This window comes from Phaseolus vulgaris, chromosome 1 (assembly GCF_000499845.2).
Source record: "Phaseolus vulgaris cultivar G19833 chromosome 1, P. vulgaris v2.0, whole genome shotgun sequence".
In the NCBI taxonomy this organism is placed as follows: Eukaryota; Viridiplantae; Streptophyta; class Magnoliopsida; order Fabales; family Fabaceae; genus Phaseolus; species Phaseolus vulgaris.
In genome coordinates, this window is record NC_023759.2 from 27,417,725 (window position 1) to 27,543,156 (window position 125,432).

At 47.6% G+C, this 125,432-nt stretch overlaps 3 protein-coding genes across 3 annotated transcripts; 1 reads left to right on the plus strand and 2 right to left on the minus strand.

The window, feature by feature from the left end:
* Positions 1–67,393: 67,393 nt before the first annotated feature.
* Positions 67,394–68,005, minus strand: LOC137815802 (uncharacterized). Its single transcript, XM_068618914.1, has one exon. It carries the CDS (start codon positions 68,003–68,005, stop codon positions 67,394–67,396), a length of 612 nt encoding a protein of 203 aa, XP_068475015.1.
* Positions 68,006–68,158: 153 nt separating this feature from the next.
* Positions 68,159–71,101, minus strand: LOC137815803 (uncharacterized). The gene has a single exon (XM_068618915.1). It carries the CDS (start codon positions 71,099–71,101, stop codon positions 68,159–68,161), a length of 2,943 nt encoding a protein of 980 aa, XP_068475016.1.
* A 1,495-nt stretch (positions 71,102–72,596) lies between these two features.
* On the plus strand, positions 72,597–117,296 carry LOC137813832 (probable 2-isopropylmalate synthase). The gene is made up of 12 exons (XM_068616273.1): positions 72,597–73,162; positions 79,779–79,992; positions 80,074–80,154; positions 114,990–115,082; positions 115,177–115,263; positions 115,415–115,515; positions 115,719–115,752; positions 115,829–115,903; positions 116,136–116,219; positions 116,321–116,455; positions 116,858–116,997; positions 117,091–117,296. Exons 1-12 carry the CDS (start codon positions 72,648–72,650, stop codon positions 117,176–117,178), a joined length of 1,647 nt encoding a protein of 548 aa, XP_068472374.1. The 5' UTR covers positions 72,597–72,647; the 3' UTR covers positions 117,179–117,296.
* Positions 117,297–125,432: the final 8,136 nt, after the last annotated feature.

Consider the following 125,432-nt stretch of genomic DNA (forward strand, 5'->3'; position numbering starts at 1 on the left):
TTTCTCAGGCGGTGGATGCACCGCATCAACAGGGAAGAAGTACGCGAGGTCTGTGATGACGGTGGATATGTTTGAAGACCACTCGCCAGAAGTGGATATTACATTCACCAAGCAAGATCTCCGGGATGTTGTGCCTCATGACAACGATCCATAGTAATTTCGTTGATAACAGCAGGAAGAAAGGTCCACAGGGTTGCTGGTGGACCAAGGAAGCTCGGCAGATGTGATGTTCTGGCCGACTTTCACGCAGTTGGAGCTGCCCCTCGACCAGCTGAGGCCCTATGGAGGGTGTTTGTATGGGTTCGCTGGTGATCAAGTGGAGTCAGGGGGTACATAGAGTTAAGAACAACGTTTACAGACGTGGCGGGTTCAAGAACGGAAAAAATCAAGTATCTAGTTGTAAACGCTCCTTCAGCGTACAACATCCTGTTGGGAAGACCCACGCTCAACAGGATAGGTGCCATACCATCAACCCACACATGAAGGTGAAGTTGCCGTCCATGGAGGGGGTGGTCATCACCATCAAATCCGATCAGAAGGAAGCAAAGAAGTGCTATGAGAATAGCCTGAAAAACAAGAGATCGGTGAGTTACGTAACAACCACCCCGCCTCCCGGTGTGAAGCCCAGATCGACGGTAACAGAAGAGATCGCTGGAAGGGACGTGGAGATGGTGGCGAGAGTTGGGGGAGGGGAATGTTGGTCTGGAGGAGGAAGAGGCAAGGAATCGCCTGAGGAAGCGAGAGAACTGGGAATCGCCAGGGCGGTGATCGCCAGAGAACCAGACCAAAATCCGTCGAGCAGTGGCTCGAGAGAGAAATCCGGGGAAGGATCTTCAAGCTTGGAAGATCCCTGGAGGTTGAGCTCCAGGACCAGATCGCCAAGGTGATTGAGCGGCATCTGGACGCGTTTGCATGGTCCGCTTCGGACATGCCCGGGATCGATCCCGACTTTTTGTGCCATCATCTGGCGATGGACAACTTGGTAAGACCAGTGCGACAGAGAAGAAGAAAGTTCAACGAAGAGAGGAGGCAGGCGATCAGGGATGAACACAGAAACTCCTCGCTGCAGGCCACATCAGGGAAGTTCAGTATCCTGAATGGTTGGCAAATGTCGTGCTGGTGAAGAAGAGTAACGGGAAATGGCGCATGTGCGTCGATTTCACTGACCTGAACAAAGCTTGCCCAAAGGATTCGTATCCTTTACCAAGCATAGACGCCCTGGTGGATAGTGCTGCAGGGTGTAAGCTGTTGAGCTTCCTGGATGCCTTCTCGGGGTATAATCAGATTAAGATGCATCGCATGGATGAAGAGAAGACAGCCTTCATGACGGAGAGATCGTGCTACTGCTACAAGGTGATGTCGTTTGGACTGAAGAACGCGGGGGCCACGTACCAGAGGCTGATGGATCGAGTACTTGCACCAATGCTGGAAGGAACGTGCAAGCGTACGTCGATGACATGGTCGTGACCTCGCCAGAAAAGAGCAAGCACGTTGCAGACTTGGAAGAGTTGTTCACGACGATCGCCAAGTTCAGATTAAAGCTTAATCCAGAGAAATGCATTTTCGGCGTGGAGGTAGGAAAGTTTTTGGGTTTCCTCTTGACTGAAAGAGGCATAGAGGCCAACCCTGATAAGTGTGCCGCCATCCTGGCGATGAGGAGCCCAGCTACGGTGAAGGAGGTTCAACAACTAACAGGTCGGATGGCAGCCCTGTCTCGCTTTGCGTCAGCTAGCGGAGAAAAGGGCCATCCCTATTTTCAGTGTTTGAGGCGCAATAACAAGTTTGCGTGGACGAAGGAGTGCGAGGAGGCCTTTGTCAAGCTGAAGGAATATTTGGCGAGCCCGCCGGTCTTGTGCAAACCGCTGGTGGAACCCCTCTCAGGTTGTATTTGCTGTAACTGAGAGGGCGGTGAGTGCGGTGCTCGCCCAGGATCAAGATCAGGCTCAAAAGCCTATTTATTTTGTGAGTAAGGTGTTGCAGGGCCCCGAAATGAGATATCAGGCCCTGGAAAAGGCTGCGCTGGCTGTGGTATTTTCGGCAAGGAGGTTGCGCCACTATTTCCATAGTTTCACCATACTGGTGATGACTGACCTGCCTATCCAGAAGGTCTTGAAGAAGCCTGACGTTGCAGGAAGGATGGTGAAATGGGCAGTAGAATTGTCAGAGTTTGATATTAAATATGATCCTCGAGGCCCGATCAAGGGGCAAATCTTTGCAGATTTCGTGGTTGAGCTCTCATCCGAGGCGACGCGAGTTGAAGGGGACGACTTCCGTTGGGTACTCTCGGTGGATGGATCGTCGAACCAGCAGGGCAGCGGTGCTGGAGTGATTTTGGAAGGACCCAACGGCGTGCTGATCGAACAATCTTTAAGATTTGCCTTCAAAGCCAGTAACAATCAAGCAGAATATGAGGCGCTGATCGCCGGGATTTTGCTGGCCAAGGAGATGGGAGCCAGGGTGTTAATGGCCAAGAGCGACTCGCTGCTAGTCACAGGGCAAGTAACAGGCGAGTTCCAGGCTAAAGATCCACAAATGGCTGCCTATTTGGAGTATGTGCAGGAATTGAAGAGTTCCTTTGCCTCCTTTGAAGTAGTACATGTGCCCAGGGAGCAGAATGCCCGAGCTGACTTGCTAGCTAAGCTCGCCAGCTCAGGCAAGGGGGGTAGGCAGAGGACGGTGATTCAAGAAACGCTGAAGACGCCGAGAGCATTTGTGGCAGATCACCTGGTTCTTCAGATTAGCAAGTCGACGGAGAAAGCAGCGAGAAGTCATAAGTCCCTGACGCAAGAGACTTTGAGGTCGCCGAGAATTAGAGCATGTCGAGGAGAGAAGGTGAACATGATGCAGGTCTGCGCGATCCATGAGCCAGACACCTGGATAACACAGTACAAGCGATGCCTGGCAGATGGCCTTCTCCCACTGGATCCGACAGAGGCTAGGAAGGTAAAGAAAATTCTAGCAAGTACACATTGATTGATGGCGATCTGTACAGGTTTGGGTTCACTCACCCACTCATGGAATGCGTACATGGCGAGAAGTGCACGAGAATCATGGCAGAGCTCCACGAAGGTATATGCGGAAGCCACGTCGGGGGTCGAGCTCTGGCCGCAAGGACCCTCCGTGCAGGGTATTACTGGCCATCGATGAGAGAAGACTGCAAGAAGTATGCCCAATGTTGCAAACAATGCCAACAGCACGCCGATTGGCAGAAGGCGCCTCCCGAAGAGTTGAAGTCGATCTACAGCCCTTGGCCGTTTCATACGTGGGGAATCGACATCCTGGGACCTTTCCCGCTGGCGATCAGGCAGATGAAGTACTTGGTGGTGGCGATTGAGTATTTCACCAAGTGGATCGAAGCAGAACCAGTGGCCCAGATCACCGCGCACAAGATCGAAGGTTTCGTGTGGAAGAATATTGTGTGCGATTTGGAGTGCCCAAGCGCCTGGTGTCAAACAATGGGACTCAGTTTGAAAGCCACTTGTTGAAGAAGCTGTGCGAAGGAGTGGGAATTCAACAAGTGTTTGCATCCGTCGAGCACCCTTAGACGAATGGCTAGGTGGAGTCAGCTAATCGGGTGTTGCTGAGAGGTTTGAAGAGAAGACTAGAGAAAGCCAAAGGAAGTTGGGCTGAGGAGGTACCCCGTATAATCTGGGCGTACCACACCCCGGAGCAGTCAGGAACCCATGAGACCCCGTTCAGCTTGGTCTATGGGTGTGATGCAATGATTCCAGTAGAGATCCAGGAGAGCTCGCCGAGATTCCAGAACTTTGTAGAGGAAGACTCAAATGAAGAGAGAAGGCTGAACCTGGATCTACTGGATGAAGTCAGGGAAGAGGCGAGAGTGAAGGCTGAAGCAGTGAAGAGAAGGGTTGAACGAAGATACAACTCGAAGGTGATGCCAAGACAGTTTAGAGAAGGCGACCTGGTGATGAGGAAAGCCCACCAGTACGAGATGGAGAATAAACTGTCACCCAAGTGGACAGGGCCGTTCAGAATAACCGAGGCGCTCGGGAACGGCGCCTACCGCTTAGAGACATTGGAAGGAGGGGCGATTCCTCGCACTTGGAACGCCACGCACTTGAAGTTGTATTACAGTTAAGAAGCTTTGTAAGTAAAGACAAACACGAAATTATATTACAATGTCTCTGTTAAAACAGTTTGAAGGGGGCACTCTTTTTTCCCTAAGGAGGGTTTTTAATGAGGCCACCCAATAAAGAGAAGTTTTCGAAGTACAAGTTGTTTTAGATTGCGTGCCTGTTGTTTTCAGAAAGTTTTGAAGAAAGACCTTGTCACTTGTATGTGGCTTAAGGCAAGTTAAAGATATGTTGCATGCTTTCTAAAAAGTTTTAAGTCCTCATCGTCTTTCGGCGATCGGAGGCACCAGTTAAAAGTTTTAAGTCCACATCGTCCTTCGGCGATCGGAGGCATCAGTTAAAAGTTTTAAGTCCTCATCGTCTTTCGGCGATCGGAGGCACCAGTTAAAGTTTTAAGTCCTCATCGTCTTTTGGCGATTGGAGGCACAAGTTAAAGTTAAAGTCCTCATCGTCTTTCGGCGATCGGAGGCACCGGCTAAAAGACCTCAACGCCCTCGCGCGTTCTGAGGCGAGTTAAAGACCTCCTCGCCATCGAGCGAGTGCAGGGAGGAAGAGCGAAAAGTCCTCAGTGTTTCTGGGGGCGAGGAGATGTAACCCCTGGGGCAATGTAGAGGCACCAGTGAAAAGTCCTCAGTGTTTCTGGGGGCGAAAAGATGTAACCCCCGGGGCAATGTAGAGGCAAGTAAAAGACCTTCTCGACTATGAGCGAGTTTAGGCAAGTAAAAGACCTTCTCGCCTATGAGCGAGTTCAGGCAAGATAAAATCCTTCTCGTCTCGAACGAGTTCAGGTACGGTGTTAAGGGTGGACGAAGTTTGGAAGGTGGCTAAGGTAGGTTCGAAGACAACGCCTAGCCACCCGGTCTTTTATTCTGAGGTCCAAGAAGGTAGAGAAGGATCCGAAAGGCGCCTCTACCCCCAGATAAAAGAACAATGGCCAAGGCATGAAGCCAGAAAGAAGCTGATATCGCCAAGAGTCTTTGGCGACCAAGAAAAGTTCAAGCGGCGGCGAGAAAGTTAAAAACCCATGCTGATGGAGCAGATCGGGTGAAGAAATGTTTTAAGCCAGTGGTTGGGTTGAAATTCGTTGCTTGAAGAGTGATTTTACGTTAAGGTTAATTGCCTTAAGATTACGAGCTGTGAAAGTGATTATTGCTTGAGTTTGAAATGGTTCGAAACAGTTAAGTGCGAGTTGGGCCTACAAAATTACTAAGTTATTTTTTCTGAAGTAAAATTGCGCAAGGAAAGTTGAAGCAGACAAAGAAATTACAGGAAGAAATACAAGGGCGATTTCATTAAAGTAAATACTAGTTCAAAGCACATGTATAGAAAAAGAATAAAGTTCTTTACAACTGCATACAAAGAAAAAGCATAAAGGTGATGGATGAGGGGAAATTGATCAGTCTTCGACGGGAACCACCTTCCCATCCACCACCTCGTTGTTCAAAGACACCATGCTGAGATCCAGATCGGGGAACAAGCATGCAAACTGTTCCCATGCAGCAGCGAATCCAGCAGTCAGAATCTGGGCAGAACTCATTTTAAGATCTTCAATCTGCTTCTGAAGTCCTTCAGTTTGCTCTCTCAGCCCCTTATTCTGCTGCTCCAGCTCTTCGATTTGTTTCTTGAGTTTTTCGTTGATCTCTTGAGCTTGGAGAAGGTCTTCAGCAACCTTCTTGGATTCCGTTTGCACTTCGCCCAGTTCAGCAGTGATCTTCCCTTTCTCCTTGTTGGCCTCAGCAAGCTCAGCAATGGCGTCGTCCCTTGCCTTCTCCACCTTACCCAGGAAGATCTCCCGATCAACAGACCTCTGCTCCAGCTTTTTCACCTTGGCGGCGTAGGTTTTTATCGAAGCTTCCAAGTCAGCCACCTTAACGCGATAAGGCACAATTTTGCTCTCTAGTTCAATCTTTTCTTGAGCCAGTTGTTGTACCTTATGGCGGAGTTCAGTGGCCTCCTTGCGCGCCAATCGGAGCTCGGTGCTCATCACATCTTCTACTCGGGAGTGTTCAATCTCCGCGAGCGTCAGATTGAAGGACAACTTCTCCACCTCAACCTTCATGGTGCTGTTCTCAGTTTTGAGGTTGAAGAGGTCGTCCTGGAGCTTCCTGGTGGAGCTCTGCACTGCTCTAGTTATAATGGCGGGGATGTCTTCTGCTATCGTCTTCAGCTTAGCAGATAAAGGCTCCCACATCCTCGTAACCTCAAGAGGGAGGTTTGCAGCTTGGAGAGGCGCTGGGTGGGCCTGTTGCTGGTTTTCGTCGCCACCTTCTTTAGTTGGTTCTTCAGTAGGCGCTTCTGCTCGTGGTGGCGACGTCGGGGACTCGGTGATCAGAATCGGAGAAGTGTGGGCAACCTCATCCCCGATCGGAGCAACATCTGCGGCTGAGGCGTTGGAAGGAGGTCCCCCGCCAGCTGATACATATGGCGTGGAGGCGCTTGGGGGGTCCTCCAAGAAATTGTCTTCGGCGGCCTCAACCGCGGGTGGTGCAGTTGCCAACGGAATGGCTTGGACTGGAGAAGCGGGAGCTGGTGGAGATGGCATTGTTGGAGGTGGAGCAGGCGTGGATGGCGGTGTTGAGGTTGGAAGAGGGGGTGGGGCAGGTGGTGAAGAAGGTGCCACCCTCTTCCTCTTTGTAACGAGGCCATCTTCGGTGACCTCGTCATCTTCTTCCTCCTCCTCTTGGATTACCTGGGGAGCTTTCCTCTTGGGCCTTTTGAGGACAAGCTTTTTACGTTGGGCGGCGGGTTGGACGTCGGAGGGAGCTGGGCCCTTAGGTGGCGATCGGCCCTGGGTGGCGGCGATCTCCACCACGGAATTTGGCACTGTTTGAGAGCCCGTCGCCAACCCATGGAGTCGGGCGAGCGTCCTCAATTCAGCAAGCTTGTCTTGGCCCAGCATGTTATCTGCATAAGAGCAAAATTGCATGGGTTAGTTCAGAGAGAACATAAATGCATAAGGCAGTATGCAACAGCAAAGCAGACAGATAGTGCAGAAATATAAAACCAAAGTCTTGCGCACAACGCACAAGACGCCCAGAAACAGTTAACAGAAGCAAGTATTAAAACAAGAGGCTCGAATGTTCTAACCTATTCGAATTTCGAGTTGGTCCTCAAAGAATTCGAAGCAGATCAGGGTGGTGGTGAGGAAGGTGATGTTGGCGTCCGCCACACTCTGCCAAAAGAAGCAGAGATCCCTGTCCAGTGCACCCATGCTATCAGGACTTCTGGGTCTCCTGAAGCAGCTCTTGGACTCTTTGCTCCCCTTGTTTACCCAGTACAAGGGGAAGCCATCGAGTAGGGAAGTGTCCTTGTCGTTGGGGCGCACTTGGATGAACTTTCCCTTCCAGTCTTTATAGGACTGCTGGAAGATGGAGAGGATCGACCTCCCAGCACTCCCATTCAAGCTCACCCACAGGCGGTCTCCTGGGTGCTTGGCTTCGAAAAGGAACAAGAATACGTCTACGGATGCGGGCAACCCCAGATGGTCGCACATCACTTGGAATGCTCGCACAAACGCCCAACTGTTGGGGTGGAGCTGGGCGGCGGCAATGTTGAGCTCGGTGAGGAGCTCCCTCTCGAAACGTGTAAAGGGAAACCTTAGTTTCACCTTCTTGAATAGCGTTGTGTAGACGAAGCAGAAGGGCCCGTCGTTACTCGCCTTGTCGTCGGCGCAAACGGGCAGACCAGGGGGGCAAGGAAGCACTGTCATCCTCTCGTCGTGCTCCTTGTGGAATGATTGGTGTACTACATCCCCCTTAGTCAATCGCAAAACTGCCCCAGCAGTGTTCACGGAAGATGTTTCCCCCAACAGGGTCGAGTTGGCCCAGGGATATAGTTTCTTGAAGTCTGATGGGGGGACGGGGGCTCCTCCGGTGATAGGTGGAGTCGCCTGGGCCAGGTTAGGGCGGGAAGACGCAGGCCTCTCAGCCTGGGAAGATGAAGCGCCACGAACTCGTGGTGGGTCGTGTGCTTGTGAAGAGGGGTTTCGTGATGAAGGAGGAGGATTCGGGGTGATCTTGGTGCGAGTCATGATGGAAGCTGCAAAGGAAGAAGAAAAGGAAAAAATGATCAGGGGTCACAGAGGCTGACTCGATCATGGAAGAAAGGTGAAAAACGAACGAACGTAGGTTCGTTGCTACGATTGACGAAGCCCTAAGTTACGAAGAAGGAGAAATGGCAAAAGCAACCCACAACGTATGCACCAGACAGTTACAGGATGATGCGAATCGGTTAAGATGCAGGGAAAACCAGCAGAAGAAGAAAAGGAAGTACCTTTTTATGATCAGAAAGCCGATGAAGAATGTTGGTGATTCAGAGAGTTGAAGAACGTCGAGAGCTTTTTCGCAGAAGAAGGTTGAAGCGTTTGTGAATACGAAGAAAGGTGATGGAACAGTGAAGAGTGAAAATGGGTTTAAGTGTTTTCGAAATGGGTTTGGGAAGCGCAAACGGTAACTAAAGGTAACCGTTGATGAAGCCACGTGTCGAGCGATTGGTGAGGGGTTTGGTGGAGCGTTAGAGAAGCAGAAAGTACAACCGCTTGGTGTTCTGCGTCAGTGCCACGTAGGTCGGTGTTGACGTGACTCTTTCAGTCTTTTCGCTGGACAAGTCTTCGCTTAAGACTGGGGGGCTTGTGTACCGCCCTGGTAGTCGGAAGTGATGACGTGGCACCAAGCTACAGTGTAGGCGTGCTGACAAGGCGCCAGGTTGACAGAAGGGGAGGAAGTCGGGGGCTCGTGAAGTCGCCAGTAGTTAAGTTGGCGTGTTCCGATCTCCAGCATACCAGGCGATCGCCCGGTAGAAGGTGAAGTCGCCAGATGTAAACTCAGGCGACCAAGCGATTGGAGATCGCCAGAGCAAGCACATCGCCAGAGATGAAAGTGGTGCAGATTATGAAGGCGGCCGGCGAGACCACAGGGAAGGTGTACGAAGGCGCCCTAACTCGCCAGTTCCAGTAGAGATCGCACTCCCAAGTTAGCTATGCACTGGGCAGTACCATGCATAAATAACTTAGCCAAAAAGAGAGTCAGAAGCAGCGCCCAAGTCAAGGAGGCTCCAGATGATGGCACGTGTACGACTGGATGCGAGCCACGTGTCCGAGTCTGTAACTGCCAGGAGAGAGAAAGTAACCAGGTATATAAGAGTTCTCAACGAACTTTCTGAGGTACGCACGTTCAGATTACACTCTTTACGCTTGCGGGCTCTAGAGCTTACTGTGAGAGAGAACATTGCACGGTTCCTTGAGATTTCCTGAGTGTTCTTGCTCTTAGTATTTGGTGGTTCGGCCACTGACTTGGGCGTTGGAGTGCGATCGGCCGCAGCGGCACCGCTCTGTTCTTTTGCAGGTTCTTGAGGTGGATCTCGAAGAAGGGCGGAGGTTCGAAGCGGTGCACGAGTCGATCCTTTGACGAGGCAGGTTCCAACGTTCTGGTCAACAGGCAGGATCATTATGTAACACTTTAGTTGAAGGGGACGCTCTTTTTCCCTCTCGGGGGTTTTTTAATGAGGTCATCCAAATAAAAGGTAAAACCAGTTTGAGAAAAAGAAGTGCCTTGGCTTTCAGCCTTTTTCTTTCTCCGTTTGAAGTAATGTAAGGCGTCGCCAAGAGAGAAGGCGTCGCCTAGGTCAAGGCGTCGCCAAGAGCGGAGGCGTCGCCTAGGTGGAGGCGTCGCCAAGAAAGAGGGCGTCGCCAAGAAAGAAGACGTCGCCTGGATGAAGGCAGGCGCCGTTGAGGAACATGACGAAGGAAAGGCGCACAATATGCGAAACGTATGCAGAGTAAAGTGACGTTGCAAAAATCAAGTATGATATAGAAAAGTTGATGTTACAAGCAATGTTCGAAACAATGGGAGTAGCGCAAATGGGGCAAATATTACAACTCATGCAAATCACAAAAGAGCCGCTTCTCAGTGGCCGTCGGAGTCAGCACTGGAGGAAGACGAAGCCCTGATCCCAGCCCGCAGAGCTCGAGTAAGTCGTGTCCTCCTCTCTTGGTTTATTTTCGAACCTGCACCAAGGGAGATAAATGTGTCAGAGACACCATGAAGCAAGACATGCACGGTTAGAAAGCAATAAAGGCCGAAGTTTCTAGGGCAGTGACTCTTACTTATGTACTTTTCGAGAGTCCCAGCGTTGAATTCCAGGCTGATCAAAGTGGCAGAGTCAAAACCTCCCGCCTCAGCAAGAATCCGGCAAGCTATTTGATCACTTGGAGCCAGCTTCTTGAAGGGTTTGGTTTTGAGGGCCCTCGCCTCTCTCACCCAGTACAGCGAAAACCCATCCAGAGCGTCGGGAACAAGGTCAGTGCAGCAGATCTTGAAGAACCGGCCTTTCCACCCGGTGAACGAGTTTTGGAAGGGTGTGAGGAGAACTCTCCCGGGTACGTTACTGAGAGTTACCCAGAGGTTGTGCCTCTGCCTCTTCACCTCAAACAAGTGAAGAAAGAGGTCAACCGAGGGTGCACAACCCAGAAACCCGAAGAGAATGTCGAAGGCTTTGACAAAGGCCCAGCTGTTGGGGTATAACTGGGCCGGAGCGACATTGATCTCCGTCAGCAGTTCCTTCTCGAACCAAGAGAAGGGTAGGCACACTCCGATGGTCTTGAAAACCACATGGTAAAAGTAAAAGAAGGGGACCCCTTCGTTGGCCCGTTCGTCTCCGCATACTGGCTCCCCTAGAGTACAAGGGAGCACAGCAATGTCGTCGTCATGCCTCCTCGCGAAGGCCCGATGATCATAAGAACATGAATCCCCTTTGTGTTCCCTTATGGCCCTGGTAGCGAGTAAGCATGAACATTCGTCAAGAAGTTCACTCGAAGCCCAAGGGTACAGGTCCCTGGGACTGACCCTGGGGGAGGCAGCATGAGAGGACATTCTCTAACAAGGTCCGGGATCGTCAAAGGCGTCTGGCCCGCCGGAAATGCAAGAGTCGAGCGATGGGAGCGAACGTTGGAAGAACCCTTCGTGAGAAAAGAAAGGGTGCAAGAAGAAAGGGTGCATGAAGAGAGAGCGTAAGTAGGTGATGGAGAGTGCAGAAATGATGAGAGCAGTTTCAGAGTTTGAAGAGTTAAATAAAGCGGTTAGGGCGCCAAACGACGCGAATGGATGCACCGCACGATCGAGCCACGTGGCAGCAGATGGAAGGGTGGCCCTGGCACCGCTGGTTAAACTCAGAAAACGTCGTATCAATAGAATATCCAATGGTACGATGCGCCGTCGAAAGTGGATCAGGGGCACAGAAGGAGTCAGAACTCAGTCGAATGACTGAATGTCCCATCGGCCATACAAGAAGCGCCACGTGGATCAAGTCGAATAACTGAACGTCCCATCATCCATACAAGGAGCGCCACGTGAATGGCACGGGCAAACCTTGAGATCTTCGCTGTCCCAGGCGTCGACCAAAGCCAATGCCAAGGTAAGGACGACGCCCAAGGCGACGCTAGCATGAGACGCCCGAGGCGTCGCCTGGAAAGGCATAAAGGACGACGCCAGCGTGAGATGTCGCGGGCGTCGCCAACCGGAATATCGGCAGCCTCGCCTCCCCGATACCCACAGGTAGGAAAGACTGTGGAGGGAGACGAAATCGAAGAAGGCAAAGTTAGTTACTGGCGTCGCATCCCCGAGACCCACAGGTGGGAAAGACTGTGGAGGGAGGGCGTTCCCCGATACCTATGGGAAGGAAAGATCATGGAGGGAACGACCCCCTCTCAAAACACTCGGCGTTTCAGACACCCGAGGACGATACGGCGTTGCTGTAGCAGGCCTCTCCTTAGGCGTGGGCGTCGGGCGTTAGGGATCAAGGGAAGGACCGTTTGGGTGTTAGAAGCACCCCGTGGACGATACGGCTCCATTAGGTGAGCCTCTCCGTGGGCGTGGGCATCGGCGCGTGACCTTTCCCAGGCCTACAAGGCCGCCCGACGAAGTGAAAGAAGCGTGTATAATGCAAGCCAAATAACCAAGGCACAAGAAGGCAAAGGATGAGAATAAAATCACACAGGCAGAATTCTATGTCGCGAGGACACGAAAGTAATCATAACAAAATTCCAGAGTTGTATCAAGAGTGCATATGATTCAAAGAATTACAAATTTGTCAGAGAAGGTTAAAACAAGTATAAAGGAATGGGCTGATGATCGAGGGTGGCGGCTCAATCGTCTAACTCCAAGGGCACGACCTTTCCATCAACAATGTGGTGAGTGGAATCGCAGCTGGAAATGTCAATCCCTGGATTCGTGCAGACTGCTTGAGCCAAAGCTTCTTGGAACCCCTCCTCGAAAGTACCCGCCATCTCCTGGATGAGGGCCTTTTTGTCCTTCTCTAGCTCCTCAATAGCGGCGTCCCAGAGGCTACCTGCTTCTCCAAAGCCTCCTTTTCCACGCGAAGCCGACTGACCTCGACCTGTAGTTTGTCGTAGTCAGCCTGGAGAAGGCCCATAGCCTTGGCCTGGGTGGCCATTTCCCCCTCCATCCGCTCCATCTCGTCGGCTTGCTCACAGCAACGGTCCTTCAAGTCCTTTTGAACTTCTGCATCAGCTTGGACCAATTCTTGAAGGCCCGTTAACTGAACTTGGAGGGCGACTTCCCGAGTATAAAAGTCAGCTTGGAGCTCCAATGCCTCTGCCAGTTGTCTCTCAGCTTCTGCTTTGGACTCTTGCGCCTGCTTCAGGGAGGTTTGGTAGGTTTCATTCTGGCATCCCAGGGTTTTCTTCAACTCCTCCAGAGCAGTTACCTTTGTTTCCAAGGCCTGGAGAGTTTGAGTTTGCAGGACAGCGTTCCTGGCCTGGGCGCGCCATTCAAGGTCCACCGCCAAGAAGGCCCCCAAGTAGAAAGGCATGCCTTCCTTCCTGTCGGTGCCCTCTGGCATAGTCCCGCCACTGAAGCCCCTCATCAGATGCATGATTGGAGGAGGGATGGCGATGAGATCGGGGGCGGCAGCGGCAGCGACGGGAGCGGGGGAAGCAGAGACTTCTACCGGTGGCGGGGACGGGGCAGACTCGGCACCTTTGCCCCCTTCCTCTTGGACTGTTGTGGGTGGAAGTGAGGTCGCGCTTGGAGGGTCATTCATGAAGGGATTCCCTCCCTGGGGCGACACCTCTAGCAGAAGAGGAACCCACGCAGATTTTCTCCTCTTGAAGGGTGCCACACCTTCCGAGTCCTCATCATCCGATAAAATTTCCAAGACCCGTTTCCCTTTGTCAAGGGGTGTTGGAACCGGAGATGAGGCTGCGGCTAGGGGAACGGCGGCGATGGGTGGAGGAGAGCGGGGAGCCTGAAGTGCTTCGGGGCTATGTGGAGATGACGGAGATGAGCTTAGGGGAGCTTCGGCAGTGATCGGAGGTGGCGGTGACAGAGTTGGTGGGGGGACCGGATCAGCAGCAGGGGCGGAGGAGGCACCCGCCTTGGCGGCGCGAGCCTCCTTCATAGCTTTCGCCAGCATCATTCTTTTAGAGGCGTCCATCACCGATCCTACATCAAAACAGACCAAACAGCAAAAATTAGGGCCAAAACAACTATACAAAATTACAAAGCGCATAGAAGCGTGAGATGCAAGTAACAGGGCACCATGAGAAACAGGGGAGGAAGCAGTGGGAACAAACATCCGGTAGCAGGGTGTTCACAGCAAAGGGGACGAGGGAAGAGTCTCCTTACCAAAGTATGTTGTCAGGGCGTGAGCGTTGTACTCGCTAGCAACAAGCTTCAAGGTATCAAAAACGATCCCCAGCCCAGCCAAAGCCTTGCTTACCTCCCTGTCAGCAGGAGATAGCTCTTCCAGGGCTTTGGCCCTAAGCAGCTTAGGGCGCTCCGTCCAATAGAGGGGAAAGTCGTCCAAGGTTGTGGGGTCGTACTTGGCGCTGAACACTCTAAAGAACTTCCCTTTCCAGTTCTTGTAAGAGTTTTGGAAGAGGGAGAGGAGGATCCTGCCCGCGATCCCGGAAAAGCTTACCCAGAAGCTTTTCCCCTGCTTTTTCACCTCAAAGAAATGCAGGAAAACGTCTACGGAAGGGAGGATGCCCAGGTGTCCGCAAGGAATTTGAAAACCCCTCACGAATGCCCAGCTGTTGGGATGGAGCTGGGCGGGGGCGGTATTGATTTCGGTGAGGAGTTCCCGTTCAAAGGGGGTGAATGGGAGACGCACTCCTACGCGTTTAACACGGTCTGGTACATGAAGAAGAAGGGTTTCCCCTTTCTAGGTCTGTCTTCCAAACAAACAGGTTCTCCAGGCCTGCCGGGACGGACGGATATGTGGGCGTCGTGAGTGCGGCAGAAAGCGTTAAAGTTATACAAATGGGGATCCCCACGGTGAGCTTCCAGGTCCTGGAAGGTAGTCAGGCTGGTACACTCGTTCAAAAGCTCGTCGGGGGCCCATGGGTAGTAGGCTTTGTAGTTGGACTTGGGGGTCTTGGGGGAGGAATCAGGCTCCGCGTTCGTGCGCGTCATGGTGTAAATAAATAGATGGAGAAAGAAGAGAGGAAAAAGGTTTTAACAAGTGTAGTTGTACCGTCCCGTATCCGGGGCGTTGACTAAGTCAAAGTCAACCCAAGGCGTCGCCTAGGTGGAGAGACGCCAAGAGGAAGCGTCGCCAAGGCAAGGCGTCGCCTAGGTAAAGGCGTCGCCCAACCAGGGCGTCGCCAGATCAAACAGTGCTGAAGCAAGGCGCCTCTTTGTCCTCTTTTTTGCAGGAATCCACAGGCAATCAGTGGGAAGGAGTCCCTAGCTGACGGTTGAGGTCGCGCACGAAGACGTCCCGGTCAACCGGACGGAACATTTGGCGCCCACCGTGGGGCCGATATAAAACATCAGTCCCATCACAAGTTCGAGGAAATCTACCAAGTGACAGTAACGTCGAAGGAGGTTGGAGTGACAATGGCCCCCACCAGACGAAGCACAGCACGCGCAGCCCCAGCAGAACTATCAATGCAGCAGGTCCTGGAGATAATGAGGGGGCTGCAGCAGGACATGGCGGATTCGAAAATGGAACAGGAACGCTTGCAGGCAGACCTTGACGCCTCGCATAAGCGGAACGAAGAGCTCCACCGTGTGAATGAGGAGTTGCGCCAGGGCCTGAGAAATGATCGGAGGTGCCCTGGACATGACGAGATGGAAAACCATTCCCCACCAAGGGAGTTTTCCACTCCTTTCTCACAGGAGATCCTAGACGCAGCAATCCCGAACACGTTCGCGGGACCCAAGGTGATCTTCACCGGGATGGAGGACCCAGAGACGCACCTTGCTACATTTCACACACAGATGGTCCTGATAGGCGGTTCTGATGCTGCCAAGTGCAAGCTCTTCATGAGCACCCTGACCGGGATGGCTATGGACTGGTTCATTAGCCTCCCAGAGGGTCATATCATATCTTTCCGCCAATTGTCGCGATTGTTCCGGGAACAGTACTTAGCCAACAAGGCCCCGCCGCCGGTCTCCTACGATCTGTTTGATGTGAAGCAGTATCAGGGGGAGACCCTGAAGGAGTATATCAATCGCTTCGGGGCCCAGGTCGTGAAGGTTGGTACAACAGAGGAGCCTATGATCGTGTACGCATTTGTGAAAGGCGTATGCCCCGACCCCTTTGGAGAATCTATTATCCGCAATCGCCCTAGGACTTTCGCTGAACTACGGCGTAGGGCGGTAGAGCATATTGCTTCTGAAGGGGAGGTATGTGTGAAGCGCACCAGCGCCGTGCCCTCACGCCCGAGGGGACCGGCGCGAGTTCAACCCGTCAGAGTCAATGAGACCACGACGGGGAGAAAGAAGCCAGAGGCGAGACGCCCCTACGAGGCCAGAAAGCCCTAGCCCCGGGGCCCAGCAGGGGGCGATCGCCCCGCCACAGAAAGAGCGAGACCGGCAAGGTACAACTTCGTGGTTGAGTTGAAGGATTTAATCGCCGTGCCTAACATAGTTGAGAGGTTGAGGCGACCAGCGAAGACCGACAGGGTCTTAGGGCCCCGTAAAGACTCCTGGTGCGAATTCCACGAGGCTTTCGGGCACCAAATTGATAATTGCCTGTCGTTGGGCTACCAGCTAGATGAGCTGGTGAGGACTGGGTTTTTGAAGGACTACGTCGCAGAGCCCGTGTCGCCGCCGCAGGCGGATGAACCAGCACACGAGATGCCTGTGCTTGGCGAGGTCCACACCATTGCTGGAGGTTTTTCCGGCGGGGGACCCACCGCCTCCCAGCGGAAGAAATACGGGAGGGGGGTGAATTCGATTGAAGAGAGGCTCTCAGGGGAGCCGTGGGAGTCGGATATTGTGTTCACGAGAAGAGACCTCCGAGATGTGGTACCCCACGACAACGACCCCGTTGTCATCTCAGTCGTCACAGCCGGAAGGAAGGTGCACAGAGTGCTTGTCGACCAAGGAAGCTCGGCAGACGTCATGTTTCTGTCGACCTTTAACAAGTTACGGCTGTCCCCCGATATGTTGAGTCCCTATACGGGGTGCCTGTATGGGTTCGGGGATAACCAGGTGGAAGTCCGGGGGTACCTTGAGTTGAGGACTACGTTCACAGACGGAGAGGCCTCCCGTACCGAAAGCATCCGGTACCTGGTCGTGAACGCCAACTCCGCCTACAATATTTTGCTGGGCAGACCGGCGTTAAACCGTCTGAATGCGGTGTCTTCAACACGCCACATGAAGATAAAGTTGCCGGACCTCAATGGCCAGGTGATAGTCATCAAGTCAGACCAGGAGGAGGCACGGAAATGCTATGAAAATAGCCTGAAAACGAAGAGAGGCGTATTCATGGTGTATGAACGTCCGCCGAGCGCGGACACGACGATGATTGAGGCGACGCCTGCAGGGTCGACGCCTGAAGAGGCCATAGCGAAGAGGGGGACGCCCGAAGCAGATGTGCCTATGGAGGAAGGCCCTGACGACGCGGCGCCCGTGGAAGAGGCGGCGCCCGTGGAGGAGGCGGCGCCCGTCGAAGATGATAGCAGGGAGCAGCCCGATTTCCTGTGTCACCACCTCAGCATGGACGCCACGGTCCGCCTCGTGCGCCAGAGAAGGAGAAAGTTCAATGAGGAACGACAACAGGTGGTGAAAGACGAAACACAGAAGCTGCTGAGTGTTGGCCACATCAGGGAGATTCAGTATCCTGAGTGGCTCGCCAATGTCGTCTTGGTGAAAAAGGCGAACGGAAAGTGGAGAATGTGTGTTGACTTCATGGACCTGAACAAGGCATGCCCAAAGGACTCGTATCCGCTGCCCAGCATCGACGCCTTGGTAGACAGTGCGTCCGGCAGCAAGGTGCTAAGTTTCCTGGACGCCTTCTCAGGGTACAACCAAATCAAGATGCACCCAAGAGACGAGAGCAAGACTGCATTCATGACTGAGACATGCAGTTACTGCTATAAGGTGATGCCCTTCGGGCTGAAAAATGCGGGCGCCACATACCAGAGGCTAATGGACAAGGTCCTGGCGCCAATGCTTGGGAGGAATGTGTACGCCTATGTAGACGACATGGTGGTGGCGTCGCAGAATAGGGTGCAGCATATGACAGACCTGGAGGAGTTGTTCAACACAATATTCAAGTACCGCCTCAAGTTGAACCCCGGGAAGTGTGTTTTCGGGGTAGAGGCCAGTAAGTTCTTGGGTTTTCTGCTCACCGAGAGGGGGATAGAGGCAAACCCCGACAAATGTGCGGCTATTATCGCCATGCGGAGCCCGACGTCGGTGAAGGAGGTGCAACAGCTGACAGGGCGGATGGCGGCGCTCTCGAGGTTTGTTTCCGCCGGAGGAGAGAAGGGGCACCCGTACTTCCAGTGCCTCAAGAGAAACAGTCACTTTGCATGGACTGATGAATGCGAAGCGGCTTTCATTAAGCTGAAGGAGTACCTGGCGACGCCACCGGTCCTCTGTAAGCCGGTAGCGGGCGTGCCCCTCCGGTTATATTTTACTGTAACGGAGCGAGCCATCAGTTTCGTGTTGGTCCAAGAGCAGGACCAGAGTCAGAAGCCCATCTATTTCGTAAGCAAGGCCTTACAGGGAGCTGAGACAAGGTACCAAGCGCTAGAGAAGGCGGCGCTGGCGGTAGTGTTCTCTGCTAGGAGGCTCCGTCATTACTTCCACAGCTTTACGGTGGTGGTAATGACCAACCTCTCTATACAGAAAGTGCTACAGAAACCCGATGTGGCAAGAAGAATGGTACGCTGGGCGGTGGAACTGTCAGAATTCGACATCCAGTGCGAGCCTAGAGGATCCATCAAAGGACAGGTGTACGCAGATTTTGTAGCGGAACTTTCGCCCGGAGGTGAGCAAGAGGTGGAAGCGAGTTCGCAGTGGCTGCTCTCGGTTGATAGCTCTTCAAACCAACAAGGGAGCGATGCGGGAATAGTCTTGGAGGGACCCGACGGCATACTAATCGAGCAGGCCCTGCGCTTTGCTTTCAAGGCAAGCAACAATCAGGCAGAATACGAAGCCTTGATAGCAGGTATGCTCCTGGCCAAGGAGATGGGCGCACAGAACCTCTTGGTGAAGAGTGACTCCCAGCTGATTACGGGGCAGGTGTCGGGTGAGTTCCAGGCGAAGGACTCACAGATGGCGGCGTACCTGAGATACGTCCAGTTGCTGAAAGGAGCATTTAACGCTCTTGAGCTGATACATGTCCCGAGAGAGCAGAATGCCAGAGCTGACCTGCTTGCAAAGCTGGCCAGCTCAGGCAAGGGGGGTAGACAGAGGACAGTGATCTAGGAGACTCTCAAAGCTCCGCGTAGATTCGTGGAAGACAACAGGGTGGACGTCCTCCAGATTTATACATCCAGGGGAAAACCAAGGAGTCATTGCTCTTTGACCCAGGATACACAAAGGGCGCCCCGCATCAGCACATACGCGGACGCGCCCGAAGAAGGGCAGATGCAGGTATGCGTTCTGACCAGGGGAGACACCTGGATGACGCCCTACAAGCGATACCTGGCGGATGGCGCTCTCCCAGTGGAGCCTGAAGAAGGTAAAAAAGTCAAAAGGAATGCCGCAAGGTATACTCTGGTGGATGGGGTGCTCTTCAGACACGGTTTCACTTACCCTATCCTAACATGCGTCAGTGGCGACGAGTGCACCAGGATAATGGCGGAACTACACGAAGGCATCTGCGGGAGCCACGTAGGGGGAAGATCCTTAGCCTCCAAGGTAATACGCGCAGGTTTCTTCTGGCCAACAGTGAAAGAGGACTGCGCACGACACGCCCAGCGGTGTAGGCAATGTCAAAAGCACGCCGACTGGCACAAGGCGCCGCCAGAAGAGTTGCGGTCCATATACAGCCCGTGGCCTTTCCATACATGGGGAATCGACATCCTGGGCCCCTTTCCACTGGCGATCAGGCAGATGAAGTATTTGATCGTTGCCATCGAATACTTCACCAAATGGATAGAGGCAGAGCCCGTGGCACAAATCACAGCGCACAAAGTACAACATTTTGTGTGGAAGAACATTGTGTGCCGTTTTGGCGTACCTAGGCGGCTGATATCCGACAACGGAACCCAATTCGCCAGTCAACAGTTGAGAAACCTATGTGCTGAGGTGGGCATTAAACAGGTGTTCGCATCAGTTGAGCACCCCCAGACTAATGGGCAGGTAGAATCGGCAAACAGAGTTCTGCTGAGGGGGTTAAAAAGAAGGTTAGAGAAAGCCAAAGGGGCGTGGGCGGAAGAGGTACCAAGGATCGTATGGGCCTACCACACCACGCCCCAATCCTCTACTATGGAGATGCCTTTCAGTTTGGTTTACGGGTCGGACGCGATGATCCCGGTAGAAATACATGAGAGCTCGCCACGTTTTCAAAACTTTGTGGCGGAGGAATCCAATGAAGAGAGGCGGGTAAACCTGGATCTGCTAGACGAGGCCAGGGAAGAAGCTAGAATAAAGGCTGAAGCGACGAAGAGAAGAGTAGAGCGGCAATATAGCTCTAAGGTGAAGCCGCGACAGTTTCAGGTCGGCGACCTAGTGATGAGGAAAGCTCACCCATACGAGTTGGAGAATAAGCTGTCTCCCAAGTGGACCGGACCCTTCAGAGTTACTGAGGCTAAGGGCAACGGTTCGTACAACCTGGAGACTTTAGATGGAGGTCCTATTCCGCACAGTTGGAATGCAGCCAACTTAAAATTTTATTTCAGTTGACTTATGTAACCAGTTATGTAACAATTTAGTTGAAGGGGACGCTCTTTTTCCCTCTTGGGGGTTTTTTAATGAGGTCACCCTAATAAAGGTAAAACCAATTTGAGAAAAAGAAGTGCCTTGGTTTTTAGCCTGTATCTTTTTCCGTTTGAAGTAAGAAAGAGGGCGTCGCCAAGAAAGAAAGCGTCGCCAAAGAAAGAAAGCGTCGCCAAGAAAGAAGGCGTCGCCAAGAAAGAAGGTGCCGCCTAGGTCAAGGCGTCGTCAAGAAAGAGGGCGTCGCCTGGATGGAGGCGGGCGCCGCGGATGGGCAGGATGAAAGGAAAGTGCGCAGTACATGAAGCATATGCAAAGTAAAGTGGCGTTGCAAAAAATCAAGTATGATATTGAAAAGCTGTTGTTACAAACAATGATCAATACAATGGGAGTAGTACAAATGGAGCAAACGCTACAAATCATGCAAAAACATGAACAAGCCATCCCTCAGTGGTCATCAGAGTTATCACTGGAGGAAGGCGAAGCCCCTTTCCCAGCCCGCAGAGCTCGAGTAAGTCGTGTCCTCTTTTCTTGGTTTATTTTCGAACCTGCACCAAGGGAGAAGATGTGTTAGAGACACCATGAAGCAAGACATGCACGTACAGAAAGCAATGAAGGCCGAGTTTTCTAAGGCAGTGGGTCTTACATATGTACTTCTCAAGAGTCCCAGCGTTGAACTCCAGGCTGATCACCGTGGCAGAGTCAAAACCTCCCGCCTCAGCAAGAATCCGGCAAGCTATTTGACCACTTGGAGCCAGCTTCTTGAGGGGTTTGGCTTTGAGGGCCTTCTCCTCTCTCACCCAGTACAGTGGAAACCCATCCAGAGCGTCGGGAACGAGGTCAGTACGACAGATCTTGAAGAACCGGCCTTTCCACCCGGTGAACGAGCTTTGGAAGGGTGTGAAGAGGACTCTCCCAGGTACATTGCTGAGAGTCACCCAGAGGTTGTGCCTCTGCCTCTTCACCTCAAAGAAGTGAAGAAAGAGGTCAACCGAGGGTGCACAACCCAGGAACCCGAAGAGGATGTCGAAGGCTTTGACAAAGGCCCAGCTGTTGGGATACAACTGGGCCGGAGCAACGTTGATCTCCGTCAGCAGTTCCTTCTCAAACCGGGAGAACGGTAGGCGCACTCCGATGGTCTTGAACACCACCTGGTAAAAGTAAAAGAAAGGGACCCCGTCGTTGGCCCGTTCGTCTCCACACACTGGCTCCCCCAGAGTGCAAGGGAGCACAGCGACATCGTCATCGTGCCTCCTTGCGAAGGCCCGGTGGTCATAAGAACATGACTCCCCTTTGTGCTCCCGTATGGCCCTGGTAGAGAGTAAGCATGAACACTCATCAAGAAGTTCACTCGAAGCCCAGGGGTACAAATCCTTGGGACTGACCCTAGACGAAGCAGCATGAGAAGACATTCTTTAACAAGATCAGGGGTTTCAAGGGTGTGGGGACTGCCGGAAAGGAAAGAGTCGAGCGAGGGGAGTGATTGCTGGAACGACCCTTCGTGAGAAAGAAAGGGTGCGAGAAGAAAGGGTGCAAGAAGGAAGGGTGCAAGAAGAGAGAACGTAAGTAGGTTATGAAGAGTGGGAAAATGATGAGGATAGTTTCAGAGTTTGAAGAGTTAAATAAAGCGGTTAGAGCGCAAAACGACGCGTATGGATGCACCGCACGATTGATCCACGTGGCACAAGATGAAAAGATGACCCTGGCACCACTGGTGAAGATCTGAAAGCGTCATGTCAATAGAGTATCCAGTGGTACTACGCGCCGCCGAAAGTGGGTCAGGGGCACAGCAGGAGTCAGAACTCAGTGAAATGACTGAATGTCCCATCAGCCATACAGAAAGCGCCACGTGGATCAAGTTGAATGACTGAACGTCTCATCAGCTATACAAGGAGCGCCTTGTGGAAGATACGGGAAGGACCTTGACCTCTTCGCCACCCCCAGGCATCGACCAAGCCCAAGGTCAAAGTCAATGTCAAGTTAGGGACGACGCCCGAGGCGACACTAGCGTGAGACGCCCGAGGCGTCGCCTGGAATGACATAAAGGACGACGCCGGCACGAGACGTCGCGGGCGTCGCCAACCCAAATATCAGCAGGGTCGCCTCCCCGATACCCACAGGTAGGAAAGACTGTGGAGGGAGACGAAAGTGAAGGAGGCAGAGTTAGTTGCTGGCGTTATCTCCCCGATACCCACGGGTAGGAAAGACTGTGGAGGGAGATAAGATTGCCAAACGCCAGCGAATTGCTGGCAGGGTGTTCCCCGATACCTATGGGAAGGAAAGACCATAGAGGGAACGAACCCCCCCCCCCCCCAAAAAAAAAGCGCTCGACGTTTTAGACACCCGGGGACGATACGGCACTGCTGTAACAGGCCTCTCCTTAGGCGTGGGCGTCGGGGGCTAAGAACCAGGGAGAGAACCGTTTCGGTGTCAGAAACACCTCGTGGACGATACGGCGTCACTAGGTGAGCCTCTCCACGGGCGTGAGGGTTGGCACGCGACCTTTCTCGGTCATACAAAGCCGCCCGACGAAGCAAAGAAGCGAATATGATACAAACAGAAAAACCGAAGCGTAAGAAGGCAAAAGATGAGAATAAGATCGCACAAGCAGAATCGTATATGGCAAAGACACAAAAGCAATCATACGAACACCCAAATTTGTAGCAAGAGTACGGATAGTGCAAAGAATTACAAGTTTGAACAGAGAAAGTCAAAGGCAAGCGTAAAGAATAAAGGAATTAAGCTTGAAAGTGAAGATGGCGGTTGAGAGGCAGCGGTTCAGTCATCCACGACCATGGGCACAACCTTCCCGTCGACGACATGGTGCATGGGGTCGCAGTTCGATATATTGATGCCAGGGTTCTCACAGGACGCCTGGGTCAGAGCCTCCTGGAACCCCTCCTCGAAAGTACCCGCCATCTCCTGGATAAGGGACTTTTTCTCCTTCTCCAGCTCCTCAACGGCAGCATCCCCAGAGGTCACCTGCTTCTCCAGAGCCTCTTTCTCAACGCGAAGTCGACTGACCTCGACCTGTAGCTTGTCGTAGTCAGCTCGGAGAAGGTCCATGGCTTTGGCCTGTGTGGCCATTTCCCCCTCCATCCGCTCCGTCTTCTCAGCCTGCTCACGACAACGGTCCTTCAGGTCCTTTTGAATTTCTGCATCAGCTTTGAGCAATTCCTGAAGGCCCGTTACCTGGACTTGGAGGGCGACTTCACGAGTAAAAAAGCCAGCCTGGAGCTCCAATGCCTCTGCCAGTTGCCTCTCAGTTTCTGCTTTGGACTCTTGCGCTTGCTTCAGAGAGGTTTGGTAAGTTTCGTTCTGCCGCCCCAGGGTCCTCATTTCCTCCTCTAGAGTAGTCGCTTTTGTTTCCAAGGCTTGGAGAGTTTGAGCTTGCATAACCGCGTTTCTGGCCTGGGCGCGCCACTCAAGGGCCACCGCCAGGAAGGCCCCCAAATAGAAGGGCATGCCTTCCTTCCTGTCGGTGCCCTCTGGCAGAGTCCCGCCGCTGAAGCCCCTCATTAGGTGCATAATCGGAGGAGGGATGGCGATGAAGTCAGGGGCGGCAGCGACGGAAGCAGGGGAAGCCATGGTTTCTGCCGGCGGCGGAGGCGGGGCAGATTCGGCGCCTTCGCCCTTTTCCTCTTGGAGTGTCATGGGAGGGAGTGAGGTCGCGCTCGGGGGGTTATCCATGAAGGGGTTCCCTCCCTGGGGCGACGCCTCTACCGAAAGAGGAACCTGCGCAGATTTTCTTCTTCTGAAGGGAGCCACGCCTTCTGAGTCCTCATCATCTGTTAGAATCTCCAAAACCCGTTTCCCTTTGTCAAGCAGGAGGACTCACACGTAGAGACGTCCCCAGATGGGCAGAAACGCCCCCAGATGGGGTCATGGCGTCGTGAGGCCCTCCACGTGTACGACAACCATACCAGAATAGAAACACCCTTTAGTCAGGTGCCAGGTAATTAAAAGTCATTCAATACAGTTTCCCTTTCGAGCATTCAGGTACTATAATGGCTCCCGAGTGTTTCAACGTCTTAAATGCGCTACGTTTTCTAATTAAGCGCTTTAATGAGTGCGTTACGTTTGTGATTAAAAGTGCTTTAAGGCGCTTTAAATGCTGGGGTAGTTTAAATAGCGCGGAGAATGTTGGAAAGAGGGTTCGAACTTTCTGCAAATTTACCAGAGCTCTCTAGTTGCTTGCTCGTGCTTCATTAGTTACGAACAAGGGACTGGGGAATATTTTCGCCTGAAAGAGAGAACACAGATACACAGTACACAGTTATTTCTTACCACCTTCAGAGTGCCATACGCGGTGCTCAGAGACGGAGGTGAACAGTTTTGGTGTTTCTTGCTGGCTGACTTGAGCGTCGGAGTGCAAACGGCCGCTAGGGCGCCTCTTTGTCCTCTTTTTTGCAGGAATCCACAGGCAATCAGTGGGAAGGAGTCCCTAACTGACGGTTGAGGTCGCGCACGAAGACGTCCCGGTCAACCAGACGGAACAGTAGCCATGACAGGAAGGGGAGTGAACCCCAGGAAACATCACCCACACGAGAAAACCCAGAAAGAAGGAGTAGGGAACAGAGAAGGAAGGAGAAGCGGAAGAACGTAGTAATACATGAATGTCAACAGTCCCAGGCAGTTCAATAAATCATACAATGCGACGAAAGGGAAGAGTCGTGAGGATTCGAAATCATACCTTTGCTGTCAAAGTGAAGGCGGAAGAAGGGCACAGGAAGGAGAGAACAGCAATTGCAGAGAAAAGGGGTTTGAAGACGACGAACAGTGCAAAGACGCAGAGGGAATGAATGTAACAGTGGGGTGAGCGCGGGGTTTGGGGGTAACTTAAACGTTACATTTCGCAACCCAAGAGGCACTAACTAAGAGCCGTGAGATCGTGCCACGTGTCAAAAGATCAATCGCCCAAGGGAAACGCAAGGGTCTCTAGAGGCTGGCCGTGCGATGGGCTACGTGGCGCGCGATCAAGGGTAGCCCCAAAAGGTGTTATTCTCCCCGTTTCAGAGGATGTCCAATCAGTCATTAAGAGCACTCCTATGGTTCAGAGAGTGTCACGTCAATAATTCGAGAATTGTTGAGTCAGCGGGGAGCGACACGTCATCAGGGTGGCACGTGGACGGCGTGGGCGAGGCCTTAGTCTTTACGCTGAAGACAAGTCTTCGGCTTAAGACTGGGGGACTTGTGTACCGTCCCGTACCCGGGCGTTGACTAAATCAAGGTCAAAGTCAACATCAGGGGTCAAAGTCAACGCAAGGCGTTGCCTAGGTGAAGAGACGCTAAGTGCCAGCGTCGTCAACCAGGGCGTCGCCAAAACAAGACGTCGCCTAGGGGAAGGCGTCGCCCAACCAGGGCGTCGCCAGATCAAACAGTGCTAAAGCAAGGCAATCACAGTGTGGTTCCCCGATACCCATGGGTAGGAAAGACCATGGAGGGAGCGACGCCGTGGGAAGGCCTCAGGTCCCGATAGCCCGGGGCAGCGATAAAGAGAAGGAAAAGGTGGCTTCAAGGCCATAGTGATAGCACCAATGCAGGGCAGCCTGACTCGCGAAGTACCCCTGCCACCCTAGAGACGCCTTTGGGACAGATACGACTCAAGAGGAAGGTCACGCCCAGGGTAGCCGGGTGCAGGGTACGAGAGGAAGGCAGATATGCTCTCAAAGTAAGTGACTAGATGATTGGGGGCATGAGTTGGCGCCCAAAAAGTCCCCCCTAGCGCAGTAGCACTCCCAAGCAGAAGGACTCACACGTAGAAACGTCCCCAGATGGGCAGAAACGCCCCCAGATGGGGTCACGGCGTCGTGAGGCCCTCCACGTGTACGACAGCCATGTCAGAATAGAAACACCCTTTAGTCAGGTGCCAGGTAATTAAAGTCATTCAATACAGTTTCCGTTTCGAGCGTTCAAGTACTATAATGGCTCCCAAGTGTTTCAACGTCTTAAATGCGCTACGTTTTCTAATTAGATACGCTGATTGACTGCGTTACATTTGTAATTAAAGGCGCTTTAAGGCGCTTTAAATGCTTGGGTAGTTTAAATAGCGCTGAGAATGTTGGAAACAGGGTTCGAACTTTTGGCAAATTTACTAGAACTCTCTAGTTGCTTGCTCGTGCTTTGTGGTTACGGACAAGGGACTGGGAAAAGATCTTTGCCTGAGGGAGAAAAACACACACACAATACACAGTTCTTTTTACCACCTTCAGGGTGCCATACGCGGTGCTCAGAGACGGAGGTGAACAGTTTTGGTGTTTCTTGCTGGCTGACTTGAGCGTCGGAGTGCAAACGGCCGCTAGGGCGCCTCTTTGTCCTCTTTTTTGCAGGAATCCACAGGTAACCAGTGGGAAGGAGTCCCTAGCTGACGGTTGAGGTCGCGCACGAAGACGTCCCGGTCAACCGGACGGAACAGTTATGGATTCATCTAAGAGGATGGTCTTGGCGAGAGCACTAAAGGCTGCTCGCGCCTCCAAGGCTGGCGCCTCTACCACCCCCACTACTGACCCAAACCTCCCATTATCCTCGCCCTCACCAACACCAACCACCACCGAAACTCCACTAGGCTCATCTTCACCCCCCCCCCCCACGTAGCCCCCAAACACTTCAAACACCCAACTCACCTCCACCCATCGCTGCAGTCCCACTGGCTGTGGCCTCATCACCTGCTCCAACCCACCTTGACAAAGGGAAGAGGGTGTTGGAAGTCCTCTCCGATGACGAAGACTCTGACGGTGTAGTCTTCAAGAGGAGAAAGGCTACTAGGGTTCCCATCCTACCAGCAGCATCACCCCAGGGAGGGGATTCCTTCAGGGACAATCCCCCTAGCGCCACCTCTCCCCAACCCGCGATAGTCCAAGAGGAAAAAGGCGAAGGGGCCGAGTCTGCTCCACCTCCACCACCAGCAGAGGCTTCTGCTGTTCCTGCCTCCGTTTCTGCTGCCCCCGATCTTATTGCCATTCCTCCTCCAATCATGTATCTGATGAGGGGCTTCAATAGAGGATTGATGCCAGAAGGCTCCGACAGGAGAGAAGGAATGCCCTTCTATTTGGGAGCCTTCTTGGCCGTGGCCCTTGATTGGCGCGCCCAAGCTAGAAATGCCGCTTCAAACATACAAGCCCTCCAGGCCCTGAAAGAAGAAGTGGCCGCTCTGAAGGAGCAGAAGGAAGCTTTGGGACGCCAAAATATGGTCTATCAAGCTTCTTTGAAGTTGGCCCAAGAGGCCAAAGAGGAGGCTGACAGGCAACTGGGCGAGGCGATGGAATTTCAGGCTGATTTCTACGTCCGAGAAGTGTCTCTCCAAGTTCGAATAACGGATCTCCAAGACATGGCTGAGTCCTCCGAAGAGCTTCAGAAGGACTTGGAGGATCAGTGTTATGGGCAGGCGGAAAGACTAGAGTGGATGGAGGAGGAAATGGCTACCCAGGCCAAGGCATTGGGCCTTCTCTAGGTTGACCATGACAAGCTGCAAACTGAGGTCAACAGGCTTCGAGTGGAGAAGGAGGCTCTGGAGAAGCAGGTGGCCTCCAGGGACTCTACCATCGAGGAGTTGGAGAAGGCCAAGAAGGCACTCATCGATGACATGGTCGACACCTTCGAGGAGGGATTCAAGGAGGCTTTGGCCCAGGCCGCCTGCGAGAACCCGGGAATCAATGTTTGTAATTGCGATCCCACCCACCATGTCGTCGACGGCCGTGTCGTGCCCCTCGAATTGGATGACTGAAAAGCCAACTTTCAGCCGCCACCTTTACCTTTTGTGCTTTATATTCGTTCTTGCCAACCTTTGATAAACTTGTAAATCTTTTGAACCATTTGCACTTGTATAACGCTTGCATACTTCTGAGGCGTTGAGCACTGTTTGGCAGATATTTTCACCTTCGTTCTTCATTTTTGTATGCTTCAATTGCTTTCCTATACTTTTACCTGTTTCTTTCGCTGTGTCGGGTGATCCCGCCTCACTTCTAACGTGCACCTCAAACCTGTTCAGCCTTTGTATCTATGAGGCCTCTGCCTCGTTAAGGCGCTGGCCACTCCGCCCTTGCTGCAAACGCAAAAGTTGAGACCTGCTCTAGGTCCTAAACACTTGGGACAAGGTCGCGCTTCAGTGCCCACGCCCATGGAGAGGCCTGTCTAACAGCGCCGTATCGTCCATGGAGTGTCTCAAACACCAAGGTGATTTGTCCCTTGATTCTGGGTGCTTGGCGTCCACGCCTAAGGAGAGGCCTACTATAGCAATGTCGTATCGTCCTCAGGGTGTCTAGAAACGCCAAGCACCGGGAAGGCTCGAAGCCCCCCATGGGGTCGCTCCCTCCATGGTCTTTCTTTCCCATGGGTATCGGGGAGCACCCCTGCCGGTGGCTCACTTAGCTTCTGGCGATCTCGTCTCCCTCCACAGTCTTTCCTACCTGTGGGTATCGGGGAGGCGACGCCTTTACTTCTGGAGATCTCGTCTCCCTCCACAGTCTTTCCTTCCTGTGGGTATCGGGGAGGCGACGCCGTTGATGCCTTATACTGGTGACGCCTCCAGCGTCTTATACTAGCGACGCCTTCAACGTCTTATATTGGCGACGCCTTCGGCGTCTTGGCGATGCCTGGTGCGATCAACCTGTTGACTTGACCTTGGCATTGACTTTGACTTCGACTCTGGTCGACGTCTGGGGGTAGCGGAGAGCTTAAGGTCTCGCCCGTGCCATCCACGTGGCATTTCCCGTATGGCTGATGGGATGTGCCCTCACTTGACTTGATCCTGACATTTTTTGAGCTTCTGACAAGATGCTCCCATTCTCGACGGCGCATCGTACTCTTGGGCATTCTATCGACGCGACGTTTTCTGAATGTTAACCAGTGACGCCAGGATCATCCTCCCATCCTCTGACACGTGGCTCGATCGCACGGTGCTCCCATTTGCGTCACTTGGCGCTTCAACTGCAATATTTAGATCTTCAAAATCTTGTACCTGCGTCCATCATCTCAGTGTTTTCGCACCCTCCTTGTACCGCTACACAAAGAGTTCCTTCTGCGTTCTTTCTAGTTGGCGTTTTTCCTCCCGCACTCCTAACGCGTTATTCTCCTTCGATCTCCCAGCTCTTTTGCTGATACTTTGTGCCGACATGTCTTCCCATGCTCCTCCTCCTAGGGTTAACCCCAAGGACCTTTATGCATGGGCTTCGCGCGAGCTCCTCGACGAATGCTCCAGCTTACTCTCCACCAGGGCCGTAAGGGAACACATGGGGGATCCATGCTCCTACGATCATCGTGCCTTCGCGAAGAGGCATGATGATGATATCACCGTGCTCCCTTGCACCTTAGGGGAGCCGGTGTGCGGAGACGAACGGGCCAACGACAGGGTCCCCTTCTTCTACTTCTACCAGGTGGTCTTCAAAAGCATCGGCGTGCGCCTGCCCTTCTCCAGGTTTGAGAGGGAACTACTGACAGAGATTAACGCTACTCCAGCCCAGTTGTACCCAAATAGCTGGGCTTTCGTCAAAGCCTTCGACATACTCTTTGGCTTTCTGGGGTGCGCACCCTCAGTTGACATCTTTCTTCACTTCTTTGAGGTGAAGAGGCAAAGGAACAACCTCTAGGTGACCCTCAGCAACGTTCCCGGCAGGGTTCTCCTAACTCCCTTCCAGAACTCCTTCACAGGGTGGAAGGGTAGATTTTTCAAAGTTTGCTGTTCCGATCTCGTGCCTTCCGTCCTGGATGGTTTTCCACTGTACTGGGTAAAGGAGACGAGAGCCTTGAAGTCCAAGCCTTTCAAGAGGCTACCCTTGAACGACCAGGTGGCATGCCGGATCTTGGCTGAGACGGGAGGCTTTGACGCTGCCGCTTTGATTAGCTTGGACTTTACGTGTCCTGTCTTGTGGCGTCTTCACCATGCTTATTTTCTTTGGTGCAGGTTCGAAGATAAACCGACAACAGAGGTCACAACTTACTCAGGCGCTGAGGGCTGAGAACGGAGCTTCGTCCTCCTCCCATCCAGACTCCAGTGGCCACTGAAAAGTGGTCTGTTTGCACTTTTCGTACGAACATAGGGCATGTACCTGTTCGCCTCATTTGTCTCATTCACCTTTATCTCAAACTCTATTTGTAATCTTAACTCTCTGGTGCCATGTTTTGATTTCTGTAACACCACTCCTTTATTTTTGCGCACCCTCGTTTGCGTTCGCTTCTTCTAACATACTGTGCGCGTTTCCTCCGTTATGTTTCTTGGCGACGCCCACGTCTGGCGACGCCCACGTCTGGCGACGTCCCTTTCTTGGCGACGCGTATGTTTGGCGACGCCACCTTCTTGGCGACACGTACGTTCAGCGACGCCTGTCGCCACTTCGAGTCTTTGTCTTTTATCTCTTTACCCCTTGGTCTTGCACTTCGAGTGGGAAGAAGATAAAGAACTGAGGCAAGGTTTTTCTTGAACTTCTTTTTCTTTTTATTTGGGTGACCTCGTTAAAAAACCCCCGAGAGGGAAAAAGAGTGTCCCCTACGATAAGATTGTTACATGGCTGCTCACTTACATAATTCAACTAAAATAAAACTTCAAATTGGCCGCGTTCCAGCTGCGCGGAATGGGACCCCCCTCCAAAGTGTCTAAGTTGTACGAACCATTCCCCTTAGCCTCGGTAATTCTGAAGGGTCCGGTCCACTTGGGAGACAATTTATTTTCTAGCTCATATGGGTGAGCCTTCCTCAAAACTAAGTCGCCAACCTGAAACTGCCGTGGCTTCACCTTAGTGCTATATTGTCGCTCTACTCTTCTCTTCACTGCCTCGGCCCTTATTCTTGCTTCTTCCCTGGCTTCATCCAGGAGGTCCAGGTTCACCCGCCTTTCTTCGTTGGATTCTTCAGCCACGAAATTCTGGTAACGTGGCGAGCTTTCGTGAATCTCAATCGGGATCATCGCATTCGACCCATATACTAAGCTGAAAGGCGTCTCCATGGTAGATGATTGGGGCGTGGTGTGGTATGCCCATACAATCCTTGGCACATCCTCCGCCCACGCTCCTTTAGGTTTTTCTAGCCTTCTCTTTAGTCCTGATCCTGCCTGTTGACCGGAACGCTGGAAACTGCCTCGTCAAAGGATCGACGTGCGCACCGCTTCTCACCTCCGTTCCTCTTCGAGATCCACCTCAAGAACCTGCAAAGAAACAGAGCGGCGCCGCTGCGGCCGATCGCACTCCAACGCTCAAGTCAGTGACCGAATCACCAAATACTAAGAGAACAAGAACCGTGCAAATCCTCTCTCACAGTCAGCTCTACAACTCGCAAGCGTAAAGAGTATAAACTGAACGTGCGTACCTCAGAAAGTTTGTTGAGAACTCTTATATACCTGGTTGTTTTCTCTCTCCTGGCAATTACAGACCTGGACACGTGGCTTGCATCCAGTCGTACACGTGCCATCATCTAGAGCCTCCTTGACTTGGCGCTGCTTCTACTCTCATTTTGGCTAAGTTACTTATGCATGGTACTGCCCAGTGCATAGCTAACTTGGGAGTGCGATCTCTACTGGAGTTGGCGAGTTAGGGTGTCCTCATACACCTTCCCTGTGGTCTCGCCGGCCGCCTTCATAATTTGCTTCTCCTTCATCTTCGGCGATGTGCTTTCTCCGGCGATCTCCAACTGCTTGGTCGCCCGAGTTCACATCTGGCGACTTCGTATTTAACCCGGTGATCGCCTATTCTGATATGCTGGAGATCGGAACACGCCAACTTAATAACTGGCGACTTCACGAGCCCCCCGACTTCCTTCCCTTCTGCCAGCCTGGCGCCTTGCCAACACGCCTATACTGTAGCAGGATGCCACGTCATCACTCCCGACTATCAGGGCGGTACACAAGCCCCCCAGTCTTAAGCGAAGACTTGTCTAGCGAAAAGACTGAAAGAGTCACGTCAACACCGGTCTACGTGGCACTGACGCAGAATTCCAAACGGTTGTACCTTCTGCTTTTCTGACGCTCCACCAAACCCCTCACTCATCGCTCGATACGTGGCTTCATCAACGGCTCTCTTCAGCTGCCGTTTGCGCTTCCTAAACCCATTTCGAAAAAACCCTTAAACCGATTTTCACTCAACACTGTTCCATCACTTTCCCTCGCACTCACGAACGCTCTAACTTTCTTCTGCGGAAAACTCTCAGCGCTCTCCAGCATTCTGAATCACCATCAACCTTCAACGTTTTCCTGATCATCAAAAGGTACCTACTTTCCTTCTTCTGCTGGTTTTCCTTGCATTTTAACCGATTCGCATCATCCTGTAACTGCCTGGTGCATACACTGTGGGTTGCTTTTCCATTTCTCCTTCTGCGTAACTTAGGGCTTCGTCAATCGTCGCAACGAACCTACATTCGTTCGTTTTTCACCTTCCTTCTATGATCGAGTCAGCCTCTGTAACCCCTGATCATTTTTCCTTTTCTTCTTCCCTTGCAGCTGCAACCATGACTCGCACAAAGATCACCCCGAATCCTCCTCCTTCATCAAGAAACCCCCCTTCACAAGCACACGATCCACCACGAGTTCGTGGCGCTTCATCTTCCCAGGCTGAGAGGCCTGCGTCTTCCCGTCCTGTCCTGGCCCAGGCGACTCCACCTATCGCCGGAGGAGCCCCCGTTCCCCTGCCAGACTTCAAAACCTTGTATCCCTGGGCTAACTCGACCCTTCTGAGGGAGACATCCTCTGTGAACACTGCGGGAGCAGTTTTGCGGCTGACTAAGGGGGATGAGCTTCATCAATCATTTCACAAGGAGCACGACGAGAAGATGATGGTGCTTCCTTGCCCCCCCGATCTGCCTGTTTGTGCCGATGACAAGGTGAGCGCCGACGGGCCCTTCTGCTTCGTCTACACGACCTTATTCAAGAAGGTGAAGCTCAAGTTCCCTTTCACCCGATTCGAGAGGGAACTCCTTACCGAGCTCAACATTGCCGCCGCCCAGCTTCACCCCAACAGTTGGGCGTTTGTTCGAGCTTTTCAAGTGATGTGCGACCACCTGGGGTTGCCCGCATCCGTGGATGTATTCCTGTTTCTCTTTGAAGCCAAGCACCCAGGAGACCGCCTGTGGGTTAGCTTGAATGCGATTGCTGGGAGGTCCATCTTTGCTATCTTCCAGCAATCCTACAAGGACTGGAAGGGGAAGTTCGTCCAAGTGCGCGCTAATGATAAGGGCGCCTCCCTTCTCGACGGCTTCCCCTTGTACTGGGTGGACAAGGGGAAGAAAGAGTCCAAGAGCTGTTTCAGGAGACCCAGAAGTCCTGACAGCATGGAAGCATTGGACAGAGATCTCTGTCTCTTCTGGAAAAGGGTGGCGGACGCCAACATTACTTTCCTTACCACCACCTTGATCTGCTTCGAATTTTACGAAGACCAGCTAGAAATTCGAATAGGTTAGAACATTAAAAACTGTTGTATTAATACTGCTTCTGTTTAGCTGTTTCTGGGCGTCTTGTGCGTTATGCGCAAGACTTTGGTTTTATCTTTCCTGCACATATCATCTGCTTTGCTGTGTACTACCTTATGCACTTATTTTTTCCTTGAGTTAACCCATGCATTCTCGTTCCATGCAGATAACATGTTGGGCAAAGGCATGCTCGCTGAACTGAAGGCGCTCGCCCGAAACCACGGGTTGGCGACAGGTTCTCAAACGGTGCCCAACTCGGTGATGGAGACAGCCATCGTCCAAGGGCGATCACCTCCCAAGGCACCTGCCCAACGCAAGAAATTGGTCCTCAAGAGACCTAAAAGGAAAGCCCCTCAGGTGATCCACGAGGAAGAGGAAGAAGATGACGAGGCCACCGAAGATGGTTTGGTCTCAAAGAGGAAGAGGGTGGCACCTTCTTCACCGCCTGCTCCACCCCCTCTTCCAACCTCAACACCTCCATCGACGCCTGCTCCTCCTCCATCATCGCCACCCCCACGGGCTCCTGCCTCACCAGTCCAAGCGGTCCCACTGGCCACTGCGCCACCTGCAGTTGAGGCCCAAGAGCCAAACTTCATGGAGGACCCCCCAAGCGCCTCTACACCATATGTGTCAGCTGGAGGGGATCCCCCTTCAAACGCCTCAGCTGCAGAAGTTGCTCCAATCGGGGATGAGGTTGCTCATACCTCTCCGATTCTGATCACCGAATCTCCGATTCCGTCGCCACGCCAGGAAGCGCCTACTGAAGATCCTGCTAAGGAAGGTGGCGACGAGAATCAACAACAGGCTCACCTGGTGCCTCTACAAGCAGCAAACCTCCCTTTGGAGGTCACAAGGATGTGGGAGCCTCTAACTGCCAAGTTGAAGACCATAGCAGAAGATATCCCAGCGATCATAACCAGAGCTGTGGAGAGCTCAACCAAGAGGCTCCAAGACGACCTCTTCAACCTCAAAACCGAAAACAGCACTATGAGGGTCGAGGTGGAGAAGTTGTCTTTCAACCTGACGCTCACAGAAATCGAACACTCCCGAGTGGAGGATGCCATGAACACCGAGCTCAGGCTGGCGCGCAAGGAGGCCGCTGACCTTCGCCACAAGGTGCATCAACTTGCTCAAGAGAAGGTTGAACTGGAGAGCAAGATTGTGCCCCTTCGCGTCAGAGTGGTTGACCTGGAGGCTCTCATGAAGGTTGACGCCGTCAAGGTGCAAAAACGAGAGAAAAGGTCAGCTGACCGAGAGACCCTCCTTGGGCAGGTGGAAAAGGCGAGGGACGACGCCATAGCTGATCTTGCCAAAGCCAACGAAGAGAAAGGAAAGGCAGTTGCTGAACTTGCCCAAGCGCAAGCGGAATCCAAAAAGGTTACTGAAGACCTTCTCCAGGCTCAAGAGATCTGATCCTGCCGGCAACTCGAACGGGAGGAATCGCTTCGTAGCACTCTCTGCCCTGTCTACGCGACTGCGTCTTCTGCAGGATCACCCTCGGGACCTTCTCTTGCTGTTCCCAACGTGACCTGCAAAACACACAGACGGCGCCTCTAGCGGCCGTTTGCACTCCGACGATCAAGTTAGTCCAACAGAACCACCAGAAACTGGAAACTAGTAATGTGTATGTGAAAAACTCTTGCTCTCTGTTTTTCGTATCCCCTCCACTCTCACCCTGATTCTCTGTTTTATTTCTCTCTCTCTGCTTCTGGGCATAACAGAATTCTGTTATGCTTTTCTGACATGTGTCAGAACCCTGTCATGCTTTTCAGAGAAAGTGTACCATCGGAATCAGTAGTGGGAGCGCGAGAGTCTGTGCATGTCTGCGCTTGGCTGCGCCTGTCTGTACCTCTAGTGGTACGGAGTGCTCTTTTGTCTGGACCGCACCCCTCTCAGATGATGACACGTGGAGGCCTGCAACTCGCATCTAACCACACACGTGTCACTTACTGGAAGGGCTCTAGCGCTTCTCTTTGTGGGCCTAAGTTACGCCCTCGCGGAGTAACGTAGGATGTTTCTCTTATCTGGGCAGATCGCACACTCTTGGGAGAACGTCGGGTGTGGCTGGTCTAGGCACACTCACCAAACGTTGCTCTCTGCGTATACAGCTTACCCTTCACGATGCCATGCACGTAATGGGTTGAGGGAATCACCAACCACTGGCTGGTTTACTAGTTCCCTCAGGCCACTCTCGTGCATGATTCCCTGAGGTGTGCACATGCAAGATCCATGCGTAACGCTCTCGCTGGGAACCTCATTCCCAGTTTAACTGCGTGTAACACGAGACCCCGATGACAATACCCCGATGACTGATCAGTGTTTATCTGTTTCTCGCGTTCTGCCTTCAGGCGTTAGTCTGAGAACTGATCTGTTGGTGGCCACTTGGCTACTGACCACCGATCACCATCCCGGATGATCTGTCCCCCGACCTCTCTACTGCCTGATCTGTTGGTGGTCACTTGGTTACTGACCACCGATCACCTCTCTTGGCGATCGTCTCCCTGACCTTTCTGCCACCTGGTCCACGTGTCACCCTGCGAGTGGTCCACGTGGTTCTCTGATGCTGACGTCATCGACTACCGATGACCGATCGGATCACAAGCCCCCCAGTCTCGAGTCGAGAACTCCTTCTCAGCGAAGAGACTAAGTGGTCGTGCCTTCAGTCCACGTGGCAAGTGGGGCCGCCTCACGTGCCACCTCACGTGCTGCTTCTCTAACGTTTGGACTCCCTCCCTTAATCTCGCGACACGTGGCGCCATCAACGGCCAACGTTGTGCGTCGCTAGCGCTTCTCTTATTCAAATTGGCGCGCCCTTCCACTGTTCCTTCATCTTCTTCATTCGACTCCCAGACTCTCTGCGAACTTCTCTTCTGCGCACCCATCTTTCTTCAAATTCTCTGCTTCCCAATCTCTTGCGATCATTCAAAGGTATGGTTTTTCTTTTCCCTGGCCCCTTTTTGGTCATCTTTACCGATTGCATTTATCATTCTAGTTATCATGCATTCATCTTCCCCATTTCCCTCTCTCGAACCCGCGCTAGGGTTTTTTCAGGCTCTTACTCTGGCTTCTGCTTCTTCTTCTTCTTCTTTTCATTTGGGCATCTCCTTTTCCTTTCCCTTTTCTGTTTTCACCGAAACATTCATCATTCCTCCTTCTCCCATTTATTCTGACTTTTCGTTTTTCCTCCATTTGCAGCTATCTCACGATGGCTCGCTTGAAACAAACTGCGCGCATCATTGCTTCTTCTTCTGGTGCACAGCCTTCCGCGAGTGCGCCAGCTCCACCACCGCCTGTGGCTACCTCCTACCACGACAATGCCAGGGTCTACCAATGGGCTCCCCTGGCATTGCTCGCCGAAACCTCCACTCTACTGCCTGAGGGCCATCTCCAGTCCCTGCTAAGTCGCAACCCCGATGAGCCTTCCTGCTCCATCGACAGGGAGAACGACTTCAACATTCAAATCCGCATCCCTCCTCGAGGGATGCCTATCTGCGTAGATGACAGGGCCACCAATGGGGTGCCCTTTGTCTTCATCTACTCCGCCATTTTCAAAAGACTAAAGCTGCGCCTCCCTTTCACTTTCTTCGAAAAGGAGCTGATGATGGAGTTAAACGTCGCGCCCTGCCAACTCCATCCAAATGCCTGGGCCTTCATCCGGGCGTTTCAAATCCTCTGCAGTCATTTCGGGCACAATGCCTCCGTGGACGTGTTCCTTTACCTCTTCGAAGCGAAGAACCCTGGGGACAGGTCCTGGGTGAGCCTGAACGGGGTTGCTGGACGGGTGCTCCTGGGCCTGTACCAGCAATCCTTCAAAGATTGGAAGGGCAGATTCTACATGATATCTGCTACCCCTCAAAGTCCAAGCCTGCTCGAGGGGTACCCCCTCTACTGGGTTCCTGGAGTCGAGTTCAAGAAATCATGGGACCTCGAAGCTATGGCCCCCTACGAGCGCGAGCTATGTGGACTGCTCCTGGGGGCCAAGTACAACTCCGCCCGCCTCATCAAAGATGAATTTGATGTGGTGGCTCTGAAAAAAAATATATAGGTAGCCTTCCTTGCACTTCTTCGGATACCTGCACTTTTTCATGCATACTTTTATGTGTTCTTTAACTTGCATATCTTGGTCATCTAACCCTTCCCTTTTCCATGTATGCAGACTCGATGACGGGGAAAGACAGGAAGCTGGCCCTGCTGGAGCTTGCCAAACGTAGGGGAGCCAAGGGCACTGGTTCCTCTTCCTCTACAACTGAGCCCATTGCGGCCCCTCCACTCTCGGTCGCGCCAGCTGAAGGCCCCGAGCCAGGGAAGAAAAGGAAAAGGCTGGTGAAAGCTTCCGCCTCTTCTGCTGCTGCTGCTGCTTCAACTGAAGAGGAGAGCTCAGGCTCTCCTCTTGTTCACCGCCAAAGGAAAAGAGCAGCGGTTGAGGGGGCCTCATCTCTCCAGCCTGGCGAGGTTGAGGTAGTGGAAGTAGAGGAAGGGTCTTCCCCACCTCCCTATGCTCAACCTGCCTCAGAGCCCTCCAGTCTTCCTTCTCCAGGCCAGCAGTTGCCTCCAACTTCCCAACTGCCATCTTCCCCCCCAGCAGGCCAATCACCTGGTCCACCTGCTCATCTTGCTGGTGGTCCACCACCACCACTGCCAATCCCCACCGCCACTGCTGAAGGTGGGGGGTCCAGCTTGCGCCCAAGCACTTTTGGGGCCAACCACGAAAACTTCAGTAGGGTCATCACCCTGGTCCGACAACTCATAAGCAACCGGGAGCTTGTCGAGTGGAGTGGTGATGAGGTGGATATGCACCTGGCCAAGCAGGTAGTGCTCTCTCTGGAGTTTTCCACCCAGCATCGCAAGCAACTAGCCCTGGAGAAGAGGGTGAAGGATCTTGAGCACGACAAGGAGTCACTGCGAAGTGACTTTGAAGCTGCCCAAGGATCTGTGGAGTTGATGCGGGGCATGGTGGAGAAAGCTAGGAGGGAGTACCTAGCGCAGGTCCAAGAGACCATCAAGACAGAGATCTTGATGGGGCAAGCTGTTAGCTCCTTGGACTGCACGGTGGTGGGGCTTAAGGCCGAGACTTCCTCCCTGCGCCAACAGAACACTCAGCTATTGGGGGAGCTCGAGTCCACCAAAGAAACAGCTGCAGCTGGAGAGAAGAGACTCGAGGAGGTGGTGGGCAAACTGTCCGAAGCTGCCTCCTCCCTTGCTGCCATTACCACCGAGAGGGATGCTGCGGAGGCCTCAAAGCAGAAACTGGAGGCGGAGAATGCTGATTTGATGAATGTGGGTGCTGATGCTCTTACCGATGGATTCGAGCTAGCACTCGAGCAAATCAGATGCGTTCTCCCGGACCTGGACCTCTCGCAGTTCAGCATCTATCATGAAGTGGTAGATGGGAAGCTCATCCCTCCTGCCCCTTAATCTTTTTTCTTCTCTGTAAATTTAACTTCTGCACCATTTTCTTATTACTCTGAAATTTGTATAAGACTTGACCGTGAATACAAACTCTCAATGCTTCCTTTGTTGCATAAATTTCTTCCCTTGTATTTTCTTCGAACTTCACTTATCTTTATGTGCGCGACTAACTGTTAGCTAGCTTAGGTTCAGCGCGATCTTAGGCTTTACCTTTCCTTTCGCACACGACTAAGTGTTAACCAGCTTAGGCTTAGCGCGATCTTGAGCTTCGTCTTTTACTTTGCGCACGACTAAGTGTTAACCAGCTTAGGCTTAGCGCGATCTGCTTCTCTTACTCTTTGCGCACGACTAAGTGTTAACCAGCTTAGGCTTAGCGCGATCTGCTTCTCTTACTCTTTTGCTTCTGCTTGATCACGACTGGCTATTCCCTCAGCTTGGTGTTTAACAGTCCTCGTGCGCTGCTTTGCACTACTAGCCAATTACTGACGACTCATCAGTGATCGCTCTTTAGTCTTTACTTAGCTTTTTCTGTCGCTCTAGCGCTAAGTGCATAAAGGACTTTGACATCGATCGCTCAAGGTGATGCCTCGTCTTGGGGAAAGAAAAGTGTTTCTCGCTAACCCCTCTTACTTTCCCCAAGGTCATCACCCTTTGGCGGGTTGAGTCGCTCATTCCCTGTCTCACTCCTGGGGTGAGAAAGGTTTCGGACTAAGAGTCTTACTGGGCCAATATTGGTGTATGCCAAGTGGGTAAGGACGTTTTGTCAAAACCTTTCCTTTCCCCCCCTTGGTCTTACTAGCACCCCTGGCTTTTCAAACCTTTAACTGCTTGCACTCACACCTGGGGTGAGGAAGACTTAGATCGGTGCCAGTACTTGCGCCTAGGGCAAGTAGGGCCTAACCAATCACCTGCACTTGCACCTGGGGCAAGGAGGATTTTAACTTAAATACTTGAGCACACTTGATATGCTGGAAATTTTCTTTAATTGGGTGGCCTCGTTAAAAACCCTCCTTAGGGAAAAGAGTGCCCCCTTGTCTGTTCAGCTGTTTCCACCACATACAAACATGTGTCTTTTAGCGCGAGAACGCCTATTACTGAAATAAAATTTTAAATGGGTGGCGTTCCATGTTCTGGGGATTGCTCCTCCTTCCAAAGTCTCTAGGCGATAGGCTCCGTTCTCTAACGTCTCCACCACTCTGTACGGGCCTGTCCACTTTGGGGATAACTTGTTCTGCATGTCATTCTGATGCGCCTTTCTCATCACCAGATCACCTTCCTGGAAACGCCTGGGCCTCACTTTAGAGTTGTGCCTCCGCTCCACTCTTCTCTTCACAGCTTCGGCACTGACTCTGGCCTCTTCCCGCACTTCGTCTAGCAGATCCAGATTCACCTTACGCTCTTCATTGGACTCTTCAGCAACGAAGTTCAAGAATCTGGGGGAGCTCTCCTGTATTTCCACAGGAATCATGGCGTCTGTCCCATAGACAAGGCTGAAGGGTGTCTCATGGGTGCTGGACTGTGGGGTGGTGTGATAAGACCATACAATTCTGGGGACCTCCTCTGCCCAGCCTCCTTTGGCCTTGTCTAGTCTTCGCTTCAGCCCCCTGAGCAACACCCGATTTGCTGACTCCACCTGCCCATTTGTTTGTGGGTGCTCCACTGAAGCGAAAACCTGTTGTATCTTTAACTCTTCACACATCTTTCTCAGCTGATGACTGGTGAACTGGGTGCCATTGTCGGAAACCAGCCTCTTGGGTATTCCGAAGCAGCAGACAATGTTCTTCCAGACGAAGTGTTCGACTTTCTATGCGGTGATGTGTGCAACTGGCTCTGCCTCCACCCACTTGGTGAAATATTCAATGGCCACAATGAGGAACTTCATCTGCCTTGTCGCCAGGGGAAAGGGTCCTAGGATGTCAATCCCCCATGTATGGAATGGCCACGGGCTATGGATGGACCTCAACTCCTCAGGGGGTGCCTTGTGCCAATCTGCATGCAGTTGACATTGTTTGCATCGCTGAGCAAACCTTATGCAATCTTCCTTCAGTTTTGGCCAGTAGTACCCCGCGCGGAGTACTCTACTTGCCAAGGCGCGACCACCTACGTGGCTTCCGCACACCCCCTCATGCAGCTCAGACATGAGTCTGGTGCATTGCTCGCCGTGCACACAGATCTGCACAGGGTGAGAAAATCCAAATCTAAAGAGGTTTCCATCTATAAGAGTGAACTTACTTGAGCTCCTCTTTATCCTTTTTGCCTCTGTCAGATCAAGCGGGAATACACCATCTTCCAAGTATAGCTGGTATGGCGTCATCCAGGTGTGGGGTTCCTTCTCCGCATGGACCTCCATCGACTCACCGGTCTTTGAGGGTCGCGATCTCACCCTCGGTGCTCTTAGCGTCTCTTGAGTCAACGACCGATGACCGATCGTTAGACGTTCCATTGACTTGTATACATGAAGCACCTGGTTGTCTGATACGAACGCGCGCGGCACCTTCAGGGTCTCCTGAATGACAGTCCTCTGCTTCCCCCCCTTGCCTGAGCTGGCCAGCTTGGCAAGCAGGTCTGCTCGGGCGTTTTGCTCTCTTGGCACATGTACTAACTCAAACTCGGTGAAGGACGTCTTCAGGAGCTGCACATACTCCAGGTAGGCTGCCATCTGGGGATCTTTTGCTTGGAACTCCCCCGTAACCTGCCCAGTGACCAGTAACGAATCGCTCTTGGCCAGCAGATTTCTTGCTCCCATTTCTCTTGCTAGCAACATTCCTGCGATCAGGGCCTCATACTCCGCCTGATTGTTGCTAGCTTTGAAGGCAAAACGGAGGGACTGCTCGATCAGTACCCCGTTTGGTCCTTCCAGGATGACTCCAGCGCCGCTTCCCTGCTGATTAGAGGAGCCATCCACCGATAACACCCATCGGAAATCTAGCCCTTCTGCAGGTGTCGCGATTGATGATAGCTCGACTACAAAGTCTGCGAACACCTGCCCCTTGATTGGTCCTCGGGGCTCGTACTGAATATCAAATTCTGACAATTCTACTGCCCATTTGACCATCCTTCCTGCCACATCAGGTTTCTTCAATACATTCTGGATAGGCAGATCAGTCATCACCACCACTGTGAAACTGTGGAAATAATGCCTGAGTCTTCTGGCTGAGAATACCACCGCCAGAGCAGCCTTCTCGAGGGCCTGGTACCTTGTTTCAGGGCCTTGCAGCACCTTACTCACGAAGTAAACAGGCCTCGGGGCCTGGTCCTGCTCTTGCACCAGGACTGAACTGACTGCCCTCTCCGTAACAGCAAAGTATAGACGAAGAGGGATGCCTACCTGGGGCTTTCGCAAGACTGGTGGGCTTGCCAGATACCCCTTCAACTTAATGAAGGCCTCCTCGCACTCCTGCGTCCAGAGAAATCTGCTGTTGCGCTTGAGACACTGGAAGTATGGGTGACCTTTCTCCCCTCCAGCGGACATAAACCGGGACAAGGCTGCCAAGCGACCGGTGAGCTGCTGCACTTCCTTTACCGTCGTTGGGCTCCTCATTGCCACGATTGCTGCGCACTTCTCCGGGTTAGCTTCGATTCCCCGCTATGTTAAGAGGAAACCCAAGAACTTCCCAGCCTCCACACCGAATATGCATTTCTCAGGGTTGAGCTTCAGCCTGTACTTGGCAATGGTGGTGAATAGCTCTTCCAGATCAGCTGCATGATGCTTCTTCTCTTGGGACGTAACCACCATGTCATCTACATAGGCGTGTACGTTCCTTCCCAGCATGGGCGAGAGCACCCTATCCACGAGCCTCTGGTAGGTAGCCCCCGCATTCTTTAACCCGAATTGCATGACCTTGTAGCAATAGCAAGACCGTTCCGTCATAAACGCAGTCTTGCATTCATCCATGGGGTGCATCCTGATCTGGTTGTATCCCGAGAAAGCGTCCAAGAAGCTGAGCAGCTTTCCCCCCGATGCGCTATCGACTAGAGCATCTTGGGTAAGGGGTAAGAATCCTTGGGGCACGCCTTGTTGAGGTCAGTGAAGTCCACGCACATTCTCCACTTGCCGCTTGCCTTCTGCACCAGTACCACATTCGCTAGCCACTCGGGGTACTGGATTTCTCTGATATGCCCTGCGACAAGGAGCTTCTGCGCTTCGTTCGTGGATCACCTTCCTCTTCTCCTCGTTGAATTTCCTTCTCCTCTGTCGCACCGGTCGAACCATGGGGTCCATCGACAGACGATGGCAGAGGAAATCAGGGTCGATTCCTGGCATGTCGGATGCTGACCATGCAAAGGCATTCATGTGCTTCTCAATCACACCCATGATCAGCCTTCGCTCTTCTTCAATGAGGGATCCCCCCAACTTGAATTTTCTTCCCCCGATGTCCACTTCGACCCATCCTTCAGCTGGGTGGGGCCTTCTCTCACTGGCAATGACCGCTCTCGCGATCCCTGACTCGCAAGGAGTGATCGTGCCTTCCTCTTCTTCTTCAACTTGGGCTACCTGGGAGCCCCCCACCGCAGCGTTCTCCATCCTCTGAGCGCCTTGTGTTTCCCTGACCGCCAATCGCTCTTCGCGCACGCCTGGTGGTGGTTTTGTGGTGACGTGGCACACACTTCTCTTTTGCTTCAAGCTGTTCTCATAACAGCGTCTTGCCTCAGCCTGATCCGACTTGATGGTTATCGCGGTCCCTTCCATCGACGGCAGCTTCAACTTCATATGCCTTGTCGATGGTATTGCGCCCAGTCTATTGAGCGTTGGCCTCCCCAACAGGACATTGTACGCAGAAGGGGCGTTCACCACCACGTACTTTATCTTTTCAGTGCGGGCTGTCGTTCCGTCAGTGAACGTTGTCCTCAGCTCGATGTATCCCCGCACTTCTACCTGATCCCCTGCAAAACCGTAGAGACAACCAGTATACGGTCTTAACTGATCAGGGGACAACTGTAGCTTGTTGAATGTTGGCCAGAACATGACATCCGCCGAGCTTCCTTGATCTACGAGTACTCTATGCACCCGTCTTCCTGCCGTGATGAGAGAAATGACCACAGGGTCGTTGTCGTGCGGGACAACGTCCCGTAGGTCAGCTTTCCTGAAGATAATGTCCACCTCAGGGTAATGACTCTCATTCACTGCATCTACCGCCATCACCGATCGAGTGTATCTCCTTCTTTGTGAAGCTGTGCATCCCCCACCAGAGAAGCCTCCAGCGATCGTCTGCACTTCCCCATGCACAGGGACTTCATGTTGTTGCTCTCCAGTTTGGGATCCTGACGCGCGATCACCCTGCGGCTCACGCAGGTAATCTGCTAGAAAACCAGACTTCACCAACTCTGCCAGTTGGTGTCCCAGCGCCAAACAGGAATGAAGTGTATGGCCAAAGGCCTGATGAAACTCACACCATTCATTCTTCTTCCTTCCAAGTACCTTATCTGTCTTCTCTGGTACTCGTAGTCTTGCCGCTACGGCAGGAAGGGCGATGAGATCCGCCAATCCCACCATGAAGTTGTATCTCGGGGGTGCGTTATTCTCCCTTGCACGCCCCTTGCTCTGGTCTTTGCCTGGTGCATAGCGACGAGGTTTTTCCCACACCTTCTTCCCCTCCTTGGCCTCATGCACCCTGGCTTGTTGTGGCTTTCCTTGCCCTCCACACGGCCTGGGTGGTGCAGCACTTCCCCTCTTCTCAGAAACCTCTGTTTCTGCCACTATGTGCGCCACCGCACGTCGTTGAATCTCTGCAAAGGTGCTGGGATGGCTCCTGATGAGAGACTCGCTGAAAGGGCCGGGCAGCACACCCTTCTTAAACGCGTGCACCAGCATATCTTCATCTTTGTTGGGCAGTCTAACCACTTGTGCTCCAAAGCGGTTGAGGTAGTCTTTCAGCGACTCACCTTGGTACTGGCGCACGTCGAACAGATCGTAGGACACCACTGCAGGTGCCTTGTTGACGATGTATTGCTCAGTGAAGAGCTTCGAGAACTGAGGGAAAGACGTGACGTGTCCTTCTGGTAGGCTTACGAACCACTCCATGGTGATTCTGCTGAGCGTACTCATAAACATTTTGCAGTAGACAGCGTCTGAACCCCCAGACAGCATCATCTGGGTGTGGAACGCCGTCAGATGCGCTTCCGGGTCTTCTACCCCCTTGAACGATGCTTTGACCCCCACCAGGTTGGGAGGCACCATGGTTCCCATGATCTCAGGGGAGAATGGCATGGGAAATGCCCTTGGAGGTGAGGGCTGCCTAGACATCCTTTCGTCAACAACGTGCTCCCTCTGCGCCTGCAGCGTCCTTCTCAACTCTTCGTTGACACGATTCAGCTCATCGTTCCTGCTTTGCGACGCAGCCAACTCCGTCTGCATCCTTTCTTGTTCAACTTTCGACGCTGCAGCGTTATCCTGCAGCGTGCGCACCCTTTCCAGGACCTGCGCCATTGTCACAGCTCCTTCGTCAGCGGATGGCGCAGGTGATGGTTGTCTGTTTCTAGGCATCCTTCTCTATAAAAGAAACTGATTAAAATCTGGTAAGCTTTAAAACTGTGGTATATATGGGACAACGATTCACTCGGGCCCCACGGTGGGCGCCAAATGATCCTGCCGGCAACTCGAACGGGAGGAATCGCTTCGTAGCACTCTCTGCCCTGTCTACGCGACTGCGTCTTCTGCAGGATCACCCTCGGGACCTTCTCTTGCTGTTCCAAATGTGACCTGCAAAACACACAGACGGCGCCTCTAGCGGCCGTTTGCACTCCGACGATCAAGTTAGTCCAACAGAACCACCAGAAACTGGAAACTAGTAATGTGTATGTGAAAAACTCTTGCTCTCTGTTTTTCGTATCCCCTCCACTCTCACCCTGATTCTCTGTTTTATCTCTCTCTCTCTGCTTCTGGGCATAACAGAATTCTGTTATGCTTTTCTGACATGTGCCAGAACCCTGTCATGCTTTTCAGAGAAAGTGTACCTTCGGAATCAGTAGTGGGAGCGCGAGAGTCTGTGCATGTCTGCGCTTGGCTGCGCCTGTCTGTACCTCTAGTGGTACGGAGTGCTCTTTTGTCTGGACCGCACCCCTCTCAGATGATGACACGTGGAGGCCTGCAACTCGCATCTAACCACACACGTGTCACTTACTGGAAGGGCTCTAGCGCTTCTCTTTGTGGGCCTAAGTTACGCCCTCGCGGAGTAACGTAGGATGTTTCTCTTATCTGGGCAGATCGCACACTCTTGGGAGAACGTCGGGTGTGGCTGGTCTAGGCACACTCACCAAACGTTGCTCTCTGCGTATACAGCTTACCCTTCACGATGCCATGCACGTAATGGGTTGAGGGAATCACCAACCACTGGCTGGTTTACTAGTTCCCTCAGGCCACTCTCGTGCATGATTCCCTGAGGTGTGCACATGCGAGATCCATGCGTAACGCTCTCGCTGGGAACCTCATTCCCAGTTTAACTGCGTGTAACACGAGACCCCGATGACAATACCCCGATGACTGATCAGTGTTTATCTGTTTCTCGCGTTCTGCCTTCAGCGTTAGTCTGAGAACTGATCTGTTGGTGGCCTCTTGGCTACTGACCACCGATCACCATCCCGGATGATCTGTCCCTCGACCTCTCTACCGCCTGATCTGTTGGTGGTCACTTGGTTACTGACCACCGATCACCTCTCTTGGCGATCGTCTCCCTGACCTTTCTGCCACCTGGTCCACGTGTCACCCTGCGAGTGGTCCACGTGGTTCTCTGATGCTGACGTCATCGACTACCGATGACCGATCGGATCAAGATCAATGAACAACTCAAGAAACAGGTTGAAGAGCTGGAGCAACAGAATAAAGAGCTGAAAGAGCAAACTAAAGACCTCAAGAAGCGGATTGAGGAACTTCAGAAGCAAATTGAAGAACTCAAGCTGAACTCCGCTCAAATTCTGGCTGCTGGATTCGAAGCTGCGCGGGAACAATTTGCTTGCCTGTTCCCCGACCTGGATCTCAGCATGGTGTCGCTGAACAATGAAGTGGTGGATGGAAAAGTCGTTCCTGCTGAAGACTAATCAATTCTTCTTCATCTGCTACCTTTGTGCTTTCCCTTGTATTATAACTTGTAATAAACTTTATGTCCCTTCGTGTATATGCTCTGAACTGTTAACTGTTAATGACAAAGGCTACGTTTTCTCTTTTATAAGTTCTTCACTCGCTTCAACATTCCTTGCTTGTTTAATTTCAAAGAAATGACTTAGGAAAACTGTAGGTACAACCTTTGGCTTAACTGCTTCGGATCACTTCAGCCTTAAGCAACAAACACTTAACAATTCGTAACCTTAAGGCAATTAACCTTATCGTAAAAATATCCCTCAAGCAATGAACTGTAACTCAGTCACTGGCTTAAACACCGCTCCACTCGACCTGCTTCACCAAACAGGTCTTTTAACCTTCTCGCCGTTGTTTGAACTCTTCCCGATCGCCAAAGACTCTTGGTGATATCAGCTTCTTTCTAGCCTCATGCTTTGGCCATTGTTTCTTTGTCTGGGGGTAGAAACACCTTTTGGGATCCTTCTTTACCTCCCTTAACTTCAGAACAAAAGACCGGTTGACTAGGCGTTCTCTTCGAACCTACCTTAGCCACCTTCCAAACTTCTTCCACCCTCTGCACCATACCTGAACTCGTTCGAGACGAGAAGGATTTTATCTTGCCTAAGCTCGCATGAAGGCGAGAAGGTCTTTAACTTGCCTGAACTCGCTCATCGGCGAGAAAGTCTTTAGCTTGCCTGAACTCGCTCATCGGCGAGAAGGTCTTTAACTTGCCTGAACTCGCTCATCGGCGAGAAGGTCTTTAACTCGCCTGAACTCGCTCATCGGCGAGAAGGTCTTTAACTCGCCTGAACTCGCTCATCGGCGAGAAGGTCTTTAACTCGCCTGAACTCGCTCATCGGCAAGAAGGTCTTTAGCTTGCCTGAACTCGCTCATCGGCGAGAAGGTCTTTAACTCGCCTGAACTCGCTCATCGGCGAGAAGGTCTTTAACTCGCCTGAACTCGCTCATCGGCGAGAAGGTCTTTAACTCGCCTCTACATTGCCCCAGGGGTTACATCTTCTCGCCCCAAGAAACACGGAGGACTTTTTACTGGCGCCTCTACATTGCCCCAGGGGTTACATCTTCTCGCCCCCAGAAACACGGAGGGCTTTTTACTGGTGCCTCTAGATTGCCCCAGGGGTTACATCTTCTCGCCCCCAGAAACACTGAGGACTTTAAAACTTTAACTGGTGCCTCCAATCGCCGAAAAACGATGAGGACTTAAAAACTTTAACTGGTGCCTCCAATCGCCGAAAAACGATGAGGACTTAAAAACTTTTTAGAAAACATGCGATATATCTTTACTTGCCTTAAATCACGTACAAGCGACAAGGTCTTTTTTCAAAACTTTTGGGAAAAAGCAAACATGCAATCTGAAAACGCCTTATACTTCGAAAACTCTTCTTTTATTGGGTGGCCTCATTAAAAACCCTCCTTAGGGAAAAAAGAGTGCCCCCTTCAAACTGTTTCATCAGAGACATTGTAATATGACCTTTGTGTTTGTCTTTACTTACAAAGCTCTTAACTATAGTACAACTTCAGGTGCGTGGCGTTCCAGGTGCGAGGAATCGCCCCTCCTTCCAGCGTCTCTAAGCGGTAGGCGCCGTTCCCGAGCACCTCGGTTATTCTGAACGGTCCAGTCCACTTGGGCGACAGTTTATTCTCCATCTCGTACTGGTGGGCCTTCCTCATCACCAGATCGCCCTCTCTAAACTGCCTTGGCATCACCTTCGAGTTGTATCTTTGCTCGATCCTCCTCTTCACCGCCTCAGCTTTCAGTCTCGCCTCTTCCCTGACCTCGTCCAGTAGATCCAGGTTCAGCCTTCTCTCTTCATTCGAGTCTTCCTCTACGAAGTTTTGGAATCTCGGCGAGCTCTCCTGGATCTCTACTGGGATCATGGCATCACACCCATAGACCAAGCTGAACGGGGTCTCATGGGTTCCTGACTGCTCGGTGGTGTGGTACGCCCAGACTATACGGGGTACCTCCTCAGCCCAACTTCCCTTGGCTTTCTCAAGCCTTCTCTTCAAACCTCTCAACAACACCCGATTAGCTGACTCCACCTGGCCGTTTGTCTGAGGGTGCTCGACGGATGCAAACACTTGTTGAATTCCCACCCCTTCGCAGAGCTTCTTCAACAGGTGGCTTGCAAACTGAGTCCCATTATCCGACACCAGGCGTTTAGGCACTCCAAACCGGCACACGATGTTCTTCCACACGAAACCTTCGATCTTGTGTGCGGTGATCTAGGCCACTGGTTCTGCTTCGATCCACTTGGTGAAATATTCAATCGCCACCACCAAGTACTTCATCTGCCTGATCGCCAGCGGGAAAGGTCCCAGGATGTCGATTCCCTAGGTATGAAATGGCCAAGGGCTATAAATCGACTTCAACTCCTCGGGAGGCGCCTTATGCCAATCGGCGTGCTGCTGGCATTGTTTACAACATTGGGCATACTTCTTGCAATCTTCTCTCATGGATGGCCAGTAGTATCCTGCACGGAGAGTCCTCGCGGCCAGAGCTCGACCCCCGACGTGGCTTCCGCATATACCTTCGTGGAGCTCCGCCATGATTCTCGTGCACTTCTCGCCGTGTATACATTCCAGGAGCGGGTGAGTGAACCCAAACCTGTACAGATCGCCATCAATCAGGGTGTACTTGCTAGAATTCTTCTTTACCTTCCTAGCCTCAGTCGGATCCAGCGGGAGAAGGCCATCTGCCAGGCACCGCTTGTACTGTGTTATCCAAGTGTTTGGCTCTTGGGTAGCGCAGACCTGCATCACATTCACCTTCTCTCCTCTGCATGCTCTAATTCTCGGCGATCTCAGAGTTTCTTGCGTCAGGGACTTATGGCTTCTCGCGGCGTTCTCCGTCGACTTGCTGATCTGAAGGACCAGGTGATCTACCACAAATGCTCTCGGCGTCTTCAGAGTTTCTTGAATCACCGTCCTCTGCCTACCCCCCTTGCCTGAGCTGGCGAGCTTAGCTAGCAAGTCAGCTCGGGCATTCTGCTCTCTGGGTACATGTACTACTTCAAAGGAGGCAAAGGAACTCTTCAATTCCTGCACGTACGCCAAGTAAGCCGCCATTTGTGGATCTTTAGCCTGGAACTCGCCTGTTACTTGCCCCGTGACTAGCAGTGAGTCACTCTTAGCCATCAGCACCCTAGCTCCCATCTCCTTGGCCAGCAGAATCCCAGCGATCAGCGCCTCATACTCTCCTTGATTGTTGCTGGCTTTGAAGGAGAACCTCAGAGATTGTTCGATCAGCACGCCGTTGGGTCCTTCCAATATGACTCCAGCACCGCTACCCTGCTGGTTCGACGATCCATCCACTGAAAGTACCCAACGGAAATCGTCTCCTTCAACCCGCGTCGCCTCTGATGAGAGCTCAACCACGAAATCTGCAAAGATTTGCCCCTTGATCGGGCCTCGGGGCTCATATTTAATATCAAACTCCGACAACTCTACTGCCCACTTCACCATCCTTCCCGCAACGTCGGGTTTCTTCAAGACCTTCTAGATGGGCAGGTCAGTCATCACCAGTATTGTGAAACTATGGAAGTAGTGGCGCAACCTCCTCGCCGAAAACACCACAGCCAGCGCAGCCTTCTCCAGGGCCTGATATCTCGTTTCGGGGCCCTGCAACACCTTGCTCACAAAATAGATAGGCTTCTGAGCCTGATCTTGATCCTGGGCGAGCACCGCACTCACCGCCCTCTCAGTTACAGCAAAATACAACCTGAGAGGGATTCCCACCAGCGGTTTGCACAGAACCGGCGGGCTCGCCAGATACTCCTTCAGTTTGACGAAAGCTTCCTCGCACTCTTTCGTCCAAACAAACTTATTATTGCGCCACAGACACTGAAAATAGGGATGCCCCTTTTCTCCGCTAGCTGACACGAAGCGAGATAGGGCTGCCATCCGACCTGTTAGCTGCTGGACTTCTTTCACCGTAGCTGGGCTCCTCATCGCCAAGATGGCGGCACACTTGTCTGGGTTGGCTTCTATTCCTCTTTCAGTCAAGAGGAAACCCAAAAACTTTCCAGCCTCCACGCCGAAAATGCATTTCTCCGGATTGAGCTTTAACTTGAACTTGGCGATCGTCGTGAACAATTCTTCCAAGTCTGCAACGTGCTTGCTTTTTTCCTGCGAGGTCACGACCATGTCATCGACGTACGCTTGCACGTTCCTTCCCAGCATTGGTGCAAGTACTCGATCCATCAGCCTCTGGTATGTGGCCCCCGCGTTCTTTAGCCCAAACGGCATCACCTTATAGCAATAGCACGATCTCTCCGTCATGAAGGCTGTCTTCTCTTCATCCATGGGATGCATCTTGATCTGATTATATCCTGAGAAGGCATCCAGGAAACTCAGCAACTTACACCCTGCAGCACTATCGACCAGGGCATCTATGCTTGGTAAAGGATACGAATCCTTCGGGCAAGCTTTGTTCAGGTCGGTGAAGTCGACGCACATGCGCCATTTCCCGTTACTCTTCTTCACCAGCACGACATTTGCCAGCCATTCAGGGTACTGGACTTCCCTGATGTGGCCTGCAGCGAGGAGTTTCTGTGTTTCGTCCCTGATCGCCTGCCTCCTCTCCTCGTTGAACTTTCTTCTCCTTTGTCGCACCGGTCTCACCAAATTGTCCATCGCCAGATGATGGCATAAGAAGTCGGGATCAATCCCGGGCATGTCTGAAGCGGACCATGCAAACGCGTCCAGATGCCGCTCAATCACCTTGGCGATCTATTCCTGGAGCTCGACCTCCAAAGATCTTCCCAGCTTGAAGATCTTTCCTCCGATCTCCTTTTCGAGCCACTGCTCGACAGGTTTTGGCCTGGATTCTCTGGCGATCACCGCCCTGGCGATTCCCTGCTCCCTCGCGGCGATTTCGCTCCTCTTCCTCCTCCAGACCAGCATTCTTCTCCCCCAGCTCAGCGTCCACCATCTCCGCATCTCTTCCGGCGGCCTCCTCTGTTACCGTCGATCTGGGCTTCACACCGGGAGGTGGGGTGGTTGTTACATAACTCACCGATCTCTTGTTTTTCAGGCTATTCTCATAGCACTTTTTCGCTTCTTTCTGATCAGACTTGATCGTGATCACCACCCCTTCCATGGATGGCAATTTTACCTTCATGTGCCGAGTCGACGGGATGGCGCCTATCCTGTTAAGCGTGGGCCTTCCCAACAGGATGTTGTACGCTGAAGGGGCGTTTACGATGAGGTACTTGATTTTCTCCGTCCTCGACCCAGCCTCATCTGTAAACGTGGTTCTCAGCCCAATGTACCCCCTGACCTCCACCTGGTCACCAGCGAACCCATACAGGCACCCTCCATAGGGCCTTAGCTGGTCAAGGGGCAACTCCAGCTGCGTGAAAGTCGGCCAGAACATCACGTCTGCCGAGCTTCCTTGGTCCACCAGAACTCTGTGGACCTTTCTTCCCGTTGTAACCAACGAAATGACTATGGGATCGTTGTCATGGGGCACAACGTCCCGAAGATCCTGTTTGGTGAACGTAATGTCCACTTCCGGCGAGTGATCTTCAAACATATCCACTGTCATCACCGATCGCGCGTACTTCTTCCTCTGCGATGCGGTGCATCCACCACCTGAGAAGCCCCCTGCAATGGTGTGGATCTCCCCGTGGATAGGCATCTCGTGTTGCCGGGCTTCTCCACCTGCTGGCTGGGAACTCGACGCTCCCCCCGTCCTCCTGTCCAGCAGATAGTCATTTAGGAACCCGCTCTTAACCAGATCGTCGAGCTGATATCCCAAGGACAAACACGAGTCCAAAGTGTGGCCAAAACCTTGGTGAAACTCACACCAGGCATCCGGCTTTGACCCCAGCACCTTGTCGCCCACCTTCTCAGGCGCTTTCAACCTAGCAGATATATTAGGAATGGCGATTAGATCCGCTAGTCCCATGACAAACTTGTGCTTGGGCGGGCGATTGTATTCCCGGCGTGCTGGTTGTTGGCGCCCCTGGCCCCTTCCCTTGTTCCTCCTGTCGTAAGGATGGCGAGTCCTCTGGTCCCTCCTGGCCGCCGCCGCTGTTTCCAGCACCCTTTGCGGCTGTTTCCTGGTCTGGGCGCGTGGCCTGGCGGGAGCCACGCTTCCTCTCTTCTCGGCGACTTCACTCTCGTCGGCGATGTGAGCCACCGCAAAGCAAACGTCGCGGGGTGAGCCCTGATCAAGGCCTCGCAGAATGGTCCTGGCTGCACGCCCTTCTTGAAGGCATAGACCAGCATTTCTTCATCCTTGGCCGGCGATCTGACCATCTGTGCTCCAAAGCGATTCAGGTAATCTCTGAGGGACTCTCCATGGTACTGCCTTATATCAAACAGATCATAAGACACCCTGGGCGGTGCCTTATTCACAATGTACTGCTCGACAAAAATCTTCGAGAACTGTTGAAAATTGGTTATGTGGCCATTAGGCAGGCTCACAAACCACTCCATCGCCGTTTCCTGGAGCGTACTCACGAACATCTTGCAGTAGACGGCGTCTGACCCTCCCGACAGCATCATCTGCGTATGGAACGTGGTTAGATGAGCCTCTGGATCCTCCACGCCGGTAAAGACAGCCTTAACCGGAACCACGCTCGTGGGAATAGGCGTGTCAGTAATCGCCTGAACAAAAGGCATAGGGAAAACACGAGGTGGCGTCGACGGCGCCACCTCTTCAGCAGAAGAACGCCCTTGCTGCTCCTGAAGAGCTTGACGCAGCTCCTCAGTCACCTTGCTAAGCTCCTCGTTCCTGGCGCGAGCGGCGACCAGGTCCTCATGTATTCTCGCCTGCTCTACGCGTGAGGCTTCCACATTTGCCTGCAACGAACGCATCATCTCTGCCATCTGCGCCATGGTCATGGCAGCGGCGCCTTCGGCAGCAACGGGCGCAACTGGACTTGAACGATTGCTTCTCATTTTTCTCATGAACTCAGCGAATCTCAGAATGCAGCGAACGACACTTCAACCACGATCGAATCAGCGATCAATCGGAGAAAACAGTGCGAAACTGCGCAAGAAAACTCAAGAACACCGTAAACCTTCAAAGGAAACCACAACTTCACCAGAAACCACCGCTTCCCCACGGACAACCAAACGAGCGAAAGAACTCGAACTTCCACCAAACAAATTACGTGTAAACAGCAGGAAACCTCACTCCACCGATCCAAAAGCCAAACGAACGGTATAAAACGGGAATTCACCGAACGAAACTCAAGCAAACAGCGAACGATGGTTGCACCAGCACACAACCACGCAGAAAACTTCGAAAACCTCCAAGAACTCACGCTGTGGATGGGAGCAAGTTTTACACGGCCCCACGGTGGGCGCCTGATGATCCTGCCTGTTGACCGGAACGCTGGAAACTGCCTCGTCAAAGGATCGACGTGCGCACCGCTTCTCACCTCCAATCCTCTTCGAGATCCACCTCAAGAACCTGCAAAGAAACAGAGCGGCGCCGCTGCGGCCGATCGCACTCCAACGCTCAAGTCAGTGACCGAATCACCAAATACTAAGAGAACAAGAACCGTGCAAATCCTCTCTCACAGTCAGCTCTACAACTCGCAAGCGTAAAGAGTATAAACTGAACGTGCGTACCTCAGAAAGTTTGTTGAGAACTCTTATATACCTGGTTGTTTTCTCTCTCCTGGCAGTTACAGACCTGGACACGTGGCTTGCATCCAGTCGTACACGTGCCATCATCTGGAGCCTCCTTGACTTGGCGCTGCTTCTACTCTCATTTTGGCTAAGTTACTTATGCATGGTACTGCCCAGTGCATAGCTAACTTGGGAGTGCGATCTCTACTGGAGTTGGCGAGTTAGGGTGTCCTCATACACCTTCCCTGTGGTCTCGCCGGCCGCCTTCATAATTTGCTTCTCCTTCATCTTCGGCGATGTGCTTTCTCCGGCGATCTCCAACTGCTTGGTCGCCCGAGTTCACATCTGGCGACTTCGTATTTAACCCGGTGATCGCCTATTCTGATATGCTGGAGATCGGAACACGCCAACTTAATAACTGGCGACTTCACGAGCCCCCCGACTTCCTTCCCTTCTGCCAGCCTGGCGCCTTGCCAACACGCCTATACTGTAGCAGGATGCCACGTCATCACTCCCGACTACCAGGGCGATACAAGTCCTCTCATCAAAACTCTATTTGCTGACTCCACTTGCCCGTTAGTCTGGGGGTGTTCGACTAATGCGAACACTTGCTTGATGCCTACCTCTGCGCACAGGTTTCTCAACTGTTGGCTGGCGAACTGGGTTCCATTGTTGGATACCAGCCGCCTAGGCACGCCAAAGCGACACACAATGTTCTTCCAAACAAAGTGTTGCACCTGGTGCGCAGTAATCTGGGCCACGGGCTCCGCCTCTATCCACTTGGTGAAGTATTCAATGGCGACGATCAAATACTTCATCTGCCTTATCGCCAATGGGAATGGACCTAGGATGTCAATCCCCCACGTATGGAAAGGCCACGGGCTGTATATGGATCTCAGCTCTTCTGGCGGCGCCTTGTGCCAATCAGCGTGTTTCTGACACTGCTTGCAACGCTGGGCATGGCGCACGCAATCCTCTTTTACTGTTGGCCAGTAGAAACCTGCGCGTACCACCTTAGAAGCTAAAGACCTTCCCCCTACGTGACTCCCACAAATGCCTTCGTGTAGCTCCGCCATTATTCTGGTGCACTCGTCGCCGCTTACGCATGTCAGGATAGGATGGGTGAACCCGTGTCTGAACAATACTCCATCCACTAGAGTGTATCTTGCGGCATTCCTCTTAACCTTCTTGCCCTCCTCTGGTTCCGTTGGGAGAACCCCATCCGCCAGATACCGTCTGTATGGCGTCATCCGGGTGTCTCCTTCGGCTAAAGCACATATCTGCGCATGTCTTCCTCCTTCGGGCGTGTCCGCGTATGTGCTAATATGGGGCGTCTTTACCGTATCTTGAGTCAAGGAACGGTGACTCCTTGGCCTCCCTCTCGCAGTGCTAATATGGAGGACATCCACCCTCTTGTCTTCTATGAATTTTCTCGGAGCTTTGAGCGTCTCTTGGATTACTGTCCTCTGCCTGCCCCCCTTGCCTGAGCTGGCCAGCTTGGCCAGCAGGTCAGCTCTGGCATTGTGTTCTCGTGGGACATGTATTAGCTCAAGAGCGCTAAACGCTCCCTTCAGCAGTTGGACGTACCTTAAATACGCCACCATCTATGGGTCTTTTGCTTGGAACTCACCCGATACTTGTCCCGTAATCAGCTGGGAATCACTTTTCACCAAGAGGTTCTGCGCGCCCATCTCCTAAGCCAGGAGCATCCCTGCAATCAGTGCTTCGTACTCAGCCTGATTGTTACTTGCTTTAAAGGCGAAACGCAGCTACTGGTTTGCAAAGGACCGGTGGCGTCGCCAAATACTCTTTCAACTTGACGAAAGCCGCTTCGCATTCGTTAGTCCATGCAAAGCGACTATTTCTTTTAAGGAACTGGAAATAGGGGTGCCCCTTTTCTCCTGATGTGATTCCAATAGCCATATAGAGAAAGGTTCTTGACCTTCTTAGGAATCACCTTGAGTTGGACATTATAGAGGCACTTTTCTTAGAGTTGGATCATTGTTCTAAGACAAGAACTCACCAAAAACTAGTACCAAATCCCAAACTCATTTGGATGAACCAATTTTAGTCAAATTGAACCGAACAAAAGAGTAAGAAAAGCAAAGGAACAAGATGAATGGACTGAAATATAAAACTGCTGAACCAAAACTCATAAAAAAAACAGCAAGAACACCAAACCAAAACTCAAGAACACAAGCTAACAAAAACAATAGAAAGAGAAGAAAGGAAGGAGAAGAGAGTGCTCATGAAGATGGAAGAATGTTGGATGATCTCGCCACTAGAAGTGTGGAATGCTCCTAGATGAGAGTGATGCCACCACTTGAGGACTCCAATGATCCATCAAGATAAGACTAGAGAAGAAGGCTCAAAGCTCTCCAAAGTTCACTCAAAATTTGAGTAGAGTTTTCTTAGATTAATTCCTGATCCTGCCTGTTGACCAGAACGTAGGAGCTTGCCTCGTCACAGGATCGACTTGCGCACCGCTTCCAACGTCCATCCCTCTCCGAGATCCACTTCAAGAACCTGCAAAAGAACATAGCGGCGCCGCTGCGGCCGATCGCACTCCAACGCCCAAGTCAGTAGCCGAACCACCAAATACTAAGAGAACAAGAACCGTGCAAATTCTCTCTCACAGTGTGCTCTAGAACTCGCAAGCGTAAAAAGTATAATCTGAACGTGCGTACCTCAGAAAGTTCGTTAAGAACTCTTATATACCTGGTTACTTTCTCTCTCGTGGCAGTTACAGACTTGGACACGTGGCTCGCATCTAGTCGTACACGTGCCTTCATCTGGAGCCTCCTTGACTTGGGTGCTGCTTCTACTCTCGTTTTGCTAAGTTACCTATGCATGGTACTGCCCAGTACATAGCTAACTTGGGAGTGCGATCTCTACTGGAACTGGCGAGTTAGGGTGCCTTCGTACACCTTCTCTGTGGTCTCGCCGGCCGCCTTCATAATCTGCACCACCTTCATCTCTGGCGATGTGCTTTCTCTGGCGATCTCCAATCTCAAGGTCGCCTGAGTTTACATCTGGCGACTTCATCTCCAACCTGGTGATCGCCGGTTCTGGTATGCTGGAGATCGGAACACGCCAACTTAATAACCGGCTACTTCACGAGCCCCCCGACTTCCTTCCCTTCTGCCACCCTGGCGCCTTGTCAACACGCCTATACTGTAGCGGGATGCCACGTCATCACTTCCGACTACCAGGGCGGTACAATTCCAATCTGAATTTTACAAAGGAAGCACCTCTATTTATAGCCTAAGGTGCTGAAAAATAGGTGGGAAATTTCAAATAAACTCATTTGAAATTCCCACCAAAAACAAGTCACATGGGAGGTGTGACCTTTTTTTACTATGACACCTCCCAAAAACTACACCTACACCACTCTCCTAAGTCACATGGACAATGTGACTTTATTTTACATTTTCACACACCTTTATTTAATAACCACACCTCCTAAAACTATACAAGAGTATTTCAAAGCTTGGCCTTGCCCCTCATGGGATGGACTTGGGCTCTTTGGGCTTTGGCCTTCTTGGGCTTGGGCTTGGGCTTTGGGCTTGGGCTTTGGGCTTGGGCCTCATCTTTATTTTATGTCTTCTTTTAATTTTGAGAAGACTAGAAGGAAGAACTTCAAATGTGAGGGTGGATGTCCTCTTCCTCCATTAATAAAAGCCTCTTTTATTTGATTCTCATCATACTCCTCGAGTTGGAGAGAATTCGTCCACGAATTCTGAATCCCTGCATATAACAAAGTCAGTTTAGTTTTACAATGAAAAGTGGAAGAAAAATGTAAACATGACTTAGCATTTGTAAACAATGGGATTTCAGAAAAGGAGGTTCTATAAATCGACCAAGTTGGAAAAATTTGTTTGGGAATGATGTGATGTTTTGGAAAAAGACCTCTTAAATGGTGACAACCATTAGTAGGTATGAACAAATCATCCCTAACATTTTTTAACCAAGATGGTGGTGAAATAGGAACCTTGGGTAATGAAAAAGATAAGGAAGGAAAACACCTTGGAGGTGAAAGGATAAGACCCATGTCAACTTGGCCTTCTTTGTCTTTTACTTGTTTACTTGTGGTAGGTGGGTGAGTTAGGTCTTGTTTTACCTTGTTGATCTTTAAGATTTGCTTTTGTGGACAATGAAGAGCTATGTGCCCAAAACCTAAACATTTAAAACATTTGATATTTGAAGTTTTGGTAGGTGACTTAGGAGTAGAAAGATTTGTAGTAGAAACTTTGTTTGGAAACATGGTTTGTTTGGAAAAATTGGAAGGAGAAATTTTGTTTGCATCCTTCCTAGAAGAGTTGTAGAAATCATCATCATGAGTATTTTTGAAAGTTTTGTTCAAAAGATATGATTCTACCTTGATGGCTTTGCGAAACACGCTCTTTAAAGAAGAATATTCTTTTAATTCTACAAAATCTCTAATATCTCTTTTCAAACCACGTACAAACCATTTAACCTTTGACTCTTCATTAGCATGCATATTCATTTTAGTCAAAGTTGTTTCAAAATCTTTAAAGTATTCATCTACCATCCTATGTCCTTGAGGAAGCCTTTGGAACTTCAACAAGTGTTCCTTCCTAGAAGAAGGAACAAACCTCGCGCGCATACACTCTTTCAAAGCATTCCAAGAAACCACGGGAGGTTTCTTGCGATATATAATGTCCATTACAATTTTATGCCACCATTCTTTGGCATAGCCCAAAAAGGATAAAGAAACTAATCTAAGTTTTTGGTCATCTTGGACCTTATACACATGAAAATAATGGTCAACCTTAGTCTCCCATTCTAAATACACATTAGGATCACTATCACCATTAAAACTAGGGACTTTTTTACAAGCAATGTTGAACACTTGGTGATATCTTTGGTCACGGTTATAGCTCTCTTCATGAGAATGATGGTGATGTCTCCTTCTTCTATGTTCTTCTTCACCAAGGACTGAAGCTTTGGAAGGAGAATGCTGTTTGTAAGATGCACCACTTGAATAGCCAGCCATTTTGCAAATAAAAAACAGCAAACACACAAAAACAGCAAACAAGTTAAGAAACAAAATTAGCAAAAACAGTAAGCTTGGCAATGAAACTGCCGAAGTGAAATGAGGCTGAAAAAAGAGATCACTCTCAAAGAAATAATGTTCTTGCACCAATCTGATCTTGAGGCCTTGGAATCCTCAAATGAAATATGTCAAAGCAAGCACACCAATCTCAAAAGCAACCACCACAAAACCAATGAAACAATAAAGACAAACAAGAAAAGGTATAAGCAAGGAAAGGTAATTGCAAAAGGAAAACTATGTGTAAGACAAACTCAAAGAGTAAGAATGAAAGACAAGCAAGAAAATAAAGAACTCAATGAGAAAGTAGGCACACAAAAGAATACTTAAGGAAAAGCACTAGAGTAGATGAAGAAAACAAAAAAAATTAGCTACTGGAAATTTTTTTTTTAAAATGCAAACTGTGCTTGATATTCACCGATTTAACTGGAATGATGTAGAGCGAACTGGATTATGAAATTTAAACCACAGAAACTTCAAGATGTTAACTCAAAAATGGCACTGGAATCAATTAAAAACAGTAAGCCAATTGAGAGAAATAAATTTTTCAAAATCGCTGCCAGATTACCGTATTTTTTTCGGCAGAAATGTACACTTTTTTTATTTTATTTATCATTTTTTGTGTACTTCGTATTTTTGAATGATTATTTTTTCTATTATTTTCTAACACTTTGAATATTTCAAATCCAGAATTTCAGAATTTTCCAGTAAGTAAATCAATTGCAATAAGGAAAAACAGTAAGCACTTTTTTCAGAAACAGAGGAATCCTAATAGGAATAAAAAACAGGATGATGAACTAGCAAAGACATAATAGAAAATGATGTATTGGAACTTGTATAGGTCTAGAATACAAGTATGAACTCAATTCTAAAAAGAAAATGCACAAAGGATCAACATCAATTCAGAAAATTATATGACACCAAAGCAAGAAACAATCAAAACAATAAAAGTACTACTAGAAGTAATGACAAATATGGAATAACATGACTAAGACAAAACTTGACATGATTACAAAATTAAAAGACACATCACAAATTTTAACAACAAGTGAAAGGAAGCTTAAGGTAAACTCTAGGAAGGATAATGCCATTCCAAAAGAGCAACCATACTCATAAGAATTATGAGTGCCATAAACCTTTTCACAAGCACTTGGTGTAAAAGAAAAACAGCAAGAATACTCAATTAAAATTCTAAAACAGAAACTTAAATTGCAAGAAAATTAAAGAGCTCTTGAAATTAAAGTGCACACAACTCAACAATTAAACAAGAAGAACCTAAGACTCATGATACCACATGATGTGATTCCAATAGCCATATAGAGAAAGGTTCTTGACCTTCTTAGGAATCACCTTGAGTTGGACATTATAGAGGCACTTTTCTTAGAGTTGGATCATTGTTCTAAGACAAGAACTCACCAAAAACTAGTACCAAATCCCAAACTCATTTGGATGAACCAATTTTAGTCAAATTGAACCGAACAAAAGAGTAAGAAAAGCAAAGGAACAAGATGAATGGACTGAAATATAAAACTGCTGAACCAAAAGTCATAAAAAAAACAGCAAGAACACCAAACCAAAACTCAAGAACACAAGCTAACAAAAACAATAGAAAGAGAAGAAAGGAAGGAGAAGAGAGTGCTCATGAAGATGGAAGAATGTTGGATGATCTCGCCACTAGAAGTGTGGAATGCTCCTAGATGAGAGTGATGCCGCCACTTGAGGACTCCAATGATCCATCAAGATAAGACTAGAGAAGAAGGCTCAAAGCTCTCCAAAGTTCACTCAAAATTTGAGTAGAGTTTTCTTAGATTAATTCCAATCTGAATTTTACAAAGAAGCACCTCTATTTATAGCCTAAGGTGCTGAAAAATAGGTGGGAAATTTCAAATAAACTCATTTGAAATTCCCACCAAAAACAAGTCACATGGGAGGTGTGACCTTTTTCTACTATGACACCTCCCAAAAACTACACCTACACCACTCTCCTAAGTCACATGGACAATGTGACTTTATTTTACATTTTCACACACCTTTATTTAATAACCACACCTCCTAAAACTATACAAGAGTATTTCAAAGCTTGGCCTTGCCCCTCATGGGATGGACTTGGGCTCTTTGGGCTTTGGCCTTCTTGGGCTTGGGCTTGGGCTTTGGGCTTGGGCTTTGGGCTTGGGCCTCATCTTTATTTTATGTCTTCTTTTAATTTTGAGAAGACTAGAAGGAAGAACTTCAAATGTGAGGGTGGATGTCCTCTTCCTCCATTAATAAAAGCCTCTTTTATTTGATTCTCATCATCTCCTCCCGCAAAAACGAACCTTGATAAAGCTGTCATTCGTCCCGTCAGCTGCTGCACTTCCTTTACTGATGTCGGGCTCCGCATGGCAATAATTGTTGCCTCTATTCCCGCTCCGTGATCATGAATCCTAGGAACTTACCGGCTTCCACCCCGAAGACACACTTCTCGGGGTTCAGCTTGAGGCGGTATTTTGATATGGTGACGAACAACTCCTCTAGGTCCGTCACGTGCTGCGTCCTTCCCTTCGACGCCACTACCATATCATCCATGTAGGCGTACACATTCCTCCCTAACATGGGTGCTAGGACCTTGTCCATCAGCCTTTGGTAGGTGGCGCCTGCGTTTTTTAGCCCAAAGGGCATTACCTTGTAACAGTAACTGCAAGTCTCTGTCATGAATGCAGTTTTACTCTCGTCTCTTGGGTGCATTTTGATCTGGTTGTATCCCGAGAATGCATCCAAAAAGCTAAGAACCTTGCAACCGGAGGCACTGTCCACGAGTGCGTCAATGTTGGGTAGTGGGTACGAGTCTTTCGGGCACGCTTTGTTCAAGTCCGTGAAGTCCACGCACATCCTCCACTTCCCATTCTCCTTTTTCACCAGGACGACGTTGGCCAACCACTCGGGGTATTGGATCTCCCTGATGTGACCAGCACTCAGCAGCTTTTGTGTCTTTTCCCTTATGACAAGTTGCCTCTCTTCATTAAACTTTCTCCTTCTTTGTCACACGGGGCGGACCGTGGCATCCATGCTAAGGTGATGGCATAGAAAGTCAGGGTCGATGCCCGGCATATCTGAGGCGGACTATGCGAAAGCATCTAAATGGCGTGAAATCACCTCTGCCACCTCATCCTGCTCTTCTTGGCTCAACAAACGCCCCAGCTTAAACGTTTTGCCGCCAATCTGCCTCTCCACCACGTTAGCCGCCGGCTGATCCCTGCTATCTTCCTTAATGGGCGTCGTCCGGTAGTGCTTTCCAAACGTCGACTCTTCTACGGGCGATGTGTCGTCGAGCCCCTCCTCCATGTGTGTGTCCGCTTCAGGCGTCGCCCTCACGGGCGTGGCCTCGCTAGGCGTTGGCTCCGCGGGCGTCGCCCCATTCGAGGGTTCTATCTCCATCGCTGTGTCTGCACTTGGCGGACGTTCGAACACCATGAACACGCCTCTCTTCGTTTTCAGGCTATTCTCATAACATTTTCGCGCTTCCTCCTGATCCGACTTGATGACAATCACTTTGCCACTGAGATCCGACAGCTTCATCTTCATATGGCGCGTGGAGGCTACTGCGTTCAGCCTGTTCAACGCCGGTCTGCCCAACAAGATGTTGTAGGCAGAATTGGCGTTTACGACCAAGTACCGAATGCTTTCGGTACGCGAGGCCGTTCCATCTGTGAACGTTGTCCTCAATTCCAAGTAGCCTCGTACTTCCACCTGGTTGTCAGCAAACCCATATAAGCACCCTGTGTAGGGTCTCAAAAGGTCGAGAGACAACCGCAACTTGTTGAATGTCGACCAAAACATAACATCTGCAGAGCTTCCTTGGTCGACTAGAACCTTGTGCACCTTTCTGCCAGCCGTGACGACCGAAATGACCACGGGGTCATTGTCGTGCAGAACAACATCCAGGAGGGCCGAGGCTTGGAAACCGTGGCCCCATACGAGCTCGAGCTGTGCGGCCTTCTCTCTGGCTTGGGCGCCAAGTTTGGCTCTTCCACCATTATCAAGCACGAGTTCGACGTCGAGAAGCTCGAAAGATACATCGGTTTGTTCCCTCCTTTCTCTTCTACCTGCCTCCACCCAGGGCTTCCGATTCGCTTCTTTCCCCACATGCCCCTCATGCATATACTTGCTAACTACCTTTATGTTTGAACTGCTTGCTTTCTTAAGCCTTGATATGCTAACCTTTTGCTATGTTGAATTGATGCAGATATGACTTCTGATAAGGAAAAGCGGCAAAGGCTGCTCGCTCTAGCCAGGAGCCGTCGGGCTGCTGAGGAGCCCTCTGAGGTGGAGGCGATCGCCAAACCCATTCGCGCCTCTCCCATCTCGGTCGCACCAGCTGAAGGGCGTGAGACCAGGGGTGACAAGAAAAGGAAACGGTTGGCGTAGGCCCCCACCACTGTCATAGCCATTGAGGAGGAGAGCTCTGGGTCCCCTTTGGTCCAAAGAAAAAGGAGGGGAACCGAGGGGCCCGAGGATGATGCCGACCCGCTTCCTCGAGCCCATGCCTCCCCCGAGCGCCCTCCATCACCAGCCCCCCTTTCCTCCCCACCCCCAGCAAAGTCACCCCCTCTGACTCAAGCAGTTGGGAGTGGGATCGTGCGTTCGGAGGGAACCCCTCGTCCCCAGCCATCGCCGCACCCCCAAGACTATGCCACCGCATCTGAGGGTGGTGGTGAGAGCTCCGAGGGACTCCCCAAGGTTCTCCGCCTGACCAAGCAGCTGCTACAAAATCAGGAGCTAGTCAAGTGGAGCTCCAGCGAGGTGGACCTCCATTTGGCCCGTCAGATGGTGCTCTCCTTGGAATTCTCCACACAACACCGGCGCCTCGAAAAGTTAGAGGGTAAGGTGAAGGAGCTGCTTAGCCAACAAGAGTCGTTGCGAAGTGATTATGAGGCTTTGCAAGATACCAACGGCTTGTTGAAGGACATGCTGGAGGAATCCAAGATGGCTCGCGTCCAACAAGTCCAGGAGACCATCAAGACTGAGATGCTGATGGGGGATGTCGTTGCCGCCCTCGACTTCCAGCTGCTGGAAACTACGGGTAAGGCCATCCAACTCGAGGCTGAAACCGCCTACATGCGTCAACAGAATGCAAACTTGACAGAGGCCCTCGCCGCGAGCGACCGGAAGCTCAAAGAAGCCGAGTCGATCATTGCCACCCTGACCACCGAGAAGGTTGCGCTCGAGACCGATAAAGCTGGGTTCGAGGCCGAGAAGACCAAACTATGGGAAGAGGCGGCCGACACCTTCGCTGAGGGTTTCGACCTCGCTCTTGAGCAACTCAAGTGCGCTTTCCCCGAGGTCGACCGCTCCCAGCTGTCCATTGAATTCGAGGTGGTGGATGGCAAGGTCGTCCGTCCCTGATTGCCCTTGTCGTGGCTTTTCTTTATTTTGCCCATAAACATTTGCCTTGTGAAAACTTAAACTGTAGATTATTAAACTCTTCTCTTTTGCTATTGCTTGTTTGGTTGTGTACCTTCTTGCCTTTATCTCTTGCTACGTGCGATTAACTGTTAACCTACACGAGCTTGATGCCAAATCTTAACCGTATTTGAACTTCCTTTATCTCTAACTTTGATCACAACGAGCAACCCTTGATAACTGATGATCGATCAGGTTTAAACCACTGCTACCACCTTCTCATCGGTCATCGCGGTTCTACCTTACGTCTTTCTTCATTGCTTTGTCGCTCCAGCGCTAAGTGCATAGAGGACTTTCACACCGATCGGTCTGGGATGATGCCTTGTTTTGGGAGGAAGAGTGTTTCTCGACAACCTCTCTTACCTGCCCCAAGGCCACCGTTCCTCAGAGCTTCAGGTGGTTATACCATCTTCTCACTCCTTGGGTGAGAAGGTATTTGACTAAGAGTCCTACCGAGCCAATATTGACGCTATGCCACTTGGGTAAAGGCGTTTCTCGAATCCTTCCTTTCTCTTCTTTGGGCTTACTAGCGCCCCTGGCGTTTTGAACTTAACTGCCTGCACTCACGCCTGGGGTGAGGAGGATTTAGACCGGTTGCCTTCACTCGCGCCTGGGGCGAGGGAGGCCTAACCGATCACCTGCACTCGCGCCTGGGGCAAGGATGATTTTAAACTCCAAACTTTGCAAACTTTATATTGATAACCTCTTTTTATTTCTGGGAAAAAGGGCTTACCCTTAACTTGTTCACATTGTTCACCCTGGCGCGAAAACGCGGCTTCACTACACATTTTAACTAAAATAGAGTTTTAAGTGCGTGGCGTTCCACGTCCTGGGGATCGCCCCTCCATCCAAGGTCTCCAGCCGATAAGCGTCGTTCTCCAATGCCTCTACTATTCTGAACGGGCCGGTCCACTTGGGAGACAGCTTATTCTCTATCTCGTACTGATGCGCTTTCCTCATCACCAGATCTCCCTCCTGGAATCGCCTCTGCCTCACCTTGGAGTTGTGCCTTCGCTCCACCCTTCTCTTTATAGCTTCAGCGCTGATCCTGGCTTCTTCTCGTATCTCGTCCAAAAGGTCTAGATTCACCTTTCTCTCCTCGTTGGACCTATGTGCCACGAAATTCAGAAATCTTGGTGAATTTTCTTGTATCTCCACAGGGATCATAGTGTCTGACCCATAAACCAAACTGAAAGGTGTCTCATGGGTGCTAGATTGCGAAGTGGTGTGATAGGCCCATACGATCCTGGGAACTTCTTCCGCCCACGTTCCTTTGGCCTTTTCTATTCTTCTCTTTAGCCCTCTGAGCAGCACTCGGTTGGCCGATTCTACCTATCCGTTCGTTTGAGGGTGCTCTACCGAGGCGAACACCTGTTGTATCCCCACCTCCTCGCATAGGTTCCTCAGCTGATGGCTCGTAAAATGGGTGCCATTGTCGGAGACTAGATGCTTGGGCACTCCGAAACGGCACACAACGTTTTTCCATACAAACTGTTGAACCTTGTGAGCGGTGATCTGTGCGACCGGCTCTGCCTCCACCCACTTCGTGAAATACTCAATGGCGACAATCAAGAACTTCATCTGCCTGATCGCCAGGGGGAAAGGTCCCAAGATGTCGATTCCCCACGTGTGGAAAGGCCAAGGGCTGTGAATCGACCTTAGTTCTTCGGGGGGCGCCTTGTGCCAATCTGCATGTTGCTGGCATTGCTTGCACCGCTGAGCGTAGCCTACACAATCTTCCCTCAGCGTTGGCCAGTAGTACCCTGCACGGAGAATTCTACCCGCCAGGGCGCGATCGCCGACGTGGCTCCCGCATATTCCCTCGTGGAGCTCTGACATAAGCCTCGTGCGCTGCTCTCCGTGCACGCATACTAAAACCGGATGGGTGAATCCGAATCTGAAGAGGTCCCCATCAATGAGGGTGAACTTGCTCGAGCTCTTCTTTATTCTCTTTGCCTCCGCCGGCTCCAGCGGAAGCACCCCATCTGCCAGATACCGCTGGTATGGCGTTATCCACGTGTTAGCCCTTCCAGCAGCGTCAATCTCCATCACCTCGTTGGATGCCGTCGGTCGAGCTCTCACTCTCGGTGCTCTCAAGGTTTCCTGTGTGAGAGACCGATGACCGATCGCGACACGCTCGCAGGAATCGCACACCTGCAGCACTTGGTTGTCTGTAACGAACGCACGAGGAACCTTCAGTGTCTCCTGGATGACGGTCCTCTGCCTTCCCCCTTGCCCGAGCTGGCTAGCTTGGCGAGCAAGTCGACTTTGGCATTTTGTTCCCTTGGCACGTGGATCAATTCAAACGCTATAAAGGATACCTTCAAGGTGCGCACATACTCAAGGTATGCAGCCATCTGCGGGTCTTTGGCCTGGAATTCCCCGGTTACCTGCCCAGTGACCAACAGGGAATCGGTTTTGGCCGTTAACCTTCTTGCTCCTATCTCCTTTGCCAGCAGCATTCCGGCGATTAGGGCCTCGTACTCCGCCTGGTTGTTGTTGGCTTTGAAGGCGAAACGCAGGGACTGCTCGATCAGTACCCCGTTCGGGCCTTCTAAGATGACCCTCGCGCCACTCCCCTGTTGGTTTGAGGATCCGTCTACCGATAAGACCCATCGGAAGACCGAGCCCTCTGGCGGTGCGTCACCCGATGACAACTCAACGACGAAATCCGCGAACACCTGCCCCTTGATCGGTCCTCGGGGTTCGTATCTGATATCGAACTCAGATAATTTTACGGCCCACTTTACCATTCTTCCGGCTACATCCGGCTTTTTCAGCACCTTTTGGATGGGAAGATCAGTCATCACTACAACCGTGAAGCTGTGAAAGTAGTGACGCAACCTTCTTGCCGAGAGCACCACCGCCAAAGCTGTTTTCTCCAGAGCCTGATATCTTACTTCGGGGCCCTACAGCACCTTGCTCACAAAATAGATAAGTCTCTGGACCTGCTCCTGCTCTTAGACCAGAACTGAACTGACCGCCCTCTCTGTTACAGCAAAGTATAAACGAAGAGGGGCGCCCGTCTGTGGCTTGCACAGCACCGGCGAGCTTGCCAAATATTCTTTAAGCTTAACGAATGCCTCCTCACATTCTTCGGTCCAAACGAACCTGCTGTTCCGCTTGAGACATTGGAAGTAAGGATGGCCCTTCTCCCCTCCAGCGGACATGAATCGCGACAAAGCCGGCAGCCGACCGGTGAGTTGCTGCACCTCCTTCACCGACGCCGGGCTCCTCATTGCCATATTCGCCGCACATTTCTCGGGATTTACCTCAATCCCTCGCTTTGTTAAGAGGAAACCTAGAAACTTCCCCGCTTCCACACCAAAGATACATTTCTCTGGGTTGAGCTTCAACCCGTACTTGGCGATCGTTGTGAAAAGTTCCTCCAGATCAGCAACATGCTCCTCCTTCCCTCGCGAGGTGACCACCATGTCATCGACGTACGCCTGTACGTTCCTTCCCAGCATCGGCGAGAGTACTCTATCCATCAGCCTCTGATAGGTGGCTCCTGCATTCTTCAGACTGAACGGCATTACCTTATAACAGTAGCAGGACCGCTCGGTCATGAACGCAGTCTTGCACTCGTCCGACGGGTGCATCCTGATCTGGTTGTAACCCGAAAAGGCGTCCAAGAAACTCATCAGCTGGCATCCTGACGCACTATCTACCAGGGCGTCAATGCTAGGCAGGGGATAGGAGTCCTTAGGGCATGCTTTGTTGAGGTCGGTGAAATCCACGCACATCCTCCATTTGCCGTTTGATTTCTTCACCAGCACCACATTGGCCAGCCACTCTGGGTACTGGATTTCCCTGATATGCCTCGTGGCCAAGAGTTTGTGGGTTTCCTCATGGATCACCTGCCTCTTCTCCTCATTGTACTTCCTCCTCCTTTGGCGCACCGGTTGGACCTGGGGATCCATTGCGAGGCGATGGCAGAGGAAGTCCGGGTCAATGCCCAGCATGTCCGAGGCCGTCCATGCAAATGCGCCCATGTTCTTCTCAATTACCCCGGCGATCTGTCGTCGCGTGTCCTCGTCGAGCTGTCCTCCCAGCTTGAACCCCCTTCCCCCAATTGCCGCCTCCACCCACCTCTCAGTCGGGTGGGGTCTTCTCTCTCTGGCGATGACCGCCCTCGCTATCCCAGACTCGCGAGGCGCGATCCCTCTCGCCCCCTCAACTTCACCCTGGGCACTTCCCGTGCCCTCAAGCATCGCCTCTTCCATTTCCACGTCGCCGTGCGTGCCTCTTACCAACGTCGCGACCTCCGCTCTTCCCTCGTCCGACCTTGGTGGCGGCGTTGTGGTAAATTGGCACACGCTTCTCCGCTGCTTGAGACTGTTTTCATAGAAGCGGCGGGCTTCCTTTTGGTCCGATTTAATGGTAACCACTACCCCCTCCATTGAAGGCATCTTTACCTTCATGTGCCTTGTCGATGGTACGGCTCCTAACCTGTTGAGCGTCGGTCTTCCCAACAGTATGTTGTAAGCGGACGGAGCATTGACCACCAAGTACTTAATTTTCTCATTGCGGGCTGTGGCACCATCTGTGAATGTGGTCCTCAACTCCACATAGCCCCGCACCTCTACCTGGTCCCCTGCGAAACCATACAAACACCCCGGGTATGGCTTCAGATGATCAGGGGACAACTGCAGTTTGCTGAATGTTGGCCAGAACATCACGTCTCCCGAGCTTCCCTGGTCTACAAGGACCCTGTGCACCTTCCTCCCTGCCGTGACAAGGGAGATAATTATCAGGTCGTTGTCGTGAGGCACAACGTCCCGGAGATCAGCTTTGGTGAAGACAATGTCGACGTCGGGGGAGTGATCCTCCTCCGCCGAGTCGACTGCCAACACCGATCGCGCGTACTTCTTTCTCTGAGAGGTTGTACATCCTCCCCTAGAGAATCCTCCCGCGATCGTGTGCACCTCCCCGTGCACCGGTACCTCGTGCTGAGGATCCCCTGCTGGGGCCCCCGATGCCTGATCGCCTTGCGGCTCTCGCAAGTAATCACTCAGGAAACCGTTTTTTACCAACTCCGCGAGTTGGTGTCCCAACGCCAAGCACGCGCGGAGTGGGTGGCCATAGGCCTGATGGAACTCACACCATACGTCTTTCTTTCGCCCCAGCACCCTGTCGGTCTTCTCCAGTGTTCGCAGCCTTGCTGCTATGGCTGGAATGGCGATCAGTTCCGCCAGCTCCACCACAAAATCAAACCTGGGGGGTGCGTTACTCTCCCTCGTGCGCCCCCCATTCTGATCCCTTCGAGGCTCGTAAGGGCGGGGTTTTCCCTGAGCCCTCTTTCCCTCTTTGGCCTCGTGCACCCTCATCGGCCGTTGAGTCCTGCTTGGTCCTGTGCGTGACTTGTTAGGGATCGCGCTTTCCCTTTTCTCAGAAACCGTTGTTTCTGCGGTGATGTGCGCCACGGCACGACGCCTAATCTCCGCGAACGTGCTGGGGCGGTGCCTGATCAAAGACTCACTAAAGGGGCCTACAAGAACCCCTTTCTTGAACGCGTGCACCAGCATATCTTCATCCTTGTTGTGCAGCCTCACCACCTGCGCCCCAAAACGACTAAGGTAATCCCGGAGGGACTCGCCTTGGTTCTGGCGCACATCGAAGAGATCGTACAACACCACTGGGGGTGCCCTGTTCACGATATACTGCTCCCTGAACAGCTTTGAGAATTGTTGAAACGACGTGATGTGGCCGTCTGGCAGGCTTACGAACCATTCTAGCGCAATCCCACTCAGGGTACTCATGAATAGCTTGCAGTATACGGCATCCGAGCCTCCAGAAAGCATCATCTGGGTGTGGAAAGCCGTTAGGTGCGCTTCTGGATCCTCTACCCCTGTGAACGAGGCCTTCACCCCCACTAAGCCTGGTGGTATGACTGCGCCCATTATTTAAGATGAAAATGGCATGGGGAAAGTCCTGGGAGGGGATGGTGGTGGCGCCACTCCTTCCTCCGCCACCCTCTCTTTCTGCGCCTGTAAAGACTGGCGCAGCTCTTCGTTAACCCGGTTCAAATCTTCATTCCTGCCCTGCGATGCAGCCAAGTCCGCTTGCATCCTTTCTTGCGCCATTCTTGACGCTGCCACATCGTCTTGCAGCGTGCATTATCTCCTAGACTTGCGCCATTGTTACAGCTCCTTCTTCGACGGATGGCGCGGGTGTAGTTTGCCTTCTCTTCCTCATTCTTGCAGCAAAGAATCTTAAGAACACACGAAATCTGGCAACACAGTGGATGGGATCACAATTTCACACGAGCCCCACGGTGGGCGCCAAATGATCTTGCGGTGACTTGTCTGTTGAAGGCCCCGCTACGTCTAACTCCGCCTTCCGTAAGTCAGTGAACAAGACCACCAAAGAGTCGTTTACTCTGAGTCTCTGTGAGAACCGTGCACACTGCGAATGCTCTCTCTGCTCTCTGTGCGAAAACTAGATCTTTGCCAGTATAAAAGACGTACCTCTGTAACAACGTTGAATGCCTTTATATAACCTCCTGCGCTCCCACGTTGTGCATACACGAAGTAACTTAGCGTGTTTCTTTCGTTGGATGTCTCGTGCAACCTCTGCGTAGGTACCAGGTGCGACTGGGGCAAGCGCGCATACCAGGTACTACCTAACGCACGGGCGATCACCTCTGTCCTGCCCCGTGCACGTTACGGGCCGAGAGGGATTCGATCATCGACCGACTGGCTTCCTTGGACCATTCTCATGCATGGTACCGTAGAACGCATAACCTCTCCGATCTCTGATCTCCTCCTGACCACCGATCTCCGCCTGATCACCCTCTTCAAGACACACCAGCTTTCTTGGCCCACCTGTCTCACTAAGAACAGCCCACGTGGCCATCAGTGGCTGACATCATCCCAAACCGATGACCGACCGGATCAGCATGTAAAAACGGTCTCATAAACCTAGGCCTATAAATACAAAATAAAAATAAAAAAGAGATAAAAAAAAATTAATATTCATTTGTAATAGATTCAGTTAGACACTAAAAAAAAATTAATAGTGATCAAGGCAAATACCTAAAATTTGGTTAAAGTAGAAGGTATTATAACTATCTTAAAGGAAGAAATTATAAAAGAGTCACAAAATACGCAACATCAATTTTATCACGTCTTCCCTTTTTCTTTTTCCTCATTCTTAAGTATTTTGTATGATTATGATAGTAATAGAACAGTAACAAAATAGGCAAGTTCAATTTTATCACGCCTTCCCTTTTTCTTAATTAGAAGGTATTTAAACATCTTAAAGGATGAAATTATACAACAGTAACAAAATATGCAACTTCAATTTTATCACGTCATCCCTTTTTTTATCCTTTTCCTTCTACTTAACCAATATTATTAAAAAATAAAAATTTACTTTCTATAAATGAGAAGACGAACATCTTCTTCCTCAGTCCAAAGTTCCTTTCCTCTGAATCAAATTGCATCAATGAACGGCTCTCGCTCTCGTTCCCGCCCCGAGTATATCCTGGGCAACATTCCGGACCCTTCCTACATCCGCATTTTGGACACCACCCTTCGCGACGGCGAGCAGGCCCCCGGCGCCGCCATGACGGCCGAGCAGAAGCTGCAGATAGCGCGGCAGCTGGCGAAGCTGGGGGTGGACGTGATCGAGGCAGGGTTCCCTTGTGCATCACAGGAGGACTTCAATGGCGTGAAGATGATAGCGCAGGAAGTTGGGAGGAAGTGCGAGGATGATGGGTACGTTCCGGTGATTGTTGCGATGTGCAGGTGCAATGAGAAGGACATTAGGACTGCATGGGAGGCTGTGAAGGAGGCGAAGAGGCCGAGACTTTTGCCCTTCATCGCCACCAGCCCCATTCACATGGAGTACAAACTTCGAAAGACCAAAGAAGAGGTTCTTCAAATAGCTCGCACCATGGTTGCTTTCGCTCGCAGTTTGGGTTGTCGTGACATCCAATTTGGTGCTGAGGATGCAGCCAGGTTCCTCTCTTCTCTTTCCTCTTACATGCATTTATCATCAAACTTCTTTCTATAACACAACCAAGCTTCTTAACTATCTCTTTTTCTTCTCCACTTACTTTTTAATATAATATTAAAATCTATCCTAATTATTTTAACATTATGATTTTTTCAGACATATTTTGCACAAATAAAGAGATCAAACGTTCCTCAAAGCTCACAACTTTAAAACCTCGATTCTAGTATCAAACAATTCTCAGAATTAAAAAACATATATATCTTAAATGCGGCCTGTGAATAATATATTTATGCGTTTTTTTTTCTTCAATATGGTACAATTTCACTTTGAATTTCTGGAAATTGACAGATTTTTTTAATTCTAAAATTGGATAAATAGTGTACACTCAATATGATTTAATTTCACATAAATCCTCGATGTCATACACGAATTTCCTAAATTTCACATAACTCATATACATCACATACTAGTTTAGAGCAAATTGAAACGAAAAAATGTTATATGAAAAAATCATATAAGTAAAATACAAATTTAGTTAGAAAATATTGATATAAAAATAAATTTATATAGAAATCGTATGTTAAAGTCACCATTTTAAATTCACATTTGTACATGTAGGTTTTTTAAAAATTAATTTCCTATAATTAAATTCTTTTTATACAATATTTAAAAAAAGCAGGAAATTTTGTTTATATATATATATATATTAATTATAAAATACTTTAAATATAACTTTAGTTTAATATATTTAAATTATTTTAAATTCTTAATAACAATTAATTATATAATACTTTCATAATATAAAATAAACTAAATAAACTATTTAAAAAAAATACCAAATTAAATCAAGATAGGATAACAAATTAAATTAGTAAAATCCTAAATCCAAGATACTAGAAGTAAACCAAAAATTTTATCTGAAAAACTAAGAATGATAACCAAAACTAATAATTAAATGTTTAAACAAAGTTATATTAAAAAAATAAAGTTTGATATTAAGTGAGACACACAAACATGACAACCTAGTTTTAACCTTTTTTTTTATGAGCAATCAATAAAATATATACATAAGAACCACTTCAGGGGTGATTCAACCCTTATACAAAAAGGTATGAGCAACCTACCTGAAAAACACCTTTGAACTTAATTGTTTTAACCTAAAGACGAGTGAACTATCTATGATCTTGTCTTATATGGGGTCTTCTTTGTTGTCTTCGATGGACATCAGTGGGCTATTGTATCCCAATACATGATACAAACATGTCAATAAACTTGACCCCCAACTAAAGTTTGACATATTATTCAAGTTAGCTAGTAACAATAAATACATCAGATGAAGCTGACTCCCTCATGTGTCTAGCATTAATATACTTCTAATAAAATGGATGAACGACTTCTAAATAAACCAAACAAATGCTCTTACGATAGGAATGAAAACCACAATATCGATAATAGTAGAAGATATACTCTTGTACTATTTTTTTTACTTTCTATAAGACAATTTCTTGAATTTAATTCACAAAATTTTTAATATGTTAATTGAAACTAAGTTTAGTAATTTATACGCATATAATTATAACAAATTACTCAAAATAAATACAAATAAGAAATTTCTAAATATTAAACCATTTTTCATAACATTTTTTAAACTCTGGAGTATTACTTTCCTTCGTTAGTTAAATAATTATAGGTTTTAGCTTTAAGTATTATGGTTTTAAGATTTATCTGTTCATCAGTTTGGATATGTAATTTTTAGTTTAAGATTTTCGGTTAAAATTTCGAGTTAAAGTTTCCAAAAGTTACTGAAAATATCGGTTAACATTATGAGCTTTAACCTTTTGATTAAAGTTTTCCATTTATTTTTATCGTCTTAAATTTAGAGTTTTATCAAATTTAGTTTGATCATTTTTTTTAAATAGTTTAATTATATTATTTATATTATAAAATTATTACATAATGAATTTTATTAAGAATTTAAAATAATTTAAATATATTAAAAGAAACTTTTATATATATATATATATATATATATAATTCCCTGCATTCATTAACTATATTATAAAAGAAAATTAAATATAAGAAATTAATTTCTAAAATATATACAATGCATATACGAATTAAAATCTTAAATTTAATATACGATTTCTATATAAGTTTGTTTTTATAAAATTTTATTTGAAACTTTTAATTTTTTTAATTAAATTCGCATTTTACGCATACCATTTTGTCTCCGTTTACACTAAACTGGTATATGATGTATATGATATTTTTTATGAAATTTAGAAAATTTCTGTATCATTATTAAAAGAAATGGAAGTTATTTAGCAGATGTTAATATAACCTTAGGAATTGATTTAACTATTCGTGGATTTTTAAGTTTCAAAGATTATTTTAAAATCTCAGTAAAATAATGTAGGTTTTATAACTTTCATTAAATTTTAAATGTTTATTTTAAAAACTCAGCAAAATAACGGAGGTTGTTTTAACCTTCGTTAAATTCCAAATGTTTATTTTAAAACCTCAACAAAATAATAGAGATTTTTAACATTCGTTAAGTTCCAAAGGTTTATTCTAAAACATCAGCAAAATAATTGAGGTTTTTTAACTTTCGTTAAGTTCCAAATGTTTATTTTAAAACCTCAGCAAAATAATATAGGTTTTTTTTAAACTTCGTTAAGTTCCAAAAGGTTTATTTTATAACTTCAACAAATGAACGAAAGTCTTTTAACTTTTGTTAAGTTTCAAAGATTTATTCTAAAATCTCAACAAAATAATAGAGGTTTTTTAAACCTTCGTTAAATTCCAAAGATTTACTCTAGAACCTCAGTAAAACATTCTAGATTTTTCAAACTTCAATAAATAAATATAATTAAATCTATTTATAAATAAATAATTAAAAACTATATAGTTTTAATTTATTTTATAACTAAATTTTCTAAAATTTTGAAAGTGTAACTTTACACTACAAATAAGTTTTCTAAAATTTCAAAAAAATTAAAAACTTAGCGAAATAACCTTGGATAATAAGTATTTCAACAATTAATCTTGGATAATAAGTTTTTCAACAACTAATCTTGGATAATAAGTATTTCAACAACTAATCTTGGATAATTAGTATTTCAACAGTATTTGCATATTTCTTATGACTTATAATTCCTATTTTTTTTTGTTACGAGCTCATACTTCCAAAAAACCTGACTTATTTTGTTTTAGCTTTTGATGTACGTATATTTTATGTGCAATTTTTAGTTTTAGTTATAATGGTTAGTATTTAATTCTCATAATTTTGAAATATTTTAAATTAAGGCCTTTATTTTAAAATGCATCTAATAATTAATTCACTATGAACGTGAGAAGTAATAAAGTCAATTTCTCTTTGCAATATCTTCTTGCAATCTTTAGCCAAGAACACACATGGTTTTGAAACTCACATCTGACAAATAATGCAATTATTTAAAATATATAAAGTAGTGATAAACACGAGTTGTTTAAGAAGAAGATAATGCCTTATTTAGTGTGTCTTCTTGTTAGAGATAATAAACATAAGTGTGGTTGAATTCTGATGCCTTGTTAGGACTGTCATCGGCATCCATTGAGTCTGTGTCAGAGAGCAGTGTGTCTATGGTGGAAGAGAGAAGTCAGGAGGATCGTTAAAAATGGTGGAAAATGGGTTTGAAGGTTATTTCAAATGGCAAGTCATTTTATGAAAATTTTGAAAGTCATGATATTTTACAGAGGTTTTGAAACTCATAATATTTTTTTGGAAGTTCTTAAACACATGATATTTAACATATATTTCGAAATTTTTTTCCTAAAGTTTAAAAAAATTCTGGAAAACACATTTTCCATTGATGGTTTAGTAAGGGAAACTGCAACTTGAATAAATGATTTAATAAAGTCTTTAATTCTAAATAATGGAAAAAAAATTTCTGTTACAATATTAGCATTCACTATTTTTATGAAATTAAATACGATTTATCTAATTATGAACTTAAAAGAATCTGTCCATTTCCAAAGATTCAAAGTGAGATTGCACCAGATTGAAAAAAAAAAATCTAATTATGAATACATCAAGTTAAAAATCATTAAAATTCTGACATTTTACTAGTAAGCTACGATGATATTCATTTAATTTTTATTCTTTTGACCTATATTTCTTAGTATTGTTTACACATTAAATATTAACTTTCTTAAAATTTATTATTTAAAAAATTAGTTCTATATTAAATATAATAATTATTATGATAAAATTAATATTAACAATGCTATTATTTTTATAATAACAAAATTAACAATAGAAAAAATAAATTAACAATAATAATAATAACAATAATTCTTAATTTTATAATAAAAGTAATAATTATAACTATTTATAAGTATTTTTAGTGTCCTGACAGTCTCACACTGCCCCCTAATTTCCTCCTTTGCGAAAGGTTGTACCAAGATTAGATTATCATGTTCTGATAGGGATGTAAACTGTACATTCTCTAATTTAACGTTAAAGAAGTTTGTATCACTGAATCTATTTTGGAAGTACTCTCTAACCTCCTCCTCTTTAACATAGATTTATGCTTAATCATTTTCTCATATGTTATATCACTCTTCCTAAGTTCAGCCATTAATTATATTCATTATTTTCTTTTGCTATCTTATATTCCTTCTGCCTCATCTATCCCATCCAAACAACTTGTCTGTCATATTATTTCATTTTTCATGTTTGTAATATCCAAAGGACCTATTCTAGTTTTTACGATTGTATTTCATCCTTTTTAGTTTTTCATTCTACTCAACCATCCCAGTTCCCTATAACTTGTATGTTTCCCACTTGTCTTAAATGGTTTTAAATGGTATAGGTCCCAAATTCAACTTTTTTATTTATTTGAGAACTAACTCACAATGGTTTGAAACCGTTCTATCTAAAAACTCTGATACCAATATCCTATCAAGTATATGCTTTTATTTTTATTTTTTTGTCATTTGCTCTAAACCATGTAAACTTCCTATCAAACATAGGTATATTCTAGAACCTCCATCCTCTCAATAAAGCTATTAAACTCTGTAATTTCCCTACTACCACTACTTCCTTCACCATGTGTAGCCCTTTCCTCCCTTGTTTGTATGATTTCCTTCCAAATTGTAGATTTATCACTTAGCCCTCCTACAGAGTATGTGTGAACTATGTTTACCATAATATATACCATTCCTCCCCCATTTTCCTTTCACTAAGATGAACCCCTTCTTAATTATAACCATAAATTCACTTTCTTTCCAAGTAGTAAGAATACCCCTGCACAATTTTGTTCACTTCCATTTATCCAATGTACTGCGCCATCCCTCCAGATTTTGTGTATCTTGTGTTTAATGATAACCTGAGTCTTGGTTTTCCTGTAAACACACCCTACATATGTATTCCTTCCTAATAATTTCCCTCAAATAACCCAATTATGTCTCACCCCCAACCTCTTAATGTTTAAGCATAAGATATTTATTTATTACCATATAAAGACCTTTGCACCCTACTTTCATATGCTTTTCTGTCCCTGTCCTCCATTTCTTTGATTTGATTAATTATTTTAGTTTCACTTCTGGAATGAGTAACCCTCAATTGCTTCCCTAGTTAGACGATTCAATAATGCGCCCATTTGATCGTCTAATATGACGTTTACACCATGACAATTTCGTTGACATAATTTCTTCCTTGATGGAGACTTGGAAATAATTCCCATTGATATTTCATTGTTTTCTTTAGGCTTGCTTCATCAGCAACTAACCTTATCATCAATCTCGCATACTCTAAACATTCCACTTTTACGTTAAACTCCCATGTATCATTGCTATGAGACTTATTTTCCAACGAGGTATTTGTCTTCAACACCTGTGCAGCCGAATGACCCTGAACTCACTTCTTCCACACCATCTTTGGCTCCTGAGGACTCATTCCTGCTTAGTCTTATATCCCGATAACCTGTTGCCTCCCCTTCTGCCCCCTTTTTTTTTCTCCCACTATGTTTTCGATGTTCATCTTCACATCCACGGTACCTTGGTTGATTAACATTTAGTTTAGTGTCCCCGATCCATATGTTGGCTAACTTTCTCTCCAATTCAATCACATTTCACGAACCCGAATCTCTGATTCCACTTGTTTAGTCTTACCCCACCTTTGAAAGATTCTCTACATGTCACTTTTGCCATGCTCCGGAAAATGTGAGAAAAAGAACGTAGTTCCATTTTATTTCTTTTTCGATCAAAGTTACACACGCCTTCAATCTAGTTGTAAGATTACATGTATTACTACAGGCAATCTTGTTCCAGAATCTAGCATATATTGCATGCTTCTTCCTGCACCATACATGGGCTTGTTCTTTGCTCCCAATTGCAATGCAAAGATTGTTAAACCACTTTCAGCATAGAGCTTAGGGGCGAGTGGTGATCCTTGTAGGAAGATAGATGTGTGTTGATATTGGATCTACATATGAAAAGTATGTTTTTCTATTTACACTAGTAGTCGATTTTGTATTGGCATTGTTGCACCATCCAATTATAGAAAAACAAATATTTTCACACTCAATTAACTTTCTGCAAAATAACCGCTTTTGACAACTACTTCTGTTGGAGCAGATCAGATAGAGAGTTCCTTTATCAATTTTTTGGAGATGTTATCGAAGCTGGGGCAACAACTTTGGGCATAGGAGACACTGTGGGCATAACAATGCCATTCGAGTTTGGAAAACTGATTGCTGATATAAAAGCCAATACTCCTGGAATTGAAAAGGCTATTATTGCTGTTCACTGTCATAATGATCTTGGACATGCCACTGCAAACACAATAGAGGTCTTTATATACCTACCACTCAATTAATGTAATCATTAACACACGTCATAATCAATTTTACTCAGTTTTAAATACTTTCAGGCTGCACGTGCTGGGGCAAGGCAACTAGAAGTAACAATTAATGGCATTGGTGAAAGGGCTGGTAATGCTGCATTAGAAGAGGTTAGAATCATTCATCTATATTTTAGACAACTTAATACATCTTATTTCACCAATTATAAAGCATTTGGAGATTAAATTATACCTTCATTGAATATTAGTTTCGTATATGTCATATAGAGAAAGAAGAGAAAAGGGAAAAAAATGATATATTTTATTAAGTTTATACACACTTAAAAATTGTTACACAATTACATTATTGAGTGTTACACTGGCGCAAAAATTCTAATTATGTGCAGTTATTTTACATTTACAAATGCGGTTATATAGCCGTATTTGTAAATACTATTGTACTGTCCCGTTCCCGGGCGTTGACCAAAGTCAAAGTCAAAGTCAACATGTGGTTGGACCCCTCAAGGGGGACCCAAGGGAAGAAAGTCAACAGGTTGACCGCTTAAGGCGTCGCTAGGAGTAGGTGTCACCAAGATGAGGCGTTGCCAAGATGAGGTGTCGCCAGGTTAAGGCATCGACGGTGCCACCCCCCGATACCCATGGGTAGGAAAGACCATGGAGGGGGCGACACCGCGAGAGGCCTTACCTCAGGACAGTAATAAAGAGAAGAGAAAGGTGACTTCAAGGCCATAGTTCTAGTACCAGTAGGGGGTAACCTGACTCGTGAAGTACCCACGCCACCGCTGGGAGACCCTGGGACAGATACGACCCATGAGAGGGCCACGCCCAGGGGAGAACCACGTGCATGGTACGAGAGAAAGGTAGATACGCTCCCAGGGCGAGTGACTAGAGGTTGGGGCGCATGAGTTGGCACCCAGAAAGTCACCTCCTTTGCACCAGATGCACTTCGAGAAAGAAGGACTTACACGATGGATTATCCCTAAGTTGGGTTACGACGCTGTAAGGCTCTCCACAGAGAATAACGATCAAGTCAGAAGAACACGTGGCGATAATCACTCGAACATCAATGTTTTCCTGAAAATTCGCTAAGGTACGCATTGATTTAGTTTACGTTTCGAACGCTTTAAAGCACTTTAAATGCTTTAAATGCTTTAAACGTTTTAAACGCGTTGAACGTTTTTATACGCTTTAAATGCGCTTTAAGACGCCTTAAATGCTTTATACGTTTAAAAGGGGCTTTAGACGTTTGAGAAAAGGGGGAAGTTTCAGTTTCACACACACAAACCCTAGTTGTTTTGCTCGCGCACCCACTGTACGCACAGGCAATTAGGGAAGAAAGCATTAATTATCCAGTTATTTGACCACCTTCAGAGCATCCATTCACGGTGTTCCGATACGGAGGTGTGTCCCTTTGATGTTTCTCGCTAGCTGACTTGATCGTCGGAGTGCAAACGGCCGCGAGGGCGCCCCTTTGTCCACTTCTTTTCAGGTACTCACAGACGGAGCAGAACGAAGGTGCCCTAGCTCGCGAGGACAAGCCACGCACAAAGACTACCCTGGTCAACCGGCGGGAACAACTATTTATAAGTGCGGTTATTTCAAATAGCCGCATTTGTATATTCTTCTGAATGAGGGGTGAGGGTTTAGGGTTTACAAATGCGGCTATTACCATAGCCGCATTCGTAATTGTGATTTACAAATGCGGCTTTGGTAAATAACCGCACTTGTAAATAGTGTTTTTTTTAGTGCAATTTGTTTTGTCCCTAAACCATATAAATTAACCTGCATATTGATCAAAATGTACCCAGCCAGACAAATACATAAATATAGAGATAAATTCAGAGAATCAAAATGTACATTACAAACAAGTAATCAAATTACATATAAAACCTACACTATTGATCATCTATCGTAGAGTTATAAAAATTTATGAAATATGTGGACCAAGAATGTCTCACATATGACATGACTTCCAAATTCATTGGTATTTCTTCCGTGAATAACTGCATTGCAAAATATAGTTGACATAAATTAGTTTTTAGATACATATATGTTCAAGAATTATAAAAATGATTTAACATATCATGTTACCTCTTTCCAACCAGTTTTAACACCTAATCTTATAATGGTAATCATCCATTGCATAATGTAATAGCCACACTCATAGCTTTCTGGTTGTTTATTACACTATAATTCAATAAAAAGTAAAAGTTAGTATATTGATAAACAATGATAAGAGAAAGAAAAAAATTACAAACCTTTATTCTTATCCAGTTCAAATTATTTGAACTGGATCGATCTTTTAGGATGTTATATCCACGCCATGAACTGGTTAATACAAAAAACCTCGTTAGTAGATGGTTAATTAGTAACATACAAAGTTAGGTTTATAGTGTACTTACGTATCAATGATATCCTTAAATTTTGTGGGTATCTTCTTGTGTAGGGAACAAAACGACACAACAGTCTTATGAACCATTCATAAGACAAGTAACTGCCAATGATGCCTATATCATCCATGAAAAGAGTTAGTAAATATTTAAAACATGAAATAGTAATAATTGATGACATATAATTAAACTTACTCATTAATATAAGGGCATAAATAAATTTGTTTTCCCTCTTTTTCCAAGGTGTTAGTGATGTATGCTTGAGTCTCATATTACCTTGGTCCAACGGGATTATTATATGCAGGATCTAAGAATCCATACACATTTTCCTTCCCCTCAGTGAGACAACTCCATGCAAAAACCTAAAAGTTATTAGTTAACGCATAATCAATAATAATTTAACATAAAGTAAATTGAATAATAGGTAAAGATACTTACATCATAAAAAATTGAATTATATTTATATTGAGCTTCTGATTCCCAGATACAAATTCTAATAAATCTGTGTTGTACATCATCAGTGGCAGTTCAATGTTTATTTGCAAAAACGTATCATCCCACGAAAGTGCAAAAGGTTCATTACCAATATGACTAGCAATGAGACCTAAGGAAGCTATAGGATCGTCAACTGGAACCTCACGCTTCTTCTCCGGACTTGGTTTCTGAAAAGGTTTCTACAAGATAAAGAAAATTTGTATTAAATTATATGTAATATATAAATATATATAAAAATTAATATAATGAAATGAAATTATTAAATGAAATTGGGGCATAAATCGAATGAGGTCTCTAGGCCAGGCAACGAATGTCTGAAATGCATCGGCCACAGTGGTTACCTCATCTGAAGGTAGTGGAACACGAGCATCAGGTACTCGTACTTTTTCAACTGTTACCTTTGCCACATCAGGGGAGAGAGGAACGTTATGTAAGGTGGTGGACTCTTCATAGACTTTTCCAAGGGCCACCACCCGAGGAAGTTTGTCGTCCGCTACCAGTAGCTCACATTCCCTCGTCTGCCCAATGATATCATCCCCTGATGTTGTAGGAGCCGCACAACTCCCCTTTGTGCTCTTGGGAGTGGGACTAACAAGGGGTTGAATCGGCTCAGCACAAAGTTGTTGCGATAGAAACTCTTGTCACATTCAATCATTCTCCTTTCTCATCTCTAACCGCATCAAATCAGTCTCCTTTCTCATCTCCTCCATTAATTCTTCACGTATATTAGTCTTCATTTGAGTTTCGCCCTCTTTGGAGGAGGAGGATAACTGTCGTTCTGAAACTCCAAAATATAGTTTAATTCCAACCCCTTGTCCAGCTGCACGAACACAACCATAGTGCTCAAGTCGTCCAATTGCTTCAACCAGGATATCGTGACGAACTTCATCAACAAATTTACCGTCGGATTCCAAGGAATCCTACAAGAGACAAAAATCATATCAGTAATGCTTTAAAATAAATGAAAATAATAAAAACATCTTACAATTTTTTCGATGATAACCCCGGATTACTCAGAACTTCACCCGACTTTTTAATTCGGGCCCTCTTCCATTTTACATGGCGAAAAGGTAGTGATGGAGGAGAAGTGGCCCCTGTTTCCACATTCTCAGACGACGTCCCCTGTTTAGATTGCTCCTTTTCCACCATCAGTGCCTGCTCAAGTTTTCGATACCCCTAACGAGACATTACGTGCGGGGTAACATTCTTCAAAGCTATCTCTTGAGCTTTCTTCCGACGATCCTGTCATAATTGAAATAAACAAAGTGAAGTAGATAAACTTATTAATTTTATATAAATAAAAAAAGTTAAGTTACTTCACTTACCATCTAAGCCTCATTTTGATGGCTTTCTTTAAAAAGACGCCATGTCTCTTCATCAATATGTTTGTACTTTAAACATGAATTTTCGTCTTTAAGGTCGCTAAAAACATATCTCGAAGTCAGTCTTGGCTTAAAGGTACGAAATTTAAGTCCGATATTGGATATAATCTTTGATCGAAGCGGTTCCACATCAGGAATTTTAAAGTTTGCCTAGAAAATAACATCACCAAATTAAAATTAATCAATGAATATTAAAAAGCATTATATCAAACTGTAAAGCTTACCAGAACATCCTCCCAGATCATGTTCCGGTCAACCTCTGACACCTCATCCCATGAATTAATCAAAATGGAGAGCCTCTCACGAGAAACAACTCCAAGATAGCTCATAAACTCATCTGCTTTAGGACTAAAAGCCACTCCAGTGTTGACGTCAATGTCAACACGTGTCTTCTCACCAGCAGCACGTCTCAATGCGAGACGCTTCAATCTAGTAGGTCCTCTGCTGCCTCTTCTGGATCGGGGTCTGAGTGGGGTCTGATCGTCATCCATGTCTCTGTTAAAAAAATTAGGTAACAAACATTAGCTAATCTGCATCGAATTAAAATCATATAAAAATAATACATAAAATTCTAAATGCTTATTTACGGGTTGCATGTGGGTTGAATGTTCATATGTAAATTCCTTCACTGTGGTCTTTACGAGTTGCATGTACATCATCAAGTACATCATCATCTTTATTAATTATCATTGGTGTGAATGAACGGGGGTTACCATTTTCAATATCATCTATGGCCTCCCCTTGTTTTTTCTTGTGAAAAACGACATACCAATGTTCTGACGTAGGATCTTTCAAGTAGAAAACTTGAGATGCTTGTTGAACCATTATAAAGGGCTCATCTCGATACCTTATCTTTCGAAAGTCCACTAGTGTGAATCCTGATTCATCAATTTTAACCCCACTTTTATTGTCAACCCATTTACACTTGAAAACTGGAACGGAAAACTTAGTGTAGTCAACCTCCCATATCTCTTCTATAAACCCATAGTATGCCATTGATCCAAGTACTGGATTTGTATCTTTCGAAGTCGAAAACTGCATTGACTCGGCTTCAAGAGTAACACCAAAATTTTGAATTGTACTATTTTCATCCATGGACTTCGTGTAAAATATACAATTATTCACTTTGTACGCTGTACATGAGATGACATCAAACTTCTATCCAGCAGCCAACCAGGTCAAGGTCCCTGATGCAGTTGAATCCTTGAACACCTCATCTTTAAACCAAGGCATGAAAGTTCTATTATGTTCCATCAAGACCCATTTCTCTGCTTGTCTTAGGTTATTTGCCTTCACAATGGCTTTATGAGCTTCTATGTAAGGTATAACTTCATCTATGTTATTCATACAAATGTGCTTGTAAGACTTCTGATCGAGATTTGCTTACAATATTCACACCACGTAAACATTTACTTGTAGAACGCCTGTGGTGCCATGAATTAGCTGGAAGACCTATTGGATTTGCTTTTGTCATGTACTCTAAACAAAATTCAATACTTTCTTCAGCTATGTATCTTTCAATCATTGAAGCCTCTGGATGATAATGATTTTTCACATAACCTTTCAAAATTTTCATATACTGCTCAACAGGATACATCCATCTTAAGTACACTAGTCCACACAATCTAACCTCTCTTACCAGATGCACCACTAGATGAACCATAATGTCAAAAAAAGATGGAGGAAAAAACATCTCCAATTCACACAAGATAACAACAATTTCATTTTGAAGTTCATCTAGTTTTGATGAATCAATGAGTTTACAACAGATGGAAGAGAAGAATGAGACAAACGGGTTAAGGTATGTCTAACATTTTTTGGTAAGATCCCATGGATAGCTATCGACAACAACTATTGCATCAAGATGTGGCAATCATGAGACTTCAACCCAATTAACTTCAAATCTTGCATTGACACTAGGCTCTTCACATTTGAGGAATGTCCTTGTGGCACTTTCACACCCTTTAGACATTGACCAAAACTAATTTTTTTCATCTTTTGACATTGTGTAACAAGCTGGGGGCAAATATGTACGCTTACCCATTTCTATGGGTGCCAACTCCCGTGTATGTTCATCTCAATCAAATCTAAACGAGCATTTAGACCATCCTTCGTCTTCTCGTTAATGTTAAGAAGTGTACCAATTAAGCTATCATACACATTCTTCCCAACATGCATTACATCTATATAATGTCTGACTTCTAACCTCGACCAGTACAGAAGATAAAAGAAGAATGATTTCTTCTTCCAAATGTTTGTCACAAATGACTTTTTTTTTTACTTACCGAAGGTATGGTCTATGTTATTTACCTTTTCGTAAACCTCAACATCGGTTAATGGAGTTGGTGAACCACTAGCCTCTTGGTGTCCATTAAAGGCTTTTTTCAACCTCTAGTAAGGATGATGACTTCTAAGAAATCTTCGATGCCGAAGATATACTATTTTCCTTCCATATTTCAATTGTTGAGAAGTAGTGTCTTCTTCGCATATTGGACATGCTTTATGACCCTTAAAACTATAACTTGATAAGTTACCATATCCTGGAAAGTCATTGATGGTGCACAATAACATGGCATGAAGCTTGAAAGTTTCATTAGCAAATCTGTCAAATACTTCAACACCCTGGTCCCACATTAACTTCAAATCTTCAATAATATTGGACATTCCCTGGTAGTTTCAGACCGGATATCATCATAGACAACATCATGTATTTTCTCTTCATGCACAATCCAGGAGGTAAGTTGTAAATAACTAGTAAAACAGGCTATGAACTGTGATTTGTACTCATTACCAAACAGATTCATTCCGTCTGTAGTTAAACCAAGTCGGATATTTTTTGATTCTTTACCAAACTCTAGAAACTCATTATTTCTTCCACTGAATAGAATCAACTGGATGTCGGTACAGGCCATCACATTTCCTCTCATCTACATGCCATCTAAGATTCTTAGCATCGTTTGGGTTTGCAAACAAATGCTTCATCCTTGGAATGATGGGAAGATACCACATAACCTTCATTGGGGGTCCATGCTTTTCTATATCTTCAATAGTATCATCATCTTTTTGTTTCAACTTATAACATGCACCTCAGACAACTTTTCAACAATTCAAAATCTTTCTGGTATAATATACAATCATTAGGACATGCATGTATCTTTTTATACTCCATACCCATTGGACAAAGAATCTTTTTGGCCTCATAATTACGATTAGGTAGAGTATTTCCCTCTAGAAGCATATCCTTCAACAACTGAAGCAATTCCGTGAAGCTTTTATCAGTCCATCCATTTATTTCCTTCAAATTCATCAATCTTAACACCGCCAACAACCGTGTGAAGTTAGTTGATCCAGGATACAATGGAGTCTCTGCATCGCTTGACATACTTCCATATCCATGTGCTTTTGCAAAAGACTCAGCTCCTACATCACGAATCATGTCTTCCAATCGATCATCATCTACATCATCGTGTACTACTTCAACCATGGTGGACCCCACGTATTCTTCAGTTACGGAAACACGTGGTAAATTTAATAATTCACCATGCCATGTCCAAGTTGTATAAGATCGAAGAAACCCATCACATAGCAGGTGCTCCCTCATTATATTAACATCCAGTATCGTTCCATTCAAACAATTAACGCATGGACACCTGATCTTTGCTCCATCATGACCACTATTAGTCGCGTTACGTCGAACACCCTCGGACTCAATACCAGAACGTATTATTGACAAATATAACATATAAAGTAACAACTAACTACTAAATAATATAAATTACATAATACATAAAAAAGAACAAATTCAAAATATAATAAGTGCTAATACTAAATAATATAATTTTTGAAAAATCAAATTATAACACATAAAAAACATACAAACTCAAAATATAATAAATACTAAATAATATAAAATTTAAAATATACAAATTATAATACATAAAAAAAGAATCAAAAAAATGCAAAAAAAAAATTAAAAAATTTAAAACAGCACACACCAACCTTGTGTGTGAACCAAAGTTGGTGGTGAAGAGTGGTAGGGGAGAAAGAGCAACAGCGGCGGCAGCGACAGCAGTAGAAGCAACAGAAGTGGTGGTGGAGCAGCGACGGAGAGCCAATGGAACAGTACGTACCTTCGACCAACAATGCAAGGAAACGAAAGCCATTAAAAAACAAACATTGTGAAGATTGAAAGGAAGAAAGCGAATCAAAAACTTACAAACTTATAATGAAGACTACGAAAGAGATGAACAGCGCAAATGAGAGCAAACAAAAAGGATGAACACCGCAAACGAAAGGCAAAAACAGAAAGAAACTACGAAAGTGGCGAGGCGCGTAAAAAAATTTAGGGTAAAAAGCATTTACAAATGCGGCTAAACGTAAAAACTGCATATGTAAATCAAGCGCTTTGATTTACAAATGCGGCTATACACACAGCCGCATTTGTAAATCAAATTAATTTAAAAAATGCCACCGCGTTTTTTGTAAATCAAAGCAGCCGCATTTGTAAATCAAATTAATTTAAAAAATGCCGCCGCGTTTTTTACGAATGCGTTTAAGCGCAAAGCTGCACTAAATAAAGAGCGCTCTTTTCTTCATTTTGCACTAGTGTATATTTATATAGTACATAAAAAGATAAAAGATAAAAAATAAAAATAACTGATACTGATAGAGCAATTACAATATTTTGTCTCTGAAGAAGATCTGGACACTGTAGACTACTTTTTAGACTTCCATGAAATTAAAGAGTTTCCCATAAACACACAATAACCATTGATAGACCTCCTAGAATCAATGCAAGTTCCCCAATCTGAATCAGAAAAAGCTTTGATAACAATTTGATTATTACTGGAAAATAATAGACCAATACCAGGACATCCTTTCAAATAGCGTAATACACGAAAAGTTCCTATCATATCAGGTTCTCATGGATTTGGAATCAGTTGACTGAGTTATGAACCGCAAAACTAATATCAGGCCTAGTGTGAGTAAGGTATAACAAATGCCCAATCAATCTTCTATATTCACTTGGATTCAAAAGTAATGAACCTTCACTTTCAGAGAGAGGACAAGATGGTTCCATGGGAGAAAAGGCGGGTTTGCAAGCCAATAAACCATTATCAGAAAGAAGATCTAAACAATATTTCCGTTGATTGAGAACAATACCAGAAGGTGAATGACTTATCTCAAATCCCAAGAAATAGCGAAGAATACCAAGGTCTTTGATACTAAAGGAGTTATGAAGATGAGTTTTAACATGCTGAATTTCCTGAAGATTATTGCCAACCAACATAATGTCATCAACGTATATCAACAGAGCGGTGAAAAAATGATTTCCTGTGCGAATAAATAAATAATGATCAATTGTAATTTGAACATAACCAAGTTGTATTACAATCTGAGTTAGTTTTGAGTTCCATTGCCTACTCACCCACTTTAGTCCATATAAAGATTTTCTAAGTTTACAAACTTGCGTTGGATGAGAAAGAGTAAGGTCTGCGGGAGAAGTCATGTAATTTCTTCATCAAGATCGCCATGAAGAAAAACATTCTTCACATCTAGTTCATGAAGAATTCATCCCTTAGCACTTGCTAAAGACAAAATAAATCGAATAGTAGTAATGATCTTGCCGACAACTCGAACGTGGAGGAATCGCTTTGTAGCACTCTCTGTCCCGTCTACGCAACTGTGTCTTCTGCAAAATCACCCTCAGAACCTTCTCTTGGATCTCCAAACGTGACCTGCAAAACACACAGACGGCGCCTCTAGCGGCCGTTTGCACTCCGACGATCAAGTTAGACCACAGAACCACCAAATGAGAAAAACTAGTAGTGTGTGTGAAAAACTCTTGCTCTCTTTTTTCTCGTATCCCCCTTGCTCTCACCCTGATTCTGTTTTATGCCACCGCCTGTATCTGGGCCTAACAGAATTCTGTTATGCTTTCTGGCATGTGTCAGAACCCTGTTATGCTTTTCTGCGACAACGTACCTCCAGAATTAGTAGAGTGTGAGTGTTTGTGCGTGTCTGCGCTTGGCTGCGCTTGTCTGTACCTTTAGTGGTACGGAGTACACCTTTATCTGGGCCGCGCCCCTCTTAGAGGGTGACACGTGGAGGTATGCAACTCACATCTAACCATACACGTGTCACTACTTGAAGGGCTCTAGCGCTTCTCTTTGTGCGCTAAGTTATTCCCTTGCGGAGTAACTTAGCATATTCCTCCCACCTGGGTAAACCGCCTACTCTCAGGAGAACACTAGGTGTGGCTAGTCTAGGCACACTCACCAAGCGTTGCTCTCTGCGTAGACGGCTTACCCTTCACGCACGTAATGGGTTGAGGGAGTCACCAATCACTGATCGGTTTACTAGCTCCCTCAGGCCACTCTCGTGCGCGATTCCCTGAGATGTGCTCATGCGAGGTCCATGTGTAACGCTCTCGCTGGGAACCTCAGTCCCAGCTTAACTGCGTGTAACACGAGACCCCAATGACCATGCGCACCGATGACTGATAAGTGCTCTATTGCTTCTCGCGTTCTGCCCCCACGCGTTCATCTGGGAACTGGTCTGTTGGTGGCCACTTGGTTACTGACCACCGATCACCGTTCTGGGTGATCTGTCTCCTGACCTCTTTGCCGCCTGATCTGTCGGTGGTCACTCGGTTACTGACCCCCGATCACCGCTTTTGGCGATCGCCTCCCTGATCTCTCTGTCACCTGGTCCACGTGTCACCCTGCGAGTGGTCCACGTGGTTCTCTGCTGCTGACGTCATCGACTACCGATGACCGTTCGGATCACAAGCCCCCCAGTCTCGAGTCGTGAACTCGTTCTCTGCGAAGAGACTAAGTGGTCGTGCCCTCAGTCCACGTGGCAAGTGGGACCGCATCACGTGCCACCACACGTGCTGCTTCTTTAACGTTTGGACTTCCTTCCTTAATCTCGCGACACGTGGCCCCATCGACGGCCAGCGTGGTGTGTCGCTAGCGCTTCTCTTATTCAAATAGGCGCGCGCCTTCACTGTTCCTTCATCTTCTTCAATCAACTCTTAGACTTCCTGCGAACTCTCTCTCTGCGCACCCACCCTTCTTCAAGTTTTCTGCTTCCAAGCCTCTCGCGATCACCCAAAGGTATGGTTTTTCTTCTTCCTGGGTTTGTTTTGGTCATCTTTACCGATTGCATTTATCTTTCTCGTTATCATGCATTCATCTTCTCTATTTCCCCTCTCTCAACCCGTGCTAGGGTTTTTTCGCGTTCTTGCTCTGATTTCTGCTTCTCCTTCTTCCTCTTTTCACCTGGGCATCTCTTTCTCCTTCCCCTTCTCTGTTTTCACCGAACCATTCATCATTCCCTCTTCTTCCATTCATTCTGACTTTTCGTTTTTCCTCCATTTGCAGCTATCTCGCGATGGCTCGCTTGAAACAAACCGCACGCATTATTGCCTCATCTTCTGGTGCACAGCCTTCCGCAAGTGCGCCAGCTCCACCACCGCCCGTTGCAACCTCATACCATGACAACGCCAGGGTCTACGACTGGGCCCCCCTGGCGTTGCTGGCCGAAACATCCACCCTACTACCGCAGGGTCATCTCACCTCTCTTCTGAGCCATGACCCGGATGAACCTTCGTGCGCCATAGACAGGGAAAATGATTTCAACATCCAAATCCGCATTCCTCCTCGAGGGAGGCCCATCTGCGCGGACGATAGGGCCACCAATGGGGTGCCCTTCGTCTTCATCTACTCCGCCGTCTTCAAAAGGTTGAAGCTACGCCTGCCATTCACCTTTTTCGAGAAGGAGCTGATGATGGAGTTGAACGTCGCGCCCTGCCAACTCCATCCAAATGCATGGGCTTTCATCCGGGCATTTCAGATTCTCTGCAATTACTTCGGACTCAATGCCTCCGTGGACGTGTTCCTTTACTTCTTCGAGGCGAAGAACCCCGGGGACAAGTCCTGGGTGAGTTTGAATGGGGTTGCTGGACGGGTGCTCTTGGGCCTGTACCAGCAATCCTTCAAAGACTGGAAAGGCAGGTTCTACATGATATCTGCCACCCACAAAGTCCAACCCTGCTCGAGGGGTACCCCCTCTACTGGGTTCCTGGGGTTGAGTTCAAGAAACCCGGGACCTTGAAGCCATGGCCCCCTACGAGCGCGAGCTATGTGGGCTGTTCCTGGGGGCCAAGTACAACTCTGCTCGCCTCATCAAAGATGAGTTCGATGTGTTGGCCCTGAAAAAATACATAGGTAGCTCTTTTCCTTCCACCTCTTAGGATACTTGCACCTTCTCATGCATGCTTGCATACATTTTGACTTACTTGCGTAACTAGGCCATCTAACTCTTCCTTTTCTCATCTATGTAGATTCAATGTCAGGGAAGGACAGGAGGAAAGCTTTGCTGGAGCTGGCCAAGCTTCGAGGGACCAAAGGAACTGGCTCCTCTTCTTCCACCACCGAGCCCATTGCAGCCCCTCCTCTCTCGGTCGCGCCAGCTGAAGGCCCCGAGCAAGGAAGGAAGAGAAAAAGATTGGTGAAGGCCTCTACTTCACTTGCTGCTGCTACTGCTGCTGCTCCCTCAACCGAAGAGGAAAGCTCTGGCTCTCCTCTTATACACCGCCAAAGGAAACTGCCAGCGGTTGAGGGGGCCTCATCTCTTCAGCCTGGGGAGATCGAGGTGGTGGAGGTAGAGGAAGGTTCACCCCCTCCTCCCCCTACTCAACCTGCCCCAGAGCCCACGTGCCTTCCCTCTCCTTGCCAACAGCCGCCTCCAGCTTCTCAACCGTCATCTCCCCCCCAAGCAGGCCAATCTCTTGGTCCATCTGCTCCTCCTGCTGGGGGCGCTTCTGCTCATCCGGGGGTCTCCCGCCACCACTGCCAATCTCCACTGCTACTGCTGAATGTGGTGGATCCAGCTCGCGACCAAGCACCTCTGGAGCTAGCCACGAGAACTTTAGCCGGGTCATCACCTTGGTTCGACAGCTCATCAGCAACCGAGAGCTCGTCGAATGGAACGGAGATGAGGTGGACATGCACCTGGCTAAGCAGATGGTGCTCTCTTTGGAGTTTTCCACCCAGCACCGCAAGCAAATAGCCTTGGAGAAGAGGGTAAAGGAGCTTGAGCATGACAAGGAGTCGCTGCGAAGTGACTTCGAAGCTGCCCAAGGGTCTGTAGATCTGATGCGGGGCATGGTGGAAAAAGCTAGGAGGGAGTACCTAGCGCAGGTCCAAGAGACCATCAAGACTGAGATCTTGATGGGGCAAACCGTTAGCTCTCTGGACTGCGAGGTGGTGCAGCTGCGGGCCGAGACCTCCTCCCTACGCCAACTGAACTCTCAACTAGTGGGGGAGCTCGAGTCCACCAAGGAAGCGGCCGCTGCTGGAGAGAAGAGGCTTGAGGAGGTGGTGGGCAAACTGTCTGAAGCCAAGGGCCAACTGGAAGAAGCTGCCTCTTCCCTTGCTGCCCTTACCACCGAGAGAAATGCTGCGGAGGCCTCGAAGCAAAAACTGAAGGCGGAGAAAGCTGATCTGATGAACGTGGGTGCTGATGCCCTTACTGACGGATTCGAGCTGGCACTCGAGCAGATCCGATGCGTTCTCCCAGACTTGGACCTCTCGCAATTCAGCATTTATCACGAAGTGGTAGATGGAAAGCTCACCCCTCCTCCTTGATCTCTTCTCTTTTTTGTAAATTTATACTTCTGCACAACTCTTTAGCACTTGGAATTTGTATAAGACTTGGTGTGAATACATACTCTCAATTTGTATAAGCTTCTTCTCTTGTATTTTTCTTGAGCTTCACCTTTCTTTATGCGCACGACTAACTGTTAGCTAGTTTAGGTTTAGCGCGATCTTAGGCCTTGTCTTTCCCTTTGCACACGACTAAGTGTTAACCAGCTTAGACCTAGCGCGATCTGCCTCCTTTGATCTTGGCCTCTACTTTGATCGCGACTAACAACTTCCTTAGCTTTGTCTTTAACAGTTCTTGTGCGCTGCTTTGCACCACTAACCAATCACTGACGACTCATCAGTGATCGTTCTTCGATCTTCACTTAGCTTCTCTGTCGCTCTAGCGCTAAGTGCATAGAGGACTTTGACATCGATCGCTCGAGGTGATGCCTCGTTTTGGGGAAAGAAAAGTGTTTCTCGCTAACCCCTCTTACCTTCCCCAAGGTCATCACCCTTCGGTGGATTGAGTCGTTCATTCCCTGCCTCACTCCTGGGGTGAGAAGGGTTTCGGACTAAGAGCCTTACTGGGCCAATATTGGTGTATGCCAAGTGGGTAAGGACATTTGTCAAAATCTTTCCTTTCCCTCTCTTGGTCTTACTAGCACCCCTGGCTTTTCAAACCCTTAGCTGCCTGCGCTCACACCTGGGGTGAGGAAGACTTAGATCAGTGCCAGTACTCGCGCCTAGGGCGAGTAAGGCCTAACCGATCACCTGCACTTGCGCCTGGGGCAAGGAGGATTTGAACTTTAATACTTGCGCACACTTGATATGCTGGAAATTTTTTCATTGGGTGGCCTCGTTAAAAACCCTCCTTAGGGAAAAGAGTGCCCCCTTGTCTGTTCAACTGTTCCCACTATATACAAAGCATGTATCTTTATCGCGAGAACGCAACTACTTTACAACTTAACTGAAGTAAAATTTTAAGTGGGTGGCGTTCCACGTTCTGGGGATTGCTCCTCCCTCCAGAGTTTCTAGCCGATAAGCTCCGTTCTCCAACGTCTCAACCACTCTGTACGGGCCTGTCCACTTTGGAGACAACTTGTTCTCCATCTCATTCTGATGCGCCTTTCTCATCACCAGATCACCTTCCTGGAAGCGCCTGAGCCTCACCTTAGAGTTGTGCCTCCGTTCTACTCTTCTCTTTACGGCTTCAGCACTGACTCTGGCTTCTTCTCGCACTTCGTCCAGTAGGTCGAGATTCACCTTTCGCTCTTCATTGGACTCTTCAACAATGAAATTCAAGAATCTGGGGGAGCTCTCCTGTATCTCCACGGGAATCATGGCGTCTGTCCCGTAGACAAGGCTGAAGGGTGTCTCATGGGTGCTGGACTGTGGGGTGGTATGATAAGACCATACGATTCTGGGGACCTCCTCTGCCCAGCCTCCTTTAGCCTTGTCTAGTCTTCACTTCAGCCCCCTGAGCAGTACTCGATTGGCCGACTCCACCTGCCCATTGGTTTGCGGGTGTTCCACTGAAGCGAAAACCTGCTGTATCTTTAACTCCTCACACATCTTCCTCAGCTGATGACTCGTGAACTGGGTGCCATTGTCGGAGACCAACCTCTTGGGTATTCCGAAGCGACAGACAATGTTCTTCCAGACGAAGTGCTCGACTTTCTGTGCGGTGATGTGTGCGATTGGTTCTGCCTCCACCCACTTGGTGAAGTACTCGATGGCCACGATGAGGAACTTCATCTGCCTTATCGCCAGGGGAAAAGGTCCTAGGATGTCGATCCCCCATGTGTGGAATGGCCACGGGCTATGGATGGACCTCAACTCCTCAGGAGGTGCCTTGTGCCAGTCCGCGTGAAGTTGACACTGTTTGCAACGCTGAGCAAACCTCACGCAGTCTTCCTTCAGCTTTGGCCAGTAGTACCCCGCGCGGAGCACCCTACTTGCCAAAGCGCGACCACCTACGTGGCTTCCGCACACCCCCTTGTGCAGCTCAGACATAAGTCTGGTGCATTGCTCGCCGTGCACACAGATCTGCACAGGGTGAGAAAATCCAAATCTAAAGAGGTTTCCATCAATTAGAGTAAACTTACTTGAACTCCTCTTTATCCTTTTTGCCTCTGCCACGTCAAGTGGGAGTACACCATCTTCTAAGTATAACTGGTATGGCGTTATCCAGGTGTCGGGTTCCTTCATCGCGCGGACCTCCATCGACTCATCGATCTTCGATGGTCGCGCTCTCACCCTCGGTGCTTTCAACGTTTCTTGAGTCAACGACCGATGACCGATCGTCAGACGCTCCATTGATTTGCACACATGAAGTACCTGGTTGTCCGACACAAATGCTCGCGGTACCTTCAAGGTCTCCTGAATGACGGTCCTCTGCTTCCCCCCCTTGCCTGAGCTGGCCAGCTTGGCAAGCAGGTCTGCTCTGGCATTTTGCTCTCTTGGCACGTGCACCAATTCAAACTCGGTGAAGGACGTCTTCAGGAGCTGTACATACTCCAGGTAGGCTGCCATCTGGGGATCCTTTGCCTGGAACTCCCCTGTAACCTGCCCGGTGACTAGCAAAGAGTCGCTTTTGGCCAACAGGTTTCTTGCTCCCATTTCTCTTGCTAGCAACATTCCTGCGATCAGGGCTTCATACTCCGCCTGATTGTTGCTAGCCTTGAAGGCAAAGCGGAGGGACTGCTCGATCAGTACCCCGTTTGGGCCTTCCAGAATGACTCCAGCGCCGCTCCCCTGCTGATTAGAGGAGCCATCCACCGATAACACCCATCGGAAATCTAACCCTTCTGCAGGTGTCGCGATCGACGACAGCTCGACTACAAAGTCCGCGAACACCTGCCCCTTGATCGGTCCTCGGGGCTCGTACTGAATGTCAAATTCTGACAATTCCACCACCCACTTGACCATCCTTCCTGCTACGTCAGGTTTCTTCAGCACGTTTTGGATGGGCAGATCTGTCATTACCACCACTGTGAAGCTGTGGAAGTAATGCCTGAGTCTCCTTGCTGAAAATACCACCGCCAGGGCAGCCTTCTCGAGGGCCTGGTACCTTGTTTCAGGGCCTTGAAGCACCTTACTCACGAAGTACACAGGCCGCTGGGCCTGGTCTTGCTCTTGCACCAGGACTGAGCTGACTGCTCTCTCCGTCACAGCGAAATATAGACGAAGAGGGATGCCTACCTGAGGTTTTCGCAAGACTGGTGGGCTCGCCAGATACTCCTTCAGTTTGATGAAGACCTCCTCGCACTCCTGTGTCCAAAGGAATCTGCTGTTGCGTTTAAGACACTGGAAGTACGGATGACCTTTCTCCCCTCCAGCGGACATAAACCGGGATAAGGCTGCCAAGCGACCGGTGAGCTGCTGCACCTCCTTCACCGTCGTCGGGCTCCTCATTGCCACGATTGCTGCGCACTTCTCTGGGTTAGCTTCGATTCCCCGCTCTGTTAATAGGAAACCCAAAACTTCTCAGGGTTGAGCTTCAGTCTGTACTTGGCGATGGTGGTGAATAGTTCTTCCGGATCAGCTGCATGATGCTTCTTCTCTTGGGACGTAACCACCATGTCATCTACATATGCATGTACGTTCCTTCCCAGCATGGGCGAGAGCACCCTATCCATGAGCCGCTGGTAGGTGGCCCCCGCGTTCTTTAGCCCGAATGGCATGACCTTGTAGCAATAGCAAGACCGTTCCGTCATGAACGCGGTCTTGCACTCATCCATGGGGTGCATCCTGATCTGGTTATACCCTGAAAAAGCATCCAAGAAGCTGAGTAGCTTCCCCCCTGATGCGCTATCAACTAGGGCGTCTATACTGGGTAAGGGGTAAGAATCTTTGGGGCATGCCTTGTTGAGGTCAGTGAAGTCCACGCACATTCTCCACTTGCCGCTTACCTTCTGAACCAGTACCACGTTCGCTAGCCACTCGGGGTACTGGATCTCTCTGATGTGCCCTGCAGCAAGGAGCTTCTGCGCTTCGTCGTGGATCACCTTTCTCTTTTCCTCGTTGAATTTCCTTCGCCTTTGTCGCACAGGTCGAACCTTAGGATCCATCGACAGACGATGGCAAAGGAAATCGGGGTCGATTCCTGGCATGTCAGACGCTGACCATGCAAAGGCACCCATGTGCTTCTCGATAACGCTAACAATCAGCTTTCGCTCTTCTTCAACGAGGGATCCCCCCAATTTGAACTTTTTCCCTCTGATGTCCACTTCGACCCATCCTTCAGCTGGGTGGGCCTTCTCTCACTGGCGATGACCGCCCTCGCGATCCCTGACTCGCGAGGAGCGATCGCGCCTTCCTCTTCTTCTTCCACCTGAGCTACCTGGGAGCCCACCATCGTAGCGTTCTCCATCCTCTGAGCACCCTGTGTTTCCCTAACCACCGATCGCTCTTCGCGCACACCTGGTGGGGATGTCGTGGTGACGTGACATACGCTTCTCTTCTGCTTTAGGCTGTTCTCATAACAGCGTCTAGCCTCAGCCTGATCCGACTTGATGGTTATTACGGCCCCCTCCATCGACGGCAGCTTCAGCTTCATGTGCCTCGTTGATGGTATTGCGCCCAACCTATTGAGGGTTGGCCTCCCCAACAAAATGTTGTACGCAGAAGGGGCGTTCACCACCAAGTACTTTATCCTTTCAGTGCGGGCTGTCGTTCCATCAGTGAACGTTGTCCTCAGCTCAATGTATCCTCGCACCTCTACTTGATCTCCTGCAAAACCGTAGAGACACCCGGTATACGGCCTCAGTTGTTCAGGGGACAACTGCAACTTGTTAAACGTCGGCCAGAACATGACGTCTGCCGAGCTTCCTTGATCTACGAGCACTCTGTGCACTCGTCTTCCTGCCGTGATGAGGGAAATGACCACAGGGTCGTTATCGTGCGGGACGACGTCCCGTAGGTCAGCTTTCCTGAAGACAATATCTACTTCAGGGTAATGGGTCTCGTCTACCGAGTCTACCGCCATGACCGATCGAGCGTACCTCCTTCTCTGTGACGCGGTGCATCCCCCGCCAGAGAAGCCCCCCGCGATTGTTTGCACTTCCCCGTGTACAGGGACTTCATGCTGCTGTTCTCCAGCCTGGGATCCCGACGCGCGATCACCCTGCGGCTCGCGCAGGTAGTCTGCCAGGAACCCAGACTTCACCAACTCTGCCAGTTGGTGTCCCAACGCCAAACAGGAGTGGAGTGTGTGGCCAAAGGCCTGGTGAAACTCACACCATTCGTTTTTCTTCCTTCCCAGTACCTTATCTGTCTTCTCCGGTACTCGTAATCTCGCTGCCACAGCAGGAAGCGCGATGAGATCCGCCAATCCCACCATGAAATTGTATCTTGGGGGTGCGTTATTCTCCCTTGCACGCCCCCTGCTCTGATCCTTGCCTGGTGGATAGGGACGAGGTTTTCCCTGCACCTTCTTCCCCTCCTTGGCCTCATGCACCCTTGCTTGCTGCTGCGGCTTCCCTTGCCCTCCACGCGGTCTTGGTGGTGCAGCACTTCCTCTTTTCTCAGAAACCTCTATTTCTGCCACTATGTGCGCCACCGCGCGTTGTCGGATCTCTGCAAAGGTGCTGGGATGGCTCCTGATGAGGGACTCACTGAAGGGACCGGGCAGCACTCCCTTCTTAAACGCGTGCACCAGCATATCCTCATCCTTGCTGGGCAGTCTAACCACTTGTGCTCCAAAGCGGTTGAGATAGTCCTTCAGCGACTCGCCTTGGTACTGTCGTACATCGAACAAATCGTATGACACCACTGCGGGTGCTTTGTTGACGATGTACTGCTCAATGAAAAGCTTTGAAAACTGTGGGAAAGACGTGATATGTCCTTCTGGTAAGCTCACGAACCACTCCATGGCGATTCCGCTTAGTGTGCTCATGAACATTTTGCAATACACAGCGTCTGAGCCCCCAGACAACATCATCTGGGTGTGGAGCGCCGTCAGATGCGCCTCCGGGTCTTCTACCCCTGTGAACGACGTCTTTACCCCCACCAGGTTGGGAGGCACCATGGTTCCCATGACTTCAGGGGAGAATGGCATGGGGAACGCTCTTGGAGGCGACGGTTGCCTCGACACCCTTTCGTCAACCGCATGTTCCCTCTATGCCTGCAACGTCCTCCTCAGCTCTTCATTGACGCGATTCAGCTCGTCGTTCCTACTCTGCGACGTAGCCAACTCCGTCTACATCCTCTCTTGTTCAACTCTCGACGCAGCGGCGTTATCCTGCAGCGTGCGCACCATCTCCAGGACCTGCGCCATCGTCACAGCTCCTTCGTCAGCAGATGGCGCAGGTGATGGTTGTCTGTTTCTTGGCATCTTTCCCTAGCAAAGAACTTGGTAAAACTCTGGTAAGCTTCAAAAAGTGTGGTGTATATGGGACCACGATTCACTCGAGCCCCACGGTGGGCGCCAAATGATCCTGCCGACAACTCAAACGTGGAGGAATCACTTTGTAGCACTCTCTGTCCCGTCTACGCAACTGTGTCTTCTGCAAAATCACCCTCAGAACCTTCTCTTGGATCTCCAAACGTGACCTGCAAAACACACAGACGGCGCCTCTAGCGGCCGTTTGCACTCCGACGATCAAGTTAGACCACAGAACCACCAAATGAGAAAAACTAGTAGTGTGTGTGAAAAACTCTTGCTCTCTTTTTTCTCGTATCCCCCTTGCTCTCACCCTGATTCTGTTTTATGCCACCGCCTGTATCTGGGCCTAACAGAATTCTGTTATGCTTTCTGGCATGTGTCAGAACCCTGTTATGCTTTTCTGCGACAACGTACCTCCAGAATTAGTAGAGTGTGAGTGTTTGTGCGTGTCTGCGCTTGGCTGCGCTTGTCTGTACCTTTAGTGGTACGGAGTACACCTTTATCTGGGCCGCGCCCCTCTCAGAGGGTGACACGTGGAGGTATGCAACTCACATCTAACCATACACGTGTCACTACTTGAAGGGCTCTAGCGCTTCTCTTTGTGCGCTAAGTTATTCCCTTGCGGAGTAACTTAGCATATTCCTCCCACCTGGGTAAACCGCCTACTCTCAGGAGAACACTAGGTGTGGCTAGTCTAGGCACACTCACCAAGCGTTGCTCTCTGCGTAGACGGCTTACCCTTCACGCACGTAATGGGTTGAGGGAGTCACCAATCACTGATCGGTTTACTAGCTCCCTCAGGCCACTCTCGTGCGCGATTCCCTGAGATGTGCTCATGCGAGGTCCATGTGTAACGCTCTCGCTGGGAACCTCAGTCCCAGCTTAACTGCGTGTAAGACGAGACCCCGATGACCATGCACACCGATGAATGATCAGTGCTCTATTGCTTCTCGCGTTCTGCCCCCAGGCGTTCATCTGGGAACTGGTCTGTTGGTGGCCACTTGGTTACTGACCACCGATCACCGTTCTGGGTTCTAGTATGGAATTGTCGTTATAAGTGCCTATGGAGGGCTTTTAAAGACGATTCCAGAACCGTCGTTATATTTTAAAAAAAAATATTTTTTTATTAAATAATCTCTATAATCCTACATAAAATATCAAATTCCTAGAGCATATGATGAAGATGTGCCTTCATAGTTTTCAGATTTTTTTGGTGAATGGCGGAAGCATCATGGATTGAAGATGAAGCAAGTGTTAGAATGGATGACTTTAAACTAAAGGGGGGGTGAATTGTTTAAAGAGAATTTTCGTAAACTTTTAAAACAAGAATGAATTTATCTCAGGAAACTATTGATAAGAAATTCAGTTTACCAAAAACAGCAACAAAATCAGCACAACCAGAAAAACAATGGGTTGTTTATACCAGCAAACAACAAATAAAACTGAATTTAAAGAGTTAGAGATAGAGAGATTGTACACAGTTGTTTAAACTGGTTCACTCCAAACCCAGAGCTACGTCCAGTCTTCTCAGAAACCCTGAGGAAATCCACTAAGCAATCACAGCTTGATCACTTACACACCAACCAAGAGAATGACCTTGAACACCTCAAGAAACACACTCTCCTTGGTCAACACACTTACACCAAGATTGCTGATCTTGATCCCCTCAAGAACACACAGCCAATCTTAGCAAACACAGAAACGAAACTTGTTTCACACAGAGTACAAGGATTACACTTGTTACAAAAGATAATCTGAAATCAATACAAGCAGAATCCTATTCCACAAACTTTGATCAATCACACACTCTTAGCAATCTCAGCTCTTTGAAAAACTCAAAAACTCTTAGCAAAAACTTGTCAAAGATTAATTGTCAAATCCGTTTTTCTGAATTTATTCAAAGATGCAGTTTGTTATCAAATCTTAACAAACTCTTAAATTGCATTAAAAGATTGGTCAAAGCATTTAATGACTGGAGCGTAAGCAGTTAAAACATTTAAAGCTCAGTCAAAGATAAAACAGTTTTTCTGTTATGGTCCCAAAACAAACAATCGGTTGTTTCCTCGAATCAATCGGTTGTTTTGGTTCTTAACAGTTCAACCATTTTAAAAACAGTTTTCAATCTTTTTCTCAAAACACCTAAGTATAAACAATCGGTTGTTTCGACAAAACAATCGGTTGTTTTAACTTAGTTTGAAAACATTTTACTTTTACAAAGATTGAGATGCTTATGCTTTAGATTTAATCAAAGGGTGGATTACAACATTCAAACTACCCCAGAACTAAGCTAAACCAGCACAGCAACACCAAGCACAACAAAGGGTTCAACATCCTTCAAAGGGTTTGGATTCTTCAAAGCTTGAACACCACTTGGTTCAACAATCTCCCCCTGTTTGATGAAGACAAATCCCTGATGCTTGTGTTGTACCTGATTAAATCTGAAGCAGTTCCTGCAAGATACAATTTTGAACAAAGCATAAAACTTCTGATATTTGGTTAGCACAGATAAACAGTAATAAACTTCAGAACTAAATATCAGAAAATATTACTCATCCCAAACTGTTTTAACAATAGAAAAAACGAAACTTAAACACAGCAGAAACACAACATATATCTCCCCCTATTTGTCTTCACAAATAGACAAATAGAAGCGATAAAACAAGATATTGTTTCGATTACATCAGAATTAAAGCAGTAACAGCAGAAAGAAAGAAATTTAAAAACCAGATATAACATCCAAAAACAATCGATTGTTCCGATAACCAATCGGTTGTTTTTCCTTCGTTCTTCTTCATCAGCAAACTGAAGATCAAAGATTTGGTTCTGGACAGCTTCAATCTATTCATCCAGAGTCATGAATCTCGCACCCATGTTGTCAAACCTGGTGTCAATCCTCTGGAAATTGCTAACACAGAGATCATGGAGGCTCCTTTGATTTTCAGCAAAGCTATCAAGCCTATTCACCATGAGTCTTTCAAAAGAAGACATGGTTTGCATCCTTTCTCCTTGATTTCCAGCACCAACACTTGGTCCAACATCTTGATAATCTTCAGGTGGATCTTCATGTTGAACATCCATATCAGCAGGTTCATCTTGTTCAAGATTAGCAGCACCACTAGATGAGGCACCAAGGTAACCATCCTTACTTATCTATTTTCCACCTATTTTGGTAAAACCCATTTTGCTGAGTGATCCATTGTTCAACTCTTGAGTTGACTTGACCAACTCAGATGTTTCATCTTCAAGGTTACTTCAAAATAGAGTATAAATTTAGATACCAAAACAACATATGGATAATGATAATCACCTAACCTCATGGCTTTTGGTTTAGGGTTTAGGGTTTAGGGATAATGATAATCACCTTAAGCCACAAACCGAACAAGTCCTAACTTGAGCATTTTGGTTCTTCAAGCAGCTCTTGTAGTATTGGACTTTGTTGAAATCCTCCACTACTCGAAGGTTCCCCTTGTTGATTCTGAGGTCAGAGTGCTTAAGACCAGCTACTGCATTCCATACATCATGTGTGATCTCCATATCTACACCTTTTACATGAGAAACAATGTTGTTTCCCTCAAACTTGAGATTTGTGTAGCAAACTCTTATCAAATTTGGGTAGATATTGCCCTTCATCTCCAAGAACTTTCTAAGGGATTGATCTTTGAGGAGCCTTCTGACATTGTCCAGCTTTTGGCTTTTCAGCCAATCAAAGCAAACAACCTTGGGGTTGTTTATCACTTTGGTGCTAGTCTCAAACCTATATCTCTCAATAAGATCATTATCACCAGAATACCATCCTTCCAGCCTTCCCCCAGACCTTACTGCTTTGGATTTGAATCTTCTTGAGGTGGGAGGAGTTGAGTCCATGTTGGCAGAGAAGAAATAGAGAGAAGCTCACCCAAGAATTGCAAGAGATGTTGCAATTGGTTGTTCTTGTGGAAGAGATCAGTTGCAACATATTTTATAGCAATAATAGAATAAAAAAGAATTCAATGACATGAGTGGGTACCAGATTTTCAGAGAGAGAAGACTTGACCATGCCCTGAAAACGTCAGAAAAAGCAGAAAATCACATGGTCTTCACATGTGATCTTTGACTAGTCATAAAAGCTCTTAAATTTTCAAGATTGTGGAATATATTTCCTTATGACTGTTGTAACTTCCTTCTAAGTGTGATCAGCTTTCAACACAGGTTCAATGACCAAGGATTGTTTCTTTAATTTGATCTGCAATGGATAGAAATTAAAAAAGAAAATAAATTGATTTCTTCACAGTGCTGTCAGACTCAAAACAATTGGTTGTTTCGAGGAAACAATCGGTTGTTTTTCTGCAACAATTAAAATTGATTTTGATTTTTTAATTATGAGCAGAAAGAGTTCAAAGCAGATGAAATTAAACATTTTAATGAAGCTATTTAATCATGAAAAAGAACTTAAAAACAGGAAATAAGAACAGAGATAAGGAAGGTCTTATCCTTTATGTAGTTCTTTCAATGAGTCATGTGCTTTGTGATCAAGAAGCCTCTTTTAACTGTTGAGGGCCTTTGGACAAATGCAGAACATTGATTCAGCTTCAATGTTGGTCTTTTTCTTCCAAGAACTTGATAAGATGACTCAGTCCTTCACACTTCTTTAGAATTCCTGCACAAGCATGAGCTCAAGCAACAAGATTTGGCCCCTTCACATATGTGGGTCCAATTGATTTCTTTTTCTCATTTGGAACCTCACATCCTTTAGGAATCCATTTCATGAAGCCCCTGGGAACATAAACCTTTCTTATTTTGCAGAATCTAACCGAATGGCCCTTTTTCATGCAATAAAAGGGTTTTTTGGATTCTTCAAAGCTTGAACACCACTTGGTTCAACAAATACCACTAATAGATGTAGGCACAACAATATCATTATAAAAAATATAAGGAAGCAAATGCTTAAACAAATCATGTGTGTCCAAATTGGTATATATGTTGTCCTTATAAAAAGGAAAATGATTTTCATAAATTATAACATCGCATATCACAAAAATATTTTTCTAATTCATATAAAAAAGAGTAAAACCTTTTACCCCATCTTTGTAACTGAGAAAAACACATTTTCGGACTCTAAAACTAAACTTTGTTCTTTGAACACTACTAGTTGTAGCAAAAGCCAAACAACCAAATTTTTTTATATGAGATAAATCTGGTATGTCATAATAAACCATTTGATATGGTGATTTATCATGTTAAAGAGGAGTAGGAGTTCTATTAATTAAATGAACAAGCGTGATTGAAAACATATGGCCAAAAACAAAGAGGTAAGTGAGACTGAAAAATTAGTGCACGAGCGACATTCAAAATATGTTGATGTTTGCATTCAACAATACTATTTTGTTGTGGAGTTTCACACAACTAGTTTAATGAACAATCCATTTTCTATTAAAGAAATCAGTCATGAGGAACTCATGGTCATTATCACTTCTTAATACTTTCAAATGGCAGTTAAAATGATTTTCAATCATATTGATGAAATTTTGTAAATGTGTGCATGTTTCAACTTTAGTTTTCATTAAACAAATCCATGTATATCGGGTAAAATCATCTACAACAGTTAAAAAATACTTACACCCTTCAACAAAAACATGATTAAAAGGATCCCATATATCAACATGAAGCAAATAAAAAAATTGAGTTGATTTAGTAGAACTAGAAGGAAGAGGTAGTCGTTTTTGTTTAGCAAAATGACATGTATCACAAGGATGAACAAAACCTATGGAAATATTTGAGTAATATGAAGACAAAATTTTCAACCTATCATAAGACAAATGTCCCATTCGAAAATGCCAAAGTTTAGCATTATCAATATCTACACAAGATTTATTGATGTTGGGTGTTGATCCTGCCTGTTGACCGGAACGCTGGAAACTGGCTCGTCAATGGATCGACGTGCGCACCGCTTCACACCTCCGTTCCTCTTCGAGATCCACCTCAAGAACCTGCAAAGAAACAAAGCGGCGCCGCTGCGGCCGATCGCACTCCAACGCCCAAGTCAGTGACCGAATCACCAAATACTAAGAGAACAAGAACCGTGCAAATCCTCTCTCACAGTCAGCTCTATAACTCGCAAGCGTAAAGAGTATAAACTGAACGTGCGTACCTCAGAAAGTTTGTTGAGAACTCTTATATACCTGGTTGTTTTCTCTCTCCTGGCAGTTACAGACCTGGACACGTGGCTCGCATCCAGTCGTACACGTGCCATCATCTAGAGCCTCCTTGACTTGGCGCTGCTTCTACTCTCATTTTGGCTAAGTTACTTATGCACGGTACTGCCCAGTGCATAGCTAACTTGGGAGTGCGATCTCTACTGGAATTGGCGAGTTAGGGTGTCCTCATACACCTTCCCTGTGGTCTCGCCGGCTGCCTTCATAATTTGCTTCTCCTTCATCTTCGGCGATGTGCTTTCTCTGGCGATCTCCAACCGCTTGGTCGCCTGAGTTCACATCTGGCGACTTCATCTTTAACCCGGTGATCGCCTATTCTGATATGCTGGAGATCGGAACACGCCAACTTAATAACTGGCGGCTTCACGAGCCCCCCGACTTCCTTCCCTTCTGCCAGCCTGGCGCTTTGCCAACACGCCTATACTGTAGCAGGATGCCACGTCATCACTCCCGACTACCAGGGCGGTACACAAGCCCCCCAGTCTTAAGCGAAGACTTGTCTAGCGAAAAGACTGAAAGAGTCACGTCAACACCGGTCTACGTGGCACTGACGCAGAATTCCAAACGGTTGTACCTTCTGCTTTTCTGACGCTCCACCAAACCCCTCGCCCATCGCTCGACACGTGGCTTCATCAACGGCTCTCTTCAGTTGCCGTGTGCGCTTCCTAAACCCATTTCGAAAAAACCCTTAAACCCATTTTCTCCCAACACTGTTCCATCACTTTCCCTCGCATTCACGAACGCTCTAACTTTCTTCTGCGGAAAACTCTCAGCGCTCTCCAGCATTCTGAATCACCATCAACCTTCATCGTCTTCCTGATCATCAAAAGGTACCTACTTTCCTTGCTTGTTTAATTTCAAAGAAATGACTTAGGAAAACTGTAGGTACAACCTTTGACTTAACTGCTTCGGATCACTTCAGCCTTAAGCAACGAACACTTAACAATTCGTAATCTTAAGGCAATTAACCTTATCGTAAAAATATCCCTCAAGCAATGAAATGTAACTCAGTTACTGGCTTAAACACCGCTCCACTCGACCTGCTTCACCAAACAGGTCTTTTAACCTTCTCGCCGCTGTTTGAACTCTTCCTGATCGCCAAAGACTCTTGGTGATATCAGCTTCTTTCTAGCCTCATGCTTTGGCCATTGTTTCTTTGTCTGGGGTAGAAACGCCTTTTGGGATCCTTCTTTACCTCCCTGAACTTCAGAACAAAAGACCGGGTGACTAGGCGTTCTCTTCGAACCTACCTTAGCCACCTTCCAAACTTCTTCCACCCTCTTCACCATCCCTGAACTCGTTCGAGACGAGAAGGATTTTATCTTGCCTAAGCTCGCATGTAGGCGAGAAGGTCTTTAACTCGCCTGAACTCGCTCATCGGCGAGAAGGTCTTTAACTCGCCTGAACTCGCTCATCGGCGAGAAGGTCTTTAACTTGCCTGAACTCGCTCATCGGCGAGAAGGTCTTTAACTTGCCTGAACTCGCTCATCGGCGAGAAGGTCTTTAACTTGCCTGAACTCGCTCATCGGCGATAAGGTCTTTAACTCGCCTCTACATTGCCCCAGGGGTTACATCTTCTCGCCCCCAGAAACATGGAGGACTTTTTACTGGTGCCTCTACATTGCCCCAGGGGTTACATCTTCTCGCCCCCAGAAACACGGAGGACTTTTACTGGTGCCTCTACATTGCCCCAGGGGTTACATCTTCTCGCCCCCAGAAACACTGAGGACTTTTCACTCTTCCTCGCCTGCACTCGCTCGACGGCGAGGAGGTCTTTATCTCGCCTCAAAACGCGCGAGGGCGTTGAGGTCTTTTATCTGGTGCCTCCGATCGCCGAAAAACGATGAGGACTTTAAATCTTTAACTGGTGCCTCCAATCGCCGAAAAACGATGAGGACTTAAAAACTTTAACTGGTGCCTCCAATCGCCGAAAAACGATGAGGACTTAAAAACTTTAACTGGTGCCTCCAATCGCCACCACCAAGTACTTCATCTGCCTGATCGCCAGCGGGAAAGGTCCCAGGATGTCGATTCCCCAGGTATGAAATGGCCAAGGGCTATAAATCGACTTCAACTCCTCGGGAGGCGCCTTATGCCAATCGGCGTGCTGCTGGCATTGTTTACAACATTGGGCATACTTCTTGCATTCTTCTCTCATGGATGGCCAGTAGTATCCTGCACGGAGAGTCGTCGCGGCCAGAGCTCGACCCCCGACGTGGCTTCCGCATATACCTTCGTGGAGCTCCGCCATGATTCTCGTGCACTTCTCGCCGTGTATACATTCCAGGAGCGGGTGAGTGAACCCAAACCTGTACAGATCGCCATCAATCAGGGTGTACTTGCTAGAATTCTTCTTTACCTTCCTAGCCTCAGCCGGATCCAGCGGGAGAAGGCCATCCGCCAGGCACCGCTTGTACTGGGTTATCCAAGTGTTTGGCTCATGGGTAGCGCAGACCTGCATCACGTTCACCTTCTCTCCCCGGCAAGCTCTAATTCTCGGCGATCTCAGAGTTTCTTGCGTCAGGGACTTATGGCTTCTCGCGGCTTTCTCCGTCGACCTGCTGATCTGAAGAACCAGGTGATCTACCACAAATGCCCTCGGCGTCTTCAGAGTTTCTTGAATCACCGTCCTCTGCCTACCCCCCTTGCCTGAGCTGGCGAGCTTAGCAAGCAAGTCAGCTCGGGCATTTTGCTCTCTGGGTACATGTACTACTTCAAAGGAGGCAAAGGAACTCTTCAATTCCTGCACATACGCCAAGTAAGCCGCCATTTGTGGATCTTTAGCCTGGAACTCGCCTGTTACTTGCCCCGTGACTAGCAGCGAGTCACTCTTAGCCATCAGCACCCTAGCTCCCATCTCCTTGGCCAGCAAAATTCCGGCGATCAGCGCCTCATACTCTGCTTGATTGTTACTGGCTTTGAAGGCAAACCTCAGAGATTGTTCGATCAGCACGCCGTTGGGTCCTTCCAATATGACTCCAGCACCGCTGCCCTGCTAGTTCGACGATCCATCCACCGAAAGTACCCAACGGAAATCGTCCCCTTCAACTCGCGTTGCCTCAGATGAGAGCTCGACCACGAAATCTGCAAAGATTTGCCCCTTGATCGGGCCTCGGGGCTCATATTTAATATCAAACTCTGACAACTCTACTGCCCACTTCACCATCCTTCCCGCAACGTCAGGTTTCTTCAAGACCTTCTGGATGGGCAGGTCAGTCATAACCAGTATTGTGAAACTATGGAAGTAGTGGCGCAACCTCCTCGCCGAAAATACCACAGCCAGCGCAGCCTTCTCCAGGGCCTGATATCTCGTTTCTGGGCCCTGCAACACCTTGCTCACAAAATAAATAGGCTTCTGAGCCTGATCTTGATCTTGGGCGAGCACCGCACTCACCGCCCTCTCAGTTACAGCAAAATACAACCTGAGAGGGATTCCCACCAGCGGTTTGCATAGAACCGGCGGGCTCGCCAGATACTCCTTCAGCTTGACGAAAGCTTCCTCGCACTCTTTCGTCCAAACAAACTTATTATTGCGCCGCAGACACTGAAAATAGGGATGCCCCTTTTCTCCGCTAGCTGACACGAAGCGAGATAGGGCTGCCATCCGACCTATTAGCTGCTGGACTTCTTTCACCGTAGCTGGGCTCCTCATCGCCAAGATGGCGGCACACTTGTCTGGGTTGGCTTCTATTCCTCTTTCAGTCAAGAGGAAACCCAAAAACTTTCCAGCCTCCACGCCGAAAATGCATTTCTCCGGATTGAGCTTTAACCTGAACTTGGCGATCGTCGTGAACAATTCTTCCAAGTCTGCAACATGCTTGCTTTTTTCCAGCGAGGTCACGACCATGTCATCGACGTACGCTTGCACGTTCCTTCCCAGCATTGGTGCAAGTACTCGATCCATCAGCCTCTGGTATGTGGCCCCCGCGTTCTTCAGCCCAAACGGCATCACCTTATAGCAATAGCACGATCTCTCCGTCATGAAGGCTGTCTTCTCTTCATCCATGGGATGCATCTTGATCTGATTATATCCCGAGAAGGCATCCAGGAAACTCAGCAACTTACACCCTGCAGCACTATCGACCAGGGCATCTATGCTTGGCAAAGGATACGAATCCTTTGGGCAAGCTTTGTTCAGGTCGGTGAAGTCGACGCACATGCGCCATTTCCCGTTACTCTTCTTCACCAGCACGACATTTGCCAGCCATTCAGGGTACTGGACTTCCCTGATGTGGCCTGCAGCGAGGAGTTTCTGTGTTTCTTCCCTGATCGCCTGTCTCCTCTCCTCGTTGAACTTTCTTCTCCTTTGTCGCACTGGTCTCACCAAATTGTCCATCGCCAGATGATGGCACAAGAAGTCGGGATCAATCCCGGGCATGTCCGAAGCGGACCATGCAAACGCGTCCAGATGCCGCTCAATCACCTTGGCGATCTGGTCCTGGAGCTCGACCACCAGAGATCTTCCCAGCTTGAAGATCTTTCCTCCGATCTCCTTTTCGAGCCATTGCTCGACAGGTTTTGGCCTGGATTCTCTGGCGATCACCGCCCTGGCGATTCCCTGCTCCCTTGCTTCCTCAGGGCGATTCCGCGCCTCTTCCTCCTCCAGACCAGCATTCCTCTCCCCCCAGCTCAGCGTCCACCATCTCCACATCTCTTCCGGCGGCCTCCTCTGTTACCGTCGATCTGGGCTTCACACCGGGAGGTGGAGTGGTTGTGACATAACTCACCGACCTCTTGTTTTTCAGGCTATTCTCATAGCACTTTTTCGCTTCTTTCTGATCAGACTTGATCGTGATCACCACCCCCTCCATGGACGACAACTTTACCTTCATGTGCCGAGTCGACGGGATGGCGCCTATCCTGTTAAGCGTGGGCCTTCCCAACAGGATGTTGTATGCTGAAGGAGCGTTTACGATGAGGTACTTGATTTTCTCCGTCCTTGACCCAGCCTCATCTGTAAACGTGGTTCTCAGCTCAATGTACCCCCTGACCTCCACCTGGTCACCAGCGAACCCATATAGGCACCCTCCATAGGGCCTTAGCTGGTCAAGGGGCAACTCCAGCTGCGTGAAAGTCGGCCAGAACATCACGTCTGCCGAGCTTCCTTGGTCCACCAGAACTTTGTGGACCTTCCTTCCCGCCGTAACCAACGAAATGACTATGGGATCGTTGTCATGAGGCACAACGTCCCGAAGATCCTGCTTGGTGAACGTAATGTCCACTTCCGGCGAGTGATCTTCAAACATATCCACTGTCATCACCGATCGCGCGTACTTCTTCCTCTTCGATGCGGTGCATCCACCACCTGAGAAGCCCCCTGCAATGGTGTGGATCTCCCTGTGGATAGGCATCTCGTGTTGCTGGGCTTCTCCACCAGCTGGCTGGGAACTCGACGCTCCCCCCGTCCTCCTGTCCAGCAGATAGTCATTTAGGAACCCGCTCTTAACCAGATCGTCGAGCTGATATCCCAAGGACAAACACGAGTCCAAAGTGTGGCCAAAACCTTGGTGAAACTCACACCAGGCATCCGGCTTTGACCTCAGCACCTTGTCGCCCACCTTCTCAAGCGCTTTCAACCTAGCAGATATGTTAGGAATGGCGATTAGATCCGCTAGTCCCATGACAAACTTGTGCTTAGGCGGGCGATTGTATTCCCGGCGTGCTGGTTGCTGGCGCCCCTAGCTCCTTCCCTTGTTCCTCCTATCGTAAGGATGGCGAGTCCTCTGGTCCTTCCTGGCCGCCGCCGCTGTTTCCAGCACCCTCTGCGGCTGGATCCTGGTCTGGGCGCGTGGCCTGGCGGGAACCACGCTTCCTCTCTTCTCGGTGACTTCACTCTCGTCAGCGATGTGAGCCACCGCAAGTCGCCTGACTTCAGCAAACGTCGCGGGGTGAGCCCTGATCAAGGCCTCGCAGAATGGTCCTGGCAGCACGCCCTTCTTGAAGGCATAGACCAGCATTTCTTCATCCTTGGCCGGCGATCTGACCATCTGCGCTCCAAAGCGATTCAGGTAATCTCTGAGGGACTCTCCCTGGTACTGCCTTATATCAAACATATCATAGGACACCCTGGGCGGTGCCTTATTCACGATGTACTGCTCGACAAAAATCTTCGAGAACTGTTGAAAATTGGTTATGTGGCCGTTAGGCAGGCTCACAAACCACTCCATCGCCGTTCCCTGGAGCGTACTCACGAACATCTTGCAGTAGACGGCGTCTGACCCTCCCGACAGCATCATCTGCGTATGGAACGTGGTTAGATGAGCCTCTGGATCCTCCACGCCGGTAAAGACAGCCTTGACCGGAACCACGCTCGTGGGAATAGGTGTGTCAGTAATCGCCTGATCAAAAGGCATAGGGAAACCGCGAGGTGGCGTCGACGGCGCCACCTCTTCAGCAGAAGAACGCCCTTGCTGCTCCTGAAGAGCTTGACGCAGCTCCTCAGTCACCTTGCTGAGCTCCTCGTTCCTGGCGCGAGAGGCGACCAGGTCCTCATGCATTCTCGCCTGCTCTACGCGTGAGGCTTCCACAGTTGCCTGCAACGAACGCATCATCTCTGCCATCTGCGCCATGGTCATGGCAGCGGCGCCTTCGGCAGCAACGGGCGCAACTGGACTTGAACGATTGCTTCTCATTTTTCTCATGAACTCAGCGAATCACAGAATGCAGCGAACGACACTTCAACCACGATCGAGTCAGCGATCAATCGGAGAAAACTGTGCGAAACTGCGCAAGAAAACTCAAGAACACCGTAAACCTTCAAAGGAAACCACAACTTCACCAGAAACCACCGCTTCCCCACGGACAACCAAACGAGCGAAAGAACTCGAACTCCCACCAAACAAATTACGTGTAAACAGCAGGAAACCTCACTCCACCGATCGAAAACCCAAACGAACGGTATAAAACGCGAATTCACCGAACGAAACTCAAGCGAACAGCGAACAATGGTTGCACCAGCACACAACCACGCAGAAAACTTCGAAAACCTCCAAGAACTCACGCTGTGGATGGGAGCAAGTTTTACACGGCCCCACGGTGGGCGCCTGATGATCCTGCCTGTTGACCGGAACGCTGGAAACTGCCTCGTCAATGGATCGACGTGCGCACCGCTTCACACCTCCGTTCCTCTTCGAGATCCACCTCAAGAACCTGCAAAGAAACAAAGCGGCGCCGCTGCGGCCGATCGCACTCCAACGCCCAAGTCAGTGACCGAATCACCAAATACTAAGAGAACAAGAACCTTGCAAATCCTCTCTCACAGTCAGCTCTATAACTTGCAAGCGTAAAGAGTATAAACTGAACGTGCGTACCTCAGAAAGTTTGTTGAGAACTCTTATATACCTGGTTGTTTTTTCTCTCCTGGCAGTTACAGACCTGGACACGTGGCTCGCATCCAGTCGTACACGTGCCATCATTTGGAGCCTCCTTGACTTGGCGCTGCTTCTACTCTCATTTTGGCTAAGTTATTTATGCATGGTACTGCCCAGTGCATAGCTAACTTGGGAGTGCGATCTCTACTGGAATTGGCGAGTTAGGGTGCCCTCATACACCTTCCCTGTGGTCTCGCCGGCCGCCTTCGTAATTTGCTTCTCCTTCATCTTCGGCGATGTGCCTTCTCTGGCGATCTCCAACTGCTTGGTCGCCTGAGTTCACATTTGGCGACTTCATCTTTAACCCGGTGATCGCCTATTCTGATATGCTGGAGATCGGAACACGCCAGCTTAATAACTGGCGGCTTCACGAGCCCCCCCGACCTCCTTTCCTTCTGCCAGCCTGGCGCCTTGCCAACACGCCTATACTGTAGCAGGATGCCACGTCATCACTCCCGACTACCAGGGCGGTACACTTTTCAATTACTTTGTCCCAGAAATTAGTTCTTCGGTGGTTACCGCCCACCTCCATACCCAGGTATGTGAAAGGAACATTCATAACCTCACAAATAAGGATAGACGCGTACATTCGTAATTGGGGTTGGCTTATGTCCACCCCTCCCAATCGGCTTTTTGAAAAATTGAATTTTAGTACTGAAGCCAACTCAAAGTAGCATAGCATAGATTTTATGACCATCACATTGTGGGTAATATCCTTGCAGAAAAAAATTGTGTCATTCGCAAAATGTAGCATGTTAACCTTTACTTTTTTTTAGTCCCTCCATGCATTCTAATAAACATTTTATACTATTGAAATACATTCTAATAAACATTTTATACTATTGAAATAGGGATAATTGTACATGTCATTATACTTTATTGCATAATTAAAAATCATTAAGACATTTATGTGTTACTTTTATCCCTTTTATTATTTAACATATCTCCTTAGAAATATAAAAAAATATGATTTTGTTTATGCATATAGATAGACGTACTAGTTCCTTCACATTTAGAATTATTTACTCTTGTAGTCTTTTTATTATTATTGGTAAATGATCTCAGTAACTTAATTTAATCTTTTTAATATACTTTAACTAATTTTATTTAATTTTATTAAAGGTTGTGATGGCCCTAAGATGCAGGGGAGATCATGTTTTAGGTGGCTTATACACTGGAATTAATACAAAGCACATCCTGAAGACCAGCAAGATGGTTTATATTATTACATTATTCATTCATTTTTGGAATATTTTCCTCCTTTAAGATACCTTTGTTAAGTTCAAAATTTATAAATATTTTTCAACAGGTTGAAGAGTGCTCTGGTATGCATTTACAGCCACACAAAGCTATTGTAGGTCATAATGCATTTCTCCATGAAAGTGGCATTCATCAGGTTAGTGGACTTAAATGCCACCCTGCTGCGTTTGATTTTGTTAATGCCTATTCTATTTGTTATTACCTTAAAACATACATTTGATTACTCTTAAACTTTTTTTTCTATTGTATTGTTTTTGTTTTTCTCTATTTTGATTTCTCGTTTGTAGGATGGATTGTTAAAGCATAGAGGCACGTATGAAATACTTTCTCCTGAAGATATTGGTTATGAAAGGTCCAATGAAGCTACTATGGTACTAGGGAAGCTAAGGTATGCCATTTTCTCACACTCTTTTATCCCATTTTCTGACCTTTTGTCTATAAAACTCTTGTTTCAATGCGGTATCAGTTTTTATGGTTTATTATTTTTATTTGTAGTTTAGTAATAATTGATCAATTAGCTTTTATCTTAAATTTCATATAATCAAATTATAACTTATTTTTTTCCTTCGTTTACACTTCCACATCTATTAGTGGACGCCAAGCTTTGAAAAAACGACTTAAAGAGGTATGCAACTATTTGTTCTATACTCAAAGGGAAAAGGACCATTTTTCTGTTTCATGACCTTTTTCTTCCTTTTCAGCTTGGTTATGAACTCAAGAAGGATGAAGTTGAGAGTGTATTTCAAAACTTCAAAGCAATGGCTGAGAAAAAAAAGGTTAATAGTTTACTTTTCTTTTTTCTTTATCATTTCTCAATGGCTGAGAAAAAAAGGGTTAATAATTTACTTTTCTTTTTTCTTTATCATTTCTGAATATAATATATAGTTAATAATATTATATCAAATAATTAATTTGGTCAATATTAATTATATTTACTCAATTTTTTTTGTCTTAAGAATCCAGATCATCTTGAACTAATGTGTGACTCAAATATATTTATTTTCTTAGAGAGTTACTGATGTTGACCTTAAAGCATTGGTATCAGATAAAGTTTGTGATGTAGAACCTATTTGGAAGCTTGGTGGGTTGGAGGTAAATTGGAATGAGATTAATTTTAAACTGTATACATGTTTGATACAATAATACAAAACAGAAAAAGAAGAAAAAATAATGAATATCTATCATCAACGTAGGTGACTTGTGGAACTATGAATTTTTCATCAACAACTATTGAACTTGTTAGAATTGACGGTACCACACACGTTGCTTGTTCCGTTGGAAAAGGACCAGTGGATTCAGCTCTCAAGGCTGTCGATCTCATTGTCAAGGTATATCAACTTTAACAAGTTCCAACTTTTTCTTTTTATTTTCCTTTTTATTAAGTCTCTTACTACATATAAGCATTTATTCTTTTCTACTTTGAAATCTATTGGTATGCAATCAAATATTTTTATGAACTTTCTCTTTTCCAAAAGATTATATAGGCTAGAAAGTTATGTAAAAAATAGTGTGAATTATGTTTATATCATCCTACATGGAAGTTCTTGGAAGGTCAATGTTTTTAATTTCATTTTTTTTTTGAAGTATCTAACCAAGTTATGCAAAGATTTGTTTTTATGTATAAAAAGAACATTTCTTGCAATCACATGAATATTGATATTCTAATTAAGTTTTTTTTATCAGTAAATATATTTCTATGGAATCTTTAGAATATTTAATATTTAATGCAGGAAGCTGTGAAAGTACACGAGTACTCACTAAATACAATCAGAGGAGGCACTGATGCAATTGCAACTATACATGTTGTAATTCGTAAAGAGAATGCACACTCATCTACTTCTACTGGAAACATTGTTTATCCCACATTTAGGTATTGTTAATCAAAATTTGATTGTTTAGTATATCATTTTCTTGCTAACTCCCCACATGCACATCTAATATTTCAAATTTTTTCTTTTTATAGTGGGATTGGAAAAGGAGTAGATGTTGTTGTTTCCAGTGTAGAGGCTTATCTTACTGCACTAAACAAAATGCTTGATTTCAAGGAATGATTGTATCTGTTAGTATTCTAGCATATGAATGTAGAAGTTCAGACTTCATGTCAAAAATTCAATTAGCTATTTGTAATTTCTTAGTTTAGTTTAAAATGGAATAGAGTATTCCATAATGTAGTTTGTTGAGTCTCCATATTAAGGGATAAGTATGCCAAAACCAGACTAAGTAAATGTCTCTTCGAAATATTTGAATTACAAATGCTAATTACTTTTTTTTTTAAAATATTTTTTAAGGTAACTTTCTATTGGGTTAAATGTAAAACCATTGATTTAATCCAATTTTTTTAAGTGTAATTTCCTAGTTGTGGTGAAAATCAATCCCTTGTATTTTTTTAATTTTCAATTTATGCATTATATTTGGTTTAAGGCTCTTATATCCTTAAACACAAATAGATCTTTTAAATTTTATTTTAGGATGATTTCAACCAGAAAATCCTTCTTCTCTATGTTAAGATTTATATGTTAAGATTTATTTAAGATTTATATGTTAAGATTTATTTATTTTGATCAGTAGCATAAATATAATGTATATGAGTGGTGTTAACCTTATACAAATTTAAATTTAAGATAACTTAAGCAAAACTCATAAAATATACAGACACTAAAAGGATTATAGGTCTAGCCAAATCTAAAGACCCTATATTTCTAAGATACAAATTGATCTCAAATACAAATAATTTGTCTCCCAAAACACAGATCACGACATTGTTGTTGATTTCTCTTGACAAGTGTACTCAGTCAACTAAAGTATAATGATTTGAAGTATGGGTGTTGAACCCATTTGGAACAATTTCAATTAAAATTTTATATTGCAAACTAATTATATAAACATGGATAATGATTTTGTTCACATATGATGTGAGTTGATTTTAGGATTGTTCATTTGTTTGGTGACACTTTACTTAGATTTAGATTTTAGGACAATTATATGTGAAAAACCTAAGGAAAATTCCCACTGGACATTAACTTAACAAGTGTTAAGTAGATGTGAAGGTTCATTTCCATAAGACCAAAGGAAAAACACAATTAATGGTGAAGATGAATGCCAAAAATAGGTGCGGAATTTTAACAAACACAAGGTGAGCAATACATGGACCGAAATGAATTAAAATGAGCAAAAACAAGAACAAGACATATTTTGGAATTGAAAATAAGAATGGTAAAGGAATGGAAAAAGATGAGTTGAAAAGAAACTTAGGAGACATGGAATTGTGAATGTAGCACACCACTTGGATGGTGAATTTAATCCAAGATAAGTGTAGATGCCGCCACTTGAGAGCTCACAACACTCACAAGATAAGATCAGTTTAGGAGGAGATTCACTCACTCACAATTCTAACACAATTTGTGTATAGTAACTTTACTTTTCATTCAACATATCAATACATGAGGTAGGCCTCCCTACTTATAGATTTAGGAGCCTTGGAGAGCAAGCTTAAAGGATATAAGGGCAAAAGCAAATGTGGTACGGTTTTAGGTCTTGACTTTGGTCAAAACCGCACCATCACACATATTCTAGAAACTAGGTTTCCTTTCTAACCTAATGTACTTCTTATGGGCCCATTCTTATGTCTTCACCTCCTAATTATGCTATTTAAACCTACTCTATGCTTACTATACTATTTGGATCCCTACAATTGAGCCAACTTATTTACAACATCTCCTACTCATTTAAGAAGACTAGCAGGAAGAACTTGAGGTGCTCTGGCCCTTGTCCATTCCTCCTACTGATGAGGTATTCCCTTGATTGTTGAGATGAACCTTCATAGTTGGCATCCTTGGTCATCTTCTTGTGGACTTGGGTCGTATCAACAATAGATTGGAATGTTGATCAATAAGCTTAGTATTTTAAATGGAGAAGGCAATGGTCTACAGGGGAGGAGACTTTAGTGGATGAAATCATACACAAGATTGAAGATATCAAAATACAATCATAAAAAGGAAAAATGGAAGTGGATTGGATATAACAAAGGCATATATACACTTAAATAAGCATATGCAACGATGGAAAACCAAACTTCATCCTCTATTTGTCTCATCAAATAGACACTTTGTAGGATGAAAAACAATTTAAGATAAGGCATGCATATCAATTATTCCCAATTCATTTTTTAGAGAGTAGAACCTGTCCTTTGATAAAGGTTTGGTGAAGATGTCAGCAAGCTGACTTTCTATTGAAATAAACTTGATTTCATAATCTCCATTGTTGATATGATCACGGATGAAGTGATGCCTTATTTTAATATGCTTTGTCCTTGAGTGTTGAACTTGATTCTTTGTCATGTTGATGGCACTTGTGTTGTCGCATAGTAGAGGAACTTTGTTAATCTTTAATCCAAAGTCTTCAAGTTGTTGCTTGATCCATAAGATTTGTGCACAACAGCTTCCGACATCAATATATTCAGCTTCAGCTGTTGATAAAGCTACACGTGCTTGCTTTTTATTGTGCCATGAGATGAATCTAGATCTAAGTAGATGACATGTTCCACTCGTACTTTTCTTGTCTAATTTGCAACCTACAAAATCAGAGTCAGAATATCCTACCAAATGAATAGGAGAATGTGAGGGATACCATAAACCTATGGATATTGTGCCTTTCAGATACTTCAAGATCCTCTTCGCAGCTTTGAGATGTGATTCCTTAGGACAAGATTGAAATCTCGCACAAAGGCAGACAACAAACATTATATATGTTCTTCTTGCAGTTAGATATAGAAGAGAACCTATTAAACCCCTGAACATGGTTTGATCAACCTCTGGTCCAGCTTCTGTTGATCAAGAGTGACATAGTTGAAATTCAATTTGACATATTTGATCTCAAGTTTTTCAAGATTCACATCAAGCTTTGGATTTTCTAGTGATAGTGTAATAGGATTGCTATTGTATTCTTTTCAGATTGTACTTTGATTAGGTGTAATCCTTTCTCAATCTTCTGTATTTCTGTTGTTGTATTGCCAAGCAGTGTTGTGTGTTCTTGAGGTGTTCAAGATCAATACTCTTGGTGTGGTTTGCCAAAGGTAGTATGTTTCTTGAGGGGTTCAAGGTCACTACTTTGGTGTGTGGTGTTTTGTAATATGGTTTGATTGCTTAGTAGGTTACCCAGTGGTTTATAGGAACTGGATGTAGCTCTTGCTGTAATTGTGAACTAGTATAAACTGTTTGTGTGCATTTCTCTTTCTCTGAACTCCTTTAAATTATGTTTTTAAGTTGTTTAAGTTTTAACTAGTATAAACAACCGATTGCTTTTCTGTGTTTTGCTATAAAACAGTTTATGTTCTTGGCTAACTTAATTCCTCTTCTGGATTTCTACACAGAATTTCATGAAACCTTGAAAAGTTTTCAAAAATTTCTTATAAACAATTCACCCCCTATTGTTTAAGGCCATATATGCTAACAACTTTATCAGCACCTAAATAACAATTTGTTGACATAGGCGTTGCTGCAGCTTTACATGCTTCCATCTCAAACTTCTTAAGAATGTCTTTGCAGTACTTGGATTGACATACAAAGATACCCTCTTTCGATTGTTTAACTTGTAGTCCAAGGAAGAAAGAAAGTTCTCCCATCATTGATATTTCGAACTGTGTCCCGACCAGACCTCGGTCATCGACCTAGAGATTCACCTCAGACATCACGCACCGATGCTTGGTGATGGAAGGGGGGCCATGAGGTAGACCCCAGACGTACCCACCAGGGGATTGGTTAGTCTTTGAACATTGGTATTCTAAGCCCGATGTTGGAGATCGATATCAGACCTCGCCAGTAGAGGGGGAAGATTGGACATCAATCGTCTGGACGTTGTAGAAGGCCACGTAAGGTGGGCCTAACAGCCATGACAAGTTAACAGTTAAAGACATGAGATATGTGGGAAGCCTAAGTCACGAGGGACCCATGCACGTGGTGTATATGACCATGAAGGCGCAACACGTGTGGATAATCCTAGGAGGCATTAATGCCCATTAGGATTAGGGTTTCCAGAACAAGCTGCATGCATGGCACGTGAATACTTAGGAACCCACGAAGTAGATGGCGCTAGAGACTAGATGCACAAGTTGGTACCCAAGCGCCACTCTGTCATTTGTTGCACTCCAGTTAAGGGAAGTTCATGTGCCAGATATGCTAGGATTTTATGAATAGCGGCGCAAGGACATTCTCCAAGGAACCCTAGTCAAGGGCAGCGACGCAAAGGTAAACCCTAGTTTCAGCCTATATTAAGGGTGCTAAAACCCTAGTAAGGTACGTAGTTTTCAAGACTGAAGCTAATATACACTCTTGGTGTTTCTTTGCCCTAATACTGACTTGAGCGTCGGAGTGCAAACGGCCGCTAGGGCGCCCCTTTGTCTTATACAAGTGGGAGGTTTCTTAACCAAGAAGGTACGATTCTCAGGCAAGATCGAAGGGTTGTAGCAGCGGTTTGAGCCAACCGGCGGAGCAAGTCAACCGGCAGGAACATTTGACGCCCACCGTGGGGCCCGTTAAATCAAGGTCCCACTCGCAATCACGTTAGGAGTTTTTACCAGCAATATGAGAAGTACAAGGCAAGCAGCCGCTGGATCCACAGGAAGGGTACCCTCCAGAGGAGACAACGTTACCACACAACAAATATTGGATACGATGTGTGCCCTCCAAGCAGAAGTGGCGGCATCACGAGCGGACAACGCATAATTGCGCAGAGCCAACGAGGATCTGCGTAGGGATCAACAACAGGTAGGGGAGCGCGCAGCGGACGAACATGCACCATCAGTACCAGTTAGGGCACGTCCCATTCCATTCTCACGAGCGATCATGAATACGACGTTACCAACAACGTCTCTGGGCCCGAAAGTCTCCTTCACAGAAGTAGAGGACCCAGAGGCCCATATCACAGCGTTCCACACCCAGATGATGCTCATTGGAGGATCTGACGTCGTGTACTACAAGATGCTTATGAGCACACTGTCAGGCGCGGTGTTAGAATGGTTCGTTAGCCTTCCCGATGGACACATCACCAACTTCGACCAGTTTGCTACACTGTTCAGGGAACAGTACCTTGTGAACAAGGCCCCCGTCCGACCTTCTTATGATGATTTTGATGTCGAACAGTACCAGGGGGAGTCCATGAAGGACTACCTGAACAGGTTCAGGATCCAAGTGGTGAGATTGAAGCCCACTGATGAGGCCATGATAGTACATGCCTTTGTTAAGGGAATGCTACCTGGGCCTTTCAGTGAATCACTGTTAAGGTTCTACCCGAAAACATTCATTGAGATTCGACGCCGAGCGTTAGCACACATTGCCGCAGATGATCGAGTAACGCATAAGCAAGGTTTCGTCGGTCCTGTCCAACCTCGAGTAGCCGCTCGGCCTCAGCCTATGAGGGTTCACGAAGCGACCACAGTGAAAAAGGGGGCGGAAAAACCCTATGAATGGGCCCAGGCCGGGGCATGCGCACGAAGGGGTCCTCCCCCAAAACATAATTTCTGAGTGGAGCTCAATGAGTTGATTGCTATCCCAAACATAGCGGCAAGACTGAAGGTACCGACAAAGACCGATAAGAAGATGGGGCCCAACAAGAACGCTTGGTGTGAATTTCACCAGCAAATGGTTACTACATACGTAATTGTTTGGCCTTGGTGTATCAACTACATGAACTGGTGAAAAGCGGTTTCTTGAAGGACTATCTTCAAGAGCCATGTACCGTCCCGTATCCGGGCGTTGACAAAGTCAAGGTCAAAGTCAACGTCTGGAGTCAAAGTCAACGTAAGGCGTCGCTTAGGTGAAGAGACGCCAAGTGCCAGCGTCGCCAAGAGGAAGCGTCGCCAAGGCAAGGTGTCGCCTAGGTGGAGGCGTCGCCCAACCAGGGCATCGCCAAGATCAAATATCACTAGGGCAAGGCAATCACAGTGTGGTTCCCCGATACCCATGGGTAGGAAAGACCATGGAGGGAGCGACGCCGTGGGAAGGCCTCAGGTCCCGATAATCCGGGGTAGTGATAAAGAGAAGAGAAAGGTGGCTTCAAGGCCATAGTGATAGCACTAGTGTAGGGCAGCTTGACTCGTGAAGTACCCATGCCGCCCCAGATACGCCTTTGGGACAGATACGACTCAAGAGGAGGGTCACACCCAGGGTAGCCAGGTGCAGGGTACGAGAGGAAGGCAGATACGCCCTCAAAGTGAGTGACTAGATGATTGGGGGCATGAGTTGGCACCCAAAAAGTCACCCCTTGCGCAGTAGCACTCCCAAGCAGGAGGACTCACACGAAGAAACGCCCCCAGATGGGGTCATGGCGCTGTGAGGCCCTCCACGTGTGCAGCAGCCAGGTCAGAATAGAAACGCCATTTAGCCAGGTACCAGGTAATTAAAGTCATTTAATACAGTTTCCGTTTCGAGCGTTTAAGGTACTATAAAGGCTCCCAAGCGTTTTTAACGTCTTAAATGCGCTACGTTTTATAATTAAATGCGCTAATTAAATGCGCTACGTTTTATGATTAAAGGCGCTTTAAATGCTAGGGTAGTTTAAATAGCGCCTGAAATGTTGGGAACGGGGTTCGAACTTTTGGCAAATTTTCTAGAAACTCTCTAGTTGCTTGCTCGAGCCTTGAGGTTACGGACAAGGGACTGGGGAAAGATCTTTGCCAGAACGAGAAAATATACACTAGACACAGTTTCCTTTTTACCACCTCCAAAGTGCCATACGCGGTGCTCCGATACGAAGGTGCATAGTTTTTTGGTGTTTCTTGCTGGCTGACTTGAGCGTCGGAGTGCAAACGGCCGCTAGGGCGCCCTTTTGTCCTTCTTTGCAGGAATCCACAGGTAACCAGTGGGAAGGAGTCCCTAGCTGACGGTTGAGGTTGTGCACGAAGACGTCCCAGGTCAACCGGACGGAACATTTGGCGCCCACTGTGGGGCCGATATAAAACATTGGTCCCATCGCATGTTTGAAAAGATCTATCAGGTCACGATAACGATCGAGAAAACAGTAAAGAATGGCCACCACTAGACAAGCTACCGCACGCGCTGCGCCAGAAGAACTGTCCATGCAGCAGGTCCTGGAGATAATGCGGGGGCTGCTAGATGATATGGCGGAGTCGAAGTTGGAACAGAAACGCATGCAAGTGGATCTCGAAGCCTCGCATGTGAGGAACGAAGAGCTCCATCGCATAAATGAGGAGTTGCGTCGGGGTTTGCGGAATAATTGGGGGCAACGCGAACATGACGAGATGGAGAACCTCTCCCCACCAAGGGAGTTTTCCACTCCCTTCTCGTAGGAGATTCTAGATGCAATGATCCCCAGCACGTTCGCAGGGCCCAAGGTGATCTTCACCGGGATGGAGGATCCTGAGGCGCATATCTCTGCATTTCACACACAGATGGTCCTGGTAGGCGGCTCCGACGCTGCCAAGTGCAAGCTCTTTATGAGCACCCTGACGGGGATGGCTATGGATTGGTTCATCAGCCTCCCGGATGGCCATATCACCTCCTTCCGACAACTGTCGCGGTTGTTCAGGGAACAATACCTAGCAAACAAGGCCCCGCCGTCGGTTTCCTACGATCTGTTTGATGTGAAACAATATCAAGGGGAGACCCTAAAGGAATACATCAACCGCTTCGGGGCCTAGGTAGTAAAGGTTGGTACGTCAGAGGAGCCCATGATTGTGTACGCGTTCGTGAAAGGTGTATGCCCCGGCCCTTTTGGCGAATCCATCATTCGCAACCGCCCTAGGACTTTCGCTGAAATACGCCGTCGGGCGGTGGAACATATCGCTTCTGAGGGAGAGGTGTGTGAGAAGCGCACCAGCGTCGTGCCCTCACGCTCGAGAGGACCGACGCGAACTCAGCCCGTCAGGGTCAATGAGACCACGACGGGAAGAAAGAAACCAGAGGGGAGACGCCGCTACGAAGCCAAAAAGCCCCAGCCCCGGGGTCCAGCAGGAGGCGATCGCCCGGCCAGAGAGAGGGCGAGGCCGGCGAGATACAATTTTGTGGTGGAATTGAAGGACCTGATCGCCATGCCTAATATAGCTAAGAGATTGAGGCGACCGGCGAAGTCTGATAAGGTGTTAGGGCCTCGGAAAGACTCTTGGTGTGAGTTCCACGAGGCTTTCGGTCACCACATTGATAACTGCCTGTCGCTGGGTTACCAGCTAGACGAGCTGGTGAGAACTGGGTTTTTGAAGGATTATGTCGCGGAACCCGCCACGACCGCCGCCCTGCCGCCGCCAGCGGAAGAACAAGCACACGAGACGCTGGTTCACGGCTGTTCCGTCCGGTT

What these genes read in the sequence shown, in the direction of transcription:
- LOC137815802 (XM_068618914.1), bottom strand. Translation starts at nt 68,005, where the DNA reads ATGACTGATCTTCCCATCCAAAAGGTGCTGAAAAAGCCGGATGTAGCC.
- LOC137815803 (XM_068618915.1), bottom strand. Translation starts at nt 71,101, where the DNA reads ATGGGCGCAGTCATACCACCAGGCTTAGTGGGGGTGAAGGCCTCGTTC.
- LOC137813832 (XM_068616273.1), top strand. Translation starts at nt 72,648, where the DNA reads ATGAACGGCTCTCGCTCTCGTTCCCGCCCCGAGTATATCCTGGGCAAC. An exon ending in GTAATGCTGCATTAGAAGAG is followed by an intron (nt 80,155 to 114,989) that starts GTTAGAATCATT and finishes ATTTTATTAAAG; the next exon opens with GTTGTGATGGCCCTAAGATG. An exon ending in CAATGGCTGAGAAAAAAAAG is followed by an intron (nt 115,904 to 116,135) that starts GTTAATAGTTTA and finishes TTATTTTCTTAG; the next exon opens with AGAGTTACTGATGTTGACCT.